Source organism: Mesoplodon bidens, assembly GCF_964165515.1.
Source record: "Mesoplodon bidens genome assembly, contig: HAP1_SCAFFOLD_931, whole genome shotgun sequence".
NCBI classification, from domain to species: Eukaryota; Metazoa; Chordata; class Mammalia; order Artiodactyla; family Ziphiidae; genus Mesoplodon; species Mesoplodon bidens.
Genome location: NW_027671647.1, coordinates 1 through 108,000, shown reverse-complemented (window position 1 = coordinate 108,000; position 108,000 = coordinate 1). Strand labels below are relative to the sequence as shown.

General features: G+C 45.5%; 1 protein-coding gene across 1 annotated transcript; it reads right to left on the bottom strand.

Annotated features, from left to right (window-relative positions):
- Positions 1 to 5,616: 5,616 nt before the first annotated feature.
- On the bottom strand, positions 5,617 to 107,677 carry LOC308611225 (forkhead-associated domain-containing protein 1-like; the record flags this gene model as incomplete). Its single annotated transcript, XM_081260094.1, has 17 exons — positions 106,765 to 107,677; positions 78,946 to 79,152; positions 62,585 to 62,855; positions 53,320 to 53,429; positions 49,997 to 50,233; positions 37,706 to 37,829; positions 33,914 to 34,044; positions 31,357 to 31,446; positions 30,226 to 30,330; positions 26,372 to 26,479; positions 23,540 to 23,623; positions 22,358 to 22,510; positions 21,308 to 21,503; positions 9,974 to 10,098; positions 6,962 to 7,057; positions 6,317 to 6,537; positions 5,617 to 5,779 (listed from the first exon to the last, which is right to left on the bottom strand). Coding segments are annotated over exons 1-17 (2,514 nt in total), but the record flags the coding sequence as incomplete, so codon positions are not given.
- Positions 107,678 to 108,000: the final 323 nt, after the last annotated feature.

The window sequence follows — 108,000 nt, the reverse complement described above, 5'->3', positions numbered from 1 at the left end:
CCAAGAAGGCTATGAAGGATACTGCATTCTTCTTGGAGGAGAGATCTGCTTTAGCTGGAAGCAGAGCCTCCTAGATCAGTGGAAGAGGCTGTAGATGTCCAGTGGCTTTCCACCCAGTGGAAATGTTGAAAGCCCCAGTGGCTAACCTCCCTGGCAGGGACTACAGGGGCCTGTTGGGAAGCCAGCATCACTGAAAACCTGGAGCTTGCCACTCCCCTGGGGTTTGATGACTATTGCTGACCCTGATCTGCTCAGGACCCTGCACCTCAGGGGCAGCTCATCAAAGAAAGAGCATCCCCTAGGCACTGGAGACACAAAAGTGAGAGGGAACTGGGGTCTCCCTTGCAGACCGACACTCCGCAGGTGAATGTGCAGTGGTGTCAGGAAGGAGACGTTCTCCTAGAGCCCTGAGCATCCACTGGGGTCGCCAACCTGATTCCTACAGCGGCCAGGAAAGTAAAAGAAGTGGGTGAAGTGAGCTGGGGTGGTGGTGGACAGCAGCAAACACACGAGCCCAGCGCCTTTCTAAGGGGCCTGGAAGATGGAGGCTTGTGATGGTGGCTTGTGGGTCTGTGGGCCTAGGGTCGCCAGATCTTCCAAGTTTCCCAGAGAAGCTGGAAATCCAGAGTATTCCAGGAAACTGCCCTATTTTGAAATGTAACTTAAAAAATAAAATCCCAAGAGACAAATGGAATATATCTGTGGGCTGCCATCTTGCGACACCCGCTTCAGAACCTCCCTGCTTGGTGTCTAGTTGGTGCTCAGTAAATGTTGGAGGGGTTGCCAGATAAAATACAGGATGCCCAGTTAAATCTGAATTTCAGAATGAAGCCAACAAATTTGTGAGTGTGAATATGCCCCGTGTAATATTTAGGACATTTATACCGAATAGCTTTTGTTGTTTATCTGATATTAAAATTTAACTGGGCATCGTGTTTTTGGTTTGTTTGTTTTCCCCTCAATCTGGCAACCCTACCGGGTAGTCACAAAACTCAGGGAGGAAATAAGGCTGTCTTTTGGGACAGGGCATAGGTGCTTACGAGACTCTTCCCTTCTCCCAGAAGGATGCTGACTCTACCCTCAGAGGACTGTCCGTGAAGGCTGATGGGCCTGTATTGAACTGACAATTGCCCTCCACGCATTTTCCGTGGAGAAGGCCTCGAGCCTGCGGCCACTCGGTATTTATCACAAACTCTGTTGAGACAATCACTATCCAAATGCCCAGATATTATAGAGCAGGGGTTAGTTGTAAACCAACAGCCTTCTTCTCTCCCACCCCATCCCCCCCCTCCCTTTTTGTTTGCAGAACCGTTTATCCAAGCAAAATCCCATGAGGAACTTGGAGTATAAGATAATGGAGAGCTTCTCTGGCGGGAGAAAGGTGTGTGTGCTTTGAGAGTCACACCCTTCCATGGCACCCAAAGGCGCCAGGGAACCCCAGTTTGAACATTGCTGCAAAATTCCTTCCTGGATTAAGTTCCATCAGTGGGCAGCTGGGCACTGAGGGCAGAGCCTGGCCCCTGTGCACCTGCTTTTCCTGAACTTTACTGAACTCACTGGGATGTGATGAAGGGGGTGGGGGAGGGTCTTTTTCTTTAGCCTTCTTCTATCCGTATGCTGCATAGGCCTGGCCACATGGTTCTACTTCATCATTGTGGGCGGAAGAGCACCACCCCAAGCCCCTCCCATCCCACGCTCCTCCTACACAACATCTACCAATTGTGGGGCTTCCCTGGTGGCGCAGAGGTTGAGGGTCCGCCTGCCAATGCAGGGTTCGTGTCCCGGTCCAGGAGGATGCCACATGCCACAGAGCGACTGGGCCCGTGAGCCATGGCCGCTGAGCCTGCGCGTCCGGAGCCTGTGTTCCGCAACAGGAGAGGCCACAACAGTGAGAGCCCTGCGTACCGCAAAAACAAACAAACAAACAAACAAAACACACAAGTGGCACGGAGGAAGCCAGAATCTTGAGAATACCTGGGCCCAAGGAAATCTTGGAAGATAGTGAGTTAAAGAGAATAGTGAGGATAATGACGATGGTAGGAGAGGGTGAATGCTTTGTGGTCCTATGTGCTAAGGGTTTTGTATACAAGCTCCCATTGGGAAGGCTACGAGCTAGGTGCCATTTTTATTCTCATCTTAAAGAAGAGGGATCTGAGCTAATTAAGCAGAGGGAAGGTTAGGGGGTTTTCCTGGCTGAGACCACAAGGCAAAGCGGTGGTCACGCCCCCTAGCCAGGACTTGATTGGTTGGAGATCTGATTGGCAGGAGAGCTGAGCGGCTTCTCCTGCCAGAAGCAGCTGGTGCCCTTCAGCCTTTCTTACACTTCAAGCCCTAAGAAAGGGCTTGCGTGCTTCCCAAGTGGCAACTTCTGTGCATTTAAAAATTTCCTCTTGAAAATCCCAGCCTTAGCCCTTTCACAAAAGGTATCTGGGTCCTTTCTTGGCCATGGCCCTAGTCGTATTCACCAAAGAGAAGAGCGCGTCCCATAAGAGCTGGCGGCTTTGGGAGGACCGGGGAAGGCGTCAGCTGGCAGGAAGCTCCCTGAAAAAAATAGAGGAATCCCCACCCATCCATGAGCTGCCTATTCTTCCCCCTTAGAAACAGGGCTTGTGATATGCCAGGCACTGCAGGCATTTTGCCATTTAACCCTCCCACTGCCCCACGCAGTAGGCCCCTTGCTAAGAGTTTTGGTTGCTTTTGTTGAGGAACCTGCGATACAGAGGTCAAGCCACTTACTCAGGGTCATTCGGGGCAGCGGTGGGGATTGACCACTATTTGTTTGACTCCAAATCTGGCCTCTGAACTCTGAGAGACACTGCCGGCTTCTCGAGGGATGTGGGATGTGGATTCGAGTGAGCACGGCCTGGGCCGCGTTTCCCGTCCCTCTGCCACATGGACAGAGCCACAGGCCCAGTTCGCTGTGAAGGCCCAGCATCTTATACCAAGTCTCATTTTCACAGCCAAAGATATTAGTGTGGAAATAGGACTTTTGATTCTTGAAAGATCTGCTTGGTGAAGAGATGATCAAACATTAAAACTACAAACTCCATTTTTTTTTGGGGGGGGGCAATTCTGAAGCTTAAGATGTGTAATTTCATCTCAGTGCTTCAACCTTGCCACCTCTGTGAACGGGTGAAGAGTTTCAAAGTTTTATACAGGAGGCTAAAGAACTAAGGCTCCTTGTGAAAATACTAAGTGTAAAACTTAGAAAAGAGGAATTCTGCTTTCTGTTCATTTCTGCTTAAAGACAACGAAGATATACTCCCTTGAAGGAATGGATGCCAAGACAGATGTATACAAGTGCCCTTTAGGATCCAGCAAAACTTTAAAATGTAGTATTGTTTTCTTCCTGACAAACAGGCTGGCATGTCCCTTGCATTGTGTATGAATGAGGCAGCCCATGAATAATGCATGTGAAGCCTGATTATGTAAATCCTCAGGTTTTCAGTACATGACAATGGCTTTTTTTGGGCCCTTCTCTCTCCCATTCTGTGGTCTGGTGTCTCTGCTTTGGGGCCTAGTCTGCCAAGCCCTGTGGGCGGGGGGGGCATTTCGGGGAGGGGTGAGCTCTCCAGAGGGCACATCAAAGGGAAAGTCACAACTCTGTCACTGGCCCACCTCTCCCTGGCATTGCTTGGTGTGAAAGGAAACTGTCCTCTGCCTGAGGCAGCCCCATGACACATGCAGACTAAGGCCTGTGATGTTTAATTCACAGCAGTGAGCACTGGAAACACCGCATCCAGGCTCCCTCAGAGCAGGACAGCCACTTTTCATTTCTGGGGCTCTAAGTCAGAGAGCCTGCTGTCTGGAAACCTGTTGCCTGGAAGGTTCGCAGGATGGAGGGCAGGCTTCTGCAAGGAACTATCTGACCATCACCTCCTGGTTAAGGAGAAGGGCACCCTTCTATCACCTTGGCCTCCTTAGAGCTCATGCAGGCAACAAACACACACATGCAAATACACACACATGCAAACACACAGCACATACTCACATGTACACAGATACACGCAAGCATGCGTGTACAAATACACAGCCCCAAGTCAGAAAGACTGGAGTACTATTCTGGCTACTCAGAAGAGCAAACCCAAATCTTTATTCTCAGAAAGCTTATTCCTCGGTGTATCCCTGGCACCTGGCAGAACAATGAAAATCAGAAGCGCCGCCTTTAAAAACACTCGGGCTGTTCACTCAACTGATTGTGGTCATCATTTCAGGAGGCAGGGAAGTCAGATCATGATGCTGGACACCCTTAAGCTCAGTACAGTGCTGTGTGTCAATTATGTCTCAATAAAACTGGTAGAAAAAATAGTTATCTGGATAGAAAAAACAAGATAAAATACACAAATTATCAAAAGTTAAAAAATACAGACGAGCTAGACTATGAGTCTCAGAAAGCACTGTTCACAACAGCCAGGAAATGGAAGCAGCCTAAATGTCGATGGAGGAGTGGATAAAGAAGATGTGGTACAAATATACAGTGGAATACTACTCAGCCATAAAAAAGAGTGAAGTAATGCCATTTGCAGCAACATGGATGGACCTAGAGACTATCATAATATGTGAAGTAGGTCAGACAAAGACAAATATCATATGATATCACTTATATGTGGAATCTAAAAAAAATGATACAAATGAGCTTATTTACAAAACAGAAAGAGACTCACAGACTTTGAAAACAAACTTATGGTTACCAAAGTGGAAATGTGGTGGGGAAGGATAAATTAGGATTTTGGGTTTAACATATACACACTATTATATATAAAACATGTAATCAAGAAGGACCTACTGTATAACACAGGGAACTGTACTCAATATTCTGAAATAACTTATATGGGAAAAGAATCTGAAAAAGAATAGATATATGTACATGTATAACTGAATAACTTTGCTGTACATGTGAAACTAACACAACTCTGTAAATCAACTATACTCCAATATAAAATAAAAATTAAATTACAAAAAAGAAAGTTAAAAAAAATAGAGGCAAGCTAGACTATGAGTCTCAGAGAGGTTAAGCTAACACATATATATGGAATCTAAAAAAAAAAAAAAAAAAAGAATGTTCTGATGAACCTAGGGGCAGCCAGGAATAAAGACACAGATGTAGAGAATGGACTTGAGGACATGGGGAGGGGGAAGGGTAAGCTGGGACGAAGTGAGAGAGTGGCATGGACATATATACACTACCGAATGTAAAATAGATAGCTAGTGGGAAGCAGCTGCATAGCACAGGGAGATCAGCTCAGTGCTTTGCGACCACCTAGAGGGGTGGGATAAGGAGGGTGGGAGGGAGACGCAAGAGGGAGGGATCTGAGGATATACGTATGCATATAGCTGATTCACATTGTTACACAGCAGAAATGAACACAACACTGTAAAGCAATTATACTCCAATAAAGATGTTAAAAAAAAAAAGCTGCCTGAAGTCACACAGTAAATGGCAGAACAAGAGTCTAAACCTAAGTCTGCCTAAAGCTAAAGCTATTCTGCCACCTTCCTTTGCAATGAGTGAATGCATTCTTTGCTGCCTGGATCCCACTGGGGCCTCAGTTGGCTGTTTCTAAAGGGAGCTGAGGGGCAGCCTCAGAGGCTCTGCTCCGAGCAGGGACCTCTCACCTTCTGCTGCCTGATCGCCCTGGTGACCCTCTTCTCCTGGTGCAGCCACTCTTCCATGTGCGCCAGGGCCTCCTTCAGCAGCGCCTTTTCTTCGGCCTCTCTGGAGATGTCCTTCAGCTTTGCCACCTGTGACTGGTACATCTGAACCGACACTTTGCTCTGCCTGAGCACACAGGAGAGACAAAGTCTCTTTTCTCCTCAGCTTTCTCACTCACCACCAATGCTCCTGACCTGGGAGATCCTCAGAACACTTCCATATATGCCTGGCTTCGCGGTTTCCTTACAAGTCGGGGGAAGGCTGAAGATGTGGGGACTAGAGGGCAGAATAAATAGCCCATTGGCTGTGGACGTGCAGCATGAAGGAGGCAACGGTTATGCTACCAGCCCCTCCCAATTTCCCAGAGAGGGTGGGGGAACAGATACCACTGAAAATAGGATGGAATTACGAAAAGCACACACATGGTGAAACATCAGACACATTTATAAAAGGTGCACCTTATTCCTTAACAGTAGGGTACTTTAACTGCTGCTTTCTTGCCCAGAGACTTGGGTCCATCAGGCCCTGAGTCACCATCCCGCCTGCCCCCCTCCACACCCAGGCCTCTGTCCTCTTGTCCTGGTCCCTACGGGTCTGCAGCTGCACCGAGGTTTAGCCTGGAGAATGGAGGCCTGGGCCTTTTGCCGGAGACATGGGCCACACATGAGCTGTTCAATGTCCTTCTCGTATCGTCTCAAAAGCTCTTCTTTTCTCTGCAGCTGGTTCTTGAGTAGGGTGATCTTATCAAACACCAGGTACAGGTCTGTTAGTCGAAGCTGGTAGACTCTCTCCCTCTCTTTTCGGGAGAGGTGTTTCATGGACACGTGACCTGACATACCTTTGATGTTCATCAAAGTCCCGAGGGTTTTGCTCATGTCCATGTACTACGAGAAAGCATTTCTCAGGTAAGAGGCCTGGCCCAAGACCGCTGGAGGCCACTTTGAGGAGGCAAACGTCTAATTCTGTTTCATTCATTTTCTGCAGTTGCAGAGAAGAAACACATGCTTTGCAAATGAGTGCATTTGGGGCTTTTAGTACGACTTTCATTTTCCCCCGCATCCATTTACACTATGCCTTTTTGAGAATTGGGGGGAAGTGGGGAGGGGGAATGACAACAGACATAAACATTCATTCTTACTACCCAGTCTTCCAAGGAATTGGGCTCTGCACTTTCTAGCCCATGCTGGGATAGGAGATGGGTCTCGTGGAGCTACTGTAACAACTAAACATGTATGTGGAGTTGATGTTTAAACTATCTGCAGGGCACGCACGTTTGGACAGGAGGGGACTGATGCTGGGTATACCTACCAGCTTTTCACTAAGATCTAAAGCGTCAGCCACATCCATTTTCCTTAACTTCTCAGAGACCATGATGGACCCTGGGCTGGAAAGGCCATTTTGAGGCTGAAATAAAAAAAAGAAGAAAAACTCTCTTGGCATTCCGTTATGATTTTCTACATCCAGAAGAATAACCCAAAGAATAATGGAAGAACTGGAAAGATACTAAAGAATAATTTGAGAGAGTTAATTTTTTTAACATCTTTATTGGAGTATAATTGCTTTACAATGGTGTGTTAGTGTCTGCTGTATCAAAAAGTGAATCAGCTATACGTATCCATATATCCCCATATCCCCTGCCTCTTGCATCTCCCTCCCACCCTCCCTATCCCACCCCTCTAGGTAGACACACAGCACCAACCTGCTCTCCCTGTGCGATGCAGCTGCTTCCCACTAGCTATCTATTTTACCTTTGGTAGCGTGTGTGTGTATATATGTCCATGCCAAGAGAGTTGGTTTTAAATCCAGTCTGACTCTGTGAACTGCTTTCTTTATGACTGTGTTCCTACCCCTTCAGAGCACGACTGCCTTTGAAATGATGCATCACTTGTGCCATTCTTTGGCCACCGTCTCGTCTGTCTTCCCTTTAGGCCAGTGGTTCTCAACTGGGGGTGACTCTGTCCACCCTACCCACTCCAGGACATTTAGCAATGCCTGGACACATTTGTGGGTGTCATAATTGCTGTTGGCGTCTAGTGGGTAGAGGACAAGGATGCTGCTAAACACCCCACGATGCATAGGGCAGTCTCCCAAACAAAGAGTTACCTGGCTCAAAAAATCAGTACCGCTGATGTTGAGAAGACAAGCTCCAGAAAAATGGGGACCATGTGGCTTTTGCTCACTATCTCCCTCCTTGTGCCCAGCATGGCACCTGGCACCGAGTGGTGCATAGTGGGCATATTTGTTGAATGAACGAATGAAGGTTAAGTGGAAAATAGCCTCCCTCCTTTTTATTAAAGGAATCTCATTTCTGTGCAGCAGAAACCATACCCTCACAAAATTTGGCCCAACCTTCTCCTAGCTCTGGAACCTGGTGGGTGGGCATCCCTTCAGACCCTTTCCAGAGACAATGCAGATAGTGTTTGCAGCTGCATCTCCCTAAGACCCCAACCAGCCAGCTGGCTGCTGGAAGCCCAAATGACTGCATAGAATGGCCACCAGTCTGAATAGGTTACCCGATCTGAATGACTACAAATAACCATAATAAGCCTCCTTAAAAAATAAATTGGCTTTTAATGCTTGCCATGAGCACCTCTTAGCCCTAGCATTTGTTGGCACTACCCTGAAAACCTCTGAGATTAAAAACAAAACAACTAAAAAACTATAATGGCCCCCAAAGTGACTGTGATAGATAAGAGTGGACATATTTGTCTATGTATCTATGGAGATGAGAATAAAAGAGGGTATCTGAAGATGACAATAAACCGGGCAGATCTGCTGCAAAAAGAACCTGAGATGCTGCTCAGTGTCTTCAGCTACCCTGAGCTGCATCCTCTGTACCGCTCCAGACGCCCCCTCTTTTCCTGAGGGGAGGGTCACTAAGGAAGAGCCTGGGCTACAGGATCCAAGCACACAGTCCCCACCCGGTCTCTGCAGGCTCGCAGACAGACCACCAGGGACACACCCCTGGTGTGTCTTCAATCATTATTCTGTGACCTTGGGTGAGGTACTTGACCTCCTGAAGCCTTAATTTTTCTTATCTGTTAAATGGGGACAATAATAGTAACTATGACACAAGGCTGCTACGATGGTTAAATGACATAAGGCATGGAGCCGGCTGAGCTCAACGCCTGGCACACAGTAAGCAGTTCACAGATGTCAGCTATTCTTCCTCCTGCTCTTTCATTTAATTACTGCCAACATTGGAGGATTGAGAGTTAGGAGGTTTCCTGCTCTGTGGTGTCAGTGGTGGGATGAGGGCTTGTTGCCAAGGAGAAGGTCTTGGAAGCAGGACCATCAGGACGTGAGATCCAGCTGAGCTCCCCACCTGGAGACGGTCCCTCTACTCCCAACCTCAGAGAAGGAAGGTTCGATTTTATCAGGAAGACCAACAAGTTTCTGAAGACTCACATCTCTAGACGTGTGAGCAAATGTCTAGAAAAATTGTAGGAGAAAATGCTGGTACAGAGAGGATGGCTTTATTATGTTTTCCAAAAGCTGGTTTAGACCAGCTGCCGCAGCAAGCCACGCTGGCCTGAGCTGTCCATTGTCATGTGTCAGTCAAACACCCGGTCAAACATCCATTTAGGATACAGGGCACCTTCAACCTAGCAATCAAATTACCTCTGAAAATCCTGGAAAACACAAACTATGCTCCCTAAGAAAGGAAGGTTTTCTTGGATAATACTCTTTAAATACTGTTTGACAATAATAACTATCATCTATTAAAGTGCTCGCTATGAGCTAGGCACTGGGATAAGCACTTTACATAATGATCTCCTTTAATTTTTCCATCATCATTTTACAGCTGGGAAATTGAAGTCCCAGAAAGGTTAGGAGGCTGCCCAAGGTCACAGAGCTTGCAGAGCTGGGATTAGGACACAGGTCTCTGATTCTAGAACTTGTGTCTTCTTAATCATCATGGCTCCCTTCTGCTGCCCTTTATGTGTTCATGTTTTTCAGTTTATAGCAAAAAGCAAATGTTAGGCAAGCTCATGACATACTGTTGTACATTAGCTTGTTGGATATTTTCTGCAGAATACAACATGTGATGTGAAAAGGAGGGCCCAGAGATTGACCTGGCCAGCATCAGTGCAATGCTATATCATGCTGTACATGATGGGAAGCCGCCTTTCTATTCAAACATTGGATCGCTGTTACGGCCAGGTACCGACCAGTCCATACAGGTGCCAGCCCATCAGGGAGGACCTGGCCTCGAACCAATGATGTATACAGTGGTGCCAGGGCACACGGCTAGTGTCTGTCCTCACGCCCTCCCTCCCCACGTGTCAGTCAATGCAGAGACAAAGTTTCTTTGGTTACCATTCCGATCTCTACTCTTGAAAAAGTTGGCAAGTCAGGTTTTACCTCCAATATTTTCCGAACATTTTTTTCCATCCCGAGGGTCTTTAAGTCTAGAAATGATCCATCCATGTGGTCCTTGTGATCTATAAAAGAAATAATTTACACTCAAAAGAAAGGCTCAGGAAGAAGTTACTGCATGTAAAAGTCACAGCTGCTATTTACTGGACACTTACCACAGGCCAGTACTAATTAGCTCACCATCCTCCCTTGGCAGGTGAGGCATCGAGGCCCAGAGAGGTGAAATGACTTGTCCAAGGCCACACAGCTCATATTAGGCTGCAGCCTCCCAGGGCGGGGGCACTGAGGGGGAACCTTCAGCCACAGGTGTGAGGATGGACTTGAACCCAGGCTTCTGTGTCCTAGCCCAGGGCTCCACCCAGCAGCAAGCTTGGTTTCTTGAAAGCCCTATTCTCTCTAAACAGGGTATTTATCCTGGGAAGTTCCCCAAGGTTGGTCCTTGCACAGCATCCGTCTATGAAAGAGTCCCAGGGGAGGCGCCATCATTCACCTGGTGTGATCAGTGCTTGGCTGAGGCCCCACTGGGCGTGGGCACGCGTGGGTATGCAGAGTTGGAGGGGATGGCGTGTCAGAATGGAAGAGGTGGTTGGGTGAATGATGCCTCCCCCCCAAAGATGTCTGGGTCCTAATCCGTAGAGCCTATGAACATTACCTGACAGGGCAGAAGGACCTTTGCAGATGTGATGAGGGTAAGGATCTTGAGATGCGGGCTTATCCTGGATTAGCTGGGGGGACCCAACATAGGCGCATGGGTTCTTACAAGAAGCAGACACAGGGAGTCTGACTACAGACAGAGACGGTGTTGTGACAGAAGCAGAGAGTTGAAGGTGCTCCTCTGCCGTGAGCCAAGGAAAGCGGGGAATTTTTATTTCCTCGCCTTTTCCAGTCTAGAGACTAGAAAAGGCAAGGAAACGGATTCTTTCCTAGAGCCTCCAGAAGGAACCAGCCCCTTGCCTTTACCTTAGCGAAACTGATTTTGGACCTTTGGCCTCCAGAACTGTAAAAGAATAAATATGAGTGGTGTTAAGCCCCTAAGTTTGTGGTAATTTGTTAGAACAGCCATAGGAAACTAATATGGGGGGTGAAGGCAGGAGGTAGGATGAGAGGTAGGGAAATGCAGTGCATGTTCTGGAAGAGCTTAATTGGGTTAGAGCAGATGATGGGGGAGGGGAGGAGTAGAGGGAAGAGTCGGGATGGAAAGCTGAGCTCAGTTTGTGGCCAGCCTAGAACAGTAGCCTAAAGAGTATAAACTTGATTTAAACATCACTGAAATGTCACGAGTGTGACCTGTGTGCCCGGCCCTCTGCCAAGCAATCAACGCATCACCCCACTGTACTGTCCCGCCATCGCCTCCTTTTACACACGAGGCGGTCGGGCTCTGAGACCTGTGGCTGCTGGACGCCACACAGCTGGCAAATGGCTGAGCCAGGGCTTGGGATCACAGTGGTGTGACTCCAGGGTCTGAGTCACTGCTATTTCAGCTTCTGATGGAGCAGTGAGCTGGCTTAATGAAGGGTGATTTTTTTTTTCAGAAAAATAACCGGGATGTATTAGAGACGAAGGAGCCAGCAGCATTTCTCAACTGCAGCATCTCGACGTGTTGGGCTGGACAGTCCTCGTTGTGGGAGCCGTCCTGGGCACCGTAGGACGTTTAGCAGCATCCCTGGCCTCCACCTACTGGCTGCCATGAGCATCACCCACCCAAGCTGTAATTATCAAAGATGAGAGGGTTTCAAGAAAGCAAACCGAGAGGGTTGGGTAGGCCAGGGAGAACATGGTGGGGGGAGGAAGCTGGGGCTTCAGTTCAGGGGGGCCACGTCAGTTGCCAAAGAGGCAAAGACAATGTGGGAAGTTGGTGGTGAGCACACAGGGTGTAATGCACTTCAAGGTCTTAGTGGGATAGGAGTACAAGCAGTAGAAAAGGAGCTGAAGAAGAAGTGGTCCCAGTGAAGATACACCAGCTTGAAGTGCATGTTTGATGATGAAGGAGAAAGATGGAGTGGGAGGCTGTAGACGCTGAAGAAGGAGGTCGTGATTCAGGAGCTTGTGCACAAGGTCGTCTGGGAGGGAGAGAGAAGGGGAGACTCAGGGAGGGAAGAGCTGCATTTGGAAAGAGAATGTAGTGAGGGAAGATGGAGGGAAAGGAGGAAAGGTGGGTGCGGAGAGAGACAGGAGGGGAGCTGAATAGGCTCGTGCCTGGGCCCTTGACCTCTGACATTGCCACTTGTTGAGAATTTCCAGCTTGGAAGAGTGAGAATAATAATATTATAATAATAGCTATTCAGTATTAACCACTTGCCGTGTGCCAGGCACCATGCCAGAAGTTTAACACGTGATATTTTCTGATCATTACAAACAGCCCAGCAAGGAAATGTGTTTGCATTTATAGGTGAGACACAGACGCCCAGCAAGGTTAAGCTATGGAGCTGGTAAGCAGTAGGATCAGAATTCAGACCTAGGTCTCTCATTCTCTTTTCAGAGAGACTAGAGGCTGGAGAGTGAAGGGCTGGGCTGGCTGATGTGAAGGGTGCGTGAGGAGAGGGGCGCTGGGCGGATCCCGAGATGGCAGAGATGGGTGATGCGGACTTGGGCTGTTGGAAAGAGGGATTTTCTTCTTTGGGAGAAGAAGCAATTCTTGATTATAGTTCTGGATACAAAAGTTACACATGCCTGTTACACAAATCCAAACAGGGCAGAAACCCATAAAGTGGAAAGTGTCCCCCCGCTGTATCCTCAGTGGCCGGCACACAGTAGGGCTGCAATAAATAGTTGTTGAACGACTGAGTGAAAGTCATGGCTCATGCAGTCTCATCATGCTGGGATAATACTCTCAACACTTTTATGTCTTTTCCTCCAGATTTCTCCTGTGGTCGGATATTGGCATTTGAAAAAAAAAAAAGAAAAAAAAGGGGAGAACACTGTGCATATTGTATTACAACTTTCTTTTTTTTCACATAAAAATACTGCGTATCTTGGATATCTGAGAAAGAGCGATTTTCTATGTATGCAGGGAATCCTTTTATTTGCAACAAAATCTTGCAGACATAGACACAATCAACTGAGCTTGCAAAGATCAATGTAAAAAGTCCTTTCTTTCCCTTATCAAAAGAAGCTGAGAAACCAGGCAGGAGGAGAGGGGAGCTGACTTTTAAGGTCCTCCTTACATGTTTCCTGTCTTCCAGTGGGACCACACAGTAATCCTTCACCAATCAGTTTTTTTTTTTTTAGGTCACAGCTTTTTAATTTTTTAATTGAGATATAGTCAATGTAAAATATTGTATGTTTCAGGTGTACAACATAGTGATTCACAATTTTTAGAGGTTATATTCCATTTATAGTTATTATAAAATATTGGCTATGGGCTTCCCTGGTGGCGCAGTGGTTGAGAGTCTGCCTGCTAATGCAGGGGACATGGGTTCGGGCCCTGGTCTGGGAGGATCCCAAATGCCGCGGAGCGACTAGGCCTGTGAGCCACAACTACTGAGCCTGCGCGTCTGGAGCCTGTGCTCCACAACGAGAGAGGCCGCGATAGTGAGAGGCCAGCGCACCACAATGAGGAGTGGCCCCCGCTTGCCACAAATAGAGAAAGCCCTCGCACAGAAACGAAGACCCAAGACAGCCAAATAAATAAATAAATAAACAAATGTGGGGTTTAAAAAAAAAGAAAAAAAATTAGGAAAAAGTGAAATTAAAAAAAATATATTGGCTATATTCCCTGTGCTGTAAAATATATCATTGTAGCTTATTTATTTTATACATAGTAGTTTGTACCTCTTTTTTTTAAATTGGAGTATAGCTGCTTTACGATGTTGTGTTAGTTTCAACTGTACAGCAATGTGAATCAGCTCTATGTATTCATATATCCCCTCTTTTTTGAATTTCCTTCCCATTCTGGTCACAAAAGGGTGGAACGCTTCATGAATTTCCGTGTCATCCTTGCACAGGGGCCATGTTAATCTTCTCTGTATTGTTCCAATTTTAGTATATGTGCTGCTCAAGTGAGCACGGTAGTTTGTTCCTCTTATTTCCCTACCTCTAACTTGTCCCTCCCCCTTTCCCGCTCCCCACTGGTAACCACTAGTTTGTTTTCTATATCTGTGAGTCTATTTCTTTTTTTCTTATATTCAGTAGTTTTATTTTTTAGATTCCTCATAAAAGTCATATCATACAGTATTTGTCTTTCTCTGTCTGACTTATTTCACTAAGCATAGTACCCTCCAAGTCCATCCATGTTGCTGCAAATGGCAAAATTGCATTCTTTTTTATGGCTGTGTAGTATTCCACTGCATATATAGATATAGATATAGATATTGATATATCACATCTATTTTTGGGGGGTGGCCACACCATGCAGCTTGTGGGATCTTAGTTCTCCAACCAGGGACTGAACCTGGGCCGTAGCAGTGAAAGCGTCAACTCCTATCCACTGGACCGCCAGGGAATTCCCTACTGCATCTTCTTTATCCACTCATCTGTTGATGGGCACTTAGGTTGCTTTTATGTCTTGGCTATCGTATATAATGCTGCTATGAACATTGGGGTGCATGTATCTTTTTGAATTAGTGGTTTTCATTTTAGGGGAATAAATACCCAGGAGTGGAATTGCTGGATCATATGATAGTTCTATTTTTAGTGTTTTGAGAAACCTTCAAACTGTTTTCCGTAGTGGCCACACCAATTTACATTTCCACCAACAGTGTACAAGGGTTCCCTTTTCTCCATATCCTCGCCAACAGTTGTTATTTGTGTTCTTTTTGGTGACGGCCATTCTGACAGGTGTTAGGTGATATCTTAACCAATCAGATCTTTAGTAGTGACCCCAATCTCCTGGGCTGCTCATGACATGATCCAACAATAGTTACTCAACCTGGATTTCCCTGAGGGATTTATTCCAGGATTTTACAGACCTAACTCGTTACGTGTGTTTTATCCCTTAGGACAATATTTTAAAAGGCAGGTAGTATGGTGGTTCAGAGCAGGGGCTTTGAGGTCACAGGGACCTGGATGGAGTCCCAGCTTTACCACTCGGCAGCTAGGAAATGCAGCCCATTGTCAAGAGCTGAGGAAGGAAGAGAACTGAGTGCTCACGGCTAAGAAAATCTGACTAGCTGTCAAATAGAGATGCGGCAGGGGTCACAGGTAAAGGCACCTCGGCGTGAGTAAATCAAGCTGCCCTGCCTGTGCGCATACCCATCTGCTTGCCATCCACATTTAGTTCACATTAAATCAACAAGTATTCAAGGCTGATGCGGATGGCAGCTACCATTTACTAAGGCTTATGTGTGACCCCATGATTTGGGTACCAAGTCGTTTAATCCTCACAACTACCTGGTGAGATCTTAACCCCATTTTATAACCAAGTAAACAGAGGCACACAGAAGTCGAGACTTGCTCACACAATGAGTAAGCGCACACTTGAGAGTCACACCTTAGCAGCTGGTCTCCAAAGCCTGAACTCAGAATTATTCGCTCTAATGCAAATGGGGCTTTGCTGGGGCGAGGCCCGCGGTGCGCATCAGACACCCTTCACTCCAGGGAATGAAACTCTCAGGTTTGTCTCTGTTCAAGTTAACGACAGAACCTGTCCTCTAGGAACTGGGCATGTACCTGGTACCCCTCTGGATCTTCAGAGGGCATGTGGGGTCACAGAAAAAGCACAAGTGCTAGGGTCACAACGACCTCAGTTTGAGTCCTGACCCTACCATGTACCCGCTGTGTGACTTTGAGCAAGTTCCTTAATGTTATTGATACTCAGTTTCCTTACTTGCAAAATAAAGACGACAATAGTACCTGGCTCATTGGGCTGTTGGAAGATGAAAGTACACAGTACATGTAAAACAACTAACACAGTGACAAGTACCGAGGAGGAATTAAACAAACCATGGTTCCTACCCTCCTCTTAGGAACTGTGAACACACAAGGCTCTTAGGACTGCTTGTGTATGGTGATGAGTGACTGGGGGATCCCCTGCTGGCCTCAGTAATGGGAAGTACCTTGAATCACTTATCATGGTGGTCTAACACACAAAAAGTTTTTGAGCCAGCTTCTTCTTTTTTTTTTTTTTTTTTAGCGGTACGTGGGCCTCTCACTGTTGTGGCCTCTCCTGTTGTGGAGCACAGGCTCCGGACGCGCAGGCTCAGCAGCCATGGCTCACGGGCCCAGCCGCTCCGCGGCATGTGGGATCTTCCCGGACCGGGGCACGAACCCGTGTCCCCTGCATCAGCAGGCGGACTCTCAACCACTGCGCCACCAGGGAAGCCCCTGATGGCTTAATTTTGCAACCCATGTTTCTTTACGGTAATGTAAGACTAGATTTAGAGACAGAGGCTTCAGTGACTCCTAAAGCCTGGGGAGGGGACAGTGCACACATTGCTTGGCCCCGCTATTACTAGGATAGAGATCATGACCTTTCCTTGTTTTAGTTCTGATTTTGAAGAACAGCTAGAACTGTGGGCCACATCTCTCTTGGTTTCACGCACACTCAGACTCTGCCATGATTACAACAACAGTAATACAGTGGTTGGGGAGGGTCTGGGTTGCCGGGAGAAATGCAACGCCCCTCTTCTCTATGCTCTCTGTGAGGGGCAGGCACTTACAGAAAAGTTAATCTTGATTTTGCCTCTCTTTTTTTTCTTAAACCCCACATTTGTTTATTCATTTATTTTTTTGGCTGTCTTGGGTCTTCATTTCTGTGAGAGGGCTTCATCTAGTTGCAGCAAGCGGGGGCCACTCTTCATCGCGGTGCGCGGGCCTCTCACTATCGCGGCCTCTCGTTGCTGAGCACAGGCTCCAGACGCGCAGGCTCAGTAGTTGTGGCTCACGGGCCTAGCTGCTCCGCGGCATGTGGGATCCTCCCAGACCAGGGCTCAAACCCGTGTCCCCTGCATTAGCAGGCAGACTCCCAACCACTGTGCCACCAGGGAAGCCTTGCCTTTCTTTTTAAACACATTTAAAAGAAATTCGCACCACCTTCTGGATTACCTTAGACATATCCTGGCTGGGGTTGTTTAATCACCGGAGTTGAAAATCACTCCTCTATTCTCATTCATTATTGCAAGAATGTCAAGTTTGTGCAGCCTCCCTGGAGAGCACTTTGGCAAGAAGGATCAACGATAAATGTTGGAGTTTCCCAGGTGTGGCCCTGGGCTCTCCCTTCTCATTCAATACTTTCTTCCTAGTGATACCATTCACACGTATGGCTTTAATCACCATCCATCCATCCACCCGTCCATCCATCCCATCTGACTAAGCACCCGCTATGTGGCACATGTTCTTCTGGGTTCCGGGGCCACATCACTGATATGGTTGGATAACCAGGGTGACAGCTGCGTCCTTGGCACCTCACTTTGGATGTCTACAGGCACCTCACACTCATCTTCCCTCTCAAACCCGGTCCTCCTGTGGCATTCCTTACTCTGGATTTTAGTGAAGGAACCACATCTGTACTTTTAACACAAGCCAGAAACCTGGAGATCTGTAGCCCCCTTTCTCTCCATCACTTCCCTTCTAGCCATATCTAACTCCATCACTGAGGCCTGTTGATTCATCTCTTAAATGCCCCTGGAATCTTCTCTCTTGCTCCGTCCCCTCCATTGCCACAGTGAGGGCCACCATCGTGTCTTGTGACAGCCTCCTAACTGCTCTCCCGGGGTTCTGTGCTGGCCACCTTCCTGTACATTTTCCACTCGTGGCCAAGATGACTGTCTCCAAATGCAAGCCTGTTCCATCAGTTTCTTCCTTAAAACCTTTCGTGGGCTTCTCTCTGCTCTCAGGTTAAAGCAGAGCTTCTTACCAGGGCTCTGCAAGCCCCTGGCCACACCATGATACAGCCCCTGTGGACCTCCTTCACCAGTCCCTGCCCTCCGCCTCCATTTCTTTAAGCCCCTTGAGTTCTCCATGCTTCCTTCGATCCCACCACGCTGCTCCCTCCACCCAGAATGCCCTCCCCTCCCCTCTTTGGCAAATAACTCCTATGCACCCTGCAGTTGCCCTGCCGTCCCTGACCAGGTCAGAGCCCTGCACTTCTTCAAAGCAACTGTCATGATTAAAGTTTTACATGTGAGTGATTTTTCAGTTAAGGCCCCACCCTATTCCTCCCTGAGACCCTAAGATCTACAAGCACAGGGAGAGTGCCTGTTAGTTCCCCAATATTTTATAATGAAAGATTTCAAATGTACAGCGAACAGGGAGGAATTTTACAGCCAACATCCATATACCCCATAACCTGGATTCTACCTGTTTCTGACTCCATTATATTTCCATCCTGCACTGTGCCTGGTATCTAGGAGGCCTGCGATAAATCTTTGTTGAATGAAAGTGGTTCATATCCTTCCACATCTAGGATGATAAAGATAAGATGAACAGGTATGTGTGAATAATATTTATGTCAGCCTCATCTATTAAGTGTGAAAAACTGGAAGCAACTTAAATGCCCATGATAGAGGACTGGCTAAATAAATTACGGTATATCCTTCAGAATGGGGTTCCTTGCCATCAGTGACAGCGATGATGTAGATCTGTGTGTATTGACATTGAAGGATGCTCCAGATGTACTGTTAGGAATGAAACTAAAGGAAATTGGGTATAATATGACATTATTCTTTTGTAAAGTTAAAAAATCAATACACGTGGATAGGTAGTGCCTATTTTATGCCAGGTACTATTCTGAATACTTTACATATATCAATGCATTTTAATCCTCACAAAAATCCTACGGGGTGAGTATTCCCTATTATCCCCATTTTACAGGTAAAGAAACAGGCACAGAGAGGGGAAGTAACTTGCCTAGAATCACACAGCTCTTTCCATGGGAAAATGCCCTGGAAGTTCCACACAAAATATGATAGTAGTGACGATACCAAACGCTAGCGAGGATGTGAAGCAACAGGAACTCTCATTCATTGTTGGCGGGAACGCAAAACAGCCACTTTGGAAAAGAGTTTTGTGGTTTTCTTAAAAACTAAACGTACTCTACGGACTTCCCTGGTGGCGTAGTGGTTAAGAATCCGCCTGCCAATGCAAGGGACACAGGTTCAAGCCCTGGTCTGGGAAGATCCCGCATGCCGCAGAGCAACTAAGCCTGTGTGCCACAACTACTGAGCCTGTGCTCTAGAGCCTGTGAGCCCCAACTACTGAGCCTGCGTGCCAAACTACTGAAGCCTGCGCACCTAGAGACCATGCAACGCAACAAGAGAAGCCACTGCAATGAGAAGCCCGTGCACCACAAGGAAGAGTAGCCCCCGCTTGCGGCAACTAGAGAAAGCCCGTGCGCAGCAATGAAGACCCAACACAGCCAAAAATAAATAAAATAAAATAAATTAAAATTAAAAAAAACACCTAAATGTACTCTAACCACACGATTCAGCAACCGCGCCCTTGGTATTTACTCAAAGGAGTTGAAAACATGTCCACACAAAACTCTGCACGTGGACGTTTATGGCAGCTTTATTCATAACTGCCAAAACTTGGAAGCCACCAGGATGTCCTTCAGTAGGTGAATGGAAAATGGAATATTATTGGGCACTTAAAAAGAAAAAAAGAGCTATCAAGCCATGCAAAGACTTGGAGGAAACGAAAATGCATATTACTAAATAAAAGAAACTAATCTGAAAAGTTGTATGATTCCAACTACATGATATCCTGGAAAAGGCAAAAACTAGGGCGATGGTAAAAAGATCTGTGGTTGCCAGGGGCTGCGCGGGGGCTGGGAGGGAGCACAGAGGATTTTCAGGGCAGTGAAACTATTCTTTTTTTTTGGGGGGGGGATAGGTTCTTTTATTTGAAATAAAAATGTCCAGTTTTGAAAAGAAAAGAAGGTTTCTTAAAAACATAAGTCCTCAAACCACAGGTTTCCCCATGACGAGTTGAATTCCTGAACACTGCAGAGGGATTACTGGAGATGTTGATTACTTAAGGCACTAATAGGAGGGCACTGAAGAACAGCAGGGCCAGGCTTCAATCAGACAAATGTGCGCTGCCCTCGAGGAATTGCATAGGCTGGCTTTGAAGTTGGCTTCTCCTTTGCTTCTTTTTATTTTGTTAAACTTGTAGCTTTACTTTCCTCAATTTCTAGAATATCAGTTTCTAGATATTTGGGTTTATGGGTTATCATCATTTTGCTTTATTACCACGTCCCTGATCTGTAACTTCACCCACCCCACTTCCCCTCTATGGACTCCACAGGTGGCTTTTAATGAATTCTCTGTCCTTTCTGTTACTGTGTAGTTACAGAGTGACCTGAGAAGTGAAACTCATAAATCGAGTTGACCTAATACCAGGACTTTGTGCACAGAATCCACCAATCTGCTCAGAGATGGCCTGATCTGAACCACATCCCCCACCATGCTCCCTGGCTTCTGCTTAGGGCAGTAGATTTGGGATCAAAGGCACCTTCAGGACTGGACCATCTTCCCGGTGGAGCATCGTGATTTACAGGGCCTCTGGGTCCTCCCCGGGGTGGGCCTCATTATTGGTGGACCTGCTGGTCTCAGGACTTAATGAAGCTCAGGTTGTTGATGTCTCATCGCAGAAAGAATTCAGTGAGAGACAAAGTGATAGGTAAGACGTGGACTTATTTAGAGAGAAACACACTCCACAGACAGAGCGTGGGCCATCTCAGAAGGCGAGAAAGGCCAGGGCAGTGAAACGATTCTGTATGATATTATAATGGTGGATACATGTCATCACACATTTGTCCAAGCCCAAACCCATAGGATGTACAACACCAAGAGTGACCCCTACACAGCACTGTAAATCAACTACACTCCAATAAAATTAAAATGAAAAAGAGTGAACCCTAATATAAACCATGGACTTTGGGTGATTAGGATGTGTCAATGTAGGTTCATCAGTCCTGACAACTGTACCTCTCTGGTGCTGATGCTGATACATGGGGGAGGCTGTGTATGAGTGGGGACAGGGGGTACCTGGGAAATCTCTGTATCATCCTCTCAATTTTGCCATGAACATAAAACTGCTCTGAAAAACGTCTCTGCTCTATATGTATATATAGGGTTACTTCTGAGAGAGAAGATTGAGCATAATTTCGATTTTTCCTGTTGACTCTGTCACGTCTCCTTTTTCTCCAGTATCACGTCTCACTTGTGTACTTTTTTCCAGGAACACTGCTTCTCAAGTGGTGAAGCAAAGTGAAGTCTGGAGAAGGAAACACTTGGCCACATACCTAAGAAGCCTCCCTCAACAGATGTCCCATCGTGATCAGATTCAACGCAATAGTTCAGTCATGTAACTATGTGAGAAAAGAGTTTCAATCACCTTTGTCGGAGCTGCAGAACTGGATCCCCACCTCGTGGAGGAGATGCTCCGTTTCCTCCAGCCAGGACAGTGACAGGCACAAGATGTCCAGCGCCACCTTCTGGAGCCCTGAGACAGGTGGGCTGACCTGCAGGTGCTGCAGGAGGTCGACCTCCTTCTTCAGGTCATTGCTACAGCAAGACATTGTCATGCATGCCTGGAAAGAGATGAGGTCGTGAGGAGCCCGGGCACCATCGCCAGAAATAGCACCTGACGCTTGTGACCCGCACAGAGCAGTGTTCTTGACGGGCCCGTGAAGCAGGCAGAGCCGTATGTTGGCCGCCCTGTGACGGCCCAGTTCTACTTCCCTTTTTGGGGGGGCGGAAGGAAGGAGGCAGCTTTTATTTCACGTGCACTCTAATTGGGACTCTGGATGGTCAAAGAGACCCTTTGTTTAGGTATAGGCAATTCCAAAGCCAAATTGCCAAGGACGATTTGGCTGAAAGGGGAAGCAAATCTGGTTACAGAATTCCTGCTGAGATCAACACACAAGCTGGTCATAAAGTGCGGTTTCCTGATTTGAAAGAGTGCTGACAAGCCAACATTTGCCCAGACTCCCCAGATAGCAGCTGCATATTTCCAGAGAAAGCAGAAGCAGCTGCCTGATGTGATAAGCTGGATCCTTGCATGGGGGCCATGAAGTGGGGGCTCTGCCAGACCCTCTGGTCCAATAAGGGTAAGAGCAGCCTTCCACTGCTGGGACAGAAAAGAAAACTGCAAATAAAGAGCAGAATGTTTCTTTGGTTTCTCTGGAAATAACACGGGGCTGTTTTTTTTTTTCCCCGGGGTCTGGGGCCTCCCAAAGGCAGTACTTGGAGTGTGTCGGGCAGTTTCTCCTTGGCCACACCAAGTTCACCTGGGAGGCATTTCTGGAGGTCCTTTGTTTTCTGATCTCAAACAGATTTCTCCAACAAGAGAAAAGGTGGACTAAAAGCAGAGCTGGACAATTTCCTGAACAAGGAGCACAAAAATGAGACACAGGGGACATTTGAGGAATGGAGAAGGGGGCACCTGGCAACGGTCTAAGGATGTCTTCAGCTTCTTGATGTTCTGGGTGATTTCCTCCTCTTTGCAGCTGCTGAGCTGGGTCTCCTTCTGCAGGGTCTGCTTTTTCTGCCAAACGTTGATATTGTCCTCTGTGACCCTGCTGCTCTTCTCTAGTAACTGGTGAGAAAAAGAAAAAAAAAAGATTTAAAATGCAGGGTGGGGCTTCCCTGGTGGCGCGGTGGTTGGGAGTCTGCCTGCCGATGCAGGGGATGCGGGTTCAAGCCCTGGTCGGGGAAGATCCCACATGCCGCGGAGCAACTGGGCCTGTGAGCCACAACTACTGAGCCTGCGCGTCTGGAGCCTGTGCTCCGCAACAAGAGAGGCCGCGATAGTGAGGCCCGCGCACCGCGATGAAGGGTGGCCCCTGCTCGCCGCAACTGGAGAAAGCCCTCGCACAGAAACGAAGACCCAACCCAGCAAAAATAAATAAATTAATTAATTAAAATGCAGGGTGGCTCTGGGGGGAGGGGACCTGGAGGGCTTCAGCTTAAGCTCAGAGGAGGGAGGTCCTGGCGTGTTTTGGGGATGGCTCTGGAGGGTGGATATTGGCTCTGTCACCGGGGCATGTTTCCCAGGATCAGAGATGGTTTTTTAAGAGCCAAAGGCCTGTCATGTGGCCACAAGTGTGTTCTAGATTCTTCTGCATTCTGGGAGGGATTCATCACGCTGAGCCTGATGCTGTGGGCTCCTAAAAAGGAGGTCGTCCGAGAGAAGCCCGTGGTGTGATCTTGTGACCCGCGCGCTGACACCCAGGATTGGAGAGGATAAACGGAAGGATAATAAGGCATCGTTACAGCCAGAGGCCCACCCTCACTGCCATCTGCCACTTCAGGAGGAACGAGCGAGCGAGGACGCACCGTCCATGCTGAGGCCGCCCCTTTCCTCGCGGGGCTAACGGAGGTTCACCGTGCGGGTCTGCCGACCAGACACAGTCCTGGGTGGTTTAATTTGATTTTCACAGAAACACTGCAAGGGAGTTTAACTGGCTTTTACTTTAAAAGCCAGGAAATCCCAGAAAATCAAAACAAATTTCATGGTGTAGCAACAGTGTGAAAAATATGTGCCACCAACAAAAAACAGGAACATATGCTCCCAGTGTCTGGAGCCCCGGGTCCCTGAAGGAGAAAGTGGGGAAGAGAGACGAGCCGTCTGATTGGAGACAGGTTTGTCCTGGAATGGTTTCACGCGTCCGCAAGTGGCCTTGAGGACCTGACCTCTGAAAAGCTCCAGCTGCAGCACAAAGAAAGGGAAGGGGATGAGGTGAGTGGCGCAGCTGCAGCTGCAAGGCTAGGGGAGGCACCTCCATCGCTGGGTCTGGGAGAAATCGGTGAGAAGGCTCTGCACGCCTTTAGTGGTCATTATGGGTAATTAACACCTTCACCTCTCACCGGAAGGGGCAGTGCCCACACAAGAGAGGGGGACAGCAGGTTTTAATGACTTTTCAGGTGTGCCCGCTTAACCTAGCCGACGCACACGGTCAGCACACACACGTCTCGGGCTCTCGGAAGAGCCACTTGCTGCCAATTATCCAGTGGGAAGTCCAGGGCCAGGAGTGCTCTTCCGTAATTGCTACGTTGGCACCAGGCTGTGAGATAAACATTGAGGCTGCCAGCCCGGGTAACTCGTGTCATCAGCAAGGGCTCCTGGGGAGAGAAGGTGGAGCTGCCTGCTGCCGTTTTGTGCCTTAGACCTTGTGTCCTGAAGACGACGTCTCCTGTATTCCTCTCCAGGTCCCCGGAGCCTGGTGCAGTGCCTGGCACACAGCAGGCACTCAATAAACGTTCATCGAATGCTTAGAACAGAAACACCTGTCAAGTCAGATGTTCAAAGTCCTCTCCTTCAGTTCAGCCAGTTTTTACTGAGTGCCTCCCTGATGCTGGTGTCTTCATATTATGGATGATGAAACAATGCAGTTAAATTAAATCAGGGCTTCTAGAATGACGAGTTCAAGATGCCCCAGGCTCATGAGACTTGAACGGCAAAGAAGCCCATGATTCTCTGGAAATTTCCCAACGTGATGGCCCTTGGCCTGGGTTTTTGGCTCACTGGCAAAATGTGGTCATGAAAGGCTCTAAAACAGAGCCCTGAAGGACCACAAGGGCCACGGAATCAATGAGAACGTCAACAGGTCCTAAGACACAGGAGTCTGCTGCACACCAGGGAGCTCTGGGAAGCCAAGTAGAGGAATTGTGACTCTCCTAAGGACACCTCTGCAGTCATCCTGCCAGAAGCCAGCCGGGTGATTGGAGGGACTCTGGGTCGTCTGCTGGTTTCATGGCCAAGGGAGGGTCCTAGCTCGCCTGAGGAAGAGGTTATGTAGAGAGGGCCCTGTGGGCAATGGCCCGCGTTATCACCAGAGGCGCCCTACAGGACTGCTTGGTGGGGGGTGGGGGTGGGGAGGGACAGGTCCTGCTGGACGATGGGCTGAGTCCTGTGGTCACTGGCCTGGGGAAGGGCAGGACTTTAGGTCGGGAGTGGGCTGTGGAGACAAGGGGGTGAAGCAGGAAGGCCCAGGCAGCGCAGAGAAGCCTCGTTCGTCCTTTCTCTCTCGAGTCTAGACCTGGAGGAATCTCAGTGTCTTTGAGGGTCTTCCTGGATGACCCCTGACCAGAGCCATGACCAGGCGCTCGGCAAGTGGCGCAGATCATGCCCTCAAGGCGGGTGTGCGCCGTGAGTGCAGAGTGCCAGCAAGGTGAGGGGTAGCCCAGGTGCACGGAGGGAAGCCCAGGCTGGCGGGCTCTCTGCCTTGCTAAGGGGTCGGCACCCTGCAGGAGAAAGGACACCGGGGGTGATGGTGTGGAAGTTGGTTGAAGAGGCTTTAAAACCTACCTGAGGGTCAGCATCGTCCTTTAACTTGTGGGTGCCTCTGAAGTTTAGCGCGTGGGACAAATTCCGGTCACACTGATGGTTCAGGCTTGGATGCTACCAAACGCAAGGGCTTTGGGAACTGGGCTGGGTGGGACGGAGGGCTCCTTTGAGGATTGTGGTTCTTAACCTTTTTTGGTGGTTTACAGATCCTTCTGAGCACCCAATGAGTGACGAGGTGGACTCACTCTCCCAGAAAAAGAAAAGCACAAACACATACATGCAAAACGTTCTTGGTCCCCCTGGAGCCGTGGCTGCCAGGAGAGGATGCCTCGTGGAGGGGGTCCAAGATGGGCTGCCCTCGGTGGGCTGTGTTCTGGAGGGCCAGTGCCCCGTCTTGGGTTCTCCTTTGCTCTCCCTTAGCCTTTGGTGAAGGCTCGTTTGCATGTTCTGGCCCTCATGTCTGTGCCACGTGTCAGAGGAAGGGCCACTGGGCCATCGTGGGTCAGAGCCCTGGGAAATGGCCCTCTCCCCACCCTGCCCACCTCCACCTGGCATAAGCTGTGGTATTCTGGGTTTTACTTTATTAAGAAAAGTGGCAGGACTTCCCTGGCGCTCCAGTGGTTAAGATTCCACGCAGCCACTGCAGGGGGCACGGGTTCCATCCCTGGTTGGGGAACTAAAATCCTGCAGGCCACGCGGTTCAGCCAAACAAAACAAACAAACAAACAAACCAACAAACAGAAATGTGGCATTTCCCTGGGGACACTGACTGTAGCATCTGTTTGGGGTCCCAGAGGAAGAAAGATCGCTGTAAATGTCAGGACAAAAAATGTGAAGGAGAAAGTGCTAGAAACACCACCGGGGTCAAGAGCTCAAACCCTTCCCAAGAGGGAACCGCACAGCTGGTTCCCTGGGGTGGGCCTTGAGCTGGGACTGGTTGCTTGGTCAGGGTCTCAGGCAGCAGCAAACACTGGAGTGGGCAGCTTCCCAGAAGGAAAAGCCTCTTTAGTGAAATCCACGGGGACGCCGAAGCCGCACAAAGCCCTGCCCCTGAGATAAGCGGGTGAACTAAGCCAGGCCGTCTTCCTCCTCATTCATCCCTGCCGGCCGCTTGGGTGCGGGATTCCGTGGAGAGCACGGGCCCGTGAAGGGGCTCTGCAGCACGCCTACCTGACCTACTGCCCTTTCCAAATTGGCTTTAATGAGGTTTTCTCTGTTCCTCATTTCTTGCAGCTGAAGCAATTTCCTTCTGGAATCCTGCCGAAGCTTCTCTTCCACCTGAAAGGATGATGAAAGCGTGGGCTTGCTGCTAATGTGATCATCATGCCCTCTGGGGAAACTCTTCTGGGGGGGCTGCTAATGGCAGTGGGGGAGTCCCTGAGGGGTAGGGACAGCTGCAGCCCAGCAGCAGGGGTCACAGGCATGCACAGGGTGGAGGCAAACTCACAGGGAGTTGCCCCCTACGGGAAAGGGCCGAGCTCTGCACCCGGGACTCAACTATGTTCTACCGCACACTCCCATCCCAGCTCGGTCCCAAACAAGCCGTACGACACTCGGAAAGTTATTTCACTGCTCCGTGACTCAGTGTCCTCATCTGTCAAATGGGGATGATGATACTAGTATCACTGCATAGAGTTATTGTGGGGATTCAATGTTTGGAATAGTGCTTAAGGGCTCTGTGAGTGTGTTAAGTACTGTTGTAACCTAGGAAAGGTGGACGGCAATGTCCGCCGTACAGTCTCGTTCTAATAACTCGTGATGGGTACTTGGAAATGTTATGATTGGGTTTATTATCATAACTGTTTATCGTTACCACTTTGAGCACACTCACTGGTGGTAACCTCTATGGAGGCTTGCTAAAGCAATGTCTATTAAGAATTGCAGCCTGCAAACGAAGGCATTTAAAGTGGAGAAGCTTGCCTACTTTTCCCCCCTTGCTTGGGTAACAGTCAACGCACGGTAGGCTTGGGAGTGCTCCACGCTACCCTTGGCTGGCCAGTGTAGGCCTTGCAGCTGCTCAATTCTTGGATGCACCTGCTGAGCCCTGGGCCCTGGCACTAACAGGAAATGAGGCAAACTCTCATAAATAAATGGAAAGTTTTTGTGCTGAAACAAATTCACAGGCTGTTTTTTTAGGGATCTGAAGAGGGGGATCACAGGGATGTAATAAAAGACCCAGAAAAGCCCTTAAGAGCTTTCTTCTGAGTAGTGTGGTCCAGTGGAAGAGCCTCTACCCAGCTCCGTTACCTTGGAAAAGTCATCTAAGCTCTCTGGGCCTTAGTTTTCTCCCAGGTCTAAACATGCTCTGACTTCTATGTCAGCAGCCTTTTTCATGTGCTGCAAAAGCCAAGTCCAGCCTTGGACTCTGCCCCTGTCTGTGTTCTGCATGAACAGCCCCCGTTCCCGTCCCCAAGCCTCAGAGTCACCTTCAGCGGCCGCCCTGCTCCCTCCCTCACACTTGGTGGTCTCACGCCTGTCCTCCAGTCCCTCTAACATGCAAACTGGACTGTGACAACTGGCCTCCTCGCCTCGAGTTTAGATTCTTCCAGTGCAATCTTAACGGTACTCTGAGAGTTACCCAGCTGTAAGGCAGCTCTGTCCAACAGAAATTTCTCCAGCGGTACAGGTACTCTGAGCGAGGCTGTGTTGTCTAATACGGCAGCCACCAGCCACATCTGGGGATCGAGCACTCGAAATGGGGCTGGTGTGACGGAGGAACTGAACTAAAAATTTTAGTTAATTTTCATTAATTTCAGTGTAAACAGTAGCATGTGGCTGTTTGCTACGCCAGCGTCACTGAAGTCAGACGAACCTGGAGTCAGACAAAACCGACTGTGCCATTGGGCTAGTTACTTTACTAGTAACTAGTAGCCTTGACTTTCTCATCTGTAAAATGGAGAGGATGATTTCTAGATCACAGCGCTGTTGTGAAGATGAAGAGATGAAATGTTCAAGGGAACGCCTAGTACGTGAGAAATTGTAACTATCATTTTCACCCTGATTACTGTCCACAAATGTCATTGCATCAGTCACTTGTTCAGAAGCCTTAGGAGCTCCCCACTGCCTGTGTGGTACAGAGCCCAAGCGCCTGAACTAAGGCAAAACACCAAGCTAGGGATTCAAGAAGACCCTACGAACTCTGAACGAGGTAAATAAAACTGAATCCACCCCTAGATAAACCATAATAAAACTGCTGGAAATCAAGGGAAAAGACAATCTTAAAAGCAACTGGAGAAAAAGACAGATTATGCAAAGGTACAACAGTTAGGCTTACAGATGACTTCTAAATAGAAATAATAGGAGCCACAAGACAATAGTGACATATCTAATGCTGTATCTAATGTGCTGAAAGAAAAGAATTGCCATTGTAGAATTCAATACGCAGTCAAATGTGTTTTAAGAATGGAGGTTAAATATACATCTCCAGACAGACAAACAGGCACATTTGAGAATTTGTCATCAGCAGAGCCACAATGAGGGAAAACATTAAAGGGTATTCTTCAGACACAAGAAAAATGAACCCAGGTGGGTGATCAGAGATGCAGAAAAGACAAGCAACAGTAAGGGTAATGTGTGGATATGATACTGACTATAGCAAAACACTACTAATGTCTTGGGGGTATTAACTATCAAGAGGAGTTTAGAAAATGACAGCAATGGCTTATAAATCTGGAGGGGGTAAGTGAGGTTAAGGTGTTTGAAACTCATTGCACTGTCAAGGAGAAGGGCATAATTATCAACTACTATTGCCTCTTGGTAAGTTAAGAATGCAGGGCTTCCCTGGTGGTGCAGTGGTTGAGAGTCCGCCTGCCGATGCAGGGGACATGGGTTCGTGTTCCGGTCTGGGAGGATCCCACATGCCACGGAACGGCTGGGCCCGTGGGCCATGGCCACTGAGCCTGTGCGTCCGGAGCCTGTGCTCCGCAACGGGAGAGGCCACAACAGTGAGAGGCCCACGTACCGCAAAAAAAAAAAAAAAAAAAAAAAAGAATGCATATTGTAGTCTTCAGGATGACTACTAAGAGAATAGTAGAAGAGTGAAAAACTTAATTAATGTGTGATTTTGGTGAGTCAAGGATGAATGCTATTGTCTTACTATTACTAAAAGAATAGTAAAAAAGTGAAATATTTCCAAGCTAATAGAGGGGGAAAGTGGAATAAGAGAAAACCATCCACTCAGAAGGAGGCAAGAAAGGAGAGAAAAAGGAACATAGCACAGATGGTACAACTGGTATTGAGCAAGAAGGTAGATTTAAACCCCAGTACACGAGTAATTACATAATATAAATGGACTAAAAGTCAAAGATTGTCAAACTGGATTTTGTAAAAATCATACGCTATTTGAAGGCATATGTCTAAACCTTAAGACAAAAATTGACAGAGAACATATGAAAAAGATATGGTATGAAAACTCTAACCAACAGAAAGCCAGTGAGGAAGCTAAATGACAAAGGAGACGTTAAGGGAGAAACACTACTAGAGATGAAAAGGGACATTTCATGATGATCTAAAGTTTTGCTCTACAGGAAGTGTTAGGATTCTAAATTTATATGCACCTAGTAACACAGCCTCAAAACATATAAAGCAAACATCGTTCATATTAAAAGAAGAAACACACAAATGACAAACATGTTGAGATTTTTAAAAACATTCTCAATGATGGAACAAAAAGACAAAAAAAAATCAATATGAGAATTTAAGTTGGAACAACATCATTGGCAAACTTGATTTAATGGATCAATTCTTTCTTAGATAATTTCACAATTAAGATTTGAAGGCAGTCTAGGGTAGTGGTTACTCACAGGAGCTTTGGAGTCAGGCAGACCTGGATTCAAGTTCTGCCACAACTACTTTATGCAAGTGAACTTGGATAACTTCCTTCACCTCTGTGTCAGTTTTCCCGACTGTAAAGTGGGGTTAATACCAGTATAGACCGCATGGGGTCATTGTGAGGATGAACAGAGATGATGCAGGTGGAGTGCTGGCCCCAGAGTGGTTCCCAGGCCGACCTGTCCCTGCCATACCTTGCTCTTTTCCTGCAGCGTCATAGAGATCAGGCTCTGCTCGGTACTGCTCCTTTTCAGCTCCACCCTCAGCTTCCTCATTTCTTTTTCCATGTCATGGATTTGCTGAAAGAGTTCCAACAACAGGGAAGTCAACTTCACAACTCATTTCATCCGGTTCATTAAGGCAGAAACCTAGTCTGGGATTCGCTTCATTCCTTCCCTTGGGGGACAATTCCACATCTTTGAGGCAAAGGAGACTTTCTTTCAACGGATGCAGAGAAAGGGCTGGGTGAGGGAAAATTTGAGTTTCTTTTGAAGATCAGCATGGATCCTGGATTAAACAGTATAAGATACCTATCCACTCATTAGAGTCTCTTTCCTTGGGGCACATTTTTGAGTTCAATCTAAATAAGGGCTGTTTGGAAGACACAATGGGCACAGTTTGGAAGCAAAGAACAATGACATTTTTCTTTTATCTCATTTGAGGCAGAGAAGTGTGCTCCTGACAGAGAGAAGAACACACGTCTCCTTTCCCCGTCCCAGGCACGGTCCTTCCCAATGGATGGAAAACGTATGCCTGGTGATGTGCACGAGGGTTCGGGCCGGTACAGGGGGTGAACATTTATATTGAGTTGTCATCATTTCACTGTATTGATTTTTATGTTCACCTTCCATACAAGGCCAGTGATACATTTGCTTTTTATTTTGTTTTTATGAATTGTTGTAAAATTGAATGTATTTAAGCAAAAATAATTCAAGAAGAGTTGTGTTAATAACAGTGATCAGGGCCGTGATAAAACTTGTGACAGTGGATCATGAAAGTCTGGGCATCAAAGTCCAGGGGTAGGGACCACGTTGAATTTCTAGCAGCATACGGTGGCCACCTCCCGTCCCTTTCCCCAGGGGAATCCTGATGAGGGGCCTTGAGCCAACTGCCCAGAAAATCTGGGGAGAGTGTGTTTTCCATGGACTTTTCACCCATCTCTTTGAGGCTAGCAAATCAAAGAATTAGGAGACTACATTAACAGACAAACACCCAGAAAGCCCCAGAGCTTGTGCTAGCTAATGAGCCAAGGAACCCCTCCAAAACACTCAAGGTCACAATCTAGGCTTTCAGTGGACACCTAGGGGTCAGGAGGTTCAACGCACGGTTTTGCAGAGTTTTAACTCTTTCTCTTGGGCTTCCCACTTCTCCTTCTGGGCATCTTCCTTCTGTAACTCTTCTTTCAGCACTGAGCACTGTGGAGAAAAAGGACAAGGCCACAGGGGCTTGGCTGGGGGTCCCAAGTACCTGTGTTCACGCCCAGGAGTGTTTCCTGCTGTATAACCCAATCACACCTCTGAATTCTGAGAGGTAAGACCATTTGTGTGATGGGAGCACGGGATCCTGCAGTCGTTCCCAGTTCACCCCTCTCATGAGTTCTGAGGAATAGAGCATCCAAATTCCTCTTCAAAGTTAGCAAACTTCACTGCAGGGGAAATCCAGCTTTGCAGAGTCTGGGTACTTAGGGTGCAGGAATTGGGATGTTTTCACGCTGTGACCGGTGAGGGTGGAGGGGCCCGAGCCAGTGAGCTCGGGTCCATCTTACGGCTTTTGTGCAGGTTGAGTCTCAAAGACACAACTGCGCCGACTGGTGTGGAGGGGTAAACGGAGCTGTCTTGCCCGAAGGCGGCTCGGCAACAGGAATTAACGGCATAAGAATGGATGTGCCTTCTTTTGACCCAGCAATTCCCACTTTAGGAATGTACCTTAAGGACAATGACTGGAGAAATAAGTAAATCTGTAGTTTCAAGGATGCTCTTCACAGAATTGTCCGTAACAGTGGAAGAAAAAAAAAAAAAGAGGAAACAACCCAAGTGTTGTTTAGAACAGCAGACCACTTTATAACACTGGGTACATCCAGGAGAAAGTATGTAGCTTTTAAGACGAATGATAAGAGCGTTGATTTATTAGCATGGGAAAATAGTAAGTATTTAAAATTTTTAAAAATGTGCATAGTAGGGCTTCCCTGGTGGCGCAGTGGTTGAGAGTCTGCCTGCCGATGCAGGGGACACGGGTTCGTGCCCCGGTCCGGGAAGATCCCACATGCCGCGGAGCAGCTGGGCCCGTGAGCCATGGCCGCTGAGCCTGCGCGACCGGAGCCAGTGCTCCGCAACGGGAGAGGCCACAGCAGTGAGAGGCCCGCGTACCACAAAAAAAAAAAAAAAAAAAAAAAAAAATGTGCATAGTATAAATTCACTATAAAATGATTGATTGATTGATTTCTAGGCAATATATAGAAATAAGACTGGAAGAACATACATGAAAATATTAACACTGATTTCTCAAGGTTGCATTTCCTCTCCTCTCTTTTTATTTTTTCTTCTCAATGTCATCTACTTATTTTTCTAAAATTAACACACATGATGTATGTCATTAAAAAAAAAGGCATATCAAATGTTCACAAGAGCAGAACCCTTGGTGGTGACGAGCCCTTCTTCTATTGGCCAGCACAGTCTAGAGGAGAAGGGACCTCATTCCGAGGTCAACGAGGAAGGGGAAACGGGGACATAAATCATCCAAATGCATTTCAGGAGGTAGAAGAGCCAAGCAGGTGCTGTCTTTGCAGATTCCTTCTACTTAGCACCACCTCTGCATCCCCTTCCCGTCCCCAAAACACACACACACACACACACCCCACATAAAACAGCTATAGCACATGCCTGGGAAGACACTCTGCTTGGGAGAAACGAATGCAGAGGGCTTGGCCAGGCAGCCAACCCAGGGCAGAGGCAGAACAGCACAACTAAAACCAGCCTCCCACTTCTCAGAAAACGATTTTGTCATCCCCATTTCACAGATGGGGAAATGGAGGCCAAATAAGTTACAATAAAAGAAAGCTCTGGGATGGGACCCTGGTCTGTCTGATCCCAAAGCTCATGCAGTGCCTTTCACCAGCTCCAAACTGGATATGGTACTACGTACCAGGTATTACTTATTGTGCCTTTTCCTTGGAACCTCAAGATCTGTTCTCACCCCACCCCCATGCAGACCTAGCTATCGGGTAGCCTCTGGGAATCTCTGAGTTGCCACCTGAGATGAAAGCTTTGAGGTTTTACCTTGACTCACAGAAACAGGCACATCATGCAAATACTGAGAAATCTTATCCTATAGAGTCAGGATTCTAAAGTTAGCATTGAAGGCAAGAGTTGCAAATAGTCAGTTACATGGAAAAAGCTCTTTGCTTGCCTACCACGTTCATCTTCCATAGAGACATTCTACACACTAAAGTCTAAGGAAGAAATGAGAGTCTGCGTGTTTGCATCTGGATCTTCAGATATTCTGCTTTGAAGACAATTATGAGAACCAGTGGTGCTGGGACCATGATGCAGCCGTGTGGTCATCCTTGCTCACAGAGAGATCGTATTCTGTTTAATGTTAAACTTTGTACTGGCAGTATATGCTCATAGGTGTGTTTGTTGCTGGGATTAAACAAACTCATTTATAATAGGGGTTAGAAAATGTTTGCTGGATTTGAAAATATATATTGCTTATTCTGAGCCACATACACACTGTCCTTTGAAAGGCTTCAGAGAAGTTGGCCACCTGCCCAGCAGCTACCCTCCCTGTGTCCTTGGGCACTGGCCTCATCTCACCACCGTGTGTCATGTGACTCCACTGTGTCTGCTTTTTGCAGCTACAATTTGCTGATGACCCGACACTCACTCTGGAGCTGAGGGCTTCGAGCTGGTGATCCTTTTCTTTGTTCTCACTTTTCAGTTGATTCACCTCCTGTTTTAGTTGTTGAACTTGACCATCCTTTACTAACACGTCTCTTTGCAAAGATGACACCATCTCTGTAAAAGAACCAAACCAAACCAAAACAAAAGACTCATGGAGGTCAAAGAGGCAGGAAGGATTATTGGCAACACCATGGCTGTCAGCCAACGTTTGGACAAGACCTTCCAAGTCTGACCCACCACCGGTGCCCTCCTAGAACTGGGGAGGCTTTTTCCAAGGGTCCCAGAGCAGGAATGGGAATGAGAGCAAAGTCCACGGAACAGGGTTTGAGGCTTCAGTGAGAATGAGGGGCAGTCAGCACCAGCGAGAGGAGAAGCCTTTGGGGGCCCCTTGTGGGCACAGGCCAGGCAAAGCTGGGAGGAGAGGCCACACCATGGGCCTGGGGAACAAAGGCCCAGCACAGGGAAGGTCCAGGAATTCTTCTCCAGAGGCCAGGAGACGGGCGTGTGGCAGAGGGCACTGCTGGACGCTATTGATGGGGTGGTGGTTTTCACACTCCTCTGAGTTTGGACCCCTCTCTACCACTTATTAGCTTGGTGGTCTTGGACAAGTTATTTCACCTCCCACTGTCTGTCCCACACAGAGTTATTGTAAGGGTCAAATGATGCGGTATGTCCCAAGAACTCAAAGTGGCTAAATTATGTTTGTTACAGGGCGCCTATTATTTTTCTCGGCAGCCAGCTTCCAAAATGGCCCCAATGATCCCTACCACCTAGAATTCATGCCCTGTGTAGCCCCTCCCACCCTGAATAGGGCTGCCATGGGTAACCAATATGATACTGTGGAAATGATGGAATGTTTCCTCCCAGGCTGGGTCATAAAATACACTGTGGCCTCCTCTTTGCTCTCTCTCGAATCACTCACTCCGGGGGAAGCCAACTGCTGTGTCATGAGGACACTCAAGCAGCCCTAGAGAGAAGCATGTGTGCTGAGGGACTAAGGCCTCCAGCCAATAGCCACATGAGCAGCCATTCTGAAGGGGGATCCTCCGGCTCCCCCCGAGGCTTTAGATGACATGACTGATGCCCCAGCTGACATCTTGACTGCAACTCATGAGAACTAAGTCACCCCCCGCTCAAATTCCTGAACTACAGAAACTGGGGGAGATAATAAATATTGGTTGGGGTTTTATCCATTACATTTTGGGGTAACTTGTTATGCAGCAATAGATAACTACTCCATTACTGTAGCACCATTTTTTTAAACATCTTTATTGGAGTATAATTGCTTTACAATGGTATGTTAGTTTCTGCTTTATAACCAAGTGAATCAGTTATGCATATACATATATCCCCATATCTCTTCCCTCTTGCATTGTAGTATCATTTTGAATAAAAGTGGGAAGAAGGGTGCATAAATGCAGTGGTATTGGGTTATCTCCTACAGTTGTTTTCTTGAAAGAACATCAGGCCTAGTTTTAGTGGTAGGTATCAATCAAGAATGTCTATGAAATAAAGCACAAAATGCTCCAGAATTTCATTTTAAAAATGAGCTCTGCCTCCAGGACACAGTTCAGTTACTTGGAAATCCCTCTGGGGCTTGCCACACTTTGAGTGGGTCCAGCCCATCTCAAGCGTTATCCCAACCCAGGTCTGTCCGACTCCCTGATCGGAGAAGGTGGGATCTGAGACAGGCTTGATGCTTGGATGAGGTTTCACTGGGCGACATACGGGAGGAAGGTGAGGACCAGCGAGTTCATCCTTCCATTCCTGGTGCCCAGAACAGCACCTAGCCTGGGGGAGGTGCTCAGAAAATATCTGAGGACATCCCAAGTGAGGGAGGAGCATAAGCAGAGACCTGGGGGTAGCAGGGGGTGGGGCTGGGTGTGATTAAGTTGCAGAGTGAGGCAGAAGAAAAGCACAGATTCATACAGAGATGGGGATCCACGTGCGACTCAATGCTATGCCTGCCTTCTACAGCTGTGGGCATGTTTCCTGCTATGCGCTGGCTGCTTTCAGAGTGATGTGCCCCTCCGAGGCTCACTGCCTCCTCCCTGTCACCTGCTTCTCTCCCTCCCCTCGTCTGTGAGTGGTCCCTCCTCTTCAGGTCTCTAGACATGTCAGTTTCTGCTTAAAAAACTCCACTGGATTCCCAACACCCTTGGAATAAAAACGCAGACCCCCCGACCCTGCCCAGCCTCACAATCCCCTGTTCACTCCACGCAGCCTCGCTTGCCCTTGGCTTGTCCTTGCCCACCTGAAACAGGTCCTCTCTAAAAGAAGGACATAGCCGTGGAGGATGCAGCATAAACTGGTTAGTATCGGCTAGGTCCAAGGGGGTGTATGATTCGACTTCCAGGGGAACTGGAGCCTCATTACAGACTCATTGTAATACATGAGCAAAATGACACACGCACCAGCACCAGGACTCTTCCGAGGCTGACCATAAAGGTCAAAAAGTGGGTGGTGGGGCTTCCCTGGTGGCGCGGTGGTTGAGAGTCTGCCTGCCGATCCAGGGGACATGGGTTCGTGCCCTGGTCCGGGAAGATCCCACATGCTGCGGAACAGCTGGGCCCGTGAGCAATGGCCGTTGAGCCTGCGCGTCCAGAGCCTGTGCTCCGCAACGGGAGAGGCCACAACAGCGAGAGGCCCGCGTACAGAAAAAGAAAAAAAAAAAGTGGGTGGTGGCCCAATGCCTGGAAATCCCCGCCCCTTCCCCAAAATATTAGAGTTGTCCCAATCCTCCCACTCATTAGCCTATAAAATTACCCAGCCCATAAAAACTAACCGCCCCATATTTGGGGGCCTCTAGCCTTCTGAGATGGCCCACACTCTGTCTGTGGAGTGTGTTTCTCTCTAAAGAAATCCACTTCTTACTTTGTCTTTCACTGAATTCTTTCTGCGATGAGACATAATGAACCTGAGCTTTAGTTAAGTCCCGAGACCACATGCGTGATCTCGATTAAAAGATAGTGGGTTCTGACTGAGTTCGAGTCCCAGCCCACGGGTTCAAGTCCCACCTGAGTTCCATGGTTGCACACCCACTAAGCTGGTCCCCCTTGGCCTCCCCCCTTGAAGCGCTGGCCACCACGACACACAGTTTATTTTCTCCACAGCACCATTGCTCTCTGAAGTGGGCTTGTTTATTCATCCGTTTACTTTTATTGTCTGTCACCCCCTCCCAAATCTGTGAGTACAGGAATCTGACTGTCTTGCTTGGCTCTCCCTCCCCGGAGCCTGGAACGGGGCCTGACACCTAGTAGGAGCTCAAGAAACATGTTGAAGCAATGAAGGAATCCAGGGAATCAAAGCTCAGTCACAGCTGTGCGTTGGCTGCCCCTCTCCCAACCCAAGCCCTTTATCAGGGAACCACCTCTGATCAAATTAGAAAATGGTTTCCCTTGGGCCCAAGTGCACTCGGCTGAAATGGGTGAGACAATGGGTGCCTTAAAGGAGTGACCCCATTTTGTCCACGCTCTAGTTTGCACTCAGGCTGCTTTGTGGAACCACCCAAGCCACAAGGCGACCTGTGTTCTCCCTGGTGGGGCCAGTGCTCAGGAGACCTTGTAGCCAAGAGATACCATTCTCTCAAATATTTACCTGGCCCTGCCCTCGGAACTGGGTGGCAAGAAACCTCCACTGAGGGAGAACTCTAATGCACCGACACGGGTGATCCCTGAGGCTGCACCCAGGTCAAGGGCACAGGTGTGCTGGTTGACTGGTGATGTCTGCAGGGGGAGGGCAGAAGCTCTGGGGCCTGAATGCAGAAGGGCCTCACCTGACGTGATGGCGGCCTCCCTCCTTAAGTTCTCGGCCTCGTGCTTCAGGGAGGTGATTTGTAAGTTTCTCTCAGACAGGGTCTGGCACAGCACCTGGTTGTAGCCTTGCTGTAGGGCACTGATCTGTGGAAGGAGGCAACACACAGTCAGAGGGGGCCAGCCAGGCCTGCAGGACACGCCGGTACTTCTCCAACGTTGGGCAAAGAGTCGGGTTGACATTGGATCGGGGTGTTGGGGAAACCAAGGTTTTCAGTTGTAACTAGTGGAAGGGGCAGGAGGGGCCTGTTCCTTCAGTGACCACCATGTCATCGGTCCTCGAGACACAAACCTTATCTTTGTGGCCACCCAGGGGCTCCGGTGCTGCTGTCTTCCTATGACCTGTGGGTTTTCAGCCATAAATAGACCAGCTGTTGGTTCCAGATCATCCAGCACTGACTGGATGCACAGCAAAGTTCAAGAGCCGGGAGCAGGTTATGAAATGAATTCCCTCTAATGAGAATAGAGGGTAGTTTATACCTCACAGAACACTCCAGAGTTTACAAAGCCCGTTCACACATGCTACACTGATACTCGTCACAGCGTTGCTGAAGGCTGACGTTCCCATTAATGTGCCCATTTTGCAACGGAGCCAGGTTGAGACTCAAAGAGGCGAGGCCCCCTGCTCGGGATTATGTGGCTGGTCAGACGTGGTGTCTGATTCAAACCCAGTCTTTAGTTGCCTGGTTCCTCCTTCCCAGGTGGCTCTAGGAATGAGCGTGAGAAGTTGGAGGCTGTAAAGCATGGCATGGACTCGGGAGCCGGACTGTGGCCTTCAAGTCCTGTCTCTGCCAGTTAACGGGCTTTGTGAACACAAGGAGGACACCATATTCTGTTTCCTTTTGTTCAGTCTGTACGCGGGGTGATGGTAGTCCCAACCTGATAGGATTGTGAGAAGTATTTTAATAAGTTAACATGTGTACAAGTGCTCAGATCATGCCTGGCACACGGCACAGGGGGATGAGCTGTGACGGTCCTCTCCTCTGACTACCCACGGGGTGTTTTTTTTGTTTTGTTTCGGGGGATTTTTGTGTTTTTTTTTTTGCGGTACGCGGGCCTCTCACAGTTGAGGCCTCTCCCATTGCGGAGCACAGGCTCCGGACGCGCAGGCTCAGCGGCCATGGCTCACGGGAAGAGCCGCTCCGCGGCATGTGGGATCTTCCCGGACCGGGGCACGAACCTGTGTCCCCTGCATCGGCATGCGGACTCTCAACCACTGCGCCACCAGGGAAGCCCTCACGGGGTGTTTTAGCTTCAGCTTCCCTCGTCCGTCTCTGGGGAAGGTAGTTGGTAATCTTTATGTGTGCATTTGTAAGCCTTGCCAGGCTCACTTAAACGCCAGTGTGGTTGTTATTAAGAGGAAATACAGGGGCTTCCCTGGTGGTGCAGTGGTTGAGAGTCCGCCTTCCGATGCAGGTGACGCGGGTTCGTGCCCCAGTCCGGGAAGATCCCACATGCCGCGGAGCAGCTGTGTCTGTGGGCCATGGCCGCTGAGCCTGTGCGTCTGGAGCCTGTGCTCTGCACTGGGAGAGGCCACAACAGTGAGAGGCATGTGTACCACAAAAAAAAAAAAGAAAAAAAAGAGGAAATACAGGAATCGTGGGTGGGAGGACCACAGGTCGGCTCTATCTATGGCTGCTGTGAGCACCCTCTAAGTCCATGGCTCAGAGCCCCCTCAAGGGCGGGCCCCCCTCCAGGGGTCTAGGTCTACACGTGGGGTGTGGAAGGCTCTCCATCAAAGGCAACGTTGGTAAGGGCCCGAAAGTAGCTGCCAGGCCTCGGCCTCCACAGAGCAGGTACCCGAGAGGCCAGGAAAGAGAGCTGGGCCTGGAACCCCCTCCCTCTCGGTCTGATGTGGCCAGACTGCTTGTTCTGAGTGGCCAGGACTTTCCCACCTCAAGGTGCACTGTGGGCCTTTGCCCTGTGATTTTTCAGATGTGAGGCCTCAGTACTAACACAGGGACACGTTTATTGGGGCATAAATGCCACACAATCCGTAGACAGGACAAGAGCTAGCTTGTTTTGTTTTAGTATTTTTTTTTTTTTTTTGCTGTACGCGGGCCTCTCACTGTTGTGGCCTCTCCCGTTGCAGAGCACAGGCTCCGGACATGCAGGCTCAGTGGCCATGGCCCACGGGCCCAGCCGCTCCACGGCATGGGGGATCTTCCTGGACTGGGGCACGAACCTGCGTCCCCTGCATTGGCAGGTGGACTCTCAACCACTGCGCTACAGGGAAGCCCCACTAGCTTGTTTTGATAGATCAAAATGGAAGTGACAAGGAGAAGGGTGCAATTTCTTTTCTTTTCTTTAAAATAAATTTATTTATTTTATTTATTTATTTTTGGCTGTGTTGGGTCTTTGTTGCGGTGCACAGGTTTATTGCAGCGCCTTCTCTTGTTGCAGAGCATGGGCTCTAGGCGCACGGACTTCAGTAGTTGTGGCACGACGGCTCAATAGTTGTGGCACACGGGCTTAGATGTTCCGCGGCATGTGGGATCTTCCCAGACCAGGGCTCGAGCCCGTGTCCCCTGCACTGGCAGGCGGATTCCTAACCACTGTGCCACCAGGGAAGTTATGGGTGCAATTTCATTGTTCTCCTAAGGTAAGTTTGCCAGATTTAGGGGAGGAAAAATGGATGTTCACTTAAATTAGGATTTCAGATAATGAATAATATTTCAGTGCAAATGTGTCCCATGCAATATTTGGGACACACACTAAAACGAAATTCTAAAATTCAAATTTAACTGGGTGTCCTTACTTTATCTGGCAACCCCACCCGAAGAGAGTTCCTAAACTTCAGTCATTCATATACCACTTTCACCATTTTTCCCATGTCTCTTGGCTAGTCCCACTATAATTTCTTAGCATTTTTCGTAGAAGCAGCTCCCTTTTTAAACTTAAAAACGTGCATTAAATTAAATATAACTGTTATAAGAGTAAATAGAGACTCACTATCTTAAATAAAAATAATCCCTCCAAAAGAAGAAATACAGGAATTTCCCTGTTTACCATCAGACCAGGTTGCAGGCATCACACTAAAAAAAAAAAAAAAAAAAAAAAAAGATTGGGGGGAGGTGGTGGGCATGCCCAGGTAATGGAGTTCGGGCGTGCTGATATGGCCACCAGATGGCGCGCACAGCCTTTGGTCTTGGTTTGTGTCCTTGGAAATCTTGTCATTATTACTCTGGTAGAATTAACAGAAGTGTCAGGGTCTCACAAGTTTTCTGACTCGTTTCATGCACCATCATGGTTCAGAGTCTAGGACATTTGGGGCAGTTACACTTACCTTTTCCCTGGGGCACCTGAGACATTATTGGGGGGGGGTCTATGATAGAAGTTGCAGGGACACAGGCCACTCTGACCCCCACTCTCCCCAAGGCTATACTTTTGCATGTTTGTGCTTTGGAAACTTTGAGTGAAACAATTCTTTCACATCTTACTTTTCTCTGTTGGGGGGAAATACAACGTTTCCATAAAAGGTCCTTGGAACACTGAAAGTGTTTGTAAGCTCTTCTCAGCTTGATGCTTTTATTTGCATGATACCAGAGATAGAACACACAGAGACAAACTTCCAGAAGGGAAAACATACGTTCCCCTCTAAGACTCCAGTGGTTTTGACAGATTTAAAATATTTCAATCTGAGTGTCAGAGTTTTAGGATTTCGGATTGCTGGAAAACTCCAACGAGTCTTCAAACCTCTTTGATACTTTTACTATCAAAGTAAATATCCATATTGTTTGTAATGGCATAAATTCCAAGATGTTTAATGTCTGTTAAGCTGTGTAACAAAATGGGCACTGAATCATAAGAAAGTTAAGAGTGCTAGGAGGAGTGATTGTTTCAGGATGATAATTTGGCTTCTAATTACCACAGGCGTATAAGAGCACATGGAGGTAAGAATTTTCTAGTGATATTGTAGCAGATCGAAGATCTGCGAGAGCAAATCATTATGCACACACCTTCGGGGACCAGGGAAAACACATAAAGTAATCAGAACCATAAATCAACCTGCCATGTGGCTTACACTTCTGGTGGAATGCCCTGCAGGCAGTAGAATAGTTAAGAAACTAAAATGTCAGTGGATGAAACTCGATTTGAGTTCAAACCGATGGAGCCTCTGGTTCATATATGCCTTGCTATAAAATATTCTTCTTCAGTTATAAGTGAAGCTCCAGGGGTAGGGGCGGCAACAGCATGATGCATCAGTGTAATTATTTCTAGATAATATCTTTGTAAAAAAACATTTTTCCCCCAGATATCGGCAGCCACTTTAAATAATACTCAAATTGGGACCGGCTGATATTCAAAGATACGTGGAAATTATATAATATTCTATGTCAAATATATTTCAATTATTTAAAAAAAGGTATGTGGGGAATTCCCTGGCAGTCCAGTGGTTAGGACTCTGTGCTTCCACTGCTGGAGGCCTGGGTTTGATCTCTGGTCAGGGAACTAAGATCCTGCAAGCCGCGTGGTACGGCCAAAAAAAAAAAAAAGGTATGTGGGAATAATTCAGCCTCATCCATGTACCTGAAAAAGACATGTCATTTTCTCAGGAAAGCTCTGAAATGGGAGAATAACTGAAAGGAATATTTCAGCAAAATTGGGTTCAGTTCAAGAAAAAGGTGCTCATTAATGTGTCAGCTACATGTCAAGGTAGCTGTTTGCACTAATAATCCCTACAGGACCTGTTACTTTCATTGTTTTTTCAAAACCAGGTTTGAAGGAGAGTCATTAGTTCCTTTAAATATTAGAGCATGTATTTGTTGACTTGTTTATTCTGTCTCCCTCACTAGAGCATAACAGGGGGAAGGATCATGTCTGTCTTGTTCTCTGCTGAATTCTCAGAGCCTGGAAGAGGGCATGGCACGGAATAGGCCCCCCAAAATATTTCTTTGGATTAATGGACGGATGGATGGATGGATGAATAAAGAACAAACAAACAGCCACAGTCCTAACAGAGTTCTAGAAGGTTACTGGGCCCAACCTTTGCCTTCATGGAGCCTACAGTATCCTGCTAGAATCTCCTAGGTTCACCATACACAATCTGTGCCCTTTCTAGAGCACCATTTCTAGGACTGAAACTGTGTACCTAGAATCGGTTACAGAGGGAAAGACAGTAAACAGAGCACAAGAGAACAAAGGCCCCCAAGCACTGACTACGGTTTTTTTTTTTCTATCTCTTTTTTAAAAATGTTTATTTATTTATTTATATTTTTCTTATTAGTCACCCATTTTATACACATCAGTGTATACATGTAAATCCCAATCTCTCAATTCATCATACCACCACCCCCACCCCCTGCCGCTTTCCCCCCTTGGTGTCCATACGTTTGTTCTCTACATGTGTGTCTCCATTTCTGCTCTGCAAACTGGTTCATCTTTACCATTTTTCTAGGTTCCACATATATGCGTTAATATAGGATATTTGTTCTTCTCTTTCTGACTTACTTCACTCTGTATGGCAGTCTCTAGATGCATCCACGTCTCTACAAATGACCCAATTTTGTTCCTTTTCATGGCTGAGTAATATTCCATTGTACATATGTACCACTTCCTCTTTAACCATTCGTCTGTCGATGGGCATTTAGGTTGCTTCCATGATCTGGCTATTGTAAATAGTACTGCAATGAACATTGGGGTGCATGTGGCTTTATGAATTATGGTTTTCTCTGGGTATATGCCCAGTAGTGGGATTGCTGGGTCCTATGGTAATTCTATTTTTAGTTTTTTAAGGAACCTCCATACTGTTCTCCATAGTGGCTGTATCAATTTATATTCCCACCAACAGTGCAAGAGGGTCCCCTTTTCTCCACACCTTCTCCAGCATTTGTTGTTTGTAGATTTTCTGATGATGCCCATTCTAACTGGTGTGAGCTGATACCTCATTGTAGTTTTGATTTGCATTTCTCTAATAATTAATGATGTTGAGCAGCTTTTCATGTGCTTCTTGGCTAGTGGTATATCTTCTTTGGAGAAATGTCTATTTAGGTTTTCTGCCCATTTTTGGATTGGGTTGTTTGTTTTTTAATATTGAGCTGCATGAGCTCTTTATATATTTTGGAAATTAATCATTTGTCAGTTGTTTCTTTGCAAATATTTTCCCCCATTCTGAGGGTTGTCTTTTCATCTTGTTTATGGTTTCCTTTGCTGTGCAAAAGCTCTGAAGTTTCATTAGGTCCCATTTCTTTATTTTTGTATTTATTTCCATTACTCTAGGAAGTGGATCAAAAAATATCTTGCTGTGATTTATGTCAAAGAGTGTTCTTCCTATGTTTTCCTCTAAGAATTTTAGAGTGTCTGGTCTTACATTTAGGTCTCTAATCCATTTTGAGATTATTTTTGTGTATGGCGTTAGGGAGTGTTCTAATTTCATTCTTTTACATGTAGCTGTCCAGTTTTCCCAGCACCACTTATTGAAGAGACTGTCTTTTCTCCATGGTATATCTTTGCCTCCTTTGTCATAGGTAAGTTGAGCATAGGTGCGTGGGTTTATCTCTGGGCTTTCTATCCTGTTCCATTGACCTATATTTCTGTTTTTGTGCCAGTACCATATTGTCTTGATTACTGTGGCTTTGTAGTATAGGCTGAAGTTAGGGAGTCTGATTCCTCCAGCTCCATTTTTTTCCCTCAAGACTGCTTTGGCTATTCGGGGTCTTTTGTGTCTCCACACAAATTTTAAGCTTTTCGGTTCTAGTTCTCTAAAAAATGCCATTGGTAATTTGATAGGGATTGCATTGAATCTGTAGATTGCTTTGGGTAGTAGAGTCATTTTCACAATATTGATTCTTCCAATCCAAGAACATGGTATATCTCTTCATCTGTTGCTATCATCTTTAATTTCTTTCATCAGTGTCTTACAGTTTTCTACATACAGGTCTTTGTCTCCCTAGGTAGGTTTATTCCTAGGTATTTTATTATTTTGTTGCAGTGGTACATGGGAGTGTTTCCTTAATTTCTCTTTCAGATTTTTCATCATTAGTGTATAGGAATGCAAGAGATTTCTGTGCATTCATTTTGTGTCCTGCAACTTTACCAAGTTCATTGATTAGCTCTAGTAGTTTTCTCGTGGCATCTTTAGGATTCTCTCTGTAGAGTATCCTGTCATCTGCAAACAGTGACAGTTTTACTTCTTCTTTTTCAATTTGGATTCCTTTTATTGCTTTTTCTTCACTGATTGCTGTGGCTAGGACTTCCAAAACTATGTTGAAGAATAGTAGTGAGAGTGGACATCCTTGTCTTGTTCCTGATCTTAGAGGAAATGCTTTCAGTTTTTCACCATTGAGAATGATGTTTTCTGTGGCTTTGTCATATATGGCCTTTACTATGGTGAAGTAGGTTCCCTCTATGCCCACTTTCTGGAGAGTTTTTATCATAAATCAGAGTTGAATTTTGTCAAAAGCTTTTTCTGCATCCATTGAGATGATCATATGGTTTTTCTTTTTCAATTTGTTAATATGATGTATCACATTGATTGATTTGCATATATTGAAGAATCCTTGCCTCTCTGGGGTAAATCCCACTTGATCATGGTGTATGATCCTTTTCATGTGTTGCTGGATTCTGTTTGCTAGTATTTTGTCGAGGATTTTTGCATCTATATTCATCAGTGATATTGGTCTGTAATTTTCTGTTTTTGTAGTGTCTTTGTCTGGTTTTGGTATCAGGGTGATGGTGGCTTCAGAGAATGAGTTTGGGAGTGTTCCTTCCTCTGCAATTTTTTGGAAGAGTTTGAGAAGGATGGGTGTTAGCTCGTCTCTAAATGTTTGATAGAATTCACCTGTGAAGCCTTCTGGTCCTGGACTTCTGTTTGTTGGAAGATTTTTAATCATAGTTTCAACTTCATTAGTTGTGATTGGTCTGTTCATATTTTCTATTTCTTTCTGCTTCAGTCTTGAAAGGTTATAACTTTCTAAGAATTTGTTCATGTCTTCCAGGTTGTCCATTTTATTGGCATAGTGTTGTTTGTAGTTGTCTCTTAGGATGCTTTGTATTTCTGCGGTGTCTGTTGTAACTTCTTTTTCCTTTCTAATTTTATTGATTTGAGTCCTCTCCCTCTTTTTCTTGATGAGTCTGGCTAATGGTTTATCAATTTTGTTTAACTTCTCAAAGAACCAGCTTTTAGTTTTATTGATCTTTGCTATTGTTTTCTTTGTTTCTATTTCATTTATTTCTACTCTGGTCTTTATGATTTCTTTCCTTCTGCTAACTTTGGGGTTTCTTTGTTCTTCTTTCTCTAGTTCCTTTAGGTGTAACGTTAGATTGTTTATTTGAGATTTTTCTTGTTTCTTGAGGTGGGCTTGTATAGCTATAAACTTCCCTCTTAGAACTATGGGATGCTTTTGCTGCATCCCATAGGTTTTGGATCGTCGTGTTTTCATTGTCATTTGTCTCTAGGTATTTTTTGATTTCCTCTTTGATTTCTTCAGTGATCTCTTGGTTATTTAGTAACGTACTGTTTAGCCTCCATGTGTTTGTGTTTTTTACAGGTTTTTCCCTGTAATTCATTTCTAATCTCATAGCATTGTGGTCAGAAAAGATGCTTGATATGATTTTAATTTTCTTAAATTTCCTGAGGCTTGATTTGTGACCCAAGATGTGATCTATCCTGGAAAATGTTCCGTGCGCACTTGAGAAGAAAGTGCAATCTGCTGTTTTTGGATGGAATGTCCTACAAATATCAATTAAATCTATCTGGTCTATTGTGTCATTTAAAGCTTGTGTTTCCTTATTAATTTTCTCTTTGGATGATCTCTCCATTGGTGTAAGTGAGGTGTTCAAGTCCCCCACTATTATTGTGTTACTGTTGATTTCCTCTTTTAGAGCTGTTAGCGATTGCCTTATGTATTGAGGTGCTCCTATGCTGGGTGCATATATATTTATAATTGTTATATCTTCTTCTTGGATTGATCCCTTGATCATTACGTAGTGTCCTTCCTTGTCTCTTGTAACATTCTTTATTTTAAAGTGTATTTTACCTGATATGAGTATTGCTACTCCAGCTTTCCTTTGATTTCCATTTGCATGGAATATCTTTTTCCATCCCCTCACTTTCAGTCTGTATGTGTCCCTAGGTCTGAAGTGGGTCTCCTGTAGACAGCATATAGATGGGTCTTGTTTTTGTATCCATTCAGCAACCCTGTGTCTTTTGGTTGGAGCACTTAATCCATTCGCGTTTAAGGTAATTATCGATATGTGTGTTCCTATGACCATTTTCTTAATTGTTTTGGGTTTGTTTTTGTAGGTCCTTTTCTTCTCTTGTGTTTCCCACTTAGAGAAGTTCCTTTAACATTTGTTGTAGAGCTGCTTTGGTGGTGCTGAATTCTCTTTGCTTTTGCTTGTCTGTCAAGCTTTTGATTTCTCCATTGAATCTCAATGAGAACCTTGCTGGGTAGAGTAATCTTGGTTGTAGGTTCTTCCCTTTCATCACTTTAAGTATATCATGCCACTCCCTTCTGGCTTGTAGAGTTTCTGCTGAGAAATCAGCTGTTAACATTCTGGGAGTTCCCTTGTATGTTATTTGTCATTTTTCCCTTGCTGCTGTCAATAATTTTTCTTTAATTCTTGCCAAGTTGATTACTATGTGTCTCGGTGTGTTTCTCCTTGGGTTTCTCCTGTATGGGACTCTCTCTGCTTCCTGGACTTGGGTGGCTATTTCCTTCCTGATATTAGGGAAGTTTTTGACTATAATCTCTTCAATATCTTCTCGGGTCCTTTCTCTCTCTCTTCTCCTTCTGGGACCCGTATAATGTGAACGTTGTTGTGTTTAATGTTGTCCCAGAGTTCTCTTAAGCTGTCTTCATTTCTTTTCATTCTTTTTTCTTTATTCTGTTCCGCAGCAGTGAATTCCACCATTCTGTCTTCCAGGTCACTTATCCATTCTTTTGCCTCAGTTATTCTATTGATTCCTTCTAGTGTGTTGTTTTTTTGTTGTTGTTGTTATTGTATTGTCCATCTCTGTTTGTTTGTTCTTGAATTCTTCTAGATCTCTGTTAAACGTTTCTTGCATCTTCTCGATCTTTGCCTCCATTCTTTTTCTGAGGTCCAGGATCATCTTCACTATCATTATTCTGAATTCTTTTTCTGGAAGGTTGCCTATCTCCATTACATTTAGTTGTTTTTCTGGGGTTTTATCTTGTTCCTTCATCTGCTACATAGCCCTCTGCCTTTTCATCTTGTCTGTCTTTCTGTGAATACGGTTTTTGTTCCACAGGCTGCACGCTTGTAGTTCTTCTTACTGCTGCTCTCTGCCCTCTGGTGGATGAGGCTATCTAAGAGGCTTGTGGAAGTTTCCTGATGGGAGGGACTGGTGGTGGGTAGAGCTGGCTGTGGCATTGGTAGGCAGAGCTCAGTAAAACTTTAATCTGCTTGTCTGCTGATGGGTGGGTCTGGGTTCCCTCCCTGTTAGTTGTTTGGCCTGAAGTGACCCAACACTGGAGCCTACCCAGGCTCTTTGGTGGAGCTAATGGCAGACTCTGGGAGGGCTCATGCCAAGGAATACTTCCCAGAACTTCTGCTGCCAGTGTCCTTGTCCCTTGGTGAGCCACAGCTGTCCCCTGCCTCTGCAGGAGACCCACCAACACTAGCAGGTAGATCTGGTTCAGTCTCCTATGGGGGTCACTGCTCCTTCCCCTGGGTCCCAATGCACACACTACTTTGTGTGTGCCCTCCAAGAGTGGAATCTCTCTTTCCCCCAGTCCTGCCAAAGTCCTGCAATCAAATCCCACTAGCCTTCAAAGTCTGAGTCTCTAGGAATTCCTCCTCCCATTGCTGGACCCCCAGGTTGGGAAGCCCGACGAGGGGCTCAGAACCTTCACTCCAGTGGGTGGACTCCTGTGGTATAAGCGTTCTCCAGTTTGTGAGTCACCCACTCAGCAGTGATGGGATTTGATTTTATTGGGATTGTGCCCATCCTACTGTCTCAGTGCGCCTTCTCCTTTGTCTTTGCATGTGGGGTATCTTTTTTGGTGAGTTCCAGTGTCTTCCTGTCGCTGATTGTTCAGCAGTTAGTTGTGATTCCAGTGTTCTCGAAAGAGGGAGTGAGAGCATGTCCTTCTACTCCGTCATGTTGAACCAAACCTGACTACGGTTTTAAGCAGAATTATGCACTGAGGCCAAAATTCATCAATGACCAATTGCTTTTTTATCAACTTTGTTGCAATATAATTTATGTACAAGATCAGTGGCCAATTTTAAAGTAGTTCTTTAAAACTTAAAAAAAAATTTTTTTTCTTTTGGATTTAGTTTCAGGAGGAAGGAAGTTGACTGGTAAATCCAGACATTCTGGGTGGAGATTTTTTGGTGACATTCCCTATAAATGAACCAGCAGCTGCCTTCAGGGTGTGATAAAGGCCTCAGTGTTTGGAACACTGTGGGGTTCCTCCTCCCCACCTCCAGCTCTTTCTGGCTGGGTCCGGGTGGGTGTGAGAAGTGGTCACTGAAGCGACAGGAGTTGGGTGGAAATGCAAAGCGGGTGTGAAAGCATGAGGTGTACAAGGTGGCAGAGCTGAGCCCAAGTCACATCACTGCCTCTCACTTGCTGTGCAAGCTGTAACAAGCTCCTGGGCATCTCTGAGCGTGCCTCAGTCTCCTCATTTGTAGAATGGCAAGTGTCAGAAGACTGAGGTTTAACTAGCTAATGAGGGGACTTCCCTCATGGTGCAGTGGTTAAGAATCCCCCTGCCAATGCAGGGGACAGGAGTTCGAGCCCTGGTCCAGGAAGATCCCACATGCTGTGGAGAAACTATGCCCGTGGGCCACAACTACTGAGCCTGCACTCTAGAGTCCGCGAGCCACAGCTACTGAAGCCCTCATGCTGCAACTACTGAAGCCCACGTGCCTAGAGCCCATGGTCTGCAGCAAGAGAAGCCAATGCAATGAGAAGCCCATGCACCACAGTGAAGAGTAGACCCTGCTCACTGCAACTAGAGAAAGCCCGTGCACAGCAACGAAGACCCAATGCAGCCATAAATAAATAAATAAAATAAATAAAATAAATAAATAAATAAATAAATAAATAAGCTAATGCACCAAAAGCACCTGCACCGGGGCCTGAACATGGTAGGCACTTAATCAAATCTAATATTGTTCTTACAAGGCTAGAAACTTGCCAACCCTGCACTCCCTGTACTCCTCACCATGCTGTGCTCACTGCCCATTTCTAACTACCCGGTTGGCTCCCCCCAGGCTCTACCTGAGAGCTGTCACCCTGTGTTGTGACCGCAAGGCCCCGACCCACTTGTCTCTGAGCCTACCTGGTTTTTCAAGCTCTGGATCTCTCTCTGTTGGGCATCGTCCTCTTCATGCAGAACCTGAAACTTGGGTGGGCTCACCCTCTCCTTCTGCCTGGAGGCGGCTGTTTCCAACAGCTTCTGCCTCAGGTTGGCCACTTGGTTCTGCAGGCTTGCTATCACGGTGTCTTTGTATTTAGATTCAAGTTCAAAATCGGAGAGACGGCTGACTTCTTTTCCCAGCAGCAGAATTATTTCATCCTGGGTGGAGGCCAGATGGGAAATTTACTAGGTGTGGGTCTGGGTGTAAGGCTGAGCCCATTTAAAGAAAGACAGGAAAAATATGGTATCATTCTTTGGGAAGGTGAGGGCAGGCAGGGAGGGAAAAAGCAGACTTTCAAGGCTATCTCTGTCACTTGGAAAATCTCATAGAGACAAGAATTGGGTTAAAATGAGGTAATTGTATATAGACCCCTGTAATGGATGTCTATACCTCACAGGTACGGAAACTTTCCTTTCCCCGAGAATTAGACTTTCATATTAAGAACAACCATCCCACTTGGGAACTTTTGTTGCTAGAAAGTTTACTTAGAGTGTTTTCATTTATAATATTCAGCCTAGCACACTGGGGACCTAAAAAGGTAGTTAGGAAAACAACATTCTGTTTGACCACATTCTGCCTATAATGAGGGTTATTTGTTTTAACTTAAAACATTCTGAACTATTTGTTTTCCCTTTCCTCTCTTCTAATATTTCCTGCCTCTTTTGGCTATTCATGTATGAATTTTTTCCAGGTAACTCAATCTGGAAAGTAAATGAGACAGGAATACTGATTTATTTGCATGGGCTCATGTAAACTTTTGGCTGGAAAAACAAAATTGCTGGTAGACTGTACCCACAGGTATAATTAACCCTGTCCTCCATCTCTCCAGTGATAAAGCTCTGCAGCCAAAGAATTGGTTAGGTTTTCCAAAAAAGGAAAAAAAAATTCCCCCAAACTTCTCACCAGACGTTATCAATAAAATGTCAGAAAAACTGAAGAAGAAGAAGAAGAAGAAGAAATTCCCCAGAGGCCTTTTCCAAAGCAGTCGCAGGAGGAGGTAAACGGGCAATTTCTGGGCCAGCTCATTCCCAGGAGAGCCGTGCAGTCAGCCTCACGACCTGCTAGCTCCGTGACCTGGGGAAGGACAGGGTCTCGCTCATGAGAAAGCCTGTCTGACACAGCCAGCTGCTGCCAGGGGCCTTCCTTTGGGTCCTTGTGAAAGTTGGTGGCAAAACTTCAAGAGAGAGCATCAGACATATTCCCTACTCCTGGGCAGTTTCCCCTGTTTCACCCTGTTATGATCAGCCAGGTGCTTATTCATTTTTCATGCAACAAACATTCATCGGGCAGCAACTAAGTGCCAGGCCCCGTGCCAGTGCTGGAATATAAGAAGTTTGCAGAGGGCAGTGGACAGCTGTGGGTTCTGCTTTCCTGCTGAGGGTCCCCTTGCCCTTCTTGGAGGGAGTGTTCCTCCTTCCATTTGGTCTGGGTAGGACTGTCAGTCATGTGCCCTGCTCCTTCCTGTCCCACCTCCCCATGTGCATGTGGCCCAAGCTGGTCAATCAGAGATTTCACACATCGATTACAGAGGGAGAGGATCTTGCCTTCTTTTGGATCATGTAGGCATGTTTGCCTGAGTTTGTCTTTTCTAACACACAAAGCCAGCCTTATGAAGAAAGCCAGACACTGAGGGAAACAGAGGGGAGAAGTTGGTAGTGGGGAGGTGTTCTGATGACATTATTCAAGCTCCTGGATCTAGCCATACCTGAAGCTAGTGGCCCTTTAAATTTTCCAATAAGATGAGCTAATCAATGCTCCCCCTCAAGCTAATTTGTTTATTGTCACTTGAAGGAGTCCTGGCAAGTCAGGGTATAAACGACTTATCAAGAGAAAGAATTATTTCTATTATAAATAGAAAAAATGATAAATGGCTTATAAAAATTTTCTATAAATAGAAAAAATTATAGTGGTTGCACTATATTTCCAAGTTAAAATTGAGGCAGGTTGAAAAATGGCTACAAATACTTTGCAGTTTTGCCATCCAGTCTATTTCCCCACCCTCTAGTCTGGGCTGGCCCCGTGACTAGCTTTAACCAACGGAATGGAGTGGAAGTGATGCTGCATGATCTCCAGGCAAGTTCTTACAGGCTGTGCAGCTTCTGCTCTGGCCCCCTGGGAACCCCGAGACCACCGTGCTGTGATGAAAAGGCACATGCACAAAGGGGCGCACCAGTCCAGGCATCCTGGCTGAGGCCCTAGATGTGGGAAGGAGGCCAATGGAGACCGACCACCAGCCTGGCCAAGCCAGCAGCTTACTGAGGCCGCATGAGTGAGGCCAGGGGACACGAGCAAAGGAACCTTCCAGGTCAACCCATAGATTCTGGGGAATAATGAATTGCTGTTTGAAGCCGCTAAGTTTTGGGATGGCTTGTTACACAGCGATAAATACAGAATCTGAGTGTGGCTTCTCGCCTTTCTGCAACATTTTTCAGAGTCTGGTCCCAGGATGCCTGGGTTGGAACCCCCTGCCTCCTGAAGGTTTGGATTTCCGTGTCTGACAAGAACCCCAGGTAGGTCTGCTCCTCACAAACTCTGAGAATTGCTGCAGGAGCAGGCCCTGGCCCTTAAGGAAAGCGAGATATTATAGACTCCTTCTTTTAGAGTAACTTTCGAGTTGTGTCTAAGTGGGGAGAAATTGACCTGGGCCCTTCCCAGGATGGCTTGAATCCACCTGTTCTGCTCGCATCCCTGCTTTAAACCTCTCTGGTTCTTTAATGAGTCTCTCGGCCCACGCCTCCCTGACTTCAGGGCTCACGTCCTCCTGCAAGGAACGTGTTTTTGCATCACTGTTCCATCACTGAAGGTTGACCAAGTGATTACTGTGTGGGAGTTAGAAGTACCCGCTGAGAAGCTAACCAGACCTCGCTTTGAATCCTAACACTGCTCCTTGCACTGGGCAGCCTTGAACACATTACTGAACCTCTCTGAGATTCAGTTTCCTCATCTGCAAAGTGAGGGTGATGCAATCTTTTTTGAAGATGGTGAAGATTAACGAGCTAATAAATGTCAAGTGTACAGGACATGGCCCAGCACAGAGTAGGTGCTCAGTACCTTGTAGTTGTAGATGTTATTTGGGATAAAGTGAGCAGTGGCCAAACCTGGCTGAATGTCTTGGGAGGAAGAGGTGGTTTCTTGGAAGTAGGAAAAAGGGACAGTCCTTGAGACACAGAGAACAAGAGGCAGTGGCAATCTCTCCATGGTCCCTCTTGCTGCTGTAGCTCTGTGCTTCCCCAAGACCCCTCACCTTATCGTGCTGGGACAGGTCCTGGTCCACAAAAATTTCTCTGTAGAGCCCTGTCCCAGGACTTTCCTCGGCCACTGATTGTTCCGACAGTTCCGCAGCGTTGGTCCACACTAACACACAAGGTCAACAGAGAATGCAGAGGAGACAGTGAGTTTCCCCAAAGTCTTAAAGAATATTTTCAGATTAACCTTCACATTCATGAGACTTATGCACTGAAAGCATTACAGGAGGACTGGAAAGGGTAAGAGCTGCCTCATTTCTCTTCCCCAGCATTAACTGCACTGATGCACTGTGGTGTGTCTCTTTCCAGACTTTTTTCTATGCTGCATAAGAGCTGAGGACCTTGGGCAAGTCATTTGCTCTCTCTAAGCCTTCGTTTCCACATACATAATTCAGGATCCCTGATAGTCTCTGTTATAAAGGGCTATCTGGAGATTAAATAGAATAATGATATAGAGCAGGGCTTGGCAAACTATGGCCCTGCGGCCAAATCTGGCCTTCTGCCTATGTTTGTAAATAAAGTTTTATTGCAACACAGCTACAGTGATTCATTTACATATTATTTATGGCTGCTTCCCAGCTACAAAGGCAGAGCTGAGTAGTTGCAGCAGAGACCATGTGACCCACAAGTACTACAGTATTTACTCTCTGGCTCTTTACAGGAGAAGTTTGCTGACCCCTCAAGTAGAGCATTTAGCCCTAAACATTAGCTATGTTTGTTTTATTGCAGCCATATCTTTTCAAGAAACAAAAATGCATTTACATGATAGAGATTCTTATCCAGCTTACTTTTCAGCTAACAATATCAAAAACATCTTCCCATGTCAGTATTTGAGGCTGTACTTGGTTCTTTTCCAGGGTAGCATTGGGGTCCATTGTACAAGTGTGCCAAACGTGTTTAACTAGGATCCACTTGATGGCCATTTAAGCTTTCCTATATTTTTTCTTATTTACCCCAGTATTACAAGGCCTTTTTATATGACTTTCAGGGATTATGGCATTGTGTTTGGGGACCCCACTCTGTATCACATCAGACATCTCGCAATTCACTCACATCAACACTGAATACATTTCTTTTTATTGGTGTAGAAACGTTTGTAAAGATTTCTATAATTCTACGTGTGAGATCACTTGGGCCCAAGCAGCGTATTTTAAATTTCCAAGTGAGTATGGTTTCTGGACAGTCACTGCACATTCTTATCTTCTTGTGAAGTGAGAAACTGAACAAATTGTTTTCAGTGGTGATGAAACTTTAATGAGTATTAACATTAATGATGAATGAAGCACTCACTGTCATGTTTGTGGACATTCATCATTTATTCATTTTGCTTCTGTATTTCTTATTTATGCATTTTAGAGTCAAAGATTCCTGCCCCCCAGCCAGGTCTCAAACCTCTTTGTGGACCCCAGAACCTCTAGTGGACATAGCTGATGGCCTGTGGTGCCCAGAGAATGCACAGCCTTGCGTGTTGAATGAGCAGCCCTGGCCACAGTATTCCCTGGGGCGCGAGGAACAGAAGGGCCTGGAACTTCAGCAGCTGCCCATTTTCTCTCCCTCCACCTCCCCAACTAGGTCCATGATTAGAAAACTTTTATTTGAAGCTCACTGCCCCCATCTGACTCTCTTGGATCCTGAGCAGCAAAGTCCTAACTGACTACAGCAGCAGTGCCTGATAGAGAAATAATGGGAGCTACAGAATGCAATTTTCAATTTTCTAGTAGTCACGTGAAAAAGGTAAAAAGAAGAGAGGAATTTTTTAATGATCAATTTTATTTAACCCAATACATTAAAAAGCATCATTTCAACATGTAATCGACAAAAAATATGGAGATATTTTATATTCTTTTTCTTCGAGGCATGAAGCCTTTGAAATCTGGGGTTTATTTGACACTGATTGCGCATCTCAATTTGGAAACTGAGTTTTCAGGAGGAAGATTTCATCTGTTTTCATATTCCTCAAGAAATCGGCTCTCACTGGAGGAAGGTACTGACTGGCCTGTGTCCCCAGGGAGGGCCTCGGGGTCTGACCCTAACTGGGCCCCTGTCCAGTCTCAGCTTAGAGTTCTGGCGTCTGATGCCATCTCTAGGGGTGACTCCGGCTGCCTCTGCGACCCTGTCGTGGCTGTCTTGAGGGACGCTTCCCTGCAAGATGATGGCCGGAGGGGGGACATCATCAAACTTACAGAACAGGCTGATCGATGGGGTCCCTTTACTGGGGAAGGTGTGTTTACTCAAAGTCTTTGTGGGGCTAGAATTTGCTCTGAGACTTGCTTTCCTTACACCCAGGCAGGGAGGTGCGGGAGCAGTTACCCCTCACCTGCCGCAAACTTCTTTACCGGCTACTGTTATTTATCAAAAAGAACCTAAGGGCCATGTATGACCAAACCGGCTTAACTCTAGATGCTGGATCCTTCGGAGGTCCCAGTGGGGAGAAGCCCCAGGGAGAGTCGGGAGGGCTGGGGCGGTGGGACGGCGGATATGGGGACGCAGGCACTTTAAGAATTTTCGGGCATGAGCTGTTGGCCAAAAGCCAGGGGAGTTACTTTAATATTTTAACAACCCCCAGCTGTCCTGGTGCGCTCCAATAATCACCAGTCTGCAGGAGGGGCAGTATGTGTGCACCTTAACTGTGTCTTTAAGACATTGTAAGTTGTAAATAAAAGTTAAATAACAATCATGGTTAGGTAATAACTTAATTTTTAAATTTTAATATTTAAAATTTAAATATTAAAATTTTAAAATATATAAATTATTAAGATTGTAAAATTTAAAATTTAAATATTAAAATATTAAATATTTTAATATTTACTGAATGTTCGCTATGCACCAGGCGCTGTGCTCAGCACTTACAGGCAGGATACGATTTCGTCTTCATAACAACCCAGTGAGATAGGCATTATTATTCCCATCTCCATTTTATACGTGAGAGATATGAGGCACAGAGACGTCAAGTCACCTGCTCAAGGACACACAGCTGGTAAGTGGTAGAGTCAAGGGGTGAACCTAAGTTTGTTGGATTCAGAGCCTATGCTTTTAACCACTATGTAGTCAATGTATTGAAGTGGGAAGATGTTTATGACATATTATTGAATTTTAAAAATCAGGTAGGGAATTCCTTGGCAGTCCAGTGATTAGGATTCTGTGCTTCCACTGCAGGGGGCACAGGTTCCATCCCTGGCTGGGGAACAAAGATCCTGCAAGCTGAACGGCACGGCCAAAAAAAGAAAAAAAAACCTAACCTATGTTAGGTTCATATGATCCCATTATTGGGAAAAATATATATATATATATATGAATCAAGATGCTATTTTAATAAGTCACTCCACATATTTTCTTTTCTCAGTATTCTTCCCCACCTCCCATGAGCTCTTGCCATTAAGATTTGGCCTTGGAGCTGACGTTTTATTGCCTTGTGGTAAAGGAAGGATGAGTATTAACTAGAACAGGGTGATTTTTCCCCCAGGCAAAATGATGTTTTGATTTTTGACAATGTCTGGAGACATTTTTGAGTACCACAGTTAGGGCGGTTGGTGGTGGTGGTGTTGCTACTGGTATCTCTGGTGGGTAGGAGTCAGGGATGCTGCTAAACATTCGACAGTGGACAGGACAGATCCTTCAACAAGGAGTTATGCGACCCACCTGTCACTGTGCCAAGATTGAGAAACCCTGACCTGATCTGCAGTAAATAAATCCTTGGCTTTGGGTTTTCAAATAGAATTTTTCAAGTCTAAAGCAAGGTGACAGTCTAACAGTAAGCCAATTTAATTGGAAGAGCCCAGCTTTGCTAAGAGAGGAAAGAGCTTTCTCGGAACCCTTAAAAAGAGGTGTTTTCTGTCAAGAGACAGCATGGAGGACTGGAGCACAGAGTTTTCTCTAAAGCGTAGAGTAGAGAGGCCCAGACAGAAAGGAACTCCCCATGACACGGGAAGATGAAAGTCCTTTTCTGAGGATGGCAAGAGTGTCAGGGGAACGAGGGCAAACGTTTGGAAACATGAGACCTGGCTGAGAGGCTGAGGAGATAGAGCCCAGGTAGATGTGAGGGACTCTAAGCCATACGACTCATCCTTCATTTCTCCAGGGGGAATCCAAGTCCTTCAGAGAAGCCCCAAGTTCAGCATGGCACTGGAGAAACCGGTGATTACAGTGGAAAAATTTAAATGGCAGAGTGAAAAAAAGAAAAGAAACAGCCCATGTGCCATGTGTCCAAAGGACACATTAAAAAAAAAACCCCAAAAACCCTGTATATATGTTCATAAGACAGAACATGATGCATACAACAAAATGAATGAATCTCAGAAATACTATGCTGAGTGAAAAAAGCCTTCCACAAAGGAACATGTACTACATGGTTCTGTGTACTTGAGATTCTAGAACAGGAATATCTAATCCATGGCGGGAAAAGAATTCAGAAGAGTGGGTGCCTCTGGGGCCTGGGGCTGGGAATTGACTGGGGAGGGACATGAGGGAACTTTCTGGGGTGATGGTAATGTTCTATATCTTGATAGGAATTTGGGTTACATAGTTGTGCACGACTGGCACAACTCAGTGAGCACATTCAAGGTCTAACACCTTTCAGGGTGTGGTAGCCAGTCTCCAAGATGGCCCCACTGATTCTTGTCTCCTGGTATTCAGACCCTTGCATCATCCTCTCCAATACTGGATGGACTTTATATTAGTTAGCTGGGGCTGCCATAACAAAACACCACAGGAGGTCTTAACAAAAGAAATTCATTTTCTCACAGTTCTGGAGGCTGGAAGTCCAAGATCAAGGTGTGGGCAGGGTTAGGCCTCTCTCCTTGGCTTGCAGACGGCCACCTTCCTGCTGTGTCCTCACATGCCCTTTTCTCTGTGCACGTGCATCCCTGGCGTCTCTCTCTCTCTTCTTACAAGGACACCAGCCCTTGGATTAGGGCCCACCCAATCATCTCATTTTAACTTACTCATCTATTTCAATACACTATCTCCAAATATGGTCACATTCTGCAATATTGGGATTGAGGCCTCAGCATATGCATTTTGGGGGAATGCAATTCAGTCCGTAACAAAGCTTCTCTATGTAACCAAGGATATTGCAGAAATGACACAGTTTGATTCCTGAGGTTAGATCCTAAAAGACATTGCAGCTTCTGCCTCACTCTCTAGGACCACTTGTCTGGAGGAGCTGGCAGCTTGAGGATGCTCAAGCAACGTATGGAGAGGTGCACTTAGTGAAGAACTGAGGCCTCTTACCAAAAGCCATGTGAGTGAACCATCCTAGAGGTGGGTCCTCCAGCCCCAGACAAGCCCCCAGAGGACCACAGCCCAGCCACCACCATTACTGCCACCTCATGGACAAGCCTGAGCAAGAATCCCCCAGCGAAGCCATTCCCAACTTCCTGACTCAGAGAAACTAGGAGATAATAAATGTTTACTTTTGTTTTAGGCCATTACATCCTGCAGTAATTTGTTATGCAACAATAAGTAGCAAATACAGGTTTGGGCACCAGGAGTGGTGGAAAATTTAACAAAAACCCTAAAATGTGGAGTGGTTTGTGATGGAACAGTGGCCAGAAGCTGGAGGACTTTGGCCAAGAGTCTTTGAGAAAGCCTGAATAGTCTTAGTAGAAGCCCGATGGCCTTTGAGGAGGCAGTGAGGGAAGGGTTTCAGAAAAGTGAGGAAAATGTTACTGGGGTTAAGAGATCCTTGTCAGGTGGTGGCAGAAGGTTTCCTAACACGTTGCCTGTGGTCATGAGGAAGGTAGAAAATGTTTGTGATGAGGCTGAGTGGTCAAGCTAAAGAGAGTCCCAGACAGAGTCTTGGAAGGTGCTGCCTGGTTACTCCTTGCTACTTATAGTGAAATGTGAGGGGGAGAGACAGTTAAAGGAAGGGCTGTTAAATCAGGGCAATGCTCTGGGCTTGAAAATTCCCTGCCTCTCCAGGTGGCAAATGAAATATAAGAAACAGGTTCTGGGCAAAAATCAAATCAAGGGCACTCTCAAGAAAACACAGTCCAGAGAAGAAGCTGAGGGTGTGGTTGTAAAATCCTTTGTTAAGAATACAGATCCAGGGCAGTGTCCAAGAGAACCCTTCGGTCAAAGAACTGGGCTTCTAAGAAGCTTCTGTCCTTTGTCAGTCTTTGCAGAAGCCCATGGTGGAAGGGCTTGTGACAAAAAAGTCTGTGGGCGTGGTTTTTGCCTGATAGGATGAACCCCAATAAGAAGCACTGCCAACTCAGACTGACAGAGACCCACAAAAGTCAAAGAAGCGTCTGGACCCCCAAGCTTCTACAGGCAGGAAGCAGGCTATAAAACTATGCAGCCACATCCAGGGGACACCTTTCATAGGAAAGGGAGGACGACTCAGAAGGCAGAACTCACGGACCAGGGGCAGAGCCAAGAGCCCTGGAAAGTCATTTCTGGGCAAGAGTTGGACTGAAGCCCAGTCAAGGAACTGCCGATATTTTACCAGCTGGACTTCAGAACTGCTTTGGGCCAGGGACTCCTGTGTGTTTCCTGTTTTTCTTCTTTTGGAACAAGAGGAGTGTATGTAGCAGTGATGCTATGTCTGTCCCACCAATATGTGCTGGGTGTGTGAGGGACAGACCCTTTGTTCAGAGGTCTTCAGATTTCTGGAAGTAGTACTTGATGAGCTGAACGTAACGTACTACACCCATGAGCCCCATCTGTACCTGGACTTGATTTAGACGAGATTCTGGAATTTGAGCCGATGCTGTTACTGGGGTGAGATTTTGGGGGGCCTCGGGAGAGAGGAGGAGGAGTGTGATTCATTGAGGACCCGAGGGCAGGCTGTGGTAGCCGGCCTCCAAGATGACTGCTGATAATCCCCGCCTCCTGGTCTTCAGGCCCGTGTGTAGTCTTCTCCCACACTGGAGGGTGACGCCCTGGGTAACCATCAGGATATTGCAACAATGACAGAGCATGACTTCTGAGGCTTAGTCACAAGAGATGTTGCCATTTCCATCTTGTCCTCCAGGATCACTTGCTCAGGAGGAGCAGCTGCCGTGTCATGAGAACGCTTGAGCCACTCTCTGGGGAGGCCCATGTGGTGAGGAACCGGGGCCTCCTGCTGACACCCATGTGAGCAGCCGTGTTCGAAGTGGATCCTCTGGCCCAGGTCAAGCCTTCAGATGACTGCAGCCTTACGAGGGACCCTGAGCCACAGCCGTCCTGCTAAGCTGCTGCCAAATTCCTGACCCCACAGAAACCGTATAGATGATAACACATGTTTGATTTTGCTTTAGGCTGCTACGTTTGGGGAGAATTCGTTATGCAATCATGATAACTAATACACATTCTGTGTTCATTTTACATGAAGGAGACAAAAAATGTTGAGTTCTAGTTAATGGTATATGTCCTAAAACATTTAGGGGGAGGACTACAGATGTGTGCTATTTATTTTGAAATGCATCCAAAAAATAAGATGGATTAATGCAGGACAAGAAGGATGGGTAGACAGAAATGTAATAAAGAGTACAGCAAAGTGTTAGCGGTAGAATTAGGAGGAGAGCTGTCTCTATAAAATTCTTTTTGCTTTGCTGTATGCTTGAAAGTTTTCACATTAAAATGCTGGGGGGGGGCTTCCCTGGTGGCGCAGTGTTTGAGAGTCTGCCTGCCAATGCAGGGGACACAGGTTCGAACCCTGGTCTGGGAAGATCCCACATGCCACGGAGCAGCTGGACCCGTGAGCCAAAACTACTGAGCCTGCGCGGCTGGAACTTGTGCTCCGCAACAAGAGAGGCCGCGATGGTTAGAGGCCCGCGCACCGCGATGAAGAGTGGTCCCTGCTCGCCGCAGCTGGAGAAAGCCCTCGCACAGAAGTGAAGACCCAACACAGCCATAAATAAAGAAATAAATAAAATTAAATTTAAAAAAAATGCTGGGGGTAAATGGCTGAGTAATTTCTTAACTTGGGCGGTTGGTACATGAGCGTTCCTTAGACGATGATGATGATGATGTAAACTGCAGAGATACCTTTCATTTGCTCCTTAGTCTGTTTATTTCAGAATAATAACTATTATTTGAATGGCTGAGGGAAGGGACTAGGTGAGTGGTCCTGAGTGAGACCAGGGAAGGGTGTGGAGGCATCGAGAGACCTGGGGACTCAGAGGGGTCTGGGGCTGGGACACAGAAAACAGAGAATGGAACCTTCACACCAGTGGCCACAGAAGAAACCTGGGAATCATGCCAGGGACTAAGTCGACCCAGCTACTCTGCCAGTAAGCCTGGCAAGGCCAAGAGGATGGTGACAGACAGGAAGTCTCCTCCCCAAGTGCCATGAGGCCTTCTGGGGGGGAGGGGGGAGAAGGAAACCCGGATGGCTGTGTGTCCCCAAAGTGACCAGGCTGTGAGTGACAGTCACTGAGATAACCAGCCTTAAATTTGACCGAAAAGTGTTATTTTAGATTAGATTGAATACATAACCTCCGGAGAAATAATTTTCTCCATAAGCCTCAGTCTCCTCTTACCTGTAAAATGGTAATAAAATATTTAAAAACCTCCTAAGGCAAGAGGGATTTCAGTTACCAATATGTCTGTACATCTGAGTTGAAGTATATAAATTTAGATTCTGATACAAATTCATATATATTCATATATATGTACAAACACACACACACACTCACCACAGAGGTACTGACGTGTGCAGATGGGCAGAGCACAGTCTTGGAGGAGTTTGTACCAAAAAGTCAACAGGGAGAATTCTGGTGATAAGGGTGACAGCTTATCTTTTACTGTTTTCTAACTTTCTGCTTATCCCAATTTTTTCACATTTGATTATGTTCTACTTCAGAACCAGAGAACATAAGCAAAAGCCAGAGAAAGACAAATATCATACCATATTGCTTATATGTGGAATCTAAAAAAAAGGTACAAATGAACTTATCTACAAAACAGAGATAGAGTTACAGATGTAGAAAATAAACTTATGGTTACCGGGAATAAGAGGGGGGAGGGATAAATTGGAAGAGAGGGATTGACATACACAATACTATACATAAAGGAGATAACTAAGAAGGACCTACTGGATAGCACAGGGAACTCTCCTCAATACTCTGTAATGGTCTATATGGGAAAAGAATCTAAAAAAGAGTGGATACATGTATATGTTGAACAGATTCAGTGTGCTGCATACCTGAAACTAACACAACACTGTAAATCAACTGCACCTCAATAAAAATTTAAAAAAAAAGGGGAAAGCAGAAACTGAGACCCATCCTCCTAGCAAAAGCCCCTCCCCTAAGCCGCCAAGGAAGCGCCCATGAGTACCTTGCCTGATGATGGGAACGCTGTGGGCGGCTCTGTCCACCTTGAAGGAGAACATCTTCTCGCTGGCACTCACGGGCCGCCTGTGGGAGGCTGGTGGGACCATGGGGGGCTCGGGGGACCCCTGCGACCAGCTCCTCTGCACTGGCGCTGTCCAGATGCCCGGGTAGAAGGGGGTCTGTGTTGGTGAGGGTGACTGGTTCAGTTCCTGGGTGGCCCAAGGTGGCTGTGGCCTTGGCCAAGGTGCTGGGCCCCTCACCCATGGGAAGGAGACCTGCAGGGGCAGACAAGAGGGTCAGGGGAGGTTACGAGCAGCTGGGGTGGTCTTCACCTTTCTGTCCCGGCGACATAATTGCTGCCCTAGATTTCGGCGTATAAGTCACTTCTCCCAAGAATCCCTCCCACACTCTCCCCAAATTTGGGATGGCGGTCCCCACCATGGGTCACCTTGCACACTATCGCACCACCATTTATTGGGTGCAGCCTTCGTGCCAGGCACCCAGTCAAGAGATTCACATGCATTACCTCATTTAATACCCCTGATGCTCTGTGATGAGCCCGAGGCTGAGCAAGACCTAGTGACTTTCCCAGGACCACAGATTTGGCAGTGAGCGTCTGAGCTGGTACAACGCCACCTCTGAGCTCTGAGAGGCTGACAGCTTTTTGTCTACCTTGCTCAGCACCGTATCCTCAGCTCCTAGAATAAACCCTTGGCACATACACAGTAGGTCCTTAAATATTGGTTGAAAGAATGAATGAACACATCTCCGAGATTCAAGCCCAGCTCTCCAGGACACACACATCCACACTGTGTGTCTCCCTGGCACTCCCATTCCACCTCTTCCCCCGAAGCCGAGAGCTCTGGGGTGGCAGGCACCCCAACTGGCTCGAAACCCAGCTGGCTCATTAGCCTGTGACCCTCAACATCTGCCACATCTGATTCTTGGCAGACGCTCCATAAATATCTATCGAGGGAACCTTTTTTCATCTGACCCGGCGGAAGATGTCTGTATCTACTTTCATTAGAGAGCACATCAAAATCCATCTACACCGGGAGAAGCAAATGCTGAGAGGTGCTGACACCTGGCTTTTTCTTGGTTAATGCTGTTGTGGCCGTCCCTCCCCGAGCCTAGTGGTTAAACCGTGACATCGTGAATGCTACCATTTATTGTAATTACTCACCGATTTCTCGTGATAGCCCTGAAGGGGAGGAGCTCTCCTTATTCCTAGCTTACAAATGAGGCTTGGAGAGGTTAAGGACTTCACCAAGCTCAGGTGGTGGTGGAGAGGGTGGTGGGACTGGGGTTCTGGAAAGCTCTTTCCCTCTCTGTCTCTCTCTCCCTTCTCTGCCCCAACCCCACCCCCAGTCGCTTGGCAGAAAAAAACACACTTTTCAAGGAAGAAGCTAAGTTCAAAGGTTTGCCGCCTGTGGCGGTCACGTTTCTCTTTCTGCAGACTGCAGACACAGAATGAGAAACAGGACAGAATGCTTCCGAAATAGGAGCACTGGCAGACAGAACTTCCTATAGCTCCAGCTGGATTGTATTCAAGAGGAAGGTTCTCCACTCACTCAGGTTCCCAAACCAGTCTTTTAGCTACAGTCTTTCCCAGCCAAGTCAAGAATCCGGTGAATTCCCCTGAAGACTTTTTTGGAGTCAGGGAGAACACTGTTTGGGAAAATCAAACTCCAATTGCCTGGCAACACCTGGCCCAGCATTTATGATGACACTGGCCCCGTTGAAACCTGTTTCAGGAACGGACTTGGCAGTGTTCCAGAACTCTGTTACCTTATGTGAAGATTCGAATTTCTCTCCACTGTGGGCACCTCAGTCTCCACCTAAGCTTTCTTCCTTTCTCTCCTTTCAGAAGCTGAGGTGTCCTGCTTCTGCCTTGCACTCAATTCTCCATCCATCCTATCCCTTCCCGTCCTCTCCTCTGGGGCTGTCTTGCCTCAATCATTCCTACAACCTTTCCTCATCGATTTAATAAAGATTTATCGAATGAAAGGGCTGAAGGTGGGAAGGGGGAAATTTGAATATGTTTTACCCCCGCCTGATAGAAAACAAATCGAGAGACCACGGGTAGTGTGGAGGAATTCCCTTTTGTGCTGGGATGCTCAGGTAGATGTGCCTCACTGCCCACTAACTGCCAGGGTGCTAAAGGGAGTGCTCATATCTCATGCCTCAAGTGGTTCACTGCCGTAGTGGACAGGCCGCAACCCACCTGGCTCTTCTGGAAATTCCAGGAATCTCCCTCCCAATCTGTCGGCCCATTGCTGTGGGTGGGGCTAAGCAATCAACCAATCACACTCCCTGGACATACTGATTGGTTCAGTGGTGGGGCAAGTGATGCAATCAGAGCCAAGGAGACCCAAGAAGACTTGGCTGGACACCAGGATCTGGAGTGACCTGGTGGGACTTCAGAATGCAGCCAGCATGAGGGAGTGGAGCCCAGACATGGAGAGAGAGAAGCGTTTTATTTATTTTTCAAATTGTGGTAAATAACCTGCAACATAAAATTTATCATCTTAGCCATTTTAAAGTATACAGTTCAGTGGTGTTATGTATAGTCACATTTCTGTGAGATGGATCTCCAGAACTTTTTCGTCTTGCAAAACGTAAACTCTATTAACCATTAGACAACAACTCCCCATTGCCTCCGCCACCCAGCCCGTGGTGACCAACATTCTGTCTCTATGAATTGGACTACTCTAAGTACCAAGTACCTCAAATAAGTGAAATCACATGGTACCTGTCTTTTTGTGACTGGCGTATTTCACTTAGCATAGTGCCCTCAAGGTTCATCCATGTTGTAACATGTCAGAATTTCCTTCTTTTATTTTATTATTTTTGTGTGTGTGTGGTAGGCAGGCCTCTCACTGCTGTGGCCTCTCTCGTTGTGGAGCACAGGCTCCGGACGAGCAGGCTCAGCGGCCATGGCTCACGGGCCCGGCCGCTCCGCGGCATGCGGGATCCTCCCGGACTGGGGCATGAACCCGTGTCCCCTGCATCGGCAGGCGGACTCTCAACCACTGCGCCACCAGGGAAGCCCTTCCTTCATTTTTAAGGCTAAATAATATTCCACCATACAGTTTAGAGTGTATTTTTTTAATCCATTAAGCGTCATGGGCACTTGGGTGGTTTCTACCTCATGGCTGTTAGAACTATGCTGCTGTGAACATGGTGGGGAAAATAAGGAAGCTGGTTTTGAGCACTGGCTGGAGTGCTACCCTGAAGTGCTCCATCTCTGAGGCTGGCTAGAGCTGGTTTCTGTTGCTTGCAACACACAGAGCCCGAACGATAGGGCCCCTAGTGGGAAGGAGCCAAAGATGTATAAACGCAGCAGAGACTCCAAGCTCTTCGGGTTTAAAAATTTAAAAATAAAGTTTTTTTTTTTTCTCTGAAGCATGTTGGTTGAGGGTAGCTTTAGTTGGATGGTTAAAGTTGGTTTTCTCTAGTTTCCCGGCTTGCTTTATCAAAGGGAAGGTCAAGGTTTTCTCAGAAATTGCTGCTGGCAACTACAACGATACAGGCAGGGAGAAAAGCAAACATAAGAAGAAGACTCACATTAAAAGCTAGCTCTGGGCTGTACAGGAAGCATGGGGTCAAGGTCAGTTATCAACAAGTTTGTTTTTATTATTTATTTATTTTAGATTTAATTCTATTTATTTTTGTCTGTGTTGGGTTTTCGTTGCTACGTGCAGGCTTTCTTTAGTTGCCGCGAGCGGGGGGCTACTCTTGTTGTGGTGCGCAGGCTTCTCCTTGTGGTGGCTTCTCTTGTTTCGGAGTGTGGGCTCTAGGCGCATGGGCTGCAGTAGCTGGGGCACATGGGCTCAGCAGTTGTGGCACGTGGGCTCTAGAGCGCAGGCTCAGTAGTTGTGGCGCATGGGCTTAGTTCCTCCACGACATATGGGATCTTCCCAGACCAGGGCTCGAACCTGTGTCCCCTGCACTGGCAGGTGGATTCTTATCCACTGTGTCACCAGGGAAGTCTTCAAGTCTGTTTTTAGAAACTTTAGTTCAAAAATACACGCTAATGCCTTTTCTCTTTCTTTGTGTCTGTTCTCTGACCATATGGTATGTTGCCATGGTTGGGTTTTTAGTTTTGTTTTTGAGGTAGCATATGTGATACTCCTGATTTCTTTTCCATACTACCTTTAAAATAGCAGGTTGGGGCTTCCCTGGTGGTGCAGTGGTTGAGAGTCCGCCTGCCGATGTAGGGAACACGGGTTCGTGCCCTGGTCCGGGAAGATCCCACATGCCACAGAGCGGCTAGGCCCGTGAGACATGGCCGCTGAACCTGCGTGTCTGGAGCCTGTGCTCCGCAACAGGAGAGGCCACAACAGTGAGAGGCCCGTGTACCGAAAAAAAAAAAAAAAGGAGGTTGTCAACCACCTGGATTAACCATGACCACATCCACGGCTGAATTTATATTAGCTTTAATAAACACAGGTCAATGATTTACTCAAGAAATCACTATCCATTTTTTTTCAGATTATCTATTTGTTCTTTGTGTTATTTCCCCAATATCTGCTTCTAACCCTGAAAAGAGTGTAAGTTGAATGGGACACCCTAAAAAAACTTCGAAGTAGTTTGCACATCGAGTGCCTACAGTACACATGAATTCTGCCAGGAAGCCCTGGAGCCTGCAGAGAAGGTGGAAACTTAGACCTTGCCCTTGGAGAGCTTGTTATGTGCTCTGCCATTTGTAAGTAATTGTGGACAATACAACGACTATGAGCCACTGTGTAGAGAAGCCACAGATGTGCCACAGACTGTGCTGGGCACTTAATGCATGTGGTCTCATCTGATCTCCAGAATAATCTTGCAGGAGGCATTTTACCCCTCATTGTGTGGATTAAGAAACTGAAGCTCAGAGAGGTTAAATGACTTGCCCAACGTCTCACGGCCAGGAAGAGGTGACACAATTTGACTCCAATACCTGTGCTCTTAGGACTTCTAGGTTACTCGAAGTCATGATTTATTACCTGTTTTCCATACTCACAAACGGATCTTAGACGATTGGTTAGTGAATGATAGGATATTTTCCAAGTTAAAAAAAGGAAATGAACATTAGATGGTGTGAAAAAACACAAGACATCGCATGGGCTACTTAGAAATGGGATTTTCTAGGAACACTGACAACTGTCTTATGGAAGTGTTATTCTTTCTGGTACATGCCACGCCCTGGAAGCAGCTCAGAGGACCCCAGACTCCATCCGGGAAGACCTGTGGTATGTTCACTGCTGTACCAGAGGAGTGCTGGGGCCAGCTGGTACCCGCCCACGAGAACTGATTGTTAAATGTCCAGGAATTTTGCCAACTGGTTGAGAAACACAGCCATTAATAAGAATTAACTTACATAAATTTACAATTAAATTATATCAGAAACAATTGGTATACAAACTTAAAAGTCACCCCTTCCTAATTATTTTACTCTATTTTATTATTACCTATGCTCTTGAGGTTATTTCACTCTACTATATGTTTCTGTTGGAAATGTTACATAGTAATGCGTTACCACACCTCTCTTTCCTTCTCTGTATTCAGGGATGTGTCACTGGGAGCTGGAAATTGACCGTGGAGGGCGTATTACACCATAGAAATCAGGAAATGTTATAAATGAGGGCTTGGTTTTTAAAAAGTTTTATAAATAGGTTTAATAATGGTGGTTCATGTAGAGCTTGATTTTGTTTGTTTGTTTGTTTTGTTGATTGCCTAGACTTAAGACGGTAATGGAGAAAATGTTAACAATGCAGATTATACAAAAGCATGTTGTGTCTTAGCCGTTATGTTATGAATAGAGCAAAAAATTGGGGAAACGTTCTTCCAGTATTTAAAAATTATTATCTGATGCAGCAACAAAGTCACTCATGTCACTGATGAACATGTGAAGTTCTAACGTCTTTCTTTTTTCACTTGTATTATTCATAAATCCAAAAATCCAAAAATACCCACCAGTGCTCAGGTTGGGAACTCTCTCATTCGTCAACTGCAATGAGAAATTGGCTATGGATACAAGAGTTCACCTAAAGTCAATGAAAGCATTCTGTGAGACTCAGCTGGCTATATAGAATTTACAAGAAAGAGTACTGTATATCTTGTTACATGGAAAGACTGTGCTACACATTCTTTATATCAGTAAACCTTATGCTATGCATCCATGTACTTTACTTTTCCCAGAGAGCTGGTCATTAAATATTTACCAGCCAATTGCTGGCTGTGCTGGCACCCAGCAGAGTGCCTGCTACTCATGGTAGGTGTTCGCTGACTGAGCTGAACAGTTGGCAAATGGAGTGTAAATAAAAAGCACTTTGATTCTGGGGCTGGGATGGGGAAAACACATGCTAAGCCTGGTGCATCTTGTAACAGCAGAGAGTAAGCAAGTGCCCAAAACGAAAAGGTGGGGAGATGCTCAAGGACACAGCAAGCAATCTGAAAGAGCTCCCAGTGGCCAAGGCTGGAAGAATTTGAGCGATGAACAAGTTAATGAGTATTGGATTATAATTCAAAGTGTAAAATCAGTATACATGGATCCATACTGACATAGATACATTAGTGAGTAAATACATAAAGGAGGGAGAAGAGACCGGCTTCCTTACAGAAGAATTTAACATACATAGATGTGGAGCTTAATTCCCATGGTCTGGAAGGGCCTGGCGGGTAGGGGTGATGGTGGCGAGCAGGGACACTGACCGCAGCATGGAGGAGCCATGGACCTGGAAAGACAGAATGGAGACTAGAAAACATGGCCAGTAGATCTCAGAAGCCAGGAGAGGGTGCTACTTGGTGCCAGGACAAATGGCCTTTATCTCAACAGCTACCGGGGTGTCACCGTAACTCAGAGACGGGTAATAATTCTATGTCCCCAAGAAAAGGGTAAATCATGTACGGGGCTTCAGTGTGAGAAATCAGGGTTATACATTTAGAACACAGAACCGCCAAGTTATACATTATTTTTAGGTTTTGGAACTTAAAAGAATTAAGTCCCTTTGAGCTGTTCAGAAAAGCCATTCGTTTGGGGTTTTCCCAGCTGTGTTAAAGGAGATCTGGCCCATCTAATTTTCCCATTTTCTTGTAAATCTTCAATCTTACGGTTTTTCCTTTCCTTTCAAGTTCTAATCAGCTTCCTGGTCAGTCCATAAAATGGGAAATAGAATCTAATGAGAAAACAGCCGGATTTTTGCAAATAGCTTTTGCTACCCCTAGACTTGGCCTGCTTCAATTCGGTCTTGCCAGATAGAGAGACGGAATGAATGAATGAATGAATGATCATCAACTAAGTTCAGAGAAGGAGCAACGTGGTTCTGATTTGGTAACAAAGGGTGTGGTCTGCCAGAGGAAGCAGGACGCGGCCTGGTTCCTGACCGAGTCTGGGTTCTGTCTCAGCAGGATGCTAAGGGTTCAGCCCGCGATCCCGTCTCCACCTCCCCCGATGTCATCTGCATCGCCTGTAGACATCTGGTGACAACACAGCCTCAGGGGTCCTTTTGTGTGAGTTTCTGCTGCAGAGGCCGAGCCTGAGGCTGTCTGCTGCCCTGTGCCCTCCACTTCACTGGTCTCGGGAAATCGCCTTTGATATAAAACACCCAGCCTCAGGAGTTCTCATCACATAAGTAAGTCCCCACGGGACCTGTAAGAGCACAGGGTAGAGGAAATCCTACAAGGTCAGGTAGGAGATGACAAAGCTTGACCAGAAAGAGGCTTTGTTCTGAAGGGCACCATACTCTCTGGTCATTCACTCAGTTGCCGGCTTCTCAACCCCCGGTACAGTAAAGCCACATCCTCCTCAAAAACGGGCCCTATTCAGAGGTCCCAGGAACGTGGAAACACCACCCTTCTTGGGGATGGACAACTAAGGCCCAGACTCTGAGCTTCTCATCACACCAGTTCACCACAGGAGAGAAATGAGCAACTCTGCTTCCTTGGAGACTGGCCTGGGACTTTTCCAATGGAAAAGTGGATTATTTGTCATTTTCCTCCTCCCAGATCCCTAGTGGCAAATCCCATTAGCAAGGCTCCACTTAGGCAATAGGAATGCTTCCTAATGTCATGGACATCTTCTTTGTTTTTGCCTCCCCCGCATCCATTTCTTCCATCTTCTGGATGGGCACCTTAATTTTTTTGCAGGGAAGACACCCTTTCCCTGACAATCCTGAGTCCATAGAATTCTGACCCTTCCACCCCAGGGGTGAGACCATAACCCAGGCCTGGCCAATCAGAGCATTCCTTGCCCCTGGCCTCAGTGATTGGTTCAGGGGAAGCCACGTGATCCAAGCCACTGTCAATGAAGATGCTGGCTCTTTCCCTGGAACTGCTACTTTGTAGGGTGCTGGGGCTGCTGGTGGCCACTTTCCTACAGGTGAGGCAAGAGTCTGTCTGAGATTGGGAAGCTAACAGGGAAGAAAGAGTCAGATTCCTGACCATGATTTGGGCGCCTGGATCCAGCTGGGCCTAAGCTGCAGCTTTTGGCCTTTTCAGTTCCATGAGCTTTTTTTTTTTTTTTTTTTGCTTAGGCTAGTTTTAGTTGGTTTTCTGACACTTGCAAACAATCAAATTTCCTGGACAGTATGCTTACTGAGACTTTAGCATAAGCATCACTATGTACTCAGAGTGAAAGTTGTTTTAAAGGTTATGACATGCTCAAATAAAACCCACCAGACTGTCATCATGCACCAAGTTTACCTTTCAACTTATAAAAGTAAAGCAGCATCTCCAGAGAAGAATGATTTAAGATCAAGGAATCAGTCATAAGACAAGTAGTAAAACGCTGCTTAGAGAAACTTTGATAGATAAATAGTTCTCTAGCTACAGCAGGCTTCAGACTACAAACCCCAAATTTCTGCTTCAAAAGTGACTCAGGGAAGACATTCCATAGTTTCATTTATTTCGTTTTTTGGCCTCGCCGTGCACTTGTGGGATCTTAGTTACCTGACCGGGAATTGAATCCAGGCCCTCAGCAGTGAGAGCACTGAGAGCACTGAGTCCTAACCACTGGACCACCAGGGAATTCCCAACAGTCCACAGTTTTAAAAGAAAACTTTCCAGTTGAAGAAACAGGTAAAATTTATAATATGCATCTGTTGTATATATAATATGTTAATGTCTAGTACATTTATCAGATCCATGTTAATGTAATTATATTATTACTATATTTGCAAATGCATATATATGTGTATGTATATTTAGAACCACATATTTCCAGCTCTTTTTTAAAGAGGTATTGAAAAGCCTGTTCAAAATTTAGTTTTGCAGTTTGTCTGTTTTTTCTTATTCCTCAGTAAACTTAAGCAATTAACCAGCACATTTCCTGGCACACAGTAAGGCTCAATCTGAGTGAGTTCTTTCTCCCCAGCTCCCCCCTCTATTTTAAGTTCTTCTTTTAGAAACCAAGTCAAATGAAAGAGGCAGGACTGCATAGTGTTACAGGCAGAGGCTGGTCAACGTTTTCTGTAGAGCCAGACAGTAAGCATTTCCAGCCCTGTGGGCCATAGGATCTGCCCAGCTTACTCTGCCATTGTAGCCGACAACACAGGCAATACTGAAATGAATGGGATGGCTGTGTTCCCAGGAAACTTTACAGAAACAGGCGATGGACCGCACTTGGCCCTGGGCCATAACGTGCCGACCTCAGGTTAAGACCTTGGGATCCGGCGTCACACAGACTCTGGTCCGGCTCCCGGCTCTGCTCCGTCTCTGGGACCCTGACGAGTGTGTCATTTCTGTGCCTTGTCTGTAAGACACAGGGATACCAACAGCCATTTCTTAGTCTGTGAGAAGTGGGTGAGATAGTGCACCTGAAATGCTGTGAACACGTCCTGGTCCATAATAAATGAGCATAAAACATTAGCCACCAGGTGTGATCACCATCGTCAAAAAAGGAGAAGAAAGGGCGCAACTGAATTTGTCCAGGAACGGCAGCAATATCCCTGGTAGAGAGTTAGTGGGTGGACTTCCCTGGGGGTGCAGTGGTTAAGAATCCGCCTGCCAATGCAGGGGACAGGGATTCGAGCCCTGGTCCAGGAAGATCCCACATGCCGCGGAGCAACTAAGCCCATGGGCCACAACTACTGAGCCTGTGCTCTAGAGCCCGCGAGCCACAACTACTGAGCCCGCGTGACACAACTACTGAAGCCCACGCACCTAGAGCCCATGCTCCGCAACAAGAGAAGCGACCGCAATGAGAAACCCGCGCACTGCAACGAAGGGTAGCCCCCGCTCGCCGCAACTAGAGAAAGCCCGCGTGCATCAACGAAGACCCAACGCAGCCAAAAATAAATAAACAAAATAAATAACATAATTAAAGAAAAAACAGTTAGTGGAGCCAAGGACTTCCCTGGCCGTCCAGTGGTTAAGACTCCACGCTTCCAATGCAGGTGGTGCAGGTTTGATCCCCGGTTGAGGAAGTAAGATCCGGCGTTAGTGCAGCCTAAAAATAAGTTAGTGGAGCCAAACAAGCAAGGAAGCCAGGTAACTGAAAATGCATTTTCTTCTATTATCAGTGGCTTTCGTTTTTACCCACATAATGAATCATCCCCTGTCAGCGTGTGAAATTACAGGTTGGACTGCGAATTGCAAGACCTTCCTTAACCGCTGGGCAGTGAAGGACCTGCCTGGGCTCTCACGGCCCCACGATGCTTCGTGCTAGTAGGAAAAGCCTCCAAAAGACTCAGGAGAGCTGGCTTTTAATCCTGGCTCTGGATCTATAGGACTGATGCCTAACCTTGGGGAAGTCGCTGAAACTCTCTGAGCCTCAGTTTATGCCATGATAGGGGTGGTCCCAGGGACCTCTATAAAAACAACTGAAGGGGGAAAGGGGACCTGGGATTAATGAGTAGCTCCTTGGCAGAAATTGGAAATTGAAGCTCAGAAAGGTAAATTCAGTTGAAGCTGGCATTTCAACTTGGGTCCATCCAACTCCAAAGCCCTTGCTTTCTGGATTGTGTTCTGCAGAGCTTCCCCATTAAAGCAGCAAGGAATATTGGCCGACAGAGGGCGCGCTTCTCACAAGACAGAACGTCATGACATTGCAGGGACAGAAGACAGTATCCAGGAGCCAAGTGGGAGAGCCTGGCTGGACTGGGAACAGGGCAGAGCAGGCTACAGGGAAGGCCAGACACAGGCTGTCATGGGGATGGGGGCTGCCGACAAGGAGCTGTCAACCCCTCATGGAACAACTTGGCACGTCATTTGTGGCCCCTGGCTTCCTTTTTCATTGTGGCCATTTCCATCTGTTTTGCCGTATTTCAGAACAGAGAGAGACATGATTGATACATATGGGTGACGTGGGTTTCCTTACTCAGCTGCCTTGTAAGAACGGCGCCACTGTGACTAGCACAACTTGTTTCCACACCTCCTTTCCCAGAGCTCAGAAAGCACGAGTAAAGGCAACAACCAACAAAACACACAACACGGCAGCACACCTGACTCTGGGACTTCAATTTCCCACGCCTGGTGCCAAGACTCTATGGGATTAATCAACGGTTGCTTCAGGGCATTGCAGATGGCCCTGCGGGTTATGTCCTGCACAACTTCAGTGGGCGCCATCCACATGGACTACGTTGTGAATGGTGACCCTGGAGTTGTGCAACATGGCAGCCCTAGGTAATACTTTGATGAGAGAGCTATAATTTACACAGTATGGTCCTGGGGGCTTCCCTGGTAGTGCAGTGGTTGAGAGTCCACCTGCCGATGCAGGGGACACGGGTTTGGGCCCCGGTCCGGGAAGATCCCACATGCCGCGGAGCGGCTGGGACTGTGAGCCATGGCCGCTGAGCCTGCACGTCCGGAGCCTGTGCTCTGCAACGGGAGAGGCCACAACAGTGAGAGGCCCGCGACCACAAAAAAAAAAAAAAAGGATGGTCCTGGGCACAACCTGGCTGCCAATGCACTTTGTCAAACAAGAGTTTTTCTTTATATTTTTCCATCTTGTATGTTATTCTATGGGTAATTTATCTGCAAATGTATTTATCTGCTAGCGGGGGCAGGTCTTGGGAGGTTTCCCTGTCCATAAGGACACTTACAAAGGAGGCATCTTGGCTGCTCCATGCTGGTTTGCTTGACTCTAAAGCTGAGGGTTATCATGTGCTTATTAGGTGCCAGACGCTGGACTAAGCAATTTACGCACTTTGCCCACTTAATTCCACAGTCACTCAAGGTGGTAGGAACTATTGTTACAGGAGTGGGGACCGAGGCCCTGAGAGGTAGATGATTTGGGCACGTCCAGTATAAAAGCCGGTCAAGAGCAGGGCTGGGACGGCGCTGGAGTCAGCCTGACCTCAGGGCACGTGCTCTAACCACTGAGACATCTGCAAACACATCTGGATTCCTAACCGCCCGCACCTCCCCCGCCTCCCCCAATAAAATGCCGTCACACCCTCCTCTACTGGTTAGGGTCACCACAAAGCCTGAAATAAATGCTTTCATTTGGGAACTCTTTGTCGGGAGAAGAACAGTTCTCATCATACTGAATCTGTATGATATCAGGGCAGTCCTCCGTGGAAACTCCATCCAAGGAGGAAACACAGCGCCCTCACCACGGACCCCAAAATCAATTGGAAACAAGAATAGGCCGGAAGCAAGACGGCCACGAATTTTTTAGAAAAACTGGGCTTCAAAATATTTGATGAGAGATGCTCTTCAATACCTCTCCCTTTTCCCCTCTTCCTTTCTCTTCTTTTAAATAGCCAGCAGCTTGGGGTCATCAGGAAGTGGAATTTGTAGGAAGGTGTCAGTCAGTCCACAGGCCGCCCTCACACAGACGCTGCAAAGGACCCCTCCATGAATATGAGCGTCATGGATGGAAGCTTCTCAAGCTGGCGACGCCCCGGCAGAGAGCACTTTTGAGAAGATGGGGCTGTGGAGAGTCCTGCAAAGTGCCCTGGGCACAGGCCAGGGGAACACTTGTGCAGCTGCCTGCAGTCAACTGAGGAATGAAGCAAGGTGCAAGTGCGTGTAGGAATAAGAATTGAAAAAATCCGTGTATATTCGAGTGACCGTGAGAGTATGCTTTCCTCGGTGTGAAAACCAGTCAAGGCTACTGCTCCAGCTAGCATCAGACTAAATGGTTTTCTCCCCTCCTTTTTCCGCAAGTGGGGATAGTGTTTAATTTGCACTGACTAGCTGTGTGGCCCTGGGGAAATTACTTAACCTCTCTGAGTTTCAGATTCCTTTTCTGTAAAATGGGGATCATGGGAGAACCCATCTCATAGGTTGCTATGAGCGTGAAATAAGGGAGAGCAGGTGAATTGCTTAGCACAGTGCTGTTCACGTCAGTGATTCCTCCTGCTGCTCTCCTGGTTTCTCTTCTTACAAAGCATCTTCTTCCGTCTTATCTACTCAAGGTTAGAGGTCGTCATCACTTTTTCCCACAATTATATAAGAAGCACCTTGTAAAATAAAGTCCCCATTCCATAGATGTACACCCGTGTGCATAACAAACTTACTCAAAATGGCCAAAAGGTGGAAGCAACCCAAGTGGCCATGGATGGATGAACAGGTAAACAAAATGTGGTGAATCCATACAATGAAATATTCAACTGGAATGAACCATGAGGATATCATACTAAGTGAAATAAGATGGTCACAAAAGGACAAACAATGTAAGATACCATTTATATGAGGAACCTAGAATAGTCCAATTCACAGACACAGAAAGCATGGTGGGAGGGGAGGAAGGAAGCAGGGGGTTTGATGTGATGGGCATAGAGTTTCAGTTTGGGAAGATGAACAAAGTTCTGAAGATGGATGGGGGTGATGGCTGCACAACAGTGTGAATAGATTTAATGCCACTGTGAACTGTACACTGAAACATGGTTAAGATGGTAAATTTTATGTGTATTTTACCATAATTTTGAAAATTAAAAGTTAAAAACAAACCCCAAAATGAAATACCTCCAAGGTTTCTCCGAGGTTTGGGGTGATAGAAATGGAGGAAAATGTTCTGAGAGCAGGTTGTGGTGATGGCTGCACAACTCCATCAATATATTCAAATTGATTGAATTGGACACTTCAAATGGGTGAAGTTTCTGTTATGTAAATTGTACTTCAGTGAAGCTGTTAAGAGCAAGCAAGCAAACAAACACATGCTGTGATGGGGAGGAAACTTTGGAGGATGAAGGAGCTGTTCACTGTCTTGATTGTGGCTATGGTTTCACAGGTGTACCCATATGTCAAAGCCCATCCACTTACAGACTTTAAACATGTGCTGTTTATTGCATGTCAATTATATCTTAATAAAGCTGTGTTTTAAAAAGGCAGAAGAGTATTCCATATATAACGAACTCCTTAGAATATATTAAACTCCTTAGAATATATTAAACAATATAATTTATTAAACAATGCCCCCTTTGGATGGAAATTTAGGTTTCAAATTTTATGCCCCTATAAATAATATTTCAATAAATATCTTTGTAGGAAAAAAGAAGAAAAAAATGCAGATATTGTTTGCTGCTCCCCCTCTTCTTCTCCCCACGGGCAAGCCACAACGTCAGAATTTCCCAGGGAGGGGGCCTGGGAACCTGTAATTTGACTGAACATTCCTGAAAAATTCTTGGAATCAGACATGTTGGGGCACATTGAATCAAACTTCATGAACTTGGATTTTCAGGCTTGGGAGTGTGAAATCCCCTTTTCTTTGATCCCTAAAAAATTCTGTAAGTGTTCCATACAAATGATTCTAAATTTCGGTTTCCCTCCTATTGGCGGTGCATCAGAATCATCAGGGAGCTTGTGAGAATGCATATTCCCAGGCCCTACTCCCAGGGAGGATGTGTATGGTTGCCAGATTTCGCATAAATAAAGAAGTGAATAAATCAATATATAATAAACTATAGGGTGTCCGTTAAATCTGAATTTCAGATAAACACCAAATAATTTTTTAGCATAAATGGTTCCTTGCAATAGTTGAGCCACACCTGTACATAAAAATTATTTGTTGCTTATCTGAAATTCAGATTTAACTGGGTGTCCTGTATTTCATCTGGGAATCCTAAGTATGAGTCCTCAGGCCTGGGGTGAAGCCCAGATCTGCACTGTTGGTCTGCTCCCCACGTGCTTCTGACGAGGGGGATCCTTAGAACCCATGTTGAGAACCCCTGATCAGGTCAACACCTTCTATGTCAGGAGCCCCTCCTCAGGGCGGCCAGTGGATCCCAGTGCATCCCACAAGTGAGCACACTTTAATGTTGGTCCAAGGAGGAAAAGGGGGCTGAGAAGCAGCAGGAGAAAACTGTCCCAGGTTTTCAAAGCCAAACGTGGTGGATGCAGTGTCACGGGCCCTGCAGCCTGAGGGACGGTGCTCATCTTCTCTGAGTGAGTATTTAAGGCTGCCTAGTGGACCCACACCCCAGGATTCTGTCTAGATTCTCTAAACTTTATTTATTTATACCCAGCCTCGTCCCAGAAAGGACTTTAAGCCTCGGAGGTCTCAGTCCATGCAGGGTTCTTGGTGCTGGGGAGTGAGGTTAACACGCCGTCTCTCTGGGACACACACGACAGGTATTAATAGTGTGCTCACCACGAATGGGCATTATTCTGGGAGCTTTACAATGATAACCATCTCATTTAGCCCTCGAGATAAGCCTGCAAGGTCATTGCTGTCGTTGGCCCCATTTTGTAGATGAGGAAACCGAGGTTCCGAGGGGTCCAATGGTTTGTGCAAGAGCGCACCGAGTAGGCCAGTGGCAGAGCTGGCGTTCTGACCCAGGACTGTGTTGCTAACCAGCCCCCATCCTGCCTCCCTACTGAACTAGATACTTCTTGTCACTGAGCTTTGCTGGGCGAATTTTGGGTTACGTTCCGCTTAACCTGGGGCCATACTTTAGGTCCTGATCCCGGGAACATTTCTGATCCGGTGTGATAACAGCTGGCAGGCCTTGAGCGTCTACTCTGGCCAGAGACTTTGACTTTTTATACATAGATACTCTCTCAACGCCCTGCACCGCTGAGAAGACCCAGACCCACGCATACAGAGAAGCCTGGCCGAGGTCACAAAGCTAGGAAGTTGCAGAGCACTGATCTGCCTAAAAAGGAAGCATCCATCTCTGCATCTTCAAAAGCACACACTTGCTTTCCACCTCCCCTCGCCAAGCTTCACTTTTCAGGAAAACGCTCTCGCTCCGGGCTGGTCGCTAGGCAACCCTTGCATGTAATTCCACGAAATGCCCAGGAGAGGGCGCGAGGACTCGCTCTCCCCGGGCACCCACGCGATGGGGCTGAACTTCGCAGAATCGCGAAAGGAAGAGTGACGCGCTCCAGACGAACTCCACCTGTGGCCGTACCCGAGCCCTAGGCTGCACAGAAGGTGACACAACACGGCACCTCTGCACCCCACCCCACCCCACCCCCGCAGGGGCCTGGACTCACCGAGGCTGGGTTTTCGATGACCAGTTCGTAGGTCAGCCCTCTGGACCCAAACCTCAGGATGTCTCCGGGTAGGAGCTTCACAGCCACGTTCTGAATGTGGCACTCATTGACGAACGTGCCGTTGCAGGAATTGAAGTCGTGGAGAACAAAGCTGCTTTCGGCCTCATTATATTCAATGAGTGCGTGATGGTTGTCGACGTCTGCAGACTGAAATGCAGAAGGGGGACAGTCAGAGCCAGCAATAACAGGAATAACAAGGAATAACTAGTGCCACTGACACTGGGGGCCCCAATGTGCTAACCACTTCATCTGGCTGGACAGTCACTGCAATCCTCATTTTAAGAGGAGGATGCTGAGGGTCAGAGAGGTTAAGTGACTTGCCTAAGGCCACACAGCTAGTGAGTGGAGGGTCACCAGACCCTGACAGCAGACCCAGAATAGATGCCCAGTTTTGGGGTAGGGCGTCAGGCAACACAGAGGCAAGAGGGAACTCGGGGGGAATTGGCCAGGAATGGCCACTTGATAGTTCTCTGATCCCATGCCAGTATCCTTTTGGTTGTCCCGAGTGGCAAGACAGCAGAAATGGCCCAACACAAACCAGAAAGGTCAGTTGGCAAGTGACAACTGTCCATTTACTGCAAGTGTTAAAGTTAAGGGGAGGTTTTGTAATAATTGTTGTTTGTTCTATTCATTTTTAAAATAACATGTTTTTTGTAATAATGCAGAAAATGAGAACTAGAGAAAAACACAAAGAAGACATAAAATCACTTAGACTCCCATCCCCCAGAGGCAGGCACCGAGAACACGGTGGTTCACATCCTTCCAGTCTTTTCTCTATGCTTACAATCTTTTTAAAAAGTTTAAACACAATTGAGCTCACACCACAAAACATAGTTTTATAACTACCTTTTAAAAGCCTTGGTGTACAATGAAGGTTTTTCCCATGTGCTTAATTATTACTGTTGCTTCTTAAAAGCTAATCAGAATTTATCTAACCAAAGATGATCTATTTTTCAATAGGGGCCCTGGTGTGACCACATTTCCCTCAAAAGAGAGAGACCCCAGACAGTGATTTGTCAGTGGCGTCAGAAACCTCCTGTGTAACCACTTTAATAAGAAGAATGAGCAAAACTCAGCACCAAGGAGGAAATATCACATCCCCCCCTGGCCCCGGCGCCCTGGACTATGGTCTGCAGGGCACGTGCGAAGTCCTCTGTCTTCTCAGGACACTGCCTATGAGCCATCCACTCCAGCCTGAGACTTTGCAACTATTTTCTAAGTCACTCTTCTCAGAGTGCCTCACCCAACTTTCATAGAGAGTACTTGGACTTAGAAATCTATACTAATGTCCCACAATATAATTATAACCTATAGCTTATATTAATAATAGCTTATAGTATATGAATAGATAATAATATAACTGCATATATTAGTAGAATATATTAATGACACATTATGTGTAATTACACAACTGCCAGGAAATTTGTGCTTTACTGCATTATCCCGTTTCATCTTCACAATAATTCAAAGGGATACTTCCTCATTTCAAAAAAATTTATTTTTTATTGAAGTCTAGTTGATTTACAATGTTGTGTTAGTTTCAGGTGTACAGCAAAGTGATTCAGTTATACATATATATAATATCTATTCTTTTTCAGATTCTTTTCCATCACAGGTTACTGCAAGATATTGAATATAGTTCCCTGTGCTGTACAGTAGGTCCGATAGTTACTCATTTCTTAGATGAGGAAACTGAGGCATAGAACGATTAAGTGTGCCCACAGCCAGCCACTTTGACTCGCTTGGCTTGTTCCCAGGTTTGCCTGATTCAAATGACTGTGCCTTTACCCACTTTTCAAATTCCTACCAAACACTTTGGCACTTAAAATACTGAAACACAAGAAGAAAGCAGGAGTAGCTCTATTAATTTCAGGCAGAGCCAACTTCAGAGGAAGGAAAGTTATCAGGGATAAAGAGAGGCGATACATAGTGATAAAGGGGTCGATTCTCCAAGCAGACATAACAGTCCTTCATTGTATGTACCCAACAATAGAGCATCAAAGTATGGAAGGCAAAAACTGATAGAACTGCAAGGAGAAGCAGATGAATCCATCATGGTAGCTGGAGACCTCAACAGCCCTCTGTCAGTGACGGGCAGACCCACCAGGCAGAAAATTAGGAAGAATGAAGTTCAACTGAACAGCACTACCATCATCTGGATCTAACTGGCAACCACACAGCTTCATCCCACAGCAACAAAACACACATCCTTCTCAAGCTCCCATGGAACATTCATGAAGCAGACCACATTCCAGGCCACAAAATATACCTCAACAAATGTAAAAGGATAGAAATTATGCAAAGTACGTTTTCAGAACACAATGGAATTAGGCTAGAAACCAATACCAGAAAGACAGCTGGAAAATCCCCAAATATTTGGAGATTAAACAACACACCTCTAAATAACAGATGGGTCAAGGAGGGAGTCTCATGGGAAATAAAAATTTATCTTGAGCTAAATGAAAATGAAAATACAACCTATGAAAATTTGCAAGATGCAGTGAAAGCAGTGCTTGGAGGGAAGTTTATGGCATTGAAGGCATACATTTGAAAAGATCTAAGCTTCCACCTTATGAAACTAGAGAAAGAAGAGCAATATAAGCCTACCACAAGCACAAGAAAAGAAGCAATGAATGAAATAAAAAGCAGGAAAACAATAGAGAAAAGTCAGCAAAATAAAGAGCTGTTTGGTTTTTTTTTTTTTTTGTAAAGATCAATAAAATTGACAAACCTCTAGCAGGATAACCAAGAAAAAAAGAGAGAAGATACAAATTACTCAAATCAGAAATGAAAGCGATGGCATCACTACTGATCTCATGGACACTGAAGGGATAATAAAGGAATATTATGAATAATTCTATGCCCACAGATTTTATAAGTTAATGAAGTGGACCATTTCCTTGAAAGACACAATCTACTGAAACTCACACAAGGAGAAATAAATACTCTGAATAGACTCATATCTAGTAAAGAATTTGAATCAATAATGAATAACCTTCCAAAATGGAAAGCACCAGGCCTGGATGGGTTCACTGGTCAATTCTATCAAACATTAAGGAAAGAATGATATCAGTTCTAAATAATCTCTTCCAGAAAATAGAAGAAGAGAGAACACTTCCCAGCTCATTCTGTGAGGCCAAGCTTATTCTAATAGCAAAACCAGATAAAGATATTGCAAAACAGGAAAATTGCAGACCAATACCTCCCATGAACATAGATGCAAAATCCTCAACAAAATATTAGCAAATTGAATCCAGTGATGTATAAAAAGACTTCTACACCACAGTCAAGTGGGATTTATTCCAGGTATGCAAGGCTGGTTCAACATTTGGAAATCAATTAATGTAATCCATCACATCAACAGCGCAGAGAAGAGAAATCGCATTATCATAACAGTAGATGCAAAAAGAGCATTTGACAAAATTAAACACCATCCATGATAAACTAACAAACCACCAAACCACCACAACAACTCTTGGCAAATTAGGGATGGAGGGGAACTTCCTCAACCTGATAAAGTACATCTATAAAAACCCTAAAGCTAATGTCATATTTAATGGTGAGAACCTAGAAACTTTCCAATTAAGATCAGGAATAAGGTGAAGATGTCCCCTTTCACCACTCATTTTCAACATTGTACTGTATGTCCTAGCTAATGCAACAAGGCAAGAAAAGAGAATAAAAGATAGATTGGGAAGGAAAAAGAAATCTTCTTTGGTGAGGTGTTTGTTCAGATCTTTTGCCCATTTTGCAGATGGCATGATTGTCTATGCAGAAAATCCCAAAGAACCGACAAAAAGCCCTCCTGGAACTAATGAGCAATTGTACCCAGGTGGCAGAATACATGATTAATATACAAAAGTCAATTGCTTTCCTATATACCAACAATGAACAAGTGGAATATGAAATTAAAAACACAACACCATTTACATTAGCACCAAAAAAAAAATGAAGTACTTAGGAATAAATCTAACAAAATACTTAGGTATATGAAGAGGTATATGAAGAAAACTACAAAATGTTGATGAAAGAAATCAAAGTAGTCTAAATAAATGAAGAGATATTTCATGTTTATTTGAAATTCCTTAATGATATATGATGTTTAACATCTTTTCATATGCTTATTTGACATCTGTAGATTTTCTTTGGTGAGGTGTCTGTTGAGCTCTTTTGCCCATTTTTAAGTTGGGTTGTTTGGTTTCTTATTGTTGATTTTTAAGACTCATTTATATTGTTTATTTATTTATTTTATTGAAATGTCGTCGATTTACAATGTTGTATTAATTTCTGCTGTACAGCAAAGTGATTCAGTTATACATATATATACATTCTTTTTAAAATATTCTTTTCCATTATGGTTTATCACAGGATATTGAATATAGTTCCCTGTGCTCTACAGTAGGACCTTGTTGTTTCTCCATCCTGGAGGTAACAGCTCACATCTGCTAACCTCAACCCCCCACTCCATCTCTCCCTCAACCCCCTCCCCCTTGGCAACCACAGTCTGTTCTCTATATCCATGAAGACTCATTTATTTTGGATACATGCTTACAGCATCTTTATTCATAACTGCCCAAAACTGGAAGCAACCAAGATGTCCTTTAAAAGGTAAATGGATAGACAAATTGTGGTACATCCATACAATGAAATACTAGTGATAAAAATAAACGAGTTATCAAATAACAAAAAAGACATGGAGGAATCTTAAATGCATATTGCTTAGTGAAAGAACCTAGTCTGAAAAGGTTACATACCGTATGATTCCAACTGTATGAAATTCTGGAAAAAGTAAAACTATAAGGAGAGTAAAAGATCAGTGCTTGCCAGGGGCACAGGGGCTCTGGGGCTCAGGATGAAGACGAGGGGCACAGGGGATTTCAGGGCAGTGAAAATATTTTTTATGATACTGTAATGGTGGATACTTGTCACTATACATTTGTCAAAACGAAAGGACGTACAACGCAAAGAGTGAACCCTAATGTAAACTATGGACTTAGTTAATAATAGCATATCAATATTGGTTCATCAGTTGTAACGAATGTACTGCACTAATGCATGAGGTTAATAATAGGGGAAACTGTGTGTATTGGAGGGGTGGATATATGGGAACTCTCTGTATTCTCTGCTAAAATTCCTGTAAACCTAAAACTGTTCAAAAAAATAAAGTATTAAAAAAAATGAAAACACATTAGCTCTTTGGAAAATGTCACCCACATCATCTTCATCACCATTGCCATTGATCTTTGTGTCCTTTGAACCCTTGATAACCCATGAATGAGAGAAATTCTGTCTGTGACATTTTGTTTGTCTCTTGCCAGGCTTCACTGCGTTCAGTTCCTCAAAAACTGTCAGGCCATTATTAAGACATCAAAGCAAGCAGGAAGTTTTCAATGACTCCACAAAGTTGGGTGAGCCTCTACCACATGTTAGGCCAGGAGACAGCTTCCTAGTTCGGCCCTATAATATCACTCGCTCCCTTTACCTGGAAAATTGCTAAATGCTGCTCCTGGACAGACGCCCTGCTGCTAATACAGACTGAGTCTATAAGCCCCAGCCTACTGAGCTGTCCCACTATGAGATGAACTGTTATTTATTCATTATTATTTTTATTATTATCCTTATCCTCCTCTAACATATTTTGAGGGCTTCCTGTGAACTGGGTCCTGCTGAAGCATTTTGTGTGCATTTTTACCATTTAATCTGCATGACGGCCCTAAACAGGGACTTTAGTGTTATCTCCACCTTAGAGAGGAAGAAGCTGAGACTCAAAGGCTGAAGTGAGAGGACAGCATTACCTTGATCCCAAACCCAGAAAAGGACACGACAGGACAACCACAGACCAGTATCTCTTGTGAACACCGACACCACAGTCCTCAACCAAACAGGAGGAAACCGAATGCAACAGCACAGTAAAAGGATCATACACTATGACCAAGTGGGATTTGTTCTTGGAATGCAGACCTGATGGTTCAACATATGAAAATTAATCCACGTAATACATCACATTAACAGAAAGAAGGAAAACAATGATCATCTCGATGGACGTACAAAAAGCATTTGACAAAATGCAACGCTCTTTCATGATAAAAGCACTCAACAAACAGGGAATAGAGGGAAATTACCTCAACATAATAAAGGTCAAACATGAAAGGCCCACAGGTAGCAGCATACTCAAAGGTGAAAGACTGAAAGCTTTTCCTCTAATTTCAAGAATAAGATAAGGATACCTGCTTTTGCCACTTCTATTCAACAAAGTACTGGAAGTCCTAGCCAGAGCAATTATACAAGAAAAAGAAATAAAGACATCCAAATTCGAAAGGAAGGAGTCAAATTATCTCTGTTCACAGGCAACATGATCTTACATGTACAAAATCCTAAAGAGTCCATGAAAAACCACAACCCTCTTAGAACTAAAAAATACCATTCACTAGCAAAATCGTAGGACACAAAATCAACACACAAACATCAGTTGTGTTTCTATATGCTCACAATGAACAATCTGAAAAGGAAGTTAAGAAAATAATTTCATTTACAATAGCATCAAAAAGAATAACATATTTTGGGATAAATTTAACCAAGGTGGTAAAAGATGTGTACACTGAAAACTACAAAGTGCTTCTGAAAGAAATTAAAGACACAAATAAATGGAAAGACACCCTGTATTCGTGGGTTGGAAGACTTAATATTGTTAAGATGTCATTACTACACAGCAGGATCTACAGATTCAAAATCCCAACAGCAATTTTTGCAGAAATAGAAAAATCCATCCTAAAATTCATATGGAATCTCAGTGGACCCCAAATAGCCAAAATACTCTTGAGAAAGAAAAGCAAAGTTGGAGGTCTCACACTTCCTGATTTCAAAACTTACTGCATACAAAGGTACAGCAATCAAAACAGTGTGATACTGACATAAGGTCAGCACATAGGTCAATAGAATAGAATAGAGAGCACAGAAATAAAAGTTTGCATATATGGTCAAATGACTTTTGACAAGGGTGCCAAGATTATTCAATGGGGAGAGAACAGTATTTTCAACAAATGATGCTGGGAAAGACTGCAAAAGAATTAAGTTGAACTCTTACCTTACACCATGTATAAAAATTAACTCAAAGTGGATCAAAGACTTAAACAGAGTCTAAAACTATAAAACTTTTAGAGGAAAGCACAGGAGGAAAGCTTTATGACATTGGATTTGGCAACGCATTTTGGGATATGATACCAAAAGCATAGGCAGCAAAAGTAAAAATAGATAAATTCAACTATATCAAAAATTAAAACTTCTGTGAATCAAAGGACACAATAAACAGGGTGAAAGGCCATCTAGAGAATGGGAGAAAATAGTTGCAAATCACAAATCTGAAAAAGGGTCAATATGAAGAATATATAGAGAACTATAACTCAACAACAACAACAAAAAAGAACCCCCAAATAACCTGATCAAATATGGGCAAAGAACTGGAATAGACATTTCTCCAAAGAAGATATATAAATGTCCAACAAGCATATAAAAAGATGCTCAACATTACTAGTCATTAGGGAAATTCAAATCAAAACCACAGTGAGATACCACCTCATACCCATTAGGATGGCTACTATCAAAAACAAACAAACAGCAACAGAAAATAACAAGTGTTGGCAAGGATGTAGAGTAGGGGAACACTTATGTACCGCTGAGAATGTAAAATGGTGCAGCTGATATGGAAAACAGTAGAGCAGCTTCTCAAACAATTTAGAATAAAATTATCATATGATCCAGCAAGTCCACTTCTGGGTATATACCCCAAAGAATTGAAAGCAGGAACTTAAAGAGATATTTGTACACTCGTGTTTATAGTAGCATTATTCACAATTGCCAAAAGGTGGAAGCCACCCAAGTGCCCACTGACTGATGATTGGATAAGCAAAATGTGGTCCATCCATACAGTGGAATATTATTCAGTGTAGGAGGAAGGAAATTCTGACACATGCTACAACATGGATGAACCGTGAGGACATGATGTGAAATAAGTGTCACAAAAAAGCAAATTTTGTATGATTCCACTATGTGAGGTACATAAAGTAGTCAAGCTCATAGAAACAAAATAGAACGGGGGTTGCCAGGAGCTGGGGAAGGGGAAACGGGGAATTGTTGTTTAATGGGTACAGTTTCAGTTTTGCAAGATGAAAAATTCTGAGGCTGGTTGCACAACAATGTGAATAACTTACAACTACTGATCTGTACACTTAAAAGTGGTTAAGACGGTAAACTTTATAGGTATTTTACCACGATTTAAAAAATGGCTAAGATGAAGGGACTCACTCAACATCAGGATGCTGGCCCAGGGCAATGTCAGGGTTTGAACCCAAGTCTAATTCCAAAACTTGTACCCTTGATTTGTACCCTGTGATTTTCAGAGTAGAGAGTGATTTAATAATGAGAGAGGAGACAGGCAGGACCTAATATACAAAACAAGTGCATTTTTTTTTTTTTTTTTTTTTTTTTTTTTTTTTTTTTTTTAAGTTTATTTATTCATTTTTTTAATTAGTTTCTGCTTTATAACAAAGTGAATCAGTCATACATATACATCTGTTCCCACATCCCTTCCCTCATGCATCTCCCTCCCTCCCACCCTCCCCATCCCACCCCTCCAGGCGGTCACAAAGCACCGAGCTGATCTCCCTGTGCTCTGCGGCTGCTTCCCACTATCTATCTACCTGACGTTTGGTAGTGTATACACGTCCATGCCTCTCTTTCGCCTTGTCACAGCCCACCCTTCCCCCTCCCCATATCCTCAAGTCCATTCTCAAGTAGGTCTGCGTCTTCATTCCCGTTTTGCCCCTAGGTTCTTCATGACATTTTTTTTTTAAATTCCGTATATATGTGTTAGCATACGGTATTTGTCTTTCTCTTTCTGACTAACTTCACTCTGTATGACAGACTCTAGATCTATCCACCTCATTACAAATAGCTCAGTTTCGTTTCTTTTTATGGCTGAGTAATATTCCATTGTATATATGTGCCACATCTTCTTTATCCATTCATCCGATGATGGACACTTAGGTTGTTTCCAGCTCCGGGCTATTGTGAATAGAGCTGCAATGAACATTTTGGTACATGTCTCTTTTTGAATTATGGTTTTCTCAGGGTATATGCCCAGTAGTGGGATTGCTGGGTCATATGGTAGTTCTATTTGTAGTTTTTTAAGGAACCTCCATACCGTTCTCCATAGTGGCTGTACCAATTCACATTCCCACCAGCAGTGCAAGAGTGTTCCCTTTTCTCCACACCCTCTCCAGCATTTATTGTTTCTAGATTTCTCTTTTTTTTTTTTTAATTAGTTTCTGCTTTATAACAAAGTGAATCAGTCATACATATACATCTGTTCCCACATCCCTTCCCTCATGCATCTCCCTCCCTCCCACCCTTCCCATCCCACCCCTCCAGGCGGTCACAAAGCACCGAGCTGATCTCCCTGTGCTCTGCGGCTGCTTCCCACTATCTATCTACCTTACGTTTGGTAGTGTATATATGTCCATGCCTCTCTTTCGCTTTGTCACAGCTTACCCTTCCCCCTCCCCATATCCTCAAGTCCATTCTCAAGTAGGTCTGTGTCTTTATTCTCGTTTTGCCCCTAGGTTCTTCATGACATTTTTTTTTTAAATTCCGTATATATGTGTTAGCATACGGTATTTGTCTTTCTCTTTCTGACTAACTTCACTCTGTATGACAGACTCTAGGTCTATCCACCTCATTACAAATAGCTCAGTTTCGTTTCTTTTTATGGCTGAGTAATATTCCATTGTATATATGTGCCACATCTTCTTTATCCATTCATCCGATGATGGACACTTAGGTTGTTTCCAGCTCCGGGCTATTGTGAATAGAGCTGCAATGAACATTTTGGTACATGTCTCTTTTTGAATTATGGTTTTCTCAGGGTATATGCCCAGTAGTGGGATTGCTGGGTCATATGGTAGTTCTATTTGTAGTTTTTTAAGGAACCTCCATACCGTACTCCATAGTGGCTGTACCAATTCACATTCCCACCAGCAGTGCAAGAGTGTTCCCTTTTCTCCACACCCTTTCCAGCATTTATTGTTTCTAGATTCCTTGATGATGGCCATTCTGACTGGTGTGAGATGATATCTCATTGTAGTTTTGATTTGCATTTCTCTAATGATTAATGATGTTGAGCATTCTTTCATGTGTTTGTTGGCAGTCTGTATATCTTCTTTGGAGAAATGCCTATTTAAGTCTTCTGCCCATTTTTGGATTGGGTTGTCTGTTTTTTTGCTATTGAGCTGCATGAGCTGTTTATAAATTTTGGAGATTAATCCTTTGTCAGTTGCTTCATTTGCAAATATTTTCTCCCATTCTGAGGGTTGTCTTTTGGTCTTCTTTATGGTTTCCTTTGCTGTGCAAAAGCTTTGAAGTTTCATTAGGTCCCATTTGTTTATCTTTGTTTTTATTTCCATTTCTCTAGGAGGTGGGTCCAAAAGGATCTTGCTGTGATTTATGTCATAGAGTGTTCTACCTATGTTTTCCTCTAAGAGTTTGATAGTTTCTGGCCTTACATTTAAGTCTTTAATCCATTTTGAGCTTATTTTTGTGTATGGTGCTAGGGAATGATCTAATCTCAAACTTTTACATGTCCCTGTCCAGTTTTCCCAGCACCACTTATTGAAGAGGCTGTCCTTTCTCCACTGTACATTCCTGCCTCCTTTATCAAAGATAAGTTGGCCATATGTGCGTGGGTTTATCTCTGGGCTTTCTATCCTGATCCACTGATCTATCTTTCTGTTTTTATGCCAGTACCAGACTGTCTTAATTACTGTAGCTTTGTAGTATAGTCTGAAGTCAGGGAGCCTGATTCCTCCAGCTCCGTTTTTCGTTCTCAAGATTGCTTTAGCTATTCGGGGCCTTTTGTTTTTCCAAACAAATTTTGAAATTTTTTGTTCTAGTTCTGTGAAAAATGCCATTGGTAGTTTGATAGGGATTGCATTGAATCTGTAGATTGCTTTCGGTAGTAGAGTCATTTTCACAATATTGATTCTTCCAATCCAGGAGCATGGTATATCTCTCCATCTATTTGTATCATCTTTAATTTCTTTCATCAGTGTCTTATAGTTTTCTGCATACAGGTCTTTTGTCTCCTTAGGTAGGTTTATTCCTAGATATTTTATTCTTTTTGTTGCGATGGTAAATGGGAGTGTTTTCTTGATTTCATTTTCAGATTTTTCATCATTAGTGTATAGGAATGCCAGAGATTTCTGTACATTAATTTTATATCCTGCTACTTTACCAAATTCATTGATTAGCTCTAGTAGTTTTTCGGTAGCATCTTTAGGATTCTCTATGTATAGTATCATGTCATCTGCAAACAGTGACAGCTTTACTTCTTCTTTTCCAATTTGGATTCCTTTTATTTCCTTTTCTTCTCTGATTGCTGTGGCTAAAACTTCCAAAACTATGTTGAATAAGAGTGGTGAGAGTGGGCAGCCTTGTCTTGTTCCTGATCTTAGTGGAAATGGTTTCAGTTTTTCACCATTGAGGACAATGTTGGCTGTGGGTTTGTCATATATGGCCTTTATTATGTTGAGGAAAGATCCCTCTATACCTACTTTCTGCAGGGTTTTTATCATAAATGGGTGTTGAATTTTGTCGAAAGCTTTCTCTGCATCTATTGAGATGATCATATGGTTTTTCTCCTTCAACTTGTTAATATGGTGTATTACATTGATTGATTTGCGTATATTGAAGAATCCTTGCATTCCTGGGATAAACCCCACTTGATCATGGTGTATGATCCTTTTAATGTGCTGTTGGATTCTGTTTGCTAGTATTTTGTTGAGGATTTTTGCATCTATGTTCATCAGTGATATTGGCCTGTAGTTTTCTTTCTTTGTGACATCCTTGCCTGGTTTTGGTATCAAGGTGATGTCGGCCTCGTAGAATGAGTTTGGGAGTGTTCCTCCCTCTGCTATATTTTGGAAGAGTTTGAGAAGGATAGGTGTTAGCTCTTCTCTAAATGTTTGATAGAATTCACCTGTGAAGCCATCTGGTCCTGGGCTTTTGTTTGATGGAAGATTTTTAATCACAGTTTCAATTTCAGTGCTTGTGATTGGTCTATTCATATTTTCTATTTCTTCCTGAGTCAGTCTTGGCAGGTTGTGCATTTCTAAGAATGTGTCCATTTCTTCCAGGTTGTCCATTTTATTGGAATAGAGTTGCTTATAGTAATCTCTCATAATCTTTTGTATTTCTGCAGTGTCAGTTGTTACTTCTCCTTTTTCATTTCTAATTCTATTGATTTGAGTCTTCTCCCTTTTTTTCTTGATGAGTCTGGCTAATGGTTTGTCAATTTTGTTTATCTTCTCAAAGAACCAGCTTTTAGTTTGGTTGATCTTTGCTATCGTTTCCTTCATTTCTTTTTCATTTATTTCTGATCTGATCTTTATGATTTCTTTCCTTCTGCTAGCTTTGGGGTATTTTTGTTCTTCTTTCTCTAATTGCTTTAGGTGCAGGGTCAGGTTGTTTACTCGAAATGCTTCCTGTTTCTTAAGGTGGGATTGTATTGCTATAAACTTCCCCCTTAGAACTGCTTTTGCTGCGTCCCATAGGTTTTGGGTCGTCGTGTCTCCATTGTCATTTGTTTCTAGGTATTTTTTAATTTCCTCTTTGATTTCTTCAGTGATCACTTCGTTATTGAGTAGTGTATTGTTTAGCCTCCATGTGTTTGTATTTTTTACACATCTTTTCCTGTAATTGATGTCTAGTCTCATAGCATTGTGGTCGGAGAAGATACTTGATACAATTTCAATTTTCTTAAAATTACCGAGGCTTGATTTGTGACCCAAGATATGATCTATCCTGGAGAATGTTCCATGAGCACTTGAGAAAAATGTGTATTCTGTTGTTTTTGGATGGAATGTCCTATAAATATCAACTAAGTCCATCTCGTTTAATGTATCATTTAAAGCTTGTGTTTCCTTATTTATTTTCATTTTGGATGATCTGTCCATTGGTGAAAGTGGGGTGTTAAAGTCCCCTACTATGAGTGTGTTACTGTCGATTTCCCCTTTTATGGCTGTTAGTATTTGCCTTATGTATTGAGGTGCTCCTATGTTGGGTGCATAAATATTTACAATTGTTATATCTTCTTCTTGGATCGATCCCTTTATCGTTATGTAGTGTCCTTCCTTGTCTCTTCTAATAGTCTTTATTTTAAAGTCTATTTTGTCTGATATAAGAATTGCTACTCCAGCTTTCTTTTGATTTCCATTTGCATGGAATATCTTTTTCCATCCCTTTACTTTCAATCTGTATGTGTCTCTAGGTCTGAAGTGGGTCTCTTGTAGACAGCATATATATGGGTCTTGTTTTTGTATCCATTCAGCCACTCTGTGTCTTTTGGTGGGAGCATTTAGTCCATTTACATTTAAGGTAATTATTGATATGTATGTTCCTATTCCCATTTCCTTAATTGCTTTGGGTTCGTTATTGTAGGTATATTCCTTCTGTTGTGTTTCTTGCCTAGAGAAGTTCCTTTAGCATTTGTTGTAAAGCTGGTTTGGTGGTGCTGAACTCTCTCAGCTTTTGCTTGTCTGTAAAGGTTTTAATTTCTCCATCAAATCTGAATGAGATCCTTGCTGGGTAGAGTAATCTAGGTTGCAGGTTTCTCTCCTTCATCACTTTAATTATGTCCTGCCACTCCCTTCTGGCTTGTAGGGTTTCTGCTGAGAGATCAGCTGTTAACCTTATGGGGATTCCCTTGTGTGTTATTTGTTGTTTTTGCCTTGCTGCTTTTAATATGATTTCTTTGTGTTTAATTTTTGACAGTTTGATTAATATGTGTCTTGGTGTATTTCTCCTTGGATTTATTCTGTATGGGACTCTCTGTGCCTCCTGGACTTGATTAACTATTTCCTTTCCCAAATTAGGGAAGTTTTCAACTATAATCTCTTCAAATATTTTCTCAGTCCCTTTCTTTTTCTCTTCTTCTTCTGGAACCCCTATAATTCGAATGTTGGTGCGTTTAATGTTGTCCCAGAGATCTCTGAGACTCTCCTCTGTTCTTTTCATTCTTTTTTCTTTATTTTGCTCTGCATCAGTTATTTCCACTATTTTATCTTCCACCTCACTTATCCGTTCTTCTGCCTCAGTTATTCTGCTATTGATCCCATCTAGAGTATTTTTCATTTCATTTATTGTGTTTTTAATCGATGCTTGATTCATCTTTAGTTCTTCTAGGTCCTTGTTAACTGTTTCTTGCATGTTGTCTATTCTATTTCCAAGATTATGGATCATGGAAATAGAATCTTGGATCAGCTTTACTATCATTATTCTGAATTCTTTTTCAGGTAGACTGCCTATTACCTCTTCATTTGTTAGGTCTGGTAGGTGTTTATCTTGCTCCTTCACCTGCTGTGTGTTTTTCTGCCTTCTCATTTTGCTTATGTTACTGTGTTTGGGGTCTCCTTTTTGCCGGCTGCAGATTCGTAGTTCCCGTTGTTTTTGGTGTCTGACCCCAGTGGCTAAGGTTGTTTCAGTAGGTTGTGTAGGCTTCCTGGTGGGGGGGACTAATTCCTGTGCTCTGGTGGTTGAGGCTCGATCTTGTCTTTCTGGTGGACAGGTCCACGTCTGGTGGTGTGTTTTGGGGTGCCTATGGCCTTATTATGTTTTTAGGTAGCCTCTCTGCTAATGGGTGGGGTTGTGTTCCTGCCTTGCTAGTTGCTTGGCATAGGGTGACCTGCACTGTAGCTTGCTGGTCGTTGACTGAAGCTGGGTGCTGGTGTTGGGATGGAGATCTCTGGGAGATTTTTGCTGCTTGATATTATGTGGAGCTGGGAGGTCTGTTGTGGACCCGTGTCCTGAAGTTGGCTCTCCCACTTCAGAGGCACAGCACTGGCTCCTGGCTGCAGCACCAAGAGCCTTTCATCCACCCGGCTCAGAGTAACAGGGAGAAAAAGTAGAAAGAAAGAATTAGTAGAAGAAAGAAAGAGAGAGGGAAAGAAAGGAAGAAGGGAAGAAAGGAAGGAAGGAAGGAAGGAAGAAAGAAAGGAGGGAGGGAGGGAGGGAGGAAGGATGGAAAGAAAGGAGGGAGGGAGGGAGAAAGGAAAGGAAGAAAGACAGGAGGGAGGGAGGAAGGAAAGAAAAAGAAAGTGGAAAGAAGAAGGGTGGGAGGGAGGAAAGAAAAAGAAAGAAGGAAAGGAGGAGCGGAGGGAGGGAGGGAGGAAGGGAGAGTAGGAAAAAAAGAAAGAGCAGGTAAAGTAAAATAGAATAAAGTATGAAATATAGTAGCGTTATTAAAATTAGAAAGTAATTATTGAAAAAAAAAAAAAAAAACCGGACCGATAGAACCCTGAGACATATGGTGGAAGCAAAGCTATACAGAGAGAATCTTACACAGAAGATTACACATACACATTCACAAAAAGAGAGCAGGGGGAAAAATCAAAAATCTTGCTCTCCAAGTCCACCTCCTCAATTTGGGATAATTCGTTGTAAAAAGAGGAAAAGGGCGAGAAGTCTGAAATCTTGCTCTCTAAGTCCACCTCCTTAATTTGGAATAATTCGTTGTAAAAAGAGGAAAAGGGGGGAAAGTCTTAAATCTTGTCCTCAAAGTCCACTTCCTCAATTTGGGATGATTCGCTGTCCATTCATGCACTCCACAGACGCAGGGCACATCAAATGGACCGTGGAGCTTTAATCCGCTGCCTCCGAGGCTGCACAGAGAGATTTCCCTGCCTCTGCTCTCACAGCTCCCGGGTCTCAGCCTTGGACCTGGCCCCGCCTCTGCGCGTAGGTCGCCGGAGGGCGTCCGTTCTTCGCTCAGACAGGACGGGTTTAAAGGAGCCGCTGATTCGGGGGCTCTGGCTCACTCAGGCAGAGGGGAGGGAGGGGCGCGCAGTGTGGGGCGGGCCTGCGGCGGCAGAGGCCGGCGTGACGTTGCAGCAGCCCGTGGCGCTCCGTGCGCTTTCCCGGGAAAGCCGTCCCCGGGTCTCGGGGACCCCAGCAGTGGCGGGGTGCACAGGCCCCCCGGAAGGCGGGGCGGACAGTGACCCGCGCTCGCACACAGGCCCCGCGGCGGCGGCGGCGGCGGCGGGCCGCGGCGGGCGGGCGGCGGCGGCGGCGGCGGCCCACGCCCGTCTCCGAGGTCCGTGCCTTACCCGCGGCTCGTGCCTGTCACCGGCGCTTCCCCAAGCAGCCCTCTTAATGCCCTCTCCTCGCGCACCAGGAAACAAAAGGGAAAAAAGTCTCTTGCCTCTTCAGCAGCTCCAGACCCTTTCCCCGGACTCCCTCCGGGCTAGCCGTGGTGCACTAACTCCTTCAGGCTCTCTTCCTGCCGCCAGCCCCAGTCCTCTCCCTGCGCTCCGACTGAAAGCCGATACCCGAGCCTCAGCTCCCAGCCCCGCCCGCCACGGCGGCCGAGCAGACAAGCCTCTCGGGCTGGTGTGTGCCTGAGGGCACCGGTCCTCTGTGCCAGAATCTCTCCGCTTTGCCCTCCGCACCCCTGTTGCTGTGCTCTCCTCCGCTACTCCGAAGCTTTCCCCCTCCGCCACCTGCAGTCTCCGCCCGCGAAGGGGCTTGTAGTGTGTAGAAACCTTCCCCCCTTCACGGCTCCCTCCCACTGGTGCAGGTCCCGTCCCTATCCTATTGTCTCTGTTTATTCTTTTTTTCTTTTGCCCTACCCAGGTATGTGGGGAGCTTCTTGCCTTTTGGGGGGTCTGAGGTCTTCTGTCAGCGTTCAGTAGGTGTTCTGTAGGAGTTGTTCCACGTGTAGATGAATTTCTGATGTATCTGTGGGGAGGAAGGTGATCTCCGCGTCTTACTCTTCCGCCATCTTCCTCCGGGGTCACAAGTGCATTTTTTAAGGCTCCTGCATTGAAAATGTCTTTAAAAAGTATATAGTGAGTCCATAAAATATTGAGACGTTTCAACTTCTATTAACAATGACCATCTGCTCTGATGACCCCTGTGCTTTAAGGAAGCCTCCTCAGGAAGCTGACTTAGTTATGACATTGCCCTGAGGTTCACTGACATTGTCGCTGAGGTTCGACGTGTACCTGGAACCGTCCTTTGGAGCTAGGTTTCAACCTTGCATCACCTGGCACTGGGAAGCCCCATCTCAGACCATAACCTCCCACTCCCGGCCTTCCTTATCCTCTGTCTCGTCCTCTCCTTGAGTCACGTAGCCTTTGCTCCCTGTTTGCTCCCTATGGGTAATGCCCTATGCTCACCCAGCCTGGGCCCTGCTCAAGCTCACCAGCTCCTTCAAGTCCATCCCGGCCCCCAAACCCTCCTGCCACCCTCACACTTCTGTCCTGAGGCTGGCCCAGTGCCCTTTGGGCCCCCCAGCCAGCAGGTCCCTGCTCTCAGGCTTTTCATTCTACTTTGACAACAGCCTCCAAGGTCTTCACCTCCTGCACCTGCCTGCATCCTCCGTCTGCTTCTCCCAACCCTCCTCCATCCCTTTACACGGCGCCCTCTGCCCAGCAGGCCCACCTGTGCGGCTACATCCATGGGCTGATGGGCTCCTTGTGTCTGGTTTCTGGTTGGGTTTGGCCAATGGGGGGGTTAGAGATCAGAGCAGGGAGAGAGCTTGGGGTACTTACTCCCCTGGCTTCCATTCTCTGGGGCCACACAGCTTCCCTCAGAGGACTCTACCCAGCCCTCAGGGTCTCCGGGTCCCAGGAAATGCCCCTGCCCCTCACCCCTCAGCTCTGGGGGTGGGAACAGTCCTCACTCATACTAGCTCTGGGCCCTGCACTATCCTTTGTGGTTTCTCTGAGCCCTGCCCACTCCCTATGGAGTCCCTTCAGGAAACTCCCCTCCATCACTCCACACCCCTGTGAATGTGCCTTCAGCTCCCTGCCAGGACCTGGACTTCCCAGGCTTGGAGAAGCTCCTAGATGGGACCTTCAAGGCTTCTCTTAGCTGCCAAGGGCTTCCGGGTGGTCCTGCCTTCATCCCACCCTGGTCTGGTCCCTCTCCTCAACCATCTCCTCTTCTGCATCCTCACCTTGACAGTGTAACTTCCGTCTAACCTGTGAACGTGCTCACCACCCCCTCGGCCTGGAAACGCCGCCCCTTCCCCCTTCCTTTCCTTTATTGTCAAATGGCTTCAAGAGGGTCCTCTCCCGCTGGGTCCTCAACCCACTGCCATTGCCCTCGGGGGCCTCCTCGGGCTCTCGGCCTCCCTGTGACATGAGATACAGTTGTCAGAGAGAGGCACGTGGCCTGATGGTTCAGGGGTTGGGGGAGCAGGGCAACGTGGTGGTTATTAGACTGGGCTCGAGTCCAGCTCTCCTACTTCCTAGAAGGGTGACCTTGGGCAAGTGATACCTCAGCTTCCTCATCTGTAAGGTAACAAAAGGACAGTCTTATAAGCTACTGGTGACATATAAATGATATAATACATACTAAAGCACTTAGAAGAGAACATAGGGCAAATGGGAAATGTTCTCTATTATGAGCAAGAGGATGGGCTCTCGAGTTAGAAAGCCTTGAGTTCAAGTCCCACCTCTGCTACCTTCCAGCTGTGCAGCCTGGGGCACGGTTCTTTGTTTCTCTTTGGTTGCTCCCTGAGCAGCAAAAATGAGTTTGATAAGCTGGGCTTCGTAGGATTGACAAAAGGTACTGCTTGGTGACATGTTCTAAGGAGTGGGATAACATTTTTCAAATTAACTTGTGTGTGTGTGTGTGTGTGTGTGTGTGTGTGTTTTATCTATTTCTTTTAACCTTTTGGTTCTAGGCTATCCCATCCCCCAGCCCCATCCCCCCACTGCCTCCAGAAAGGGATGTAGTGCAGAAATAGTAAAAAAAAAAATGGGGTTTTCAAAAGAATAAGGATATGAGGAAACGGCCAGGCGCTGGTGAGACGACGGGTCTGGGATTGGAAGGAAAGAAGAAGCTTCTCTGCTTCCCCGTCAGCTGGATCCTTCCTCCCCGGTCTCCCCGGGAGAGCCCTGTGGACCGGCAAGGCCTCAGGAGAGGCTGGTCCTGAAATCAGACTGCCCGAGCGTGGTGCCCAGTGCCCCAGCCTCCCTCTGTGACCTCAGGCAGGATACTCAGCCTATCTGTGCCTCAACGCCCTCATCTGTAAAGTGGGGCAAACAACATTAACCTCCTAAGGATGAAATGAGTTAATACACTCGAGAGTGCCCAGAACAGTACCTGGCACAAAGCAAGCTGTCTCTGTGATGAATACCCTCAGCCTGGCAGCAGCTCTCTGGCTCCCTCACCTCTCTGACTGCTTCCAGGTCTCCACGCCGGGCTCCTCTCCCCACAGATGTCCGTTTCTTCCACACTCTGTCCATGGGCTGGGGCCACTGTACCACCCCCTGGATTCGCAGGTGTGTATTTCCAACCCCTGGTTCATTTCCAGGCCTGGCTGCTTCCGGATGTTGAGGTGCTCACTCAACCAGTCCTGCTTCCTGCCCTCTTGGTAACGGGATTATCACCTGCCAGCTCATCCAGCCATCTTTCTCCATGGCCTGTGGCATTGATCCTACTGATACTTCCAGAAAGCTCTCAGACCAGTCCCAAAGCAACGGTCCAGTCAGGTGGTAGTATTAATGTGGTGGGCAGAATGGTCTCCCAAAGATGCCCATGCCCTGATCCCCAGAACCTGGGAATATGCTCCATGACGTGGCCAAAGGGACTGTGCCGATGTCAAGGTTACTAATCAGTGCTCTTAAAAGAGGGAGACTAAGGACTTCCCTGGTGTTGCAGTGGTTAAGAATCCGCCTGCCAATGCAGGGGACACGGGTTCGAGCCCTGGTCCGGGAAGATCCCACATGCCATAGAGCAATGAAGCCCGTGTGCCACAACTACCGAGCCTGCGCTCCAGAGCCCACGTGCCACAACTACTGAATCCGCGTGCCTAGAGCCCGTGCTCCACAACAAGAGAAGCTACTGCAATGAGAAGCCCGTGCACCGCAACAAAGAGTAACCCTCGCTCGCTGCAACTAGAGAAAGCCTGTGCTCAGCAACAAAGACCAAACCCAGCCAAAAAGTTTTAAAAAATTTTTTAAAAAGTGGGAGGCTATCCTGGGTTATCCAGGTGGGACTAATTGAACTCCACCAGTCCTTATAAGCAGAGAACTTACTCTGGCTGTATTGGAGAGATAAGTGGTGTTTCTTGCTGGGCCCCCACTTAACAGCCCCAATGCTCCTCTTCCTGGGAAAGCACCAGGTCAACGTTTCCTCTTTACCCAAATCCCCCCCTAGATGGCAACACCTCAGTCTGTTGCATGAATGAGGATCACAAGAACATTCATCTCACATTTCACTGACAACCCCCATTCTCCATTCCACAGGGTGGAATTTCCCTAGCTTACTCAATTATCTTGTTATCTCAGTTAACTGAGAATTTCCAATTTAGATATTAGATGTTCCCAAAGCTAAATTTACACTCAAAAAGTGAAGCTTCTGTTTTTAGAAGCTTGAGTCAGCTCAGTCTGAAACTCAGCCCCACCTCCCCCGACTAGCTGTGTGATTTGGGCCAGTTCCTTAACCTTTCTGAGTCCCATGTCCATGTCATCAAATGAGGATAATAATGATAATAGTAGTTCTCACCCGCACAGGATTTGTTTTGTGGATATAATTCTATAAATATATATACAGAACATACATAGATGATGTATAAAGCCATGTGAGATGCAGTAAGTAGTCCATAAATGTATGCTGTAGCTGTTTGCATTATGTATGCTATTCAAAAGATTATGATCTTTCTTTCATCTCACATCCATCAGAATGGCTACTATAAAAAAAAAAGGGAAATAACAAGTGTTGGTGAGGACGCAGGGAAAGTGGAACCCTTGTGCCCTGTTGTGAGAATGTAACTTGGTGCAGCCACTATGGAAAACAGCATGGCAGTTCCTCAAACAATTAAAAATAAAATTATCATATGATCCAGCAAGTCTACTTTTGGGTATATATCCCAAAGAACTGAAAGCAGGGCCTTGAAGAGGTATTTATACACCCATGTTCATAGCATTGTTTGCAACAGCCAAAAGGTGGAAACAACCCAAGTGTCCATCAGTAGATGAATGAATAAACAAAATGTGGTGAATCCACACAATGGAATATTATTCAGCCTTAAAAAAGGAAGGAAATTCGGACACATGCTACAGCATGGATGAACATGGACATTATACTCAGTGAAAGGATATTATACTCAGTGAAAGAAGCCAGTCATGAAAAGACAAATACTGTTATGATTCTACTTATATGAGATACCCAGAGTAGCCAAGGTCATAGAGACAGAAAGCAGAACGGTGGTTGCTGGGGGCTGGGATGGGGGGACAAGGGGAGTTGTTGTTTCATGGGTGCAGTTTCAGTTCTGCAAGATTCAAAGAGTTCTGGAGATGGATGGGGGTGATGGCTGCACAACAGTGTGAATATATTTAATGCCACTGAACTGCACACTTAATAAAAGTGGTTAAGATGGTAAATTTTATGTTATGCATATCTTACCACAATAAAAAAAAAAAAGAAAAATGAGATCACGATCTAGCCCTTTCCTCTGAACTTTTTCCTCTTGGAAGCCCTCCATCTGCTGGTGAGAAACTAGTCCCATCAATTGCTGTGCTGGGTACTGACCAATGAAATCAGCTGCCAGTTCCCAAACAGGGGACAAAACATTCCCTGAGGACTGGTGAGAGCTAAGAGGTGAACCACCAGAGCAAGGAGCACTTGGGGAGAAGCCAGGGGTGAGGTGGGGGTGAGGGGGGAGGATGGGAGCACGACCCAGGCAGGAGGACAAGCGCGATGCAGATGGGGAGCCAGCAAGTGCACCCTCCCAGGCCTGTTTCATTCCGTGGATTTCCCCACAGAGAGTCCACCTGTCACCTTATGTCTCAAAATGCAGGTGTTCGCTTAGAATAACAGAAATGTGAATTAAAATGACACAGGTACCATACTTCACCCCGTAGATCAGTGAAGATCCAATGGGGGGTCAGCACCCTAGGCTGGGGAGGGAGTGGGAGACGGGCGTCCACTGCTGGCAGGACACCACATCCAGAAACCTCTGGTGGGAAATTTGGCCATGCCCATCAGAGCTACAGCTGTGTGTGTCCTTTGACAGAGCAGACATACCTGCATGTCCGTGAAATTATGCAAATAATAGGAGAATCCCAGCAGCCTTGTTTAATAATAATAAACAAGATTAAGGTGTAGGCTCTGGTTCTTTCCTGAGAGGCAGCCCAGAACTGACAGGGGCCAGGAAAAGGGACGAGAGTCATCCGGCTGGATGGGATCTGGGGTATGTGTATGAGATCAGTCTGGCTTCATGACCCTCAGATCCCACGCGAGAAGGGCTGACACAGGCTGGAGAGATGGCTAAACCCATGAGAAAGGAGATGCCTGGCAGGACACTGACCACCGAGGGTGAGGTGTGGACACCAGCATTTCATCCCCCTGTCATGTCTGTTCTTTCTTTTTCTCTTCCATCTCCACCTTCCTAGCTGCAGCCCTGCACTGACTTGGGCTGTCCTAGAGCTCAGTCTTCTAGGGATCCTGGGACTTCCCCAGGGTGGGACTGGGGGAGTCCCTGGGGAGGGGGTAGGGTCAGTCAGCCCTTCATTGTTTACCCTTCGCTTCTCTTTTCCTCAAAACAAAGTTTATTGAAAGAATACACACACACACACACACACACACACACACACAAAAGCAGGAGCTCTGCTGATCAAGAAGGGAGAGGGAGGGAGCACTGATGGTGGGGTTCTCAAAGTGTGGTCCTGGAACCAACTCCAGGGACTCCATTCCCCCCACCTGAACCTGGGGAGCATACAAATGTGAAGATTCCTGGGCCTTACCCCAAACCCACTGGGTCAGAATGCCTAGGAGTTCATGTTGAACAACCACTCTTAAACATGCGGAAAATCCAAAAACCACTGGCTTTGGTGTTTCTTCATTCTGGAAGAACTGAGTCCCTTTCTCAGCAGAGTTTAAATAACAGCCATATCCAACTCTAAAAAATACAGTTTACAAGGCACATCAAATCATATAAATTATAACTTGCAAGGTTTAGCTGTGAAATGAGCAAGGCTGAGGCTTTTGAGCCGTGTAAAATGGGAGAGGGGAGATTGTGAATAGAGCTCCTGATGGCTCGTCTGCACACAGCAGCCGGGATGTTCACTGGCAGGTCTCCCCCTTGTTTACAATCCTTCAAGCCTTCTTCCCACTGCTTTCAGATAAAGATCAAAACCCTTATGGTGACATGAAGGAGGCCGACTTGTCCCTTAGCCCTCCTCCTTCCCACTCTGACTTCTGGACGCCCTGGTTTTCTCTCAGTCCCTTGGGTTCACAATATGCTCTTCCACCCCAGGGCCTTTGCACATGCCATTCCCTTCTCCTTTTGTCTAGTTAAGTCCTCCTTGTCTTCCATATTCCTTTCCTTTACAGCCCCAATGTTGGAATGGAATTAGTCACACCTTTGTGGGATCATTTGACTTATTTCTCTCTCTCCTGGCAGCTTCCTGATGGCAGGGACCATGTCCAGTTCTGCCATCACTGTACCCCTAGACTTGGCTCGGTGCTGAGGCTCTGGGTAAATACTGTGCAATGAATGAGTGATAGCAACAGTTATCACTGTTGACTATAAACAGTTCTCACTAGCCTGGCTATAAACAGGCTTCCTACTGCCTTAGGGAACCAAACTCCTTACAGGATATAGAAAAAAGTCTGGAGGGTAAAACCCGGCAAATATCAATATTGATTTTTCCCTGAGCCAAATGATTACAAGTGACTTTTATTTTCTTCCTTATATTTTCCTTTCTCACAATTTTTAAAAACAAGAAGCATGTAACTACCTTCCATTATCGGAAAGAGTAAATGATGTTGAAATACTACGATACCAATAGTCAAAACAATATGTCAACCTTGCTGATGAGTAGAAATCTTTAGAAGCATGACTGCCTATTCTTTAGGATTGATCCAGGCAAATAAAACAATCTTTTTTATTTGCTAGATGTAACCTCTGGTAATTGCAAGGATGATTTTTAGTAATATAAATCCCTGAAATTTTTTTTTTTTTTTTTTTTTTTTTTGCGGTACATGGGCCTCTCACTGTTGTGGCCTCTCCCGCTGCGGAGCTCAGGCTCCGGACACGCTGGCTCAGCGGCCATGGCTCATGGGTCCAGCTGCTCCGCGGCATGTGGGATATTCCCAGACCGAGGCACGAACCCGTGTCCCTTGTATCGGCAGGCGGACTCTCAACCACTTCGCCACCAGGGAAGCCTAGTGACGTATTTCTTTAGCTAAGTCCGAGGAGCAGTAAGCAGTCAATTATTTATATACAATGAATGCAACTCAATTTCTGTCTAGTTAATAACTGTCCTCATTAGTTCCCTTTTCCAAATGGCTTATTAATGTCAGTGGATCCTCATCTCAACCCTGTGCACCTCTGAGGATTCTTCTCAGTCTCTGTTTTAGGAGACCATAATAATGATCATTGTGACATTCACTGAGCACCACATGCCAGGCTCTTTATATGCACTTCTCACTTAATCCTCAGAATAACCCTGTGAGGTAAGAGGTTTACAGACAGGGAAAAGGAGCTCAGAGTGATTAAGTAATTTGGTTGAAGTCACTCAGCCACAAAGTAGCCTAATGAGATTCAAACCCAGCTCTGTCTATCTCCAAAGCCTGTGCTTTTAAAAATTACTACAGTTTTCTAATATCATAGTCCGGTTCAAAACAGAGATCTCTGTCTCTACTTTAGCCAGACAGGAAATAAAACGACCCCAAATCTATGCCTTGTTAGGATAAAGAAGAAACTACAGTTCTTCTTCTTCTTCTTTTTCCTCCCACTTTGCACACTGAACAGATGTTCTGTGTCCTTGAAGGGAGACCATATCATGGAGGAGAATCTCACGGGGAGGTTCATGGAGTTATCTTTAAATCTGTTGCGTTTACAATAAACATTCTCAGAAAACTAGGAATAAAGGGGGAAATTTCTCACTTGGTAAGAACATGTATAAAAACCCTACAGCTAACCTCCTACTTAACGGTGAAAGAGTAACTGCTTTCCCCTAAGGTCAGGAACAAGCGAATATAAGGATTTATACACTGCTCTTGTTCAGCAGAGTCCTGGAAGTCTTAACCAGGGAAATAAAGCAAGGAAAAGAAGATTAAAAGCATTCAGATCTCCTTTTCTGAAAGAAGAAATAAAATTGTTCTTATTTGCAGATGACATGATTGTTTATGTATAAAATCCCAAGAAATCTACAAAAGCCCTTATATAAGAAAGTGCAGTTAAGGTTGCAAGATCCCAAGAAGCATACAAAAATCAACTGTATTTCTATATACTGTCAATGAACATGTGGACACCAAAATTAAAAATATAATACCATTTACAATCACTCAAAAAAAAAGAGAGACATACTTAAGTGTAAATCTAACAAAACATGTTCAGGACTCGTATGCTGAAAACTACAAAACACTCATGAGAGACACTGAATAAATGGAGAAATATACCATGTTCATGAATTGGAAGACAATGTAGGAGTATATCAATTATTCTCACATTGATATATAGGATAAAACACAATTCCAATCAAAATTACAGCATGATATTTTGTGTATACAGACAGGCTTACACTAAAATGTAAATGGAAAGGCAAAGCAACTAGAATAGGTTAAAAAATTTCTTTAAAGAAAAGTGGGAGGAATCACACTACCTGATTTAAGACTTACATAGCGACAGTAATCAAGGCTATCTCATAATGGTAGATCCATTATGACAAATAGATCCATGAAACATAATAGGGAACTAAGAAGTAGCCCCCATAGAAAGTATGGCCAGATTATTTTTGACAAACTTGCAAAAGCAATTCAATGGAGAAAGGATAGTCTTTTCAACAAATGGTTCTGGAACAACTAAATATCCACATGCAAGAAAAATGAACTTTGACCTAAATCTCACATCATAAACGACAGTGAACCCAAAATGGTTCAAAGATTTAAAAATAAAACTATAAAACACTTAGAAGAAAACATAAGAGAAAATCCTCAGGGTCAGGGACGTTGTGGCCTGTTCTTAGACATGACACTAAAAGCATGATCTATAAAAGAAAAAATAACTACCTGGACTTCATCAAGAGTTAAAGCTTTTGCTCTGTGAAATACTCTGCTAAGAGAATGAGAAGACAAGCTACGGATGGGAGAAAATATTTGCAAACCATCTATCTGACAAGGGACTCATATCTAAAATACATAAAGAATTCTCAAAACTCAATGGTAAAAAACTAAACAATTCCATTAGAGACACTTAAAAGATATGAAGAGATATTTCACTGAAGAGGATATGCAGAAGGCAAACACATACATGAAAAGACATTTAACATCACTATCGATTTGGAAAATGCAAGTTAAGACTATGATGAGATACCACTACACACTTACTAAAACAGCTAAAATGAAAAACAGTGTTTATGCTAATTGCTGGTGAGGATGTGTCTCATACATTGCTGGTGGAAATGAAAAATGGTACAGCAACGCTGGATAAGACTGGCAGTTTCTTTACAAACCGAATATATATAAACACATATGTTAATCCATGCAATCATACTCCTGAGCATTTATCACAGAGAAATAAAAACTTATGCTCACACAAAAACCTGTACACAAATGTTTATAGTACATTTATTTGTAATAGCCCCAAATGGAAACAAAATGTCCTTCAAAAAGTGAATGGTTAAACACAGGTGATACGTCCATACCGTGGACTATTACTCAGCAATAAAAGAACAAGCTAATAACCTAAATGGATGTCAAGGGCACTACACTGACTAAAAAAAAAAAATCAATCACAAAGGTCATACATACATGATGAAAATTATAGAGACGGAGAACAGATTAGTGGTTTTCGGAGCGTGGGGACGATGGTGGGAGGAGGAATTGTGACTATAAAAGGAGCATCACAAGGGACATCTCTGATAATGGAATACTCCTATATCCTGAGGGCCACACCCAAATCCACACGTGGTAAAATGGCACAGGACTCCACACATGCTTTGTGCCATTCCCTCTACTATTTGTGCATCTATAATTATTTCAAAATAAAGTTAAAAAAAATCTGTTGAGTGAAGTCTGAGAGTGGTCTGCCTTTCACAGTCCTAAAGGGATTCCATTGCATTTCTCTTTCTGCTTCAATATTTTAATCCCTTTCAAAATGTTAAAAGGCTCAAAGCCACTGTTTTTATAATTCCTTACTTACAATTTCTTCCAACTTCCTTGGCTGTCAATGAGCTGGGACTGTGGACCAAGCCACAGATAATTCAGAGAATGGAATGAAATGAAGTGAGAGAGCGCTGAGGCCATGCGCAGGGCTTACCCTGATTTACTACTTGGAGGTACGGGGGCGGGCGAGGGCTCTGAGGGGCCCATAGTCTACAGAAGCTCTGGAAAGGGCGAGAGGCCATTGCTCAAGCTGGGCCCTTCAGGTGGCCGTGGCTGCCAGACGCGGAGCAGGTGAAGGTCAAGCATCAGCTCTACGCCCACCTTCCAAACCGCGCCATCAGGGTGGGACACTGCACACACAGTCAGCAAAGGACACAGGGCCCATCGCACTTTGCACTGTGCTCATTCTTACCACATGTGCCAGGGAGACCCAGCACATGCCGGGATTGGTTCTTGGTGGCACACCTAGGAAGGCTGGGACTGTTAGCCAGAGGCTGTGCTTTACAAGAGACTGGAGTCCACAGAACAGTAAGGACTTTTGGTGGTGTGAGGGGTAGGGAGGATCGGGGACTGGCTAGGAAGAGGTCTTACCTCTAAAACAAGGTCTGAATTTTCATGCCTTCCAATTGTAGTGCTTTTATTCAGGACAAAATAGCCTTCTGCACTCTTTAGATAGGCTTTCATATTCTCTGCTTTCCCTATAAAAGGTTTTCAGAAAACAATTTTGTTAGAAAAATACAGTCCTCTAATTATTCAATGTCATATTTAGAATGAATGGAATACACCATAATGTCCACAGGAGAAGTCAGCAGAGGTAGGAGTGGATAGCTGGATTTAACAATGATCACAATGATAATTCTGCACATTTTTAAGACTGTCCTTTTAACAGTGATAGCCGGCATAGATGAGCTTGCTTCTGATCACAAGAGGACATCCTTTATGTAACTCAGAGCACAAACAAGCAATAGCAAAAAAAAAAAAACCCAAACAAATCTGAATTCCACTGATAACCGCTCTCCACCTCCCATTAAGCTTAGTTTGGGGTTAGTTATCTGACAGAATCAAATACTCAGTGTTACTAACCCACCACTTACTAGCTCTGTGACTCTGAGTGAGTTACTTATTCTCTCTCTATGCCTCTGTTTCCTCATCTGTAAAATGGGGCTAATGATACTCTGTATCCCAAAGAGTTTTGTGAGGATTAAATGTGAAGCATCTAGAATGGTGAATGCTACACTAAACACCCATTTGTCCTACTGTGATTGTGACTGTTATTAATCTTGGGCTTCTGAACTTTGACTCAAGAAACTCCAACTTCTACAGAGCTTCTTAAAGTGTGGAAGAGTCAGTCATCAAGGAAATGGGCATTAGAAGATACTTTCTTTTTAAGTCACCGCATTCCTTCATATATTTAGGTTGAAAAAAAAATGATTTCCAAAGACAAAATATCAAGATTATAGCTTGGCTGTACGGTCAAGACTCTGTACGTATCTTTTGCTGGCATTTTATTATGAAAATGTCAAACACACAGAAAAGTTGAAAGAAGTGGATGGTGAACTTCTATAGAACAATCACCCAGATTCTACAATCAACATTTTGTTCTATTTGCTTTATCACATATCTACCCATCTATACATTTTATATTTTAATGCATTTCAAAGTAAACCCTATACATGTTTTTAAATTTTATTTATTTATTTTTGGCTGTGTTGGGTCTTCATTTCTGTGCGAGGGCTTTCTCTAGTTGTGGCAAGCGGGGGCCACTCTTCATCACGGTGCACGGGCCTCTCACTATCGCGGCCTCTCATGTTGTGGAGCACAGGCTCC